Source organism: Trichomycterus rosablanca, chromosome 3 (genome assembly GCF_030014385.1).
Source record: "Trichomycterus rosablanca isolate fTriRos1 chromosome 3, fTriRos1.hap1, whole genome shotgun sequence".
NCBI classification, from domain to species: Eukaryota; Metazoa; Chordata; class Actinopteri; order Siluriformes; family Trichomycteridae; genus Trichomycterus; species Trichomycterus rosablanca.
In genome coordinates this window covers 33,464,738-33,586,148 of record NC_085990.1, presented here as the reverse complement: position 1 = coordinate 33,586,148, position 121,411 = coordinate 33,464,738, and the positions used below count along the sequence as shown (strand labels likewise).

At 38.8% G+C, this 121,411-nt stretch overlaps 1 protein-coding gene across 2 annotated transcripts; it reads right to left on the bottom strand.

Annotated features, from left to right (window-relative positions):
• Positions 1 to 6,146: 6,146 nt before the first annotated feature.
• Positions 6,147 to 95,311, bottom strand: nrp1a (neuropilin 1a). 2 transcript variants are annotated; one of them, XM_062991184.1, is made up of 17 exons: positions 95,229 to 95,311; positions 93,257 to 93,431; positions 73,132 to 73,313; positions 58,208 to 58,435; positions 52,895 to 53,050; positions 48,449 to 48,615; positions 35,741 to 35,896; positions 31,062 to 31,206; positions 27,015 to 27,346; positions 21,923 to 22,067; positions 16,512 to 16,622; positions 16,108 to 16,155; positions 14,903 to 15,046; positions 12,315 to 12,592; positions 11,824 to 11,920; positions 11,585 to 11,638; positions 6,147 to 9,773 (listed from the first exon to the last, which is right to left on the bottom strand). In XM_062991184.1, exons 1-17 carry the CDS (start codon positions 95,293 to 95,295, stop codon positions 9,487 to 9,489), a joined length of 2,772 nt encoding a protein of 923 aa, XP_062847254.1. In that variant the 5' UTR covers positions 95,296 to 95,311; the 3' UTR covers positions 6,147 to 9,486. The 2 variants fall into 2 exon arrangements, with proteins under 2 accessions (XP_062847254.1, XP_062847255.1); XM_062991185.1 differs by having other exon boundaries at positions 16,533 to 16,622.
• Between the last annotated feature and the right edge of the window lie 26,100 nt (positions 95,312 to 121,411).

The following is a 121,411-nucleotide window of genomic DNA, read 5'->3' as shown; positions in this document are numbered from 1 at the left end:
CCTCAGACAGTTGTTCTCTCTCTTTAACTTCTTTATTTTATGCTGCAGTACATCTATTTTGCAAAGTAGCTCAGGTGAACACACCCAACAAAATCTGATAACAGTCAGGGCTTTAAGCATACAGAGGTGGGCGAGTGGGTACAAAGGTGGATGAATGAATAGATATTGTCTGCACCAGAACTGAAAAAAGCGAGTTGTTCCACTTTAATAAAAAATTCAACTAGCACTTACTTCAATTGATTTAGGATATGGGCTACAAAAACATTGACGTTCTGTGAATCTGGTTGTGGAGCAGTGTACTAAATGTCAAACTTGTTGCCACTATTATAAACTTGAATATGGGCAACCCATCCTTTTGTGCTGATGTGAATGAAGGCAAATACACTGAGACTCTCTCTACCTCAGCAGCCCTCTTTGACATGTGGCCATTTTCCTGGAATAAAAAAAACTGTTTTTAATTTCATATTTTAAATCTGTAGTTAACAGAATGCTACAATAACTAAACACAATGGCACAAATGCAGGGTTTTACCTGGGTTGTTGGTGGGCTTAGGTGGTTTAAAGCACACATATAACCTATTATTTGAAAGAAAATTTTGGACCTCCAGTATTTTAAGTGTAACATGCAGGTTAACGTCCACATTTAATTAATGTGTACAGATATGTGTATAGATATGTCATCAAAGGTGAATTGTGTCGTAAGAGATGTTAAAAGCATTTACAAACTTCTCTATGTTCATTTCTATGTAATATTATCTGTAAACCTAAAATCATTAAAAGTCATAAGTTTATTATAGTGCAGTTCAGCACAATAAACTAAGCAATTGCACCAGTCTTAACAAGCATTAGTAAGTATTTAAAATGCACAGTGAGAAGGCTAATGTTAACGTTTAGCTCTCACTGTTCTCACTGTATGTTGACGACAACAGTTCAGCCGTTGATGAGATCTTTTCAGATTCTTTTGACCTTCAGTAAGCACTGACTCAATAACACATGTGGCAGGAATTTCATCTTCAAAAAAGTACACAAGCACGTACTTTGGCAGACTCATGTTTCAGAGTAAAATAACTGAAAACACAACGTTTGTATTTCGCTTAAAGTTCTGTGTCGAGGCAGAGACGGTTGGTTAAAATAACGGTCTCAAGTGCGGATGTGCGCATGTGCAGAACAAGGTGTCCAACCGTCCATAGATGGAGACTGACGTGCTGTGTAAAGAAGAGAGGTTTGCGTAGAATAGACATAATACAAGGAGCTATAAAGTCATTTAACTGAATGATATGTAATGTAATATTTGTCCTGTATGGATGGGTTCTGATAACCGCAGTTTTTAATGCAGTTTTTATAAAATCATGAAAAATAATGGTTTATCTTAAATATATTATTAAATAAAATATTATATAAGCAAAACTGTTCAGTAGGAAGCAATGAATTTAGTCTTACAGTGGTGCATCTTATGACCTCTTCAAATCAATGTAAATCAGTTGACTATATATATTATATATATATATATATATATATATAAAAAAAAAAAAATTTTTTTTTTTTTTTACGTAACGTTAGTGAAAGTTGTGGGAATGTTCCCTGTTAGCTGGGTAATCATTTAGCTGGTAATGTCTTTGTTGCCATATGAACTCAACAACAGTGGCAAAATTAAGTGGAGATCTTTTTGTTGTTGTTTCAAAACTATGGGCATTAATTTTGATTTGTCACCCTATAAATGCCTCTGAAAAAGATTGTGATGGGTGTTGGTGAAAATGTCTAAGAAAACTCAAACTTATGCTTAGAGGAAATATGTCCAGATGGTCAGATATAATCCAGGACTTTTATTTTTAATCTGACGTAAACAACAGTGTTGGTTACTGATAATTAATAATGGCTGCCCAAGAGCTGGGTACTTGAATATTTAACTTCAAGGGTTTAAATCACCACCAAGCCTTTAATATTGGGTCCCTAAGTAAGGCCCCTAGCACTCAGTTGCTCAAACTGTATCAGTTTATAAATTGTATTGTTGCAGCTCACCTGACAAAAAACTTAATCAGGGTTGTCTAAACACTCACATACATTTATAGTAATTACGTTTACAGTTAAAGCATTTAGCAATAGCATTCATTTAAAGCAACTTATTACTGTTACCATATAAAATTATACCTAGGTAACTGACGTTTAATAGCCTTGGTCAAGGACTTCACAACTGCTAGACATTTTCTGCCATGACCTCCTAAGGACTTGTTAGTGATTATGATTGATTATAGCTGTTAACATTTCTGTGTCCATCTGAATACCATATGGAATTACACTCTACCTGACTATGAGCTTTTTGGACATTCCCTTTCATTGGTGCATTTGCAGTGAAGTCAACCGCTTTTGTAGCCCAGCTGATAAAAATATTGAGGCTTTTGGAATAAGGATATGGTAATTTCTTACATTTTATTAAATGTATGCCATTACTTACAGTCTAAACACTTCAATATTAGCCTACTGAATGTTTGGTCCAAAAAAATGACCGTTTCACTTAAAACAATCTGGTTCCCCCTAGTGGTCATACATTGTCAGTACAGGTTTTTTTTAAAAGGGCTAAGAGATGAGTATGGTGTTTAAAAATGAATTTTATAAAACGGATAGGTCCTAGGTTCCGGTCCTAAAATCTGATTGGCTGAGCCGCGTTCGAAGCCGTTGTAAAATCCCCGATAAACGCACACCTAGGACCACCTCACATCATTCCATATTAATACGCCACTGAATAGAAAAAATTAATGTTATTTTCGCCCTCATGTTGCCTAGCAACACTGTTAATCGAACTATTTTGCGTCGCGGAAGAATGCTTTATTGTAAGTTTATACACAATAAATAAATTTATGAATTAAACATTGTTGTATTTATTATATTTTATGTTGACCGCCGTTTTATAAAAGCAATAAGACACTCGAGACCGTGCATTACTGTTATGATTTTAGCACGGGGAAAGAAGTTTTCACAATCACAGTAATGCACGGCCTCTCGTGGCTTATTGCTTTAAAAAACAGCTGATTCGGTTTATTTCAGGGAACCTCCTAATGCCTAGGCTGTTTTGGCAAGTAAGCACATTTGTAAAATAATTAACCATGTCAGGTCCAAATGGTCAGACTTCCTTGAATCTTACACTTTCCATTAAAGCCAGTGCTTAAATGACTTTTGAGCAGATGAATTTGATCTACTCATCAGAAACTTGTTTAACTCATTACATTTACAGGCATCACCTAGTGATATGATTTCTAATAAAGAACATTGTTTTAAATTTGAGAAAAATGCAAAATAGAAGCATTTTCAAGAATAGTCAGATTGTTGGCCCTGTACATGTCATGTTATCTTTTACATTTAAAAGGGCTGGATAGAGTCAAATTAAAAAGTCCACACTGTTACAATGCCAGGTTTTTGTAATGAAAAAAAATTGACCTTGATTAACCATTTCAGAACTTTTTCCACCTTTAAAAGTCAAAGCGTACAAACATGTGGTTGCATAAATATACACAACATTAAACTAATCCGTTGTTGAAGCACCTTTGATTTTATGACACCGTTTATCATTCAGTCTTTTTCATTTTGACCTGGCAATCTTTGCCCACTGTACCTTGCAAAACGTCTCTAAATTAGTGGTGGTAAATTCGGTTCATTTTATGGACTCGGGTTAATCTGAGTCACTCAATAATGTGATCCGGTTCACTTGAGTCAAGGCCATCTAGCAGGCGTGCAATTACTTTGGCATTTTAAGTCCTCTGATTGGATGGTTAAAGAACATAAAGTGTCAGATTTAACAAACTTTATCTGTAGTGACTTGCACACGCGAAAATATATTTTTCTTCATTTAAGCTGTTTTATCAACCCACAATGGCTGAAGGGGGAGAAGAAATTGATTTGGTCGCAGATTTACTTACAAACCCATTTTCAAGACGGACTTTTCAAGAAAAGCTGGACATCGTTAAGAAAGGACGGGCAACCCCGAAGTTATCATGCCTGTCACAACAGGGAAAAGGATTCGTTCGCCACTTTCAATTGAGTAATTACGAGCGATAATTGTCATTTTATTATGTTATTATTGATGCGTTTTGATGTGTGTCGCAGCTGTGGCTGCAGTGGAAGGACACTTGTTGAATTGTGCTACGTGGGTTTGTTGCTTTAGTAATGGCATTATTCTGGCTACTTGAGTTATCTGTGAGGCAACGGAGTATGCAACCTGGACTTAACTGAAATATATGTGAAATACATGTCAGAAACTGCTTTTAAAATTTTCTTTTTAAAATTTTCTTTTCTTTCTTTTATTTATTTATTTATTTATTTTATGCATTTTCTCCCCATTTTCCTCCCGATTTAGCACACTCAATTTTGTCTTCCGCTGCTGAGAGATGCCAGATTGCATCCGAGGAGAGCACGTCGCTGTACACGCCTCTTTCGACACGTGCACAGCCCTCCTCTTCTCACCCATGCATTATGCACAGGCGTCTCTTCCACCAATCAGGGTCCTTACACAGCGTATAAAGACCCACTCACCCACACATAGTCCGGCTCCCACCCTGCAGATACGGTGGGCAATTAGTATCTGCTGCAGGCACTGCCAATTATGCCCGCTAGATGGCGCCCAGCCGACCGGTGGCAACACCGAGTTTCGAACCGGGGAGTTCAGAAACTCGCTGCTGATGTGTAAGCAGAACCGCTGCGCCACCTGGATGCCTTACATTTTATTTTTGTATTTTAACTATTGCCTAATTTGTTTGTTTGTTTGTTTTATTAGGATTTAAACGTCATGTTTTACACACTTTGGTTACATTCATGACAGAAACGGTAGTTAATCATTACACAAGATTAATCAGTTCACAAGGTTACATCGAACATAGTCATGGACAATTTTGTATCTCCATTTCACCTCACTTGCATGTCTTTGGACTGTGGGAGGAAACCGGAGCACCCAGAGGAAACCCACGCAGACATGGTGAGAACATGCAAACTCCACACAGAAAGGACCCGGACTGCCCAGCCTGGGGATCGAACTCAGGACCTTCTTGTGAGGCGACAGTGCCACCCACTTAGACACTGTGCCACCCTTATTGCCTAATTAAAACAAAGTATGAAAAAACAACAATAACAGAAACAATCAGAGGGGGCAATTTCTTTCCTTTTTTGGTAAACAAAAAGTACCATTATCATTAAATAACATTATGTGACTTAACAATTACCTCTTAGACACTTCCAATAAATCTTAGGGTTTGAGTGTTTTTCTTTTTAAGGACGGTTAATATATGTTTTTTTTTCACATTTACTATGACAGCAGGTAATTTAGTGAAATAATGGAGTTTGGCTTGGAGTAATTTACCAATCAATCACAGCCAAAAACATGCAATTATGCCTGTTATAGAATGTGATGTGTGAAATGTCAAACCCCTATATGTCTGTCTGATCATTTATAATTTGGGAAAACACTGTGGACTGAAGGGGCTGTACTACTTATTTACTGGGGAACATTACATACAGGGTGGGGAACCTAAAAAGGGTAACTGTGTATTACAGGGCATCAGTCACTCCCTCACTTGTACATTTACTAACTCACATTTAAAGAAACGTAGAGTAGTCACTTACAGGAACATTTTGGAAAACATAGAGGTACTATAAGAACTGGTAAGCATTAGCCTTAATTAATTATGTGGGTTTTTGCTTAATGGTGCAACACTGTACCCCAGTTCATTGTTGTTGCCATTTTGGTTTACAGATATTTTCTCAAAGGCTTGTACCCTGGCAGAAATCCATGCAGTTAACAGCAAACTCCAAATTGTAGTAAGAATCAAACCCAGGTCCCTGTAGCTACCAACACAACATTAGCAGTAGAATTTAATTTTCATTAAAATACTTTAAAACAATTAGGGATATAATTTAAGCAGCTTATTTAAGGGTCTTACAGTGGCAGTCTGCCAGATCTTTAATCTTCAACCTTGCAATTAAGAGTCCAATGTCTTTATCGCTGAGCGATAACTTCTCTTATACTCTGCCATCTTAAAATATACTCAATGTTTTCCAAATGCATTAAGCTTTTCATAATCATAATGTTACAATGGGTTTGAGATTTATACCATGTAAGCACCGTATATAGTTAAAAAAAAAAAGTCAACCACATACAGCACATCTTAGGAAAACATTTATTGAATCTGAATCTTTGGAATGTTGGCTGATCTAAGCTGATCAGAAACAGTAGACGTTAGTGGTTTTATTTCCATGATGAAGATGCTGAAATACAAAACACTGATTGACAATTTTAAGGCCTTGCTGTTTTATTCTGTTTTTTTTCTTCCTAGAACAGCAATTACAGAATCAGTATTGAAAATAAAAGTTCTTCGTCCCTCTACATCTAGTAAAAAAAATCGTCACAAATTTGAACTACGGTAAAAAACAAAACAAACAAAAAACTGGTAATTAGATAAATGGGAACTTTACTATAGGAAATTTAAATACCTTTTAATTATGAACATGTTTATAACCATATATTTCAGAATCTTTTAACATTTCCCTAACCATAAAAATGAACACTGTCTTGTTTCTTAAAAAAAAAAAAAAAAACTAAAAGCGGATTTTTTAATTTTTATTTTTTTTAAACAAATGAACGCTATAAACACATAAACCTCTTTAAATATATCTATCAGTGCAACATTGTTTCTTTTTTTCTTGATGCTACAGTATGCTTTCTTCATGAAACCTAAATAAAGCTGGTCCGGTTTTAGCTTCAGCTAACAAACATGTAGCATTGTAATCTGATTGATGAAAATGAGGTGAGCGATAATTTGAGAATGTGATTGCCACAGAACACATCACAGCACAGCACGAAACATACCAAGAAACTTTTAAAACATGAGTTTGGGAGTGTAAATGTATATTTGTGTGAATATTAGTGTGTATTAGTACAACTGTGTGTATGTAAGTGTGTGTGTGTGTGATGTGAAGCCCTGTTTAATATGTATTACATGTGATATAAAGCTCTAGTGTTTAAGGTCCTTGCTGAGCTTTAATTTCTCTTGATGACCCAACATGGGGGTGTTGTCTGTTTTTGTGTCAGCAGTCAGATCTTCATAATCTGTTCACTTCTTAAAGTCAATTGCTATATAGTTTTTTGTTTGTTTTGTTTTATTTATTAGGATTTTAACATCATGTTTAATGCTTTGGTTACATTCATAACAGGACAGGTAGGTAGTTACAAATATCCAATTCACTTAACCTGCATGTCTTTGGACTGTGGTTGGAAACTGGAGCTCCCACACAGACACTTGGAGAACATGCAAACTCCACAGAGAAAGGACCCGGACTGCTCCACCTGGGAATCGAACCCAGGACCTTCTTACTGTGAGGCGACAACACTACCCACTGCACCACTGCTTTATAAAGATATATAAAGATAATGAGTGTGTTAAAATGCAGAGCTGATTCAGTTTCATGGTACGTTGTTTGTATGGTGACAGTGTGAATTACAGGCCCCCTCGGTGTGGGACAGCAGTCCTGTGGTATAGTGATAATTCTGATAATTTGGCCATTTGTAGCATCTGAGTGATGTATGTAAATGAGTGCAGTTTAATGGGAATGGGAGATGTGCTACAATGTTTCACCAAATGTAAAGTATATAGCACCATTCTGTAAGCACCTCCCATTCAAGACCAATGGCAACAAAGTGCATTAAGATGAGAGAACAGTGTAAGATGAATGAGTATCAGTTTATTTCTCTTTTTCTTATTTTTTATTTATTTAATGTGATGTGCAGACATCCCTGCAATAAACCAGTGCCCTGTCCAAGGTGTAACCCTGTATCCATGTGTCCAGTACTCCTCAGATACTCCCTGGACCCACTTTGACCCTGACCATCATAATGCAAATACAAAGATGAATGAACCAATAAATGAAATGCAGACATCCAACCAAATAGATGTGACCTGCTAAATAGAGATAAAAAAAGAAAGACCAAGCCTTTCTGAGCTCAAGAGCTCTCACCTTCTTAACAAACTGTTCATGACCAGCAGCTAGAGGGGCTAGAGGGGAAGAAGAGCACTCCTGTCTTCCCTATAAATCATGTGAAGCCGGACAATCTGGAGGCACTCTTCTCCAAGCAATTGATCTACCTATTGATGTTGCAAGCTGCAGCTTGTAAAGATGCTATTAATCAGAGTGACATTAATCAATCGTGCGAGCGCCTATGTATACAGAGGGCAGTTAGCACCCACCTTCATTTGGAGTAAATTCTGGGTGAATAGGGTGGCATTTTTGCACTATCCAAACCGGGCATGTGTGAGCTCATGTTTATACATGGGACAGTTACAACCTGCATAAGTCACAGTTTGAACAGATACAGTGGCTGATTTTACATGTCTCAGAGGAAGCACATGCTAGCCGTCACGCTCCCATGTTTGTACAGATCATACAGTGTGCTAGACTTCGCTGGTAGTTAAAATGGGCAATGACTATACTGGGAGAAAAGTAGACAACAAAAGTTTTTAAAGTGTGTATGGAGTGTGTGTTATTTGGACATGTTCTGTATATGTCTGATTGTATGTTCACTGGATTAATAAACTGCTGGCTTTAAAGATAAGCTGCATCAACTAATGATGAATGAACTAATCAAACAAGACGGAATTAGCACAGGTTTTCACTTCCACAAAACAGTCAGACGATTGTATTTACAGCACACAATCAAAGGAAAAAGGGATACTGCAGCTTCTTTTTTTGTCCTTTACTAGTTTTGTTTAAAAAAGGGCAATAAAATATATTAAAACTTATGTACAATATGTGGGCTCTCAACATTAAAGCGCAATGAATAAACCAGATCATGTTTTGCAGATATGATCAATCCTTTTTTTCTTAACTTTGTTTGTCTGATTTGTTCCTGAACTAAAAAAAACTCCAAAATCAACAAATGCTGCTAAAAAAGATGTACCAAAGGCACTGGCTGAACCGTAGCTGAAATGCAACAGAGTTGGATCAGTTCCATACCCTCAGATACTCGCCCAAACATGGGTGAAATACCAGTGCTCCTATCAGACCTGGTTCATTTTGGATTCTTTATACACATATCTCTTTTAAACAAAATAACTTCAACACATGATTTTTCCTCCCAGACAAAGAAAAATGATAAATAAGCATAACATTTTCATATATTGGTCTCAACACCAGCATCCGATTGTAGAAATGAGAAACGTAAAAAATAATACAAAACAATAAAATTAAAAAATTAAAATAATCTGAATCATCTGTACATTTTCTTTTGTTTCTCATTTTCTTCTGCCTCGTGTTCAGTATTTGTACACAGTGTCCGCCTACTGGTAGGTTCTTTTCACTGCAGCTCCTGAGAAAAGCATGGTTCAGTCCCAAGTCTTCTCCCGCTGGTTCACAGAACCTTAGAGCCTTGTCCTCCTCCAGTGGGAGTGCGCTGGCAGTCCCTTTTAGCCCGCCTCCCTGAGAAAGAGGTGTCCTGTCATTGGTTGGCACCTCACGCCTCTGAGTAAGAGTTCTGTGAGTTGAGCTTGTCTTTCTTTAATTTGACGCCATCCACCAGCTCAAAGTTATAGTTCTCCAGGGCAGATAAGTTCCTTTCTGCCATAGAGCCATGCGAACAGGCACAGTAGAGCACCACGCCGCAGATGGCCCCAAGGAAGACGCCCAGGGCGCTCATGGCGATGATGGTGATCAGGATGGGATCCAGAGTCTTCAGCATGTTCCCTGTTCCTGTGATCTCATTGTTCTCAACAATATCTGGGTAGTTAGTGATGTCTACAACTAAAGGGGGAGAAAAATGTAGAAGATTAGTTGTAGAGAACAAGACTGCCTGGGTTATATTACAATAAGAGATGGCAGAGATATTAGATATTAGACCTGGACTACTCTCTCCTTTCTGATGCAAGTTTTTCTTTCACTAAGACCTGATTTGAATTGTACATACTATAGACCCCCAGAACAAATCTGTAAGCAATACTTTTGGAAAGAAATTCTAGAAAACAGTGTTTAGATATTAAACAGAAAATCTGAGGGAACTTCAAAAAATTTCCGCACTTTTATATTTTTGTTGGAAATGGTGAGGACGGGAGTAGTAGTTATTGGTCGTGTCTGAGAGACTGAGAGAGAGCTTATAGTCTGGATTTAACACCATCTGATTTCCACCTTTTTGGACCGCTCAAAGAAGCTTTAAGAGGAAGAAGATTTTCATGTGATGATGATGATGTGAAAGCAGTGGTGCATCAGTGGCTACACGCTCAACCAAAAACATTGCTGATGGCATTAAAAAGTTGGGATGACACTAGGGGAAAATGCATTGGAAGATGACAATGTAGAAAGGTGATGTCATTTGTTTTTGATCCAAAGCGACTTACCGTACGGTGACAGTATACAGTCTAAGCAATTGATGGTTAAGGGCCTTGCTCAAGGGCCCAACAGTTGCAACCTGGCAGAGGTGGGGCTTGAACCGGCAACCTTCTGATTACTAGTCCAGTACCTTAACCATTAGGCTACAGCTGCCCCTTTAATGTATTTAATGTAAAGACGCTATGAAGCACTGTTTATATGTTATGTATAGCTTCTACATCCTGGTGTATTTAAAAGTATATGTGAGATGACTGATTTTTAAAGTGATAAATAATTTATGTCAATGCAAGCATTTGGGGGTTAAAGGCCTTGCTCAGGAACCCTGCAATGGAAACTTGGCAGCAGTCTTTCCATCAAATTTCCAGTATCTTAACCGCTGAGCTAACACTGCCCTGTACTGCCCTATGTTAATTATTTTATGTTCTCAGTAGTTCACATTACATTACATTCTGGAACATTAAAAATGGGAACATCTGAATAACTTTTATAATAATATTTGATTTGCTTCTGCTTGGCAGGTAATTACTTTTATAGAATAGAATAGAATAGAATGCTTTTATTTGTCATATATACATATACAGTTGTACAGTACAACAAAATTCTTTCTTCGCTTGAAAGCTGGGGTCAGAGCGCAGGGTCAGCAATTGTACAGCGCTCCTGGAGCAAAGAGGGTTAAGAGCCTTGCTCAAGGGTCTAACAGTGGCAGCATGGCAGAGCCGCGATTTGAACTCTCAACCTTTTGACTGATAGCCCAAAACTCTACTCACAAGGCTAACTGTCCTGTTTTTGGTAGGGTCTAATTATATTTTCAATTTGTTATCCTCCCAAGCTGTAACATTATAATACTAAACTACATGTAAACAATGTGTGTTTGTATATAACTACTTTAAATTTAAATACTTTATTGTAAATGCAGATTTTGGATTTAACCAAGCATGGTCTCATGGTAACCTTGCTACAAATTTACTGTAGATGTTGATGTGTTTCTGTCAAAGAAATTCCTGTACCTGGAACCAAACCGTAAAATCATAATGCTATATTGCATTGTGTCTTTGGGCAGAGATTAGAGAGGATGTCAATGGTCTAAAGGCCTGATTTTGTTTTGTTTTTGGTTAAATCTAGCATAGCACAGTCTAGCAAAGTTATTTTCAATGTTAATAGATGGAACACATCTTTTTCAATATTACTACTAGGCCAACAAGTGGTGTCGATTTAACCAGGATACTTACTGAGTTCATTTATGTTATCTTCAGGGAGCATGGGTTCTGTAGGAACATCTGGGTCTACACATAAATAGAATGTGACAGAATAAGTTGGATTCATTTTTATGCTGGAAACAGACAATGCTAAACTAAACGAGTTTAACAGCTATAACAGTAGCTGCAGATTTACGTACTGTATATGATCAATAAATATTTTAATTTGTATTACAAATGATTACTAGAACTTTCTAGGCAAGTTTACTCACCTTTGCAGTCGACCATGTTAAGATTTTCGAGGATTTTAACGTCATCCACTGCAATGTCTCCCCAGCTTTTCCTCTCCACCACACCCTCAATTACCACCTAACAAACACAGAAAATCTTAGGTTTGCCAGTTCTGAGGAAACATATCCATTTCTGTATGCTAATTAGGGCAACACGACATAGGCTGACAATATTTAAGGGCCATATTGGAGAAAATAAACTTTAAAAATGAATAAATGCATCACAATAACTAATAACTGACATCATCAGAAATCTCAGATAATTTAGGGATGGCTGGTTATTAAGAGCAACCGTGCTGTTGGTTTGATTATAGAGATTTCATCACTACTTGATGGTCAAAGCTTTAATTACTTGGTAGTAATGCTAGCATCCATGCAAGAAAACACACATGCCCTAGTTATTTATCCAAGCAATAGAACATCTATAGAAATTAAACTACATGTGAAAGCATTCTTTTAAGTGACACACATACCTCGTAAGGTTTGCTTGAATGTGGGAGGAACACTCGGGCCTCCCTCCAGCGGTTACCCTGATGACCACTGACGGTCCAGAGCAGCACATCGGCTGTTTCCCGGCCGCTCTCATGTCTCTGCTTGATGTGCAATGTGCCGATGTGCGAGCCGAACATGTGGTACCAGAAGGAGAGACACAGATCTGAGTTCTGACTCGTAACTGCCGGACTCACAAGCCGTGCTACTTCTGTCTCCTGAGCTCCAGTCGCCAGAGTGTAGATGAAGTTCCCAGAACCACCTGCAAAGAAACAGTACCAGGTTTATAAGGGCTGTGAACATATTTAATTAGACATATTCATACAGCATATCTACACATATGCTGATATTTCAAGAGCATTATTTACACTACGAAACCACTACAATTTAAAGATGAAATACAGTAGAATATAGTCTGCTCTGTGTGTGGGGGATGGGTGGCATTAATGTCTTGACTATTGATCAATCTTGGGCTTCTGTTATCTCATGTGTTCAGAAGGGGAATGTTAATTTTCTCCTGCAGGTGTGTTGATCTGAATAATGGTTCATGGCCTTAAAGTCATTAGAGATATGTGGCTAGAGTCCTCTGTTTGAAGTGCTAAATGTAGCAGACACACACACCCTCCCAGTTTGTTAGCTTAGTCTTTTGAAATACTCTGGTTTGTACTAAGGACTAATTTAAGCCTTGCAGAAGTTAGAACGTAAACCTCTTTTAAATTACGATTGTTAATTTATTCAACAACTTTACTTTTTACTTATGGATTCTTCACTTTGCATGCTATTCATGTGTACCAATGAACCAATGTGTAAAGTCCTTCAGTTAAGGCAGAACAATTTTACCCCAAAATAGTTACTAAATAACTTACGGTTAATTTTGGTCATTCTGTCCTATCAAGCACTGCAATATATGGTATATACAGTCTCTAAGATCTGATCTTACCATCTTATTCCTCACCGGTATGAAAGTATAAACAACATTGCGCCATTTTTGACCAGTCATGTTACTCTATTCCTGGCCTTACAGGTGGATCACATTCACACAGCGCATTCTACACACAGTTTTCCAGTTGCCCAAATATCAGTACCTGGTACTGTATCCAAGCTCAAAAATTGCTTTTAAACAGGCATAAATATACCAGATTTAGGGTTTAAACAGTCTCTAGTTTGAATAGTATCTTGTCTGTGGTTGTTCAGTGAATAAGGTCCTGGATTAGTAATCATAAAGTCACTAGTTAAAGCCCCACCACTAATGCCAAGTTCACACTACACGACTTTCCCAGTCGTCAGGTCGCTGTACAGTTCACACTACACAACTGAATCTCTTGCACTCGGGAGTCTTTCAGTCAGTGTATATTTCACACTACACGACTGATCGGCGATCGGGGGTTTCACACTACACGATCCATCACCAACTGGAATCGCAGGTGAGCTTCTCTACGTTTAGTCACGAGAACAAACACGAGAAGTGACCAATGGTTTAATGATACCACGTCCAAAAATGCACGTCAACAAGTAGCGAGTGATCAAAGTTTGTGAGCTGATGTGCAGCGTAAAATCAAAGAGGAAAATAAATGAATCTGAGTGGATTTGGCAACACAAACAGTATAGATGGTTCTGTAGTAAGTTGGAGGTTAATTAATAATTTTGTAATGCAGCGTGGGTGTTATGTTTTGTAGAGGACCAAATCAGAAATACTGTAAAACGTGTGTGTGCCGGTGTATCCTGATATAAACTATATCCTCTCCTGCGTTTCCCCTCACGCTGTATCCTGCGTTCTCATTGGCTGTTCGACATGTCACTCATTTCCAGTCGTACATCTGAGATCAGATATCTGGCTTGCTAGAAAACTTGATCCAGTCGCCGAGCGGTCGGCGAGCCGGTCGGGTCGAGTTGTTGGATAGTTCACACTTAGCGACTGAGAGCCGAGTTTTGATCGCCGAGCGAACGCTGAGTTGCTCCCGACCCGGAAAATCAATCGCCGACCAGTCGCCGAGCGAAATCTGGCCAAAAATCGTGTAGTGTGAACTAGGCATTAGGGGTTGCCACTGTTGCTTGGCTTGTATTCAGTCACAGGGTGCATTGGATAAAAGCGTCTGTCAAATACCAAAAAATTTAAGCTACCATGCAACTAGTATGAAGACACATTTACATTACATTTACGGCATTTAGCAGATGCTTTTATCCAAAGCAACTTACATTAATTACAGTCTGAGCAATTGAGGGTTGCTCAAGGTCCCAACAGCAGAAACCTTTCAGTTGTGAGGCTTGAACCAGCGACCTTCTGATTACTAGTCCAGTACCTTAACCATTAGGCTACAGCTTGCCTATAATGAAATATCATAGAAACCTTAACATCAAGGCTCCAAACGTCTCCTGCACCTTTGGACTTCACTTACGAAAGTCATGCGCACACAAAATCCAGCGCCACCCAGCTCACCCCTGACACATAATAACTTGGATAAATGTTAATTGTTATGAGGGGCTAAAGCATTACATATTTGGTATCCAGTGTGCCAAATCAGTGTCATTGTAAATACACATACTGACATTTCTATATGTGTGTGTTTATTACCTGTATGGTCCATGTTGGGACCGGTGTTAAGTGTGGGAGTGCCACTAGACTGAATCTGCCACCTGTAACCAGTCTCCTCAGACATCCAGCCACAAAACGAGGGGTCATTTGCCCAGCCAAAGTCACACGCAAACCAAAGAAACGCTACAAAACACACAAACATGGATGCTCAGCATTACTCAGATTTACTATCCCATAAAGTACTATAACTACTTATTGTGTAATTCTATCACACAACAGGTTGGCACTAGAGGGCAGTAGAGGAACATGCCACAAATTAGACAAACCATGAAAATAAGCGGTTCCTTATAAAATGGTACAAATTGCAAAAAGCTGACAGAGAATCTTGGGAGTGATATTCATACAGAGAATGTGCATAATATTAAAGAAACAGGCAATAGGTTTGAAATTGGGGCTGTTTAATACAGAGCACAGTTTCCTTTGTGTCGAAAAGCAAGACAGTAAAAATGAGAGAACCAGAGAATGAGAGTGTAAAATAAAGACAAGGAGAAAAAAAAAACACATAAAAGGCAAACAGTATCATCGCCACTCTCCAGACAGTATGAAATGCAATAACGTGAGGATTCGAAGTGGCTTCTGCAGAGTATTTGCCCAGTGAAGAGGAAAGAATTTCCCATTAAAAACCACAGCTAAGGCTCCCTGCCACAGTTCCTCAAAAATACCACCATCCAATTAAAAAACGTATTTCTTTTTTTCCATCTCAAGGGGATTTGGACTGAAGCAGCGGAACACACTGGGCATGAAGGAGTTTTACCACGAGGCCAAAACATTTCGACTGGTTCACACAGCCAGTCAGCCTCAGACGGGATGGAACACAGATCTTTTCTTCATTAACATGCAGGCCACACACATATGTTTATTTTTTCCAAAGATGAACACAACCGAATACACTAACCTAACCTAATTAGATCTGGCTTTGCTGTGCTAGTCAGGTTTTATCTATTTGCATGCAGTTTATTTTCTGGCAATTTGGAGTAATGCTGAATGAGCAACATTCTAATTACACTTATTAACATCAAGACAGTACATAAGGATAATACTATTACACAAATTATATTTAAAACTACAAAGCTTGGTCCTTTTCTAGGTAATGTTGGATACAGAAAATAGGACCAAAATATGACAGTAGGGCAAAAGAATGAGGAATAGTGGTACACAGCAGCAATACAAATAGTCTTTCTCACCTGGTACTGTGCCCATTTGTGTAGTGGTCTCAGGAATGGTTGTTCCTCCTGTGCACAGGACAAAGTGAAATCATATACAGTGCAGGAAATAAATGGAGATCCCTACCAACACATACATCTCGAGAATAGCTCACAATTTAAAATTGCATTTCAAAAATCACTAAATCACTTTGCACTGGTGGTTAGCAGTGTGCTGTGAGCAAAGGCACATAAGCATCTGTTCATGGGATTAAAAAAAAACATGCATTGCGCTATAAGCTTAGCAAGACTAAGCAATGTATAGAGGATGTATTCCAGCTAACTCACATTGCATTATAGACAAGGTTTGAATGGTTAGTAAAAGCATAGCAGTTGTGTAATGTGCAAGGTGAAGTATGGAAAGGCGCAGGCTCTGCAGTTAGCACCTGGCTGTTCGTAGTCATCACCTGTTCCACTGTGACAGTTAGCCTGCTCGTCATCACACTCGTCAGATGGCGTAGTGGGAGGAGCGGGCAGGGTCGGTGACACAGTGGGTGCTAGGGAGAAATATAAAGACAGGGTACAGTGCATTAGTACATTAATTAAAAAATACTAAGTAGCACACTTAAATTACAACTACTACTGATCAAAAGCTAATACCACTACAGGTTTGTAATGTGCTCTGCTCAGTTCAGTTTGTCGTATGGGCTGTTGCATGCGTGTTTAGGTCCCGAGGTTTGGCCTGGTTCCTGAAGGCCCTGCCAGCCTGGGCAACTCCACCCAGAGCTTGGTCTTTGAGTTAGTCTAAGGCAGAGTCGGGCCTCTCATTAGCTATATGTGAGTTCTGCTGTCTGTGGGCTCTGACTGCCGAGGCTCACACACGGATCCCCTCTGTCGACTCACAACTTGTAATGAGCAGATATAAGCCTTCCAGAGTTTTACCAACTTAAAAGGAGGTGGAAAAGAAATCTAGGGATGAAAACATAGCCTTTCCACTGTCACACTGATGGCTCTGGCCCGGCAAAATCAGTTTGGTTCCAACATTAAAATGCAGCTGGTGTAGAACCAAGAACATGGTGATGGATTTATAGGGGCATCATTTTATTATTAGGATATAAACTCAAATTTTAACAGCTATTAAAACATGACATGAAGAGTGCAAAACAAAATTAAATATTGCAACCGTAAATAAATAAATAAATAAACTGGTGGAAAACATTACCATTTTACTGGAAATTGCATCAAACCTAATGCAACCCACATGCTAATCATACATCTGTTGAGCAACTAAATACGTACAGATTACAGGAAAACTTAAGGGGGATTTAAGGATTAGTGTTAAAAAACCTAAATGTCCTGAAGGCACTGGAAATAACTACATGTGAGCTACTTTTTAAGCTCCTTTTTGGTCTTGGCAAATCAAATGTATTTTAATTTCAGAAGAGAAAGAAAGCTTTATGTAATTTTACACATATTTTATTTTACATATATGATTTACTTTCTTTCTTTTGGCTTCTTTCATATTTAGGGGTCGCCACAGTGGATCTGGTCTGACTTGGCACAGTTTTAAGCCGGATGCCCTTTCTGATGCAACCCGTTTTTTATCTGGGCTTTGGACCGGCACAGGGCCCACTTTTTCCAAGGAGGAGGAATTTGAATAAATCAAACAGCAGCTAGCTCTTACAATGCCTTTTTATTGGGTATAAGTTCAGGTATATGTTGGTATAAGTTAACAGAAAACACTTCACTTAAACATGTTTAATTCAAATTTAAATCAGATTTAAAAGGTAAAAAAAGGTGATAAAGATGAAAACATATTTACATTTGTACAGGAGCAATAAGTTGAAATAAAAATAATTTGAAATTAAAATTGCATTTGTCTTCCAACAGAGAGGTGCTCTATCGTTAGGTTTACACTAAACTCTTAAGTAGCTTCACTACACGCATATTTAGTAGGCTACCTACAGCATCAAAAGCCTCCTAAGCAGTGCACTGGTTTCTGCAACTTTATTAATAACGGTGTCATTGTCTATAGACATGAGAATTTCCTTCTCTGTGTACATTAACATGAAGGCCTCCAAGAGTTCCTGTTTACCTATTTCATTTGGGCTAATTTTAATGCATTTTCAGCATTCTGAATGTCTCGGTATCATTTAGAATCTATCCATCACATCTGTTCATGTGCAACTTGTTACATAAAATAGTTTTCTTAGTTAATTTTTATCCTCTCTACCTGTCTCTGTAGTCCTGGCCTCTCCATGCCTACTCGGTTCACCAGCAGGATCAGACTGGCTTATCTGCTGCTCTGAGGCTAAAAAAAAAAACCCATTTCATTAAGGGTTAGCCTATTTTGCTGAATAACAACATGCTTGAAGTTTTTTTTTTTTTTTTTTTACAATTTAGCCTATATTATGATGGTCTGAAATTGATAGTGATTTAGGCAATTGTTAAAATAAATTAGGCTATCGTGCTGACATCTTTCTGAATGTCTGAACAAGTTAACATATAGCATGTATATTCTCTACATTATATTTTACATTACAAATAACTATCTTAGTTTAAATAACTCTGTTAGACTATCCTCTACCTGTCCCTTCAGTAGCCATGGCCTCCTCGGGATCATCAGTACAGTAGCGTCGGAACAAAAACATTCCATTAATGAGTTAGGCTATTTAATATATTACACTTCAAATTATGTTTATTATTTTCAGCTTGAAACTGGATATTTCTGATTGATGGTGTGTATTGGGTTCTACAAAATAAAACTACACTAAGTTGACGTTGCAAATGTTGCGCAATAGCCTTGCAGTGACAATACAAAATTATTTCCGTATCTCTCTTTACCGGCTGCAACTGGGGCCTGTCCTCTGGAAAACAGGTCTGTTAATTTGGCACATTTGGCAGCATCTTCTTCCAACGCCTTTCTTTTTTTAACCTGGCCTTTTCGGCTCCACCTGGCCTCTTCCTGCCCTCCATCACCACAAACTCAGACTGATGGTTTGCGCTATTCTGTTGCTATATTTACTTTTACCGGCGCTCCAGAAAAGACGCCTCGTGGGCCTAACCAACTTAAACATTTGGGAGGGGAGAATTCCCTCAGATGGTAGAACCCATCTAATCTACAGTACTGCGATGTAGGGGCTGCGCTGTCAGATGAATGAATGCAAGAGGAAGATTAGATAAGTGACAAAATTATTTTTCCCATACAACCGGTCCAAACTCGAGATTGACATGAGCCGGCCCATCGGGAATCCTCCCGAATCTCCCGATTAGCCACACCGGCACAAAGAGAGCATTGACAAGTGCACCTCCCAATTGCTAGGTTTTTTTGGCCATTGCCTCTTGGACATAAGCCAATCATGTCCATGCAGATGCCTGACCGGCTGATAGCACTGCTGAGATTCAAAACCTGGATCCCCTAATATCAGTGGCAATGGGCTTGCACACTTAATGTAGCACTGGTTAAGTTCCCAACCTTTACATATATACATATTTGTTTGTTTGTTTATTAGGATTTTAACGTCATGTTTTACACTTTGGTTACATTCATGACAGGAACGGTAGTTACTCATTACACAAGGTTCATCAGTTCACAAGTTCAATGTCAAACACAGTCATGAACAATTTAGTATCTCCAGTTCACCTCACTTGTATGTCTTTGGACTGTGGGAGGAAACCGGAACTCCCAGAGGAAACCCACGCAGACATGGGGAGAACATGCAAACTCCACACAGAAAGGACCTGGACCGCCCCACCTGGGGATCAAACCCAGGACCTTCTTGCTGTGAGGCGACAGTGCTACCCACTAAGCCACCTTGACGCCCCACATACATATTTAATATTGTTACTAAATACTTTTTACTGTTTATTTAATATTCTTTAACATTGTTAATGCTTGTACATACATACTATCCATACTTTCTTATGCAGCATGAAAATAAATGATCTTTTTTAAAGAGGATTTATCTACTGGAGGCGTTTTCTATCACTGCATGTGGATTAAAAGCCTTCTGCTACAGCATAGCACCCAGCAGTTGTTCTAGCAGATACTTTTAGCACCCAGGGGTGTGCATTTTTGTTTATTTCAACGTACTTTGTATTCAGAAGCTGAGTGGTTACCTGTGGTTTTAGTTCTGTATGTATCTGAGACAGGCAGACATTGACTCTATACATCGTTTTGAATTGTCTGTATGTGTGCTGTGAGTGCATGTACATAGGCTTTGCCAGTGAAAACAAGCTATTATCCAGCTAAGGCCCTCGGTAGGAGCTTACATAAGTCAGCTTCTGCAATTCCAAGAAAGCCAATATGTAAATCCACTTAACGCTCTCTCAACAAAACGTTCTGTTAACAAAGCAAATAAGCTCAAACTGTGAGAGTGGAAGGGAAGAGGGGAGAAAATTGGAATCGAAAAACAAATTAATCGACAGACCTGATGCAATTACCTTGACAAAATAAAAAAAAATAAAAAATTGAAGAACTATTTTCTGGTCATACCAGAAATGTGGGTGTGGTCAGGCTGAGATATTGTCGATTATTTTTATGCTAATAAGCAATTTAGGAAGCATACAAAGCATACAAACCCCATTTTCGGAAGAGTTATTTTGTAAAATAAAATACAATAATGAATAATAAACAAGTAGTGGTAGCACCGTGGATAAGATGTTGGACTAGTCATCAGAAAGTCATTGGTTCAACTTTTGCTGAGCTTGCTGGCATGTGTGCATAAAATTGATGTATGGCTTTCGCTTTGCATAACAAAGCTTTAGGTTGCATTTCTTGATGCAGTGGTAAACTTGGTTAAGTAACAACAGTTTTCCAGTAATTCATAGCCCATGTGGAAAAGATACACACATTCAACAGTGGTTTCCGCACTTCCCCTACACGATACCCTCATCTGTTACCAATTCAACTGCTTATTGTGGAAGGTAACTTTATTATTCTGTAATAAATAGGGTTTGTAAAGAAGCAGAATCTTAGCATGATTTGTGGATGACCCTGAACGAAGTTGCTATATTTTCATGATAATACATTGTAGTCAGATTACATAGTTGTACTGCATACAGCTAGATATTTAGGATCTAACTGTTGCAATGTGAAACACCACCCTGGTAGAGGTTAAATAGCAAAGCTATCAATAACATAAACTTGGCAAACTACAAAGTTAAATTAATTGTTGCCAAATTTGAGCCACAATTTCCGCCCAAGTCTGATGCATGGGTGAATTAATTCCAAACTTAAAAGATGACTTATAATGTTTTAACTTGTAACTTTTGTCATACAATGTCTGTCAACAACTTGATAATTGTTTGAGGCTATTAGCTCTTGAGTTAAACTTAAGAAGCACACTTAAGATGTTAAGTGTACTTTATTAACATTTAGAGAAGGGTACAGAGAGGGGTACAGTGGAATCATGAAAGGCAGATGGGTCTGTAATTTTAAATCACCTCCAGTTTGGAGAGGGCTACTGTGATTTAAGAAGGGTGTAGACTGTTGCTTATTTAGGCAGAAGACCTCCTTTGATGTTGCATCTGTTAGACAACTGTGCTAATCCTGAAGAAATCCGAGCCCTTGGATTTCACTCTCTACCCTCTCAAGTGGATCTGCTCAAGTTCAGCCGATTGACATCTGTATTTATCTCTCTCTATGGAAAGGCTGATAGAACCACACAGTGGGTGTTCCAGCTGTTTTACATTTTTAAATTACATGCCCTTTAATTTGTTGTCGATTCGCTGGCTTGTTTACTTTAGTATCTCTTCACAACATGAACACATGAATGGCAGACCATTATAAAAGAGAAAAACATTGGCATATAAACATTAGAATATATGTGTGTATGTGTTTTAATTTTAGTCCTACCTTTAAGCTCACAGCCCAAAAGCTCCAGTCTCAGGCCCATGCCTAGTGGTGTAGCTCGGTCTGGGTAAACTCGAATAAAACGAGTCAAGATAGGCTCCACTGTCCTCAGTACTGGTGTGTCATAGTTCATATTCCCATCGAAAAGCTGCACCACAAAAAAATTAAAGAGTTTTTAAGATATCGTATTACATTCTACAGTATTAGCAGCTACCTAACTAGTCTGCATTTACAGCATCTAAACACTCTTAAGATTTAAAATTCAGCTGCTTATAATGTAACTTTATTTGGCAATCCCATATTTCTGTTTACTGTACAGTTCCATGTACATTTTCTTGAAACCAAATTGTCACCCAAAGAAATGTTTACATGTTTATTTTAAGTTTATAGCTTTATAGTCCTTGCTTGTAGATAGACACTTAATGCAAAACTCACATGCTGGCTAGTAAGGTAGCTATTTAAGCCAGTTATTCATTAAACATGGGAAGAGATTTTAATACCAGAAGAGTATTTAATACCAAATTAGAAGAATAGAAGAGTATTTAATATCAAAAGAAAGAGTTACCATATATACGAGGGATCTTCAAAAGGTTTCCACACTTTTATATTTTGGTTGGAAACGGTGAGGGTGGGAGGAGTAGTAATTTGTTGTGTCTGAGAGACTGAGAGAGAGCTTAAAGTCTGGATTTAGCTCCAACTGATTTCCACCTTTTTGGACCACTCAAAGAAGCTTTAAGAGGAAGAAGATTTTCATGTGATGATGATGTAAAATCAGTGAGCCATCAGTGGTTACGCACTCAACCAAAAACATTTTTTGCTAAAGGCATTATAGTGTTGGTACGTCGCTGGTAAAAATGCATCGGAAGGTGACTATGTAGAAAAGTAATTTAATTGGTTTTTGCAATTCTTAATAAATAGAGTTAAAAAAAGTGTGGAAACTTTTTGAAGAATCTTCGTACATTCAGAGTTAAGCCAAGATCTTGAAAGTAATCATAAATAAATATACATATGCATCAGGTTAAATGGCATGAAGTAAAAAAAGTGGCACAAATACAGTACAATGGCAGCAAAGGGTTCTTTCTCGTATAAATGCTCCAAATAAGACAGGTAACATTAAGGCAGCTGCACCCAGACTGGTTTAAAAATTTAGTCATGATTTCAACCCAGTCTAAAGTCCCACAATGGCACACAGACCACTTTTATTCCTCCCTTTTAGACCAAAAAAATTATGAGAAAAGAGAAAGCAGTGGGACAGCACTGGGAATAAAACACAATCAAAAGCCTCAGTGACGTCTGAAGTGAGAAACAAGCAAAAGCCTGCTGGCTACCAACCCAGCAGGGCACCTCGTTCAGGGAAATTTCCCATTGCCTTTCACTCCGGCTTTAGCAGACGCCTTATGCAGAATGGAATACCAGGGGAGAATGAAAAAAGATGAAAGAGAGAGAGAGGAGGCTAGACAGTGAAAGACAAAGTGGAGATGCCTGCTCCAGTAATAACAATGATCCAAAACAGTTGAGGTTGAAGCCATAAAAGAGAATTAATGGGCTTCACTGTTCACTGTCTCCCTTACGCTCTGACATAGAGAGAGAAATATTAAAGGAATAAAAAGGAGGTTATCTAGGACCGTGCAATGTGAGCATTCTGTCCCTTGTTAAAGCAGGCACGCTGCCATCTGTGTTTGAGCTAAACTGGTGTATTCTGACAAGGATGAGGTGTTTCTACTCTATCTGAGGGCAAAGGGGCAACGTAACATGTGCAGTGCATACCAATGCAGCATTACCACGTTTGTTAGCTTCGGAAAGTCCTTCTTTCATATCTATTTCCTGAAATACAAGCGGCACAAAAAAAACTTTTTGTTTTCTGTACATTAAAAGGTTTAGAGTATACTGTAAAATGCTTTTAATTTGAGGTGCCTTTTTGGCGATTCTTTTTGGAAACATTACAGTCAACTAACAGACGGTTGCACACCCTGCAGTAAAAAAAATACTAGCAAGTGTGTAGCGAGTGCTATCAGCATCCATTGTGAATGAACACCTATTCACATTTTTTCAAGCTCTGATCGAGCTGCCAGTTGAAATTTTGGAGCCTTTGATATGTAATGCACATCCACCTCATCACCTGCTGGGGCCAGTTCACCCCCACCTTTAACATTTTTGTTGCTGATGCAACCCTCCTATTTATCAGAGTTTTGGACTGATATGTGTCCCTCCACTGGCTTGGCTCAAGTAATACCATGCGATTTTTGTATTTGTGAGTCCAGCCCAGGATTTAGACCCTCTGAACTTAGACACTGCTGATGCCACAGGACTTGTTTCTACACACATTGTCCATTTTAGCGGCTTCACTTACCATATAGAACCACTTTGTAGTTCTACAATTACTGACTGTAGTCCATCTGTTTCTCTGCATGCTTTGTTATCCCCCTTTCATGCTGTTCTTCAATGGTCAGAACCCCCACAGGACCACTACAGAGTAGGTATTATTTGGGTTGTGGGTCATTCTCAGCACTGCAGTGACACTGACATGGTGGAGGTGTGTTAGTGTGTGTTGTGCTGGTATGAGCGGATCAGACACAGCATCGCTGATGGAGTTTTTAAACATCTCACTGTCACTGCTGGACTGAGAATAGTCCACCAACCAAAAATATATCCAGTCAACAGCGCTCCATGGGCTCCAGCGACCTGTGACCACTGATGAAGGTCTAGAAGATGACAAACTCAAACAGCAGCAATAGATGAGCGACCGTCTCTGACTTTACATCTACAAGGTGGACCAACTAGGTAGGAGTGTCTAATAGAGTGGACAGTGAGTGGACACTGTATTTAAAAACTCCAGCAGCGCTGCTGTGTCTGATCCACTCATACCAGCACAACACACACTAACACACCACACCATGTCAGTGTCACTGCAGTGCTTAGAATCATCCACCACCTAATTAATACCTGCTCTGTAGTGGTCCTGGGAGAGTCCTGACCATTGAAGAACAGCATGAAAGGGGGCTAACAAAGCATGCAGAGAAACAGATGAACTACAGTCAGTAATTGAAGAACTTGTGTGCTTCTATATGGTAAGTGGCTGATATATATATATATATATATATATATATATATATATATATATACAGTATATATATATATATATATATATATATATACAGTGTATCACAAAAGTGAGTACACCCCTCACATTTCTGCAAATATTTTATTATATCTTTTCATGGGACAACACTATAGACATGAAACTTGGATATAACTTAGAGTAGTCAGTGTACAGCTTGTATAGCAGTGTAGATTTACTGTCTTCTGAAAATAACTCAACACACAGCCATTAATGTCTAAATGGCTGGCAACATAAGTGAGTACATCCCACAGTGAACATGTCCAAATTGTGCCCAAAGTGTCAATATTTTGTGTGACCACCATTATTATCCAGCACTGCCTTAACCCTCCTGGGCATGGAATTCACCAGAGCTGCACAGGTTGCTACTGGAATCCTCTTCCACTCCTCCATGATGACATCACGGAGCTGGTGGATGTTAGACACCTTGAACTCCTCCACCTTCCACTTGAGGATGCGCCACAGGTGCTCAATTGGGTTTAGTCCATCACCTTTACCTTCAGCTTCCTCAGCAAGGCAGTTGTCATCTTGGAGGTTGTGTTTGGGGTCGTTATTCTGTTGGAAAACAGTTTTCGAAGGGAGGGGATCATGCTCTGTTTCAGAATGTCACAGTACATGTTAGAATTCATGTTTCCCTCAATGAACTGCAGCTCCCCAGTGCCAGCAACACTCATGCAGCCCAAGACCATGATGCTACCACCACCATGCTTGACTGTAGGCAAGATACAGTTGTCTTGGTACTTCTCACCAGGGCGCCGCCACACATGCTGGACACCATCTGAGCCAAACAAGTTTATCTTGGTCTCGTCAGACCACAGGGCATTCCAGTAATCCATGTTCTTGGACTGCTTGTCTTCAGCAAACTGTTTGCTGGCTTTCTTGTGCGTCAGCTTCCTTCTGGGATGACGACCATGCAGACCGAGTTGATGCAGTGTGCGGCGTATGGTCTGAGCACTGACAGGCTGACCTCCCACGTCTTCAACCTCTGCAGCAATGCTGGCAGCACTCATGTGTCTATTTTTTAAAGCCAACCTCTGGATATGACGCCGAACACATGGACTCAACTTCTTTGGTCGACCCTGGCGAAGTCTGTTCCGAGTAGAACCTGTCCTGGAAAACCGCTGTATGACCTTGGCCACCATGCTGTAGCTCAGTTTCAGGGTGTTAGCAATCTTCTTATAGCCCAGGCCATCTTTGTGGAGAGCAACAATTCTATTTCTCACATCCTCAGAGAGTTCTTTGCCATGAGGTGCCATGTTGAATATCCAGTGGCCAGTATGAGAGAATTGTACCCAAAACACCAAATTTAACAGCCCTGCTCCCCATTTACACCTGGGACCTTGACACATGACACCAGGGAGGGACAACGACACATTTGGGCACAATTTGGACATGTTCACTGTGGGGTGTACTCACTTATGTTGCCAGCTTTTTAGACATTAATGGCTGTGTGTTGAGTTATTTTCAGAAGACAGTAAATCTACACTGCTATACAAGCTGTACACTGACTACTCTAAGTTATATCCAAGTTTCATGTCTATAGTGTTGTCCCATGAAAAGATACAATGAAATATTTGCAGAAATGTGAGGGGTGTACTCACTTTTGTGATACACTGTATATATATATATACACACACACACACACACATATATATATATATATATATATATATAATGGTTACCATGTTGTCTGCTGTTTTTGTACAATTTGTACAAATTAATGCAGGTAGAAAATGACAGTGTGAAAGTAGGACATTTGGGACCTTCTGACATTTGTCTCAATACAATTAATCCGAATAAATACACAGTGCCTATTGTCTGAATTATAATATGCATTAATATAAATAGAATTGAAAAAAATCTTGCTTCAGATGCTGCTTGTCACTATCATGATTAACTAGGTCAGCCTTTGTATTGTTTCTCCTAACATTCAAAACCAATTTGTGCAGATTTTTGGAACTTGTCACCAATTCTTACCTTTGGCTTGTTGGTGTTCCCCTCCATAACCATATTCCAGTCAGATCCATTGCTGCTGTAGCCCAGGCGGAACTTCTTCATAAAAACCTTGTTCTCGCGATGCTTGCCGCCTTGTATGATCAGACCGCGCACAAGTTTGTCCTGACCCAGGTCCACCTGGAGCCACTCGTCCACATACAGCTGTGGCTGGGGTAGCAGAATCCATCCTGATCGGCTTGTCAGGAGACGAGCATTCTCCGGGACCCAGCTGCGATCCGTGTGAGAAGAGGCAGTGATCTGATCATCGGTGATGAGACCTGAGACCATTCCCAGCATACCTGAACATGGGTACTCTGTATGTGGAGAGAAAAGAGATCAGATTTTAAGTTAGTGGTGGGATATTTGAGGATGATCAACTATGACAGTGACTGGAGACTTGAGAAGGATTTTAGCAGATAAAATGTAGATATACTGAATGAGATAACTACTGACAGCATCTTAGTAGATTTTGGAATGTTTTGGAGGATGGAAAGAGACAGAACAATAAGAAAGAGTAAAAAGACCAAACCTCAGAGATAATTATGGAAACAGCATGCAGAGACAAGCAGTAATGCAGGTCTCCCCCCTTCCTTTCTAGCCCACACTCTCGTTCCTGACCTCTTGCATATTAACTCACCCGCCTGTGGTGTTTGTCTCCAGGTATCTAATTAAAGCTCTTCTCTCCCCGGTGCCTACCTTTCATATCTGAGCCTCTAGCTTTCATCCTTTAGGTTCCTCTAAGTCTCCTCCGACCCCTTTTTTTGTATCTGATATTTGCCAACTCCCATTTGGCCTGTTCTCTTTTCCTTGCATGTTCTGATGTTCATGTTGTTTATTATATTTTTCTATATTTTAAATGTTTTATGCTTTGCAATTTCCTCAAAGAAAAGATTCAAGGTTATGAAAAATGTAAAAGTTTTGACATTTATATTGTACTTATTTATTGTTTTATTATTATGATTTTTTTTTTTTACATTTTATTTATTGATTTTTTTCTTTTATTCATTCATTCATTGTCTGGTTTATCTTGGTCAGGGTCTCAATGGGTCTCATTCATTGGGCAAAAGTCAGGACATATCCCAGACAGGTAGCCAGACTATCTGTCTGTCTGTCTGTCTGTCTGTCTGTCTGTCTGTCTGTCTGTCTGTCTGTCTATCTATCTATCTATCTATCTATCTATCTATCTATCTATCTATCTATCTATCTATCTATCTATCTATCTATCATGAGGTTATTGTATATGTGTTACCTTAAAAATTGCATTTATTTTTCTAGGCATCAACAGTTATGGTGAGGATGCCAGTGTCTAATAAGTATCAGGTATCAGATGATAATCAGAAAGTTATTATTAATATCATAACATTGAAAAAAAGACAGTTTTAATTTCTAGAATATCTATAAATCTTTATAGATTATAGAATTTATAGAAAATAAAAGTGCATTTGTAACAATAGAAAATAAAAATGCATTTGTACCTTTATTAAAGTGGATTTCTTTATTTATTTGTAAATTTTTCTTTGTACAATTGAAGTTGAATTATATTGTGAAACATCTGTTTAAACCATCTAATAGAATGTTATTTTTTCCCTAACCTCTATATGTAATTATATTATATCATGTATTATTTAATTTGTCCATTAACTCATTTACTATTTCATTCTGGTTAGGGTTGTGGTAGGTCTGGCACCACTAAGGTCCATTACTGTGTAGCATGTGCCACCCTGCTAACCATCTTTAAATTTAGAAATGTTTTATTTCTAGCTCCACTTGCTTGCGATTTTCAGGATTTAGTACCTTTACTAGGTTTGTAGGCAGTCTGAACCTGTTTCAAATACATTACTTCAAAATGATCCTTTCATTTGGTCTTAAAACCACATTTTATGAGTTTTAAGTACATTAAGAAATTTACATTGTGAGCAGAGCTAAGAATTCTGAATAGTTGTGTGAGTTATTATGTACAGTATGTGGGTGTGTGTACTTTTGCGTGAGTTGCCAGGCAGGCTGCAGTAATTGGGGTGGGTGTGTGGGTCGGGTGGCCGCACGCACAGATTGCCTCATTTACAAACAGCCAGAGAAAGTTTATAAAGGGTTATGAGGATGAGGAATGCCTGTCACATGTGAACTCTACTGAGTAGGTTCCTGACAATCACTGCCTGCTGCTGCATGTCAAGAAGCACCAATCCTGTGTTATTTAACATGACCACACCCAAACTACACAGCTGGCTTACTTATATTATATTAAATGACATTATTATTACAACTGCACCACATTGTTGTGCACAAAATGAAAGCAGAGATGGTTTCATGATCAAATTTATAAGCAACAAATGGTACAGGAAATTTAAGGGCTGGATAATATGACGATAAATCTACATTTAAATAAGTTATCACAACACCTCCAGAAAAATGGAGCTCAAACAAAAGGATGTATTTTGTGTGCCCTGCATTCCTGATGTGTGCATTCCTGCCCTGCACCAAGTGTTTCTGAGTGGTACCAGACCTGCTGCAATTCTAACCAGGATGAAACACTTAAATAAATTAGATGAGATTAAATAAATGAATAAATAACAATAGCTGCCTTAATTTATTTTACATGGGAAGGTGGAAATTGTCAGTTTAATGATCAGTATCAATAATAAAAACAGTATGTTTATTATGGTTTAATTTGGGCAAAACTAGGCAACTATCAAACTTCAAATTCAAGGTGGACTTTTCTTTTATTGTTGTAATTATAAGTATACACTAAACACACGTGGCCAAAAGAATGTAAACACCTGACCATGAGTCCACCGGTTCACCAGTCCATCACAGGGCATACACACACACTCTCACACTTAAGGCAAAATCATAGTAGCTTTGGAACTGGACCAACCCGAGAAAACAAACATGGACACAGGGAGAACATGCAAACCACACACAGAAAAGACCTTGGCTGCCTTTGCCCAGATGCCTATGATTAACATAAATAATACAATTATTCTTTAATATGGCACTCTCCTTATAAAATCCTTCATCACTCTGTTCTAGTTGGTATTACTGTATATAAATAACTATAACTTTTTAAAGGTTAAACTGTTGACATCTTTCCTGCTAGAAGAAATACTCTTATACAAGTGCTGAATATTGCACATTTCTTCTTACTTTACACATTATAAACTTTGTAAGCAATGTGTGCAGTATTCTATGGAGACAGCTCTACACCCTGTACTTTAATATTGAGGTCTCTGACACACGCATAAAAACGCTGTCAGGCGTTCTGAGTATGGCCACATCATCGGAGGGAACCCACAGTACAATGATAATGTCATGAGGAGCCTCAAGCTCTTGTCATGTGTTCTGAATGTGGTGCGCCTACCCACCCTAAACATGGCTTTCCCAGCTGGGTTCTGGCATAACATCAAACCATGCTTACATACTGCAGTGTGCACATGCATGCAACCAGTACTAAATTTGCACACGGGTATACAGAGGATGAAAATAGAAGTACTTATGCTCACATCATTACAGCAGGGGGGCACTGATGATGTGAAGATTTTATAATGAATGCAATGTGGAGGGTGGAGCCATGCAAAGATTAGCATGCAAATAAGAACAAAACCTGGTGGGACTTTACGACAGGTGATTTAGATGTATAATAAGAATGTAATATAAGATATGTGCATGTGTGAATTTCTATAGAGGGTTGGTGGGTTTAGAGAGGAGACTGACCATGTAGATGCCATTTTTCTTATAGAAAGCACAACAAAACACACTTATTGCAGAACTCCTGCTTTAGCCTTCATTTACAAGATGAAATATCAGATTTTTAAATAAAATAAATATGTAATTTTCCTCTCACATACCAGATGTGTGCATGAAATGTAAACTATGTGTATAAAAGATTTATAACCTCATATACTGGCTTCTGTTTTCTACTCAGATTTGATTGAACTCATTACACATAAACAATATGTTTGAGAAATCCCACTTGAGCCAGCCAAAGCCCCTTAATCTATGATAAACATTTGCGGTCTGAGATTTGGAACCAACCTGAAATCTTACAGCCATATACTTCAAAGCGCAGAGCAATGCCAGTCTCCCAGGTGTAAGGCCGGATCCTGACGAAGCGGGTCAAAGTGGGCTTGGGCAGTGGGGTTTTCACTACGTCTGTAGGGTTGGTGTTGCCCTGGAAAACCTGTTTAACAAACAAGAAAGTTGACACATATATAATCTGATCTAGAAAGATCTAAAGATTTAAAGATGTTTAAATGTTTCGAGTAGGGCACTAACCACCCCTTTTTACGTTTATAAATACCCATTATCAGCTAGTGTCACGTTGACCAACATGAAGGAAAGAATTATAGCTATGACATCTTTGGGGCTTGAGCTTTACTAAGCAGGATCTTTGATCAGCTATACATCGCATGGGCTTGGAGGCTGCTGGGCCACAAAATAAAGGGCATTCTTTCTTGCTACATGCTGATGTAAAGTCACTTGTGTCCCAACTTTTTTTTGATTTGGGGTTTTAGAATTCAGTTGGTTCACAGATCCGGCAATATGAAGATACAGTCCTAAATTGTACTGTCTGAAAGTGAATAAAACACCACAGTGAAAGTTCAAGCCCTGACCAATTATAGGATAGTCAACAGGGTCACTGTGGTAGCTGCAGCATTTAGTGACAGAGATATTGTTATGTCTTCCAGCTCCAGTTTACTCTGACATCTAGCGTGCTCTGCAAGTACAGGAAATCCTGCATGCCTGAGTAAGGGAAAGGGTTTGGATGGAAATCATAACACAATCAGTCTCCAGTTTACTGAATATAATTAGGACAATAAAAAAACTGTTAGAATGAACTGTTTGTTCTTATTTGTTTCCTGTAATCATAAGTTTTTACAGCTGCTTAAATCCTTTGACCGTTCTGCATCTGGTAGCGTACAATGTGCAACTTTGTGTGTATATCTAATTCTCTATCTGTCTGGGTATGCAAACAACTTATTTGGCTTAAAATATTATTACTGTCCATTGCCTATACCAGAAACACTGTCGTGTATTTTACTGTCACGTCAGTTTAAAAAATCCATACCCTATTTACACAGGCACAAAATCTCTTTTTAATCTTGAAACTCAACGTCAATTGGTTTGAGTTTAAAAGGCATTGAGTTTCAAGGATGTATGGGAAACCTGTTAATGCATTCCATGGTCCTGTGAAACTGCATATATTTTAGGCTAATGTAAAATAATGGGGTTGTTTTTGACACTTATACACTGAAAATAACACAAATATAATATAAAAACACTGAAATACAATTGAAAAACATTTACAAAGCTTAACGTGACTTATTGTACTAAAACGAGTGAGGAATTTCATTAGTGGAGAGAACTTATGAGCAGTAATTATTAAGAGAAGTTTAGTGTTTCTATGTCGTTCTTTTAATACATTAAGTCACATTAAGCTTTTTTTTTTAACGATAAGCATTTTAGACTCTCTCAAAAAAGGCTGATTTTGACAATTTCTCAGAACCTCTAGCTATAACACAAGTTTAAAAGTGAAACAGGAGAAAAATCCAGCTAAACACAGATACTTGTGGACACTTTCAGACTGAATTTGACAGTTATTTCACGCAAATGCAGATTCGTCTTATATGTGCACTTTGATGACGTTTTACTGTGGCTGTTCACTGTTAATTTGAAATTAAATAAATAATTTTTAAAAAAATAGGTGAACACATTGAGTTTAAGGGTAAACATTTTTTGACGATAGGAGTTGAGTTTCAAAGATTTTGAGTTTAGGGGACATTGAGTTGCAAGGTACCACTGTATTTGCATTTGCATTTTTGGCATTTAGCAGACGCTTTTGTCCAAAGCGACTTACAGTACAGACAGTATACTGTCTAAGCAATTGTGAATAAAGGGCCTTGATCAAGGGCCCAAAAGTGGTAGCCTGGCAGTGGTGGGGTTTGAACCAGCGACCTTTTGGTTGCTAGTCCAGGACCTTAACCACTAGGCTACAACTGCCCAACTGCAAGTAATATAATATATAAAATGCCACACAAACTGGAGACAAGGATTAAACGTTGTAAGACGTAAAATGTTGTAAAAGTTGTAAGAAAAGCTGAAAATGTTAGATGTGCTTCTACCCTACCCTTAATCATTTGGAAGTATTAATACAAATTATTTGGTGAAAATTTCACAAGATTATATTTGCATTTGCAACAGTGTTCTACACTGCATGAGCTCTAAATGTATACAAAAATCAATATTATTATATATTTATTATAAAGAATTAATATAATCCAAATCTTTATTTAAATACATTGTATGGACCTTTTAAATGTTATATATAAAACTATAGTCAAAATAAGAAAAAACATTCAAAATGAATAACTAAACCCATTATAAAGTTATAGTTAGTGTTTAGTTTTTAATGTCATGTCTGTCCTTGGGCTATGTTCATGGCAGAAAAGATTCTAATATATCTTTTATAGGTTAACAAAAGGCAGGGACTATTTTGTTGTCTATGTCTAAGTCTAAGTATGTCAATTATATGTGTTATACACTGTTATAGACATTAATTAAATTCTTACTATGTATTTTCTTCACACCACTAACAAGATTTATCCAAATATTTTAACCAAGGTTTATGGAATATAGAAATATGGGTGAAGGTGTATTTATAAGGACCAAATCTCTACAGCAGTCAGCAAAATGTACCAATCATGCCATGCTACCATTAGCCCATTCAACGAGGCTAACTGCTATCTCAGATCCCTGGGTACAGCTTGTCAGACACATGTGTGAGGCAGAGAGCAACATAAGGAGCCATCCAGTCTCTTTAAATGTCACACCGATGCTCCATCCGATTGCACAAACTATTAAAATGTTTTTTTGAGAGCTGCAACCACAAAGGCGAACTGCAACCTCAGCAGTCTATAAATGGGCCCCTTTCTCACAAAAGCACTTTAGAGTACCCAGAGAGAGATAGAGGGTCTCATCAGAAATGTAGAGCACTGGCATTATAAAAAGGGAGCTGTGCAGTTTAGTGGGCCTTAGGGCTTATACACGGCAGCAATCAATGACACATGTGCAGCGCACACACACACACAAACACACATATATACACACACATATGCACAAATTATCTAATTCTCTGAAGAATATCTGGACACTATTTTAGTCAATATAAAACATATACACCATACGATTATACAGTCTGTTACTACTGACCCAGAACACAAACGCATTCCTTTTCCTAACTCTTAGCATCCAAACGCCTTATTTATTAATCTGTTTGTTTCTTCATTCATCCTAAAATGATGAAATCCTGACCGCTAGTGTTGACATCATACCTCACAAAAAATACAAAGCACTAAATAAAAGTTTCCCTCTGCCTGTCTGGCTACTGTGGTTGTTTTGGAGTTGTTTTTCATCTGTTTTACTATGCTTATTAATTTATTTAATCCTGGAGAGTGTTAGGATTCCAAACCGAGGCAATAATGGAGCATGGTGGTCCGTATGGTTGGACACAACAGAGGGAAACAGAGACATATAGACGGCAAAATGCTGCTTAGAGGTCTGCATTAAATTAAATGTTAGAATGTGCTAGAATAAAGATTGAATTAACAGCCTATTAGGTTACAAAAGAAAGTAACAATAAAATGTATTTGCCACAGTGTGCTTTAATGTTTTGCAGACTTCATGTGCAAATAATGGGACAAAATACTATTTATGACAAATTTAAATATCTTTTTTTAATATATTTTTATTTTGTTTATGCATTTTCTCCCCTTTTTCTCCCGACTTTTTAGCCCATCCAATTGCCCGATTGCCTCCACTAATGCCGACCCCGAAGCTAAGAGAACGAAGCTAACCCACGCCCCCTCCGACACGTAGCAGCAGCAGTATGCATTTTGTCACCCACACTAGGCGACACACTAACACTCAGTTACGAGGAGTCCCTATCTGGCTTAATACCCCACCCCTATATAAACAACAGGCCAATCGTTGTTCATGTGGCTGCTCAGCCCAGCCGGATGGCAGAGCTAGGATTCGATATGATGTATTCAAAATCCCAGCTCTGGTGCGTTAGCGTGTGTTTTTACCGTTGCGCCACCTGAGCGGCTACATATCTTTTTTTTTTGTCAACTACCCATCTGTTATTGTGTTATCCTTCTAATACAGGCAACGAATGCATTCATAAGCATGATTTTGGGGTAAAATAGCCTTTTAAGACACACTTGAATATATCTGCTGGAAGATTGCGTATACTCAATAATATAAGAAGTTTAAGGTGAAAGATTGCTGTTAAGTGTTCAACAACACAGGCTTTGCCAAAAGATACATGAGGGGTGCATTAAGGGTACATAGGCATTCTTAAGCACCATGGTTGCCACAAAATCACACAAATATTGGGGCAAAGATTCTTAAAACATGTCAATAAATAAAATCAATATTTTTTCTTCATTAATAATGCTCTGTGCTTTTTATAGACCCATCCATTATGATTGATCCTACTCAGTGTTACTAAGTGCTTTTGGTAGCTCACATGAATGCAGGGTTCACAAGGGTGCATTGAGGTGCATACCATTTAAAAAAAGACTGGCCACACTATGGCCTTGTAAACTTAGAAGCAAAGTGATCTATTCTGATTAAATAAAACATTACATTTCCAGTCAACTAGCATGATAATTGCTAAAATACAGTATGCTGGCCAACTACAAGGACATGTATACCTTTTGTTTGGGGCCCTCCTTTAGTGTGATCCAGTCTTCACCATTGGAGCTCACATCCACCTTGTAAGATTTTACAAAGTACTTCTTCTTGGTCTCTCGAGAAATTGCACCCTGGGTTCCTATAGCAGAAATGAAGCGCAGGAATCCCAGATCAACCTGAGGATAGAGGAAGAGTGTCATGGTAAGTTAGTTATGGTTACTGCAGCCAACAAGAAGGTAAAACCTAACTTTCATGACCCATGTCACAGGAATGATTGATTTAATGAATTTTAATACAATAATCGACAGCCGTGATGACAGGTGAATTTCCTGTGGTAGGACATTTGAGCTTATTGGATAACTGGAAGATGTGGTGCTTTAATGGATACAAGACTAAACCTGTAAAAATTTATAAAAGAGGATGGATTTTCCGATGAGGGCTGTATTAAAAGATGAGTGCTTCATAAATAAATCATGAGCTCTGTTGTCATTAAGAAGAACTAGCAGTCAAGAGCCAGCAGGGTTACTGGCACAGACTGAATGTACTGGAAGAGTCTGAGTATGTGTGTGTACATGTGTGTGTGTTAAAGATAGCAGACTTCTAGATTTGCAGACAGCACCGTTTCTGGAATCAAAGACAGACAAAGCAGGATAATGTCTGTTAAACCAGCACTACTTGTGACACACACTGATTTTTTTCTCTGTATGTGTGTGCGTGTGTGTGTTTTATACCAGCAATGTTCTTCCTATTATAACCATAAAACTTTCAATCTGACTTGCCCCGTCTTACTCCCTGTAGGCACATACCATCTAGACGACACATGTTCCTCTTAACCAGTGCTTATAGAAGCATGACCAGCACTGTGGATTGATTTTGCAGTTTGTGCTCTTAGCTCCATCTGAGCCTTGGGACAGTTGAGAAAACTTTTTTCCATTATTTGGTTTTGCAGACAATGCAGCATCCAGATATGGACATATATGGTTTAGTTTCATGCATTATTATTACTATAATTATTATATATTTGACAATGTTAACAACTACTGCATTTGTAGGTTTACTAATCGTCCAATGAAATTAAACAAATGCTTCTTCACTGCACCACTTAGCACCCTTAATAACATTATTTACCATTGTCTCTATTTTAACTGTGGTTGCATTGATTGGTACATATTCAAACATTACATTAACATATGTTTTAAATGGTTACTGTTTTTTTAAGGTTTATTACATATCCAACCAGTATACTATCTTTTTGTGCAATTTTTCCCCTAATCTAGTCGTATCCAATTACCCTGATTGCATTATGCTTCCCCTCTACCGATACAATTCTCCACTGCTGACTAAAGAGCACCGCAACTGACACACGCCCCCTCGACACATGTGCAGTACCGACTGCATCTTTTCACCTACACGAGCCGAGTTCATATGCGGATCAGCTTTGTGTACGGAATGCTACACCCTGATCAGCATTATTCCTTGACTCTGCACAGGTGCCATCAATCAGCCAGCATCAGTTTTGAGTCAGATGGCAGAGCTGAGATTCGAAACGCTGTGTTTGAAATCTCGGCTCTGATGCGCTAGCGTGTTTTACCACTGTGCCACCTGAGCACCCATAGTTACTATGTTAATACAATTTCAAACTCGAAAACCGCTTTGGTTAAATGCAAACAAAATGTTAATACCAGATTCAATAATGCTATGACAATGATTTTATCATGATTTTTTTACCTCATTTTCATTTTACTTGTTGCCAAATACCACCCACTAACAGGTCCTGCTCACTGTGTGGGAGGGATAGCAACTATTAATTAAAGCAGCACAAGCCAGTAATAGGTATCAGTAAGCTCATGTGTATGAAAGGAGGCACTTTAAGGCCACTTCCAATTGTGTTGATTAGCTTAAATACTACCACTAGCATAAATAAAAAAAAAAGCTTTTCATTTTTTCATTAGCACGAAACATAATGCTTATATTTTTGAGCCAGAAAACTAGTGTTAAAGACAGTTTTTCCTAAACATGGACAAAATGTAACAAAGAGAGTGAAAATCACTTAAAAAACAAATTTATATATCAAATACAGCCTACACAGCACCAAGCGCCATTACTTTCATTATCTGGAAATTGAGGTCATGCCTCGCAGTCACACTCTTAAGAAGCAACACCGCATTTAATATTTTTTCAAAACCTGCTTCATGTATTAGGGACACAGCTCTGTACAAAGACAGAAGTCTGCACATTAAAACCTTGGCTTGCAGGCAGAACATGAAAGCTGGATTGAATTTTATAATGGACAATAATTCTCTTGTAACTGTCTAAAGACAAAAACAGATGGATATGATGGATATGCAACAACCTTTTAGTTTTCTTTATGTTTCATTTTGATGGGTTTCAATTTATGGTCAAAGACGACTGCTATTGTTGTTGTCTCAGACTACTAATAAGCTCATATTTCCCCAGCTATATAAATGTATAGTGAATCAAATTCTTTTTCTTTTTAATAAAAGTGGAAAGACACACAGAACGTGCAGTGTGGGTTATGAGTTTTCTGTCTGTGTCTGTCTTATGTGTCTGGATATGGGCTGACAAATCCAGACAGACCAGGACTTTAACATGCAGACAAAATATTCTTCGGTTACAATGATTCATGATTATTTCTGTTTTGCAGGGTTTGAAAGGCAAATTGTTTTTCCAAAATCTTTTTGGCCTGCTTGCCAACAACTACTACTACTACTACTACTACTATTTTTACTTCTACATAAAAGTTTGTTTGATTATTTATTAGGAATTTAACATCATGTTTTACACGTTGGTTACATTCATGACAGGAACGGTAGTTACTCATTACACAAGATTCATTATTTCACAAGGTTATATCAAACACAGTCATGGACAATTTAGTATCTTCAATTCACCTCACTTGCATGTCTTTGGACTGTGGGAGGAAACCAGAGCTCCCGGAGGAAACTCACACAGACACGGGGAGAACATGCAAACTCCACACAGAAAGGACCCAGATCGCTCCACTTGTGGATCAAACCCAGGACCTTCTTGCTGTGAGGCAACAGTGCTACCCACTTAGCCACCGTGCCGCCCAATATAAAAGAGTAAAAGTACAAAGGGGAAATAAAAAAGGCAAATCAGTGCAGCTTCTAGTTAGTGACTTGAATTTGATTACAGTTTGATTACAGTTGATAACTGTTTACATTAAAACTAGAAGTTTTAAACACAACATAAATGAAGTAAAACACTCAGAATTGCATTTTTGCTGACAAAAAGCACATGTGGTCATGCTTTAATGTTTTAATCTTATCTACAACATTGAACATCTTCCAAATACATGTGCACCATACTCCAACTCCAAGAACAGAAATGTGTTAGTCATTACAAATTCAAACTGTTCAAAAGACCACAGTACCGTAAATGGAAAGGGGCATGTATTGTTTACTTTCCCGACCCAGAGAACACCATGACCGAACAGATTGGTATTCTAACAGTTATATCTCTATTTCTGGACATGCACTGTCAGCCTACAGCCTGGGAAACACCAGGTCTAATTTTCCTGACTGCTGCTGAGTAGAAACATTAGTCACTAGCTAGAAAGTGTTTGTTAAAAATGTTTTAGAGGCTTGAGTCAGAAGCTATAACCATTGTGTAAGCCAATACCCAAATTTTTCAGTGAGAAACTAATTTTCTACACTTTCTTTTTAGATTTGAGGTGTTTATCTTGGTTTGATTGGATGACAATTGCAAGTAGGTGAGTTTGAGACTATGGTGTAAGTTAAGTAAATGCTCAAGTGCAAAAAGTATATAAAACATTTTGTTATAATGAACTTAATATAAAGATATGTAATTGTACTGTAATTGAAATGACAGAGGCTGACTTTATTGGGGCAGATATTGGCCACAATTAGATTTTTTTTTAAATCTGATCCACTGTTTCAGTTTATCTTGTTGTGGTTAAGAAGAAGGCTGGAGAGTATTAGTTAATGAATATACTATACACCCTGTGTGCACCATCCCAACCACTGGACATGTATTCTTCAACACATTCAAATCTCAGGCCCATAGATTGTCTCCAACTTATCTTTTCTCCAACATTATACCACCATGTCCATGTTTATCCCAAAATTATAGACCTTCCATGTGTAACTTAACACCATCCCATAACCAACAATGGCTTTTCTAGGCAACTATACTACAAAGTTAGATGGTAAAATTGTCAGTATTGGATTAGTGGTGGTCTGGTTGGTATTGATATTGGTACCACATGCAGAAATTGTATTGTTGCTTTCCAAGAGTTTCCTGTCGAAAACACTTTTTGTCTGCCAATCATCTAAAACAAGGGGTAGGAATCAGTCCCAGCAAGTGTTCATCTAAGAAGTAAAAAATTTAATTTTCCCTTATTACCATGTGTCATCCTCTCAAAATCATTAGCAGATTGCTATATCATTCTATCTTTTTTCATTCAAATGAATACAATAAAAAAGCTGGAAAAGATATCTAAGGTTATGAGAAAATGAAAGAAATTACTGACAGGGGAGAATCTCCAACACTTAATCAGGCTCAATCAGTGTCTTAAAAACTAGTACTTAGATTTTTACATGACTGATAGCTACAGTACAGACCTTGTTCTTGGATTAGCAGATTATTTTCCAATTCCATGCCTGACAACTGAGCTGTAAGTACAGCATCTGGCACAGAATGAGTGCTTAAAAACTAAATCTGCCACTGCAGGCAAAGAACAAAGTCGACGGTCATTATCCTGTTAAATAAAAGCTGAAAAGTGGGAACAGAATTAGTCTTGCTTTGCTTTGTAGACTGCCAGTTAAGCCTGGTGTGCAATTAGATTAACAAGGAGAGTGTGTTTTCACCACTTTGTATGTGTGTATGTGTGTGATGAGCAGGGAGTGTGTGTTTGGTATTATAGATAAGACCTTTCTGGTGGCAGCGGATAAAACAAATATGCCGTAATCCTGTTTTAACTTTGTCTCATACTTATTAAAGCTTCCCAATAAGCCTAGCACACACTCATTATTGCTTCAGCATGTTGATATGTGACATTGGAAAGACTGCTTATTTAGACAAACTTAGGTAATTGCAGGTGGTTAAATCTAAATTTAGTAATTTGAATACTTGTACTACACTCAAAAAACAAAGAATTGGCATTCGTTCTTGTTAAGCAAACAAATCAAATTGATATTAATTGATTTGACCCATTTTTAAAATGTACTTAAAATATCTGTGTTAATACAACGTAATTATCCTAATTGTTAAATTGACCTAAATCAATCAACTGAAATAAAAGAGAATAAATTGAGTTTATCCAACTCTTGCGAGGTTTTAAATTCATTAAACAAAAAAATTACTTTTGATTAACTTAAAAAAGTTAAGTAATTGAACAGAAACCCTCCCATAAACGTGTAATTCCGCCCCTTTTCAGGTGTTGGTGAATCAAAAATGATTTTCGGGTAGCCATTTTTTCTTGTGTAAGGGTCATTTGTTTTAACTTTTGTAACCTGCAAATTACTTTTTACTTTTCATTTAAGGCTTTTTGTAAAAGTAAACGTGTCTGTCTCGAATATATTTTGGAAAGTAGAACCTTTGTTAAACTAAGTCGACGAACTTTATTCCCCCGACTGTGCTGTGTTTGAGTAGCATGTACACCAGTCTGACGGAGCTTTTTCATCTTTCATCCGTTAACCCAACTCCAGTCTAATGTTGGTAAGTGTTGTACTTTACTTAACAATTTTGTTTAAAATGAATGATCTTAATGTTGACACTAAATAAATAATCAAACAACGCTGCTTTATTTGCCGTATTTAGGCTACATGCTAGCATGCTAGCCTTCATACGAAGCAAAGAGTGTGCTGGCTTGCTTTATTGTAATCCTTAAATGAACGCTATTAATGTTGATATTAATATTTTTGTTTCTTGTTTCTTTGTTTTGTTTTAGAGAGCTGCCAGCCAAATGTTAAGAAATCAGCTCGCCGTGTGAAACAGTACAGGTTCATGGTAACTGTAAAGAGCTGTTTGTGCTTTCATACAGTCTGTACAGTTTTTAATGTTTCCTTGACATGTTGTATTTTAAGTAAATACTTCTGAAGTGAAATAAAAAAGAGAAGAATTTTATGATTGTCTGTTTTTCTATAAATAAACATTTCTAATTGATATTTAAAATGTATTTAACATAAACTATTTTAAACTTTTTTTAAATTGAGCTCAAGATAAGTAGAATTATTGGGAAAAGCAGTTGCTATAACAAAAAAAGAATGTTTAATCAACTTGCCTTTTATGTGTAATAACTTAATGTCTTAAAATCATAAGTTAAATCAACAAAATTAACTTAATTGTTACATCAATTTTAGTACAATTAGTAGAACCAACATAAGTAAAATAAGTTAAATCAACATGGTTTGGAACAACTTAAATGAAATAAGTTGCATCAACTTTAGGAAAATAAGTTGGATCAACACTAGAAAATCTTGTCCAGATTACCTTAATGAGTTGAGTCAAACTTAACAGATCAAATTAAGTTTAGACTACTTAAATAAATTGTGTTGGATAAACAAAATTGCTTTATGTCCAAAGAAATAAATACAATTGTGTGGAAATACTTTCCATAATTCAATTAAGTTCAGCCAAATAATTTTTTTTTTGAGTGTACATTGCATTTTTTTTTCATCAAAATGAACTGAAAAACAACCCCAGCAGATCATTAAAATCCCAGCTTGTCCTCCCTGTCTCCAATTCACACACCGTCTGGCAGGGTCAGGCAGGAGAAGTTAATGGAGAGCAAGTCAAGGGCAGGGTATAGAATTGCTCTGAAAAGCAAACACAAACCTGGCCTGGCAGCAACCATGGGGCAAAGATCTGTTCATCCATCAAATCATGCTTCTCCATCCTCAGATCTACTCATCACCACCTGGCTGCTATGACAGGCTTCTCTAAAATTCCATTAACTACAGGTATAATTAATTTGCATTTTCATGTAAATCGTATTAGTGCACACTTGCAAGACCAAGGAGTGGCCTCATTCATCACTGAATCTACCTGCCGGAATTAGCCTGAGTTATTTTTAGCACCCTTGTGCCTCTTTTTAATGGCATTACATTATAGGAACGCTCATGTGAGATGATCGTCTATTTTAGAGACGATGAGGAATGATAGGAGCCTGGTTAATAGAACGGAAGCAATGCATAACTGTAAAAGAGCTTGGGGTTCAATTTTAGTAGAATTTAGGTTCAATGGATTGCTCTGGTGGCTTTGTGGATTTATTATTCAATTTATTAGCTGATGCATGAAGCTAGCAGTCGGTACTGTACTGTCTTTTGTCTTGGTATTGTATTATTATATTGCTAGTGCTTAGACCTGGCTTACATCAGTACTCAAGTACAATATTACAACGGGCTGAGTGATGGCTAACTGAGCTGCTACTTTCTGTATTACTGGGATTTCCTACATGCATCTTCTTTTATCTGGTTCGTATTACAGCCAGCTGAAGTCTGTATGCTTATGTTTCCTTTTTTTTTATTTAATAGGAACTAACCGGGAACAATATGCTTCTTTTGACTGTAAAATGTGCTAGTCGGTTAAAATAATACCAGCTATAATGTGACAAATGAGCAAAATAGAAAAAATCAAGTGGGGGCAATACTTTTTTACAACAATGTAGACATGTACTTCACAGAAAATTAAAAAATATTTCCCATAAATGACATAAAACATATAATTTGGCACACAAAGATAAATGACTTCTACAAAACCAGAAAGAAACTCTTAGCATAACTGAATGTGACTAGCACAGGTGTGGTGCTAGCAGGACAGCCTGCTCTGACATCAGCGCCACAGGCTTCATCATGAGAGATACTCATGTTAATTACAGTCACATTGTCTAATTACTCATCAGCTGGCATGCAGACAGATTGTGTCTTAAAATAGAAGCTGCTAATGATCTAATTGCAGAGTGCAAAAGCAAAGTAACAGAATAACGAACTGTCCGTTGACTGCGGCTAACTGAAAGCACATGTGGACTGCAAGCGAAGAATAACAGTATATAGTCAGGTGGGTATGTAACAACTAGCAACACTCTGTCTTTCTTTTTTTCTTTAGCTATTTCGAGGTACATAACTGCCCAATGGCCTGTGTGGAATGTTTGTGTTGGTGATTAGTGACTGTTGCAATAATTGCAGGAATTCAGAGCTGTTTTTTAGTTAAATTATTTAAAGGCCTGGTATCAAGACACAATGGCTGTGTAGAAAGGTCACACAGTCATCACTTCCATCAGGCATCTACAAGCCTGGCACTTTCTCTCTGCAGTTCCATTAATCAGGCAATAACGGCGTCCTGCTGAATATTTTGACACAAGCCCTGGTAGCAATCAGTTGCAAGAAAATATTTCAAAACATTGCTTGATTGTTCCAAATGCATGGCCCTTGTCCTCTCATGTCTTGTCTAATCTATTGTTCAATCCACCCAGTGGAAGAAAAGGTTAGCCCCTATATAAATACACCGATTAACCATAACATTAAAACCACCTGCTTGTTTCTACACTCACTGTCCATTTTATCAGCTCCACTTACCATATAGAAGCACTTTGTAGTTCTACAATTACTGACTGTAGTCCATCTGTTTTTCTGCATGCTTTGTTAGCCCTCTTTAATGCTGTTCTTCAACAGTCAGGACTCTTCCAGGACCACTACAGAGCAGGTATTATTTGGGTGGTGGATGATTTTCAGCACTGCAGTGACACTGACATGGTGGTGGTGTGTTGTGCTGGTATGAGTGGATAAGACACAGCAGCGCTGCTGGAGTTTTTAAACACCTCACTGTCACTGCTGGACACTGCTGGAATAGTCCACCAACCAAAAATATATCCAGCCAACAGCACCCCATAGGCAGCATCCTGTGACCACTGATGAAGGTCTCAAAGATGACCAACTCAAACAGCAGCAATAGATGAGCATTTGTCTCTGACTTTACATCTACAAGGTGGACCAACTAGGTAGGAGTGTCTAATAGAATGGACAGTGAGTGGACATGGTATTTAAAAACTCCAGCAGCGCTGCTGTCTGATCCACTCATACCAGCACAACACACACTAACACACCACCACCATGGCATTGTCACTGCAGTGCTGATAATGATCCACCACCCAAATAATACCTGCTCTGTAGTGGTCCTGGGAGAGTCCTGACCATTAAAGAACAGGGTGAAATCAGGCTAAAAAGATATGTAGAGAAACAGATAGACTGCATTCAGTAATTGAAGAACTACAAAGTGCTTCTATACGGTAAGAGGAGCTGATAAAATAGACTGAGTGTGGAAACAAGGTTTTAATGTTATGGCTGATCGGTGTAATACTGTGTATTAAACAAACTAGATGGTATTTTCTAATGTGAAGATATGGGCAGGACTGGTAAAGATTGTGAGTAAGCCTTCCTCTGTGGAAAACATGTATCCTATCAGTATGAGTTAGGCACTAGAGAAGTTTTCAACTACTGACTGATGTATTGCATTATTTATGCTTCTACTTTAGTCATTGTCCACTATTAGAGTGTACGAGTCAGACTTAGGTTCCCAGACTGCTTCTGCACCAGCACTTAGTTCTTTGCTGAAGCAGATATTTGCCGCCAGACAAAATCCATTTCTTATTACTCTACGTTCTCTTTCTCAGAGCATCCCTGTGCGCCTCTTTGGTTTTGGGATGAAGTGTGTCGAAGTCTCTCAAAAACACAGACCATTTCCACTGAGGATTTCAATGTGTTGTGCAGATGCTCATGTCCTCTCAGACTTGGTCATGCTTTAGCAAAGACTTCCGACCAAAAAAACAATGGAAAATGTTCTCAAGTGCTCACTGGGAACTAGTTTGAAACAGGGCACAAATTACACACAGAGCAGTGTATAAAGTGCATGTAATTTTAATACTTATATTAAACACACTATACTGCACAGGTAAATCTGAACATAAAATGGGTTTAATGTACAAAGGTTGAGCTTGCTGATAATACAGATTAATGTTATTTGTAATTTAAATTTAGAAGGCGCTCAAGTGGTGCAGTGGTCTATTACACAGAAATGATCGGCTATGTCTAAGGCAGGGATGGCCAAAGCGTGTTGGATATGAAACAAAAAGCATTGGAGCGCATTAATGGCAGGATCAATATAATAATAAAAGAATGAATAAAAAGCTTACATGACTTTGAGATTTGGAGAAGAGCGGAGTGGATAATTTGTTTTTTAAAATTAGATTACACCAGCAAAGAGTGAAAGATTGTAAGTGTGTAAGTGTACTGAAGGCACAGTGAAGAATATGTCTCTTTTAATAATACTGTTTATAATTAAGCTACTGATAGAACAAGAGAACTGAGAGAGTTTATAATTAAGCTACTGAAAGAGCCAGTAAAACGAACGGGGGAAATAAAAAAAAAAGAGAAAATGCAAGATAGTGAGATGGAGGACTCCTTTAAATTATAAATCACTCATTCTCGCTCTTTCTCAGCAAGACTCCAGTTTTGTTCCCTTGGTAACAGATACATGGGGTTCAACTTTGACATCTGATTGGCCAGAGGGGAATAGCATGTGAATTGCAGATCAGGGCTGAAAGAGAATACATCTGATTTGCCTGAAATTCCCTGCCAAAAAAAGGAAAAAACCTCATCTAATCAATACTCTTCAGAGGATTGTAAGCTGCTGCAAGATTTCTGCCTCTCGAGCTCGGCAGGAGACAGTCCATTTAGAATTTCATTAAAATCCGAAATGACTAAACAAGTTCAGTAAGTAGACAGGTCCGCTTAATTACACTACATAAAATATGAAGTGGCAAGTGTGAAACAGCTCGGAACCGACATTCTGAATGAATGAGGCAACTATTTTTTTCTATTTCTTGCCCTGCCATCCATTAATGAAACCCATTTATCGGCAATGTAGAAAGTAAATTGTTTGCCATTTCAAATCTCATCTGCGGTTGCATACATTCCACGTTTCAGCGGCTATAGATTTGAGGGAAAGGATTTAGCATATTGGACCAAACCAGGCACAAATGCAACCATAATCAGACTCATAAGCAGACCTTTTTTGTGGCCTGTAAAAAAACAAAGATGATTATTGATCCTTTTAGAGCTGTCTACAGTGTGGTCCATTTTGAGAGACTCAAAATCTGATCAATGCCATATTGAAAAAATCCAATAAACCACAAGTCGGCAAAGTCTTTCATGGCAGTGACATTTTAAAAGAAGATGAACATGGAAGATAGACAGATACAAATTGTATAGAGTGAAGAAAAGGAAGAAGAACAAAAACAGAAAGTCTTTTGTTTGTCTTGAGTCCACATTATACCCTAAAGGCTGAACTAGCATAGAGGAATTCCCCCTCTAAACAAGAGGTCTGTACAGCCACTTAGGACAAGACTTCTGCCTCACAGGAAGAGCTTGAAAGCTGGATCCCAAATTAAATTCAGCCTAAAACATCATGGTACCCTTTTTCTGTTGGCCCATAGGCCGCTTCCATTGATTTAATTAGTCTGCAAGTTGGAACATATGGCCCCCAGAACAATATTTTGATAGCAAACAGGAAAGTGCACTTACGAACAGTTTTTAGACCTCCTCTAGCAAATATTTAGCTGTGGGTTAGCCCGGTTATTAGCCCCCTGAGGAATCTGGCCCAAAACTTTCCGGTAAAGACAAGTTGTAAAATAAATAAGTGTAGGTCTGACTTTTGACAATGCCCAAAGGCTTTGGCTAAGAGCAAAATTAAAACTCTATTGAAATCCTATTAAGGGATTTGCGATCTTATGTGAATGTTGTCATCTCAACACGATGACTAAACAGTGTTAGCTGAAAACAGATTAAGATTGCTGTGCTTGGGGGGAACATATTGTATATCCTAGTTTGCTGCTTTTCATAACAAAATGAAAGGACTGAATTACCTGAAGTGGTGTGATGTTATTGTTAAAGAGTACTGAGAACATTGTGTGGCCTCCAATTATTAAATGTAATAAATATTAGACTATAATGTTATAATTGATATATGATATATACTTTATGTGTGCAAAGTTTTGGATTTAAAAGCCAACTGTGTGCAGGTAACACTACTTTTAATACCACCCAAAATGCAAAAAAAGAGTGTTAAAAATGTCATATAATTTAATATAGACTGTATGATCGGGAGTGAGGTCATTAACTGGGCTTAACCTTTAAAGTTTAAAAAGTCCAGATACCCAACCCAACACATAAGAAAAAGAGGTTTTGTAGGTGTAACAAGCCCACCTGCTGTGGCTTGGTTACAGAACTGTCCTGTCCTTCTGCCTTCCCAAATTTGGCTGGCAGATATGGCAGATATGACAGAGGATTGAGGTGTCAGTTCATCTTAACTATGATGTTTCTGTGTCTTTCTTTTCCATTATTCGGCCACCTAACTTATTTGTAATTATACCCATTTGGTCAGTGGCTTTTTAGCCACAGTATTGTTCTACCTGGGTTAAACATGCCGCACTTGTACTTAATTTTCAGTTCTTTGTGGGACTTCATCCTCTGCGTTCAGTAGTGTTACAGTTGGATTATAAAGCCTTCCTACCGATGGACTGGCTGTTTGTTTATCATCATTAAAATGTTCAGTTCTATGCCTTGTAACATTGTGAACCATCTACTGTTGTTGTGCTAAATGTTTGTTCAGCCTGTGTAATGTAGTGGCAATGGACTTTATATACTTATATACTTTGTGTTCTTTTGTACCTGAATCCACTCTTTGTTGGAGTCCTCAACCGGGGTCCAGCCATTTTCAAAATTATTGAGTCTAGAACGTTCAGGAGACCAGCTGGGATTATACTGAGATGAGGCCTCAATCTGGTCAGAGGGAATCTCACCAGACTCAATTCCCAATGGTTCCATGCAGTCAAAATCTAAAGAAAGAGAGAATGTAGAGTCAGGTTCCAAAGAAAGTACACATCACTCTGCACCTTAAAGTAAGCTTTTCTCAAGGGACTGGGTCACTCAAGCATGCAGCACTTTCCATCTCTTGTGACCAGAATAACATAGAAATTCTGCCTCCACTCTTTCTACTGAAAAAAAAATGGATTTAATGGAGGCACTTTGGGAATGGATTACATTAACACATCAACCTTTGTCATGAAACATTCAGGTAACCAACAGCAGGGCTAGGAGTTTAAAAGAAAAGTTTCCCATTTGGCACTTTTCTGTGCACACTCTAAAAAATGTGGTTAATTAGCAAAAACAATGACTGAAAAAATTGACCGATTACAAAAGCATCCATGTTTGTACACTTACAATGCTACAAATGTACAATTAACTAATTTTCAACCTATTTTTTGTTTTGTAAATGAAAGTCCTAAAATGCATAACTGGCCCTGCACCCCTTCCACCCAAGTCCTTTAACAGTGCATGAAAAGCAGTTTACAAAACAAAAACTAAATATGTGGCAGCTATCATGCAGCTGGGTGACCATTTACATTTTCAGCATTTAGCAGACGCTTTTATTCAAAGCGACTTACAGTACTGTGACAGTACATTGTCTAAGCAATTGAGGGTTAAGGGCCTTGCTCAAAGGCTCAACCTAGCTTTGAACCAGCGACCTCTCGATTATTACTCCAGCTTCTTACCCTCTAGGCTGCCCTATATAATTACATATATAATTATGTATATAATTATGTAGTTTACAGAACTGTAGCTCTGTAGCAGTTATGGTACTGGACCAGTAATGGGAAAGTCACTGGTTCAAGCCTGATCCCTGACAGTTTAGATATTTTATTAACCTACAAAATTTTAACCCTTTTGCTTTCTTTTTTAAAACATGACAAGGTGGATTGGGTGATCTAAATTGCCTAAATGTGTAACTGAGTAAAGTGTTTCTCAGTCATAGATTGGCCAGCCATGCAGGTTGGAATCATCCCTTGTTTCCAGGTGGCACTAAACCATATGCAACCCAAACCAGGATGAATTAGATAGTGTAAATTAAATCATAACATGTTTATATGATTGCACCTTGGATAGTACATATAAACTTAAACAGTAACTTTTTCAGACAGTGATTACTGGGTCTTGTCACTGAAGACACCGGACCAAAACATACAACTGGAACATTACTGGATTGTGGCTGTTGGTAAAAGAAATCCGGCTTGGGTTCTGTGGTGTCACAGCTCTAGTGTTTTCTGCAGTAAAAGCCTTTTTGTTTAAGCTTGTGCTGATGGAATGTAGAGCCCATATAGTGAAAGGACCATATATCTCTCACTATGCCTCACCACCCACACTGTGAGCATCTCACACTGTTTATGTTGTTGTGGAGCGACTGACCAAAGGCATGCTGGCCTGGTGGCTGGGGACAGAAAGGTCAGCTCGAGTACAACCCCTGACCTTTGAAGGTAATAGTCCAGACATCCACAGATAGGGTTTAGGGGCAAAAGAGAAAGACAGGGACTGACCTTAAATATTAGATCTACAGTGTACTACATATATGATCACATTTATTAATACAGCTGCTAATTGCATATACTGTAACATATATGCACATACATTTACAACAATGCTGTGTGGGTGCGTTCACATTCCCTAACAATGCAGCTACACATAGACATAGTAACACACACACACACACACACACACACACACATACACACACACACACTGTGACCCAGAGACGCTCGTCTGCCCACTTTTAACAGATGGATAGAGCATCTGTGTTATCTGATAGACTGCCGCTTGAGACATTATCACTGACTGTCCACACGCTGCATCTCTGAATTGCCATCATCACACACACACACACACACACACACACACACACACATTGCTCTCACTGTCAGTTTTCCTCATTATAAAATCTCTTTTATTTACTGTGTACTACCCTCTCAGTTTCTCATAAGTCCCTGTAGTGTTGTCGGTTCATTTAGATGCTACCTTTGTGGCAATCTTGTCCAGTTTTTTTCACTTAAATTAGACTAGCCTTCTGTCTTTTTTAATAGGGGCAGAGCTATAAAAATTTAAAGCCAAAACCCTACAACATTGTGTACGTTCTTTGTTGTCTTTGTTTAAAATTAGTAGAATTATCATATTTTATATGATAATTTTGTTGTAAACCCTTCTGTTATAAACCCTAATTTTGGTAGTTAGTAGTTCTCACTGTAGGTTATGTGACTCGTTCATTTTTTGAGCCAATGGGGGTCACTGTTTGCTAGACATGCTGAAGTGAAACGGGAACTAATAATGCAAACAGAACCCCAAAGCATGTTTAATGACCAGATGTTTGCCCTATGTTTACTGACCAGATTATATTTAAAACAATGCCTGGTCTGACCAATGAAAGGGACATTGCATTAAATGCATCTAGATGTTAACTGCTGTTAGCTAAATAAAGTAAATTGTTGGCTGATAACATCAAGCTGACTTGGGACTGGTACATTCATATTTTAGACCAACCAGAAATCTGTATATAGATTATCAATGTATTGCACACAATGTAATGCTTATTTACATGTATATATTGTTTGGTACTATACTAATGTTATTTAGTATAGGTTTTTTTTTTTACTTATTACAAATGATTACAAATGATAGGCTGAAAGTTGGGAATCTGCTATTACTAATCCTGTAAGTTCCCAGCTGGCTAATAGCAGAGGCTTAGGGTTTTAAGATCTCAGCACTGGTAGGCTAGCGTATTTTTCCACTGTGCCACCCAAGCCCCAAAATACTTTCCAGTTTTATATATAGAATCAGTTCTTCACTCCTTCCAGCCTCGTTCCTCTATTAAGCACCAAAACATGTAAATCACCAAGAAATAAGTCAGCCCACTGAGCAGATAACCCAGTTATGCTTCTCTGACTGTCATAAGGAAATGAATATTTAACTGTAGCCATTTTCCTCACTGTACCAGTGCATTTTCTGTTGCACCCTGCCTAGGCAGAGAGGAGAGGAGGACAGCGGAATGCAAATTTATGAAGGTGATAAATAATTGATAACATACATCTGCCCCTCACAGCTCTAGCAGGCATTGAGGATTGAACTGCTTTTTCAGAGAAAAAAGGAGAGTGCATCTACAGTACATGGAAAAATCTGGCAGACAAAAATCTAATTTACACAAATTTTGACTTAATCCAATTGTACTGGATCAGTCTAGACATCTTTAGTGTCTAAAGTTTGCTTTTTCCTTTTTGTGCTGGAGACTAATGCTGCTAATATTTTCCACAAAAGCATGCAGAAATCCTTCATATTCAGATTCATTTTCAGATCGTGGGTCATATACAGTACAGACAATAAGTGTACTGTTTTAAGGTTTACAAAATATATTCTTTTTGTTAATATTGTCAGTTTTCAGTAAAATGTACTTTAGATTTTTTAATTAAAATAAAAAAGTAACTCTTTTGTTTTTGAAAAAGCAAATTATAGACACCAGCCTTTTCTTGGCTGATTAATTTGATCCTAAATTATCACAGTAATGTAAGTTAAAGCATTTACCAGTTCAATTCAAGCTTTTGTTTGGCCAATCCAGGCTCACAGTGCTCCCATATAACACCCCCAATTACCATGCATTCTCTAGGGCAAGAGGACAGACTGAGACATCAGGACAAAAAGAAAGTTGGAGACACATGTCTGATTTATGAGACCCCCAATTTGGTGGTGTGTACATATTGGCTGTATGCTTGGAAACGTAATAAATTATTTAGTCAGAACATCTCTTAAATTGAGGTGAGGAGGTTAGGCCAATGGGTGAGTGTGTTAAAACAGTGGCAGGGAGCTGTTGGGTAACATGCTGGATGTGTGTAAGCCAGGCTTCATAAACTGGAGGAGATGGGCCATGACTCCTAACACATTCACTTAATGAAAGAGTGCAGCAGCTGAGCAGGTCATTTAATAACTTCCCCCGATCTTCCCGTCGTTTTATTTCTGTGTGTGTGTGTGTGTGTGTGTGTGTGTGTGTAAAACATAAGCTAATTTCTCATGTATATTGCCTATACAGCTTGTCTTGCGTATACATTTGCTATATGACTCGTGTAGAGCAGTGTAAGTGGTTTGTCAGATGATGAAACAGCAACGTAAATGTGTGAGAACTGAACTGTGAATGCATGTACATAAGGACATAAATCCATATTAATAATGAGTCACATCAGTAGCAGTACATATGGTGTCAAGAAAACACTGAGAAGCTTTAAATGTGTTATGGTTACTCACCCTCTGGTACAGTCCTCTCCAATACAGTGAAGTTAGCAGAAAAGCCCTCTTTAGCAATAGCGCTGTCCGTGTTGATTGTCATAGCCAAGATGCCAGTGTAGGAAATTACTCTGCCTGGAGTGTTCTGCCCACAGAACCGGCCAATGTGTGGACCAACTGTGGAGAGGGAAAAGATTGACAAAGTTAAAGTCTGAGAGGGAAAATAGTGGGTGGAATGGTCAGTTGTAGTAATACAAACGATACTGCAGTCTCATGTTTAAGCAGCTACAATTAATATAATTTTGAATCTAAATAAAAAATACCCAACTGCCATCCAACTAAAACCCACCCACAAAATTTGTGTCTATTAGAACAGGATATCTAGCCATTTGTCATTGACATGTGTGATTTAAAAGTTTCCCACTTGGCAGATTTTAAGATTAAGGGCCTTGCTCAGAGTGGGGGGGGGGGGTAGGTTGTGGCACTTCATGTCAATGCCCATGGTTTTGGACTAGGGTGTCAAAGTAGCTCATGGTCAGGTGTCCACATACTTTTGGCCATGTAGTGTTTTTTCTTTCTCTTTTTCTCCAATCCCCCCCCCCACCAATTTTCTTCCCTAATCCAGTCGTATCCAATTACCCTGATTGCGTTACGCTTCACCTCTACCGAACAACCCTCCACTGCTGACTGAGGAGCTTCGCAACTGACACACACCCCCTCTGACACGTGATCAGTACCGAACGCATCTTTTCACCTGCACGAGGCGAGTTCATATGCGGATCAGCCTTGTGCACGGAGAGCCACACCCTGATCGACATTATTACCCAACTCTGCACAGGCGCCATCAATCAGCCAGCAGAGGTCGTAATTGCACCAGTTATGAGGAACCCTGGTCTGGCTTGTCCCACATTGTGAACAACAGCCATCATTGTTTATGTAGTTGCCCAGCCCATGGCAGAGCTGAGCCGGATGGCAGAGCTGAGATTCGATACGATGTATTCGAAATCGCAGCTCTGGTGTGCTAGCGTGTTTTACCACTGCGCCATCTGAGCGGCCCATGTAATGTATTTTATAGAATTTAATTTAACCAACCACATGGAATTGCAGATAGCAAATATGACTGTAGTCTGTTGATGTCATGTCATGCTCAGGAATGCCAGCTAGGCATAAAGAAAGTGGTAAATGTGATTTGGCAATGGGTTATTGACCATCTCTACTTAAATAATCATATATTTAAACTAAGATTCTAATCATTCTAATAATCATATATTTTAACTAAGATTCTAATCATTCTAATGATCATATATTTTAACTAAGACAGTGCTGGTGTTTTAAAAATGTCATGTTTAGTAAATTATGTCATGTGACGTTCAGAAATTCAAAACATGTCCAAACTAAGATTCAAAGCAGGTGTAAGTATGATTCAAAACTGTCATGTTCAGGAACTTGTATTCCTAAAGCTGGGCTCCACTACAGCTGAAGGACATACTTTTATTATCAAAACTGACATTTGTTGACCTTCTTTTACAGATGTGGAAAATGTACTGCGAAGCTTCCACACACTGTGACTATATTATAAAAGCAAATAAAGAAAAGTTCTGGTGAACTCGAGGAAAACGACTTGTTCTGTTTCTGTTTTTCTAGTGTCATAAATTCCTAGGCTCTTTGTTAAATCTGGAACTGGTTTATTCCTGGGGCAATACTGGTCTCAGACCAATGACTTCTCAAAAAGAAAAAAAAACAGGTTTAAGATAAACATAGCAGAAAAAAACGAACAGAAAAGCAATAAAAGTATGGCAATAAATCCAAAGCAAGAAACACGTTTTACTAGACAGAGTCAACGAATGTGTTTCTCACTCGAGAAAAGCAGAGTTAAAAATTTGTTAAAAAGATGGTGGTACCACAGGACAGATAGAGAGTGATAAAAGAAAGGTGTAATTAGAAAAAGAGGGTTAGCCAGGTAGTCTGTCCCCATTATATCGCTCTTTCTTGTTTTCCTTTCTTCTTTGTCTCTCTGTGCTGGCTCTTATCTCTGATTAGCAGCTCTGTGATCTGAGGCAAGCAGAAGACTTTTGCCTCACTGAGCACATGCTACTATACACTCTCGATGATGAAAGAGAACTGTCAGCTGGCTAAGTGTGTGTGTGTTCTCACACAGCCCGGATAAATTAATCTTACCGTAAATTAATCTTGTACCAAAACAAATTCTGGGTGCATGCGAGTATCTGGTTAGATTGAAACTATCCAGGCCCCAAATGTGTATACTGTATATGAGTTTTGGTTAATAAAAGACTTTTGTCAGGTGAACGACAATCAAACACACGTAATAACCAGCAATTTACATGGTTGGCACTATGTGTCAAAGCATTCTTGAGTCAAAATGCCGTAAACTGACACAACAGTTGACCAGATTGAGACGCAGTGCTGAGTTCTAGTTTTATCCCCTTGACTCAACACATAATGTCTTTTTTTATTTTTACTTTAACATTTCTATGTTGTTCTAGTCTCCAGTGTTCCGAATGTTCGCTTAGCAGGAGTTGGAAAGTCAGGGAAACATCATTACCCCTTGCCCAGCACAAGCTTTTTTTTTTTTTTTTTTTTTTTTTTTTTTTTTTTTTTTTTTTAATGGTAGTGAAATCATAAGGGACGACTTCCTCTGGAGCTCTCTCCGGCACCAGCCAGCTTTTCCATTGTAATGCACTATTGATCAGTGGGACTCCTTGCTGGCCAGCTTTCCTTCTTGCTCACTCCTGCTTTTTGGTCCACAGAACTCTGGTCCACAGGGCACCATGGTTTTCTGGTGTCCTTATATTTTTTCTGCTCTTATGACTCATTTAGACAAAGTCTATAAACTTTTTACACAGAAGGTATTTTCTTATTATAGCTTACATGCTGAAATGTTTAATATCAAGGCAGATTAAAGGTGTAGTTTTTTGTATTGGAAATAAACTAAAGTCACTTAAAATCACTTGTAATTAAATACATTATCTAAGTTTTCTTAGTTGTACTTGACATTTGTGCTTGAATTTCAATTTATTAATTAAACACTTCACTTCACTTAAATCAAAATTAATTGAAAATTAAGAATACAAGATACGAATAAGAATACAAGATTTCAGCTAGTGTTAAATATATTTTAAAGTGCTTATTGTTTTGGTCCTTGATGTAATTGACAGTACTGGCATCAATAATTAAAGCCAGCCTTCAATAATTACTCAGAGTATTAGCAACAACACTCTTTTTTACTTTTAAATATCTACTAGAATTGCTTAATATATTATCGTACTAGCTAACAGCACCTTTTTCATAGTTAATGATTCTGAGCATCCGGCAGGCACACTAAAGGATTTGTACAGCTCTGAAAAGGACGTAAAGTGGCAATGATTTTAAGGGCACTGGCTAGACAGGATGTCTGTAGCAGTGTTACCAGTAAATTAACCTTTAAGACAGACCTGAAATTCCTGTCTAAATGCTAGTGCAAGAGATAAAGCATTTTAAATTTACAAGGGAAGCAGAGACACCTACTTGTTCTGATCGACTGTATTTTGGTGGTACCATATTTTTTTTAATAATTATCGAAACTGGGAGAGTAAGCATATAATTCTTGTCAAAATGTAAGGAGAATTTTACCAAATATTTATTACAATCACTGACAGAACATTCAGTGTCAGCAAAGACATGCCAGATTATGCAACACTGAGAACTAACTCTATTTCTAATCACATATGTCACCTTTCAATGTGCTTCTGCACCTCTCAAAATAAAAGGTGATAATAAAGTGAAGTCAGGAACAAGCCTTCAGGTATTCACAGACTCCTTTCCTGATTTGGATGCCAGTCTGCTGGTTCTGCCCTGCAGGGTTTGTCACAGATAAGAGGCACCAGACGCGAACAGCCTACAGATCTACCAATGTTTTCATGAGCGAATTTTAAGGAGCTGCCCTATCCAAGAAATGCACAGAAAGAAAAAAGTAGAAGCCTATAAAGAGCAGCCTTTGACACAGACCATTACACTATGCCTTGTTCATGTGCACTCAAGCAGCTAGTAGCCACTTGATGGGCTCCATTACACATGAAAAAAGGTCCATATCCATTAAGACTTGGAATACAGGTATACAATCAAGCATGTTTTCTTGAACAAAATGCTGCCGACAATTTTATATCTTTTTCTTTTAACATAATTAATTAAAAGTTATAAGATAAAAAGGTTTAGTTTGTGTTTAGTTTATAGATATTTTTGCATATTGTTTCAGTTTCCAGGTAATGCATGTTTATAAAAATGGTGTTTGTATGTGGGACAATCTGGAACTGGGCATGACCAGTTTAAGGACAGAGTTTGCTTAATTTCTCCCCAGAGATCAATTTCCCAGCATTGTTACGCAGCACCGGGATCTACTTACTCTGACAAATGTACATATTCACAAGGACAAGGTTACCGTGCTAACCTCCAGACTAATGCAGAGGAGAAAGAGCATAATTTCTCTGTTGTGTTTGTACAGTCCAGGTCCAGGTTTTATAAGAGAGTCAAATTGTGTAAGACAGACAGTTATTTATAATACTTACTCTATTTCTAATATTAGGTACTAATATTCCATACCATCGGTGGTTTTGTAACCCTGACTATAATTAGTATTACAAGTAAGAAGTAAATTGGAAGATTTTTTGATTGAAAAAAATTATATAATATATATATATATTTTTTTTCAATAGCCACTTTACCCTGGTCAGAGTTTCTAAAAATTCTGGCCCAAAGATTCTAAGGGGGAGCAGGCGCTCAAAGTAAAAAGGGGATCATGCAGGAGCATAATGCACCCTGTTTTTTAAAGGGCAGGGTGTCATGTCCATTCGATGCTGTATCACATGCTCACATATTCTTTCATTTGTATGCTTTTGCACCTCAAGGAAACCTTAAGCTTTACATTTAGACTTAATGCTTTTATTGGCATTTTTCTAGGATGTGGGAGGTCATCTGAGAAAACCCACATACATTTGGAAAGAACATGCCCAACTGCACACAGTGTGCAGGATCAAAATTGTGATGCTGTAGAAATGAGACACCAACAATAACCTTGTGTGTTAATTAATTGTGACATTTGTGTTGCATGTTGTTTCACTCACACTATTTCAACTAGTGGCCACTTTAAAAGCCAACAAACCTACTGGGTGGGTTTCAAGTTCCCAGAACCATTTTACTGTGTGACACCCTCTCCAAACTGCACTATGTTGCTCATTAGAATATTATTTACTATGAATATTATAGATAATATTCCTGACTTAGTGACTTAGAAACATACAAAAACAAACATACAAATTCTACTTTATTATAGTCTCTTACCTCCAGGGAAGCCATCCCAGATCTCCAGGCGGTCAAAGCGGCAAAAGACACCAGCAGGAGACTGTGAGTCAGGTTCAAGCTCAAAGCTCTCAAACTCCAGCACAATTTCAGACATTTTGGGGGCAAAGATCATGAATGTGCAGTCCAGGTTATTGGGGTACTTCTCGGGGAAACCGGGTGACTTTATGACCCCGCTCTTGGAGGTGAAATTTCTTGAGCATTCTGGACCTGAAAGGGTAAGAATTGAGGGAAAGAAAGAAGACTCCGTTTAGTGTTGTTTTGTTCAGTGAACACAAAAAAACCATTAGAAGTAAAGGCAAACAGCACAGAAAAGACCTGGTGGTCCATATTGTTTAGCTCCATGACCACACTGTTTATCGTGCATGGACGAGGGCCACCAAGGAGGTCCGTGCCTGCGCCAGTGTGGATGCGGAGTATGAGTAAAAACAATGATTTATCTTTGTATATCAGATTAAATTTCTAGACCAAGACAACTTATTCATAAAAAAAACAAATATTTTCTGAAAGAAAAACAATCATAGCTGATTATAGACTTATTTCTTAAGCGTATCCTCATGGGGCATGCTGTGTGTAAGTGTATATGCATGTGTATTTGTATGTGGATACACAGAAAGATTAGTAAAAGGCTTCAATCAGCAGCATGGGACTCTGGGAGCGCTAAAGTAAACATGGCAGTTAAATTGCTTTTTGAAACGGTGTGCCCTCCCCAAATCATTATAGTCTGTCTAACATATGAGAAAAGAAAATTAAAGCCTTCTACATACCCGCTTACACACACTCTTATATCTGCTAGTCATAACATTTACTCAAATGCCCCTAGAGGACCAAGATTCCACCAGTGCTGGATGTCACTGAAGTTCACACATATGTTATTTCATCATGTTGGATTTATATTACATCAGCCAGATTAACACAGTACACAGTAAAAAAATACACAACCTATGGTACAACTGCGGAAATACATTCTCATCACCCTGTGATGGACTGGCAACCTGTCTGGGTTGTTTTCTACACTTTATCCAATAAATCAGGCCCACTGCTACCCTGATTATGATTAAGCAGTGGTAAAACTGACAATGAATAAACGAATAAATAAATAAATTAATTAATTAACATTTTTGCAGTGCTCCTGTACCAGTTAATTACATTTTACATTGGTATTAGTGGGGAAATTTTTTTTTTCAGTAGATTTGTCAGGGTAGTGATAGACAAACTACCTTGACATGCTCATCAAATTGTCTTGACCCAGATTCAAGGTTGAATAATAAACTCAGGACTATCAGAGCCAATTTTAGAATTCCTATTCACCCCATGTGCAACCTTCAGTAAGTTGGGTTGTTATCTCCTGTACAGCAAATGTCTGGTGCCAGAGTGGAGTTTGAGACTAAAGTAAGTTGACATTAACTGCAGTACAAAAATTTTGAGTCAAAGTGGTAAGACCTTATTGTTATGGGTTTAACCTCTGTGCTTTAACTTTTCTTTTAAGTAAAAACAGAAACCTCAAGCTTAGGTGAGTTGCCCTACACTGCAGACCTTGCTTTATCTCTATTAAAGCCACAGCTACATTTACCACTTAAAAGGAAAAGTATTTGTATGGAATTTTGTTTGAACATGTCGGCTCCATTTATTACACAAGTAAAAACCGTGCATAGATTCAGTGATTGTAAACTTATGAAATGCACTGTATTAGGTTCAGCTTATAAAATGGCCAGTAAAAGTAAGTACAGCATATACATTTATGTTTACAGCATCTGGCAGATGCACAAGTGATTTTCTGTCTACTTTTAAAACAATAAGGTGCTCTGTTGTTCTAATAACCTGGGGAGGTACAGTCTACCACCTCAGTGCCAGTACAGAAAAAAGTCTTGTTTGGCAGGTCAAGCCAAGCTGTACTTGTGAATCAAATGTGATTTCATCATTGATTAGATGGTGTCTAGCTTTTAAGCTGCTAGAAGAAGCCATTGAAGTGATGTGGTTGATGACACATGGTACACAGTACAAATCTCTGAATATACTGTATATATATATATATATATACAGTGTATCACAAAAGTGAGTACACCCCTCACATTTCTGCAAATATTTCATTATATCTTTTTATGGGACAACACTATAGACATGAAACTTGGATATAACTTAGAGTAGTCAGTGTACAGCTTGTATAGCAGTGTAGATTTACTGTCTTCTGAAAATAACTCAACACACAGCCATTAATGTCTAAATAGCTGGCAACATAAGTGAGTACATCCCACAGTGAACATGTCCAAATTGTGCCCAAATGTGTCGTTGTCCCTCCCTGGTGTCATGTGTCAAGGTCCCAGTTGTAAATGGGGAGCAGGGCTGTTAAATTTGGTGTTTTGGGTACAATTCTCTCATACTGGCCACTTTATATTCAACATGGCACCTCATGGCAAAGAACTCTCTGAGGATGTGAGAAATAGAATTGTTGCTCTCCACAAAGATGGCCTGGGCTATAAGAAGATTGCTAACACCCTGAAACTGAGCTACAGCATGGTGGCCAAGGTCATACAGCGGTTTTCCTGGACAGGTTCCACTCGGAACAGGCTTCGCCAGGGTCGACCAAAGAAGTTGAGTCCACGTGTTCGGCGTCATATCCAGAGGTTGGCTTTAAAAAATAGACACATGAGTGCTGCCAGCATTGCTGCAGAGGTTGAAGACGTGGGAGGTCAGCCTGTCAGTGCTCAGACCATACGCTGCACACTGCATCAACTCGGTCTGCATGGTCGTCATCCCAGAAGGAAGCTGATGCACAAGAAAGCCTGCAAACAGTTTGCTGAAGACAAGCAGTCCAAGAACATGGATTACTGGAATGCCCTGTGGTCTGACGAGACCAAGATAAACTTGTTTGGCTCAGATGGTGTCCAGCATGTGTGGCGGCGCCCTGGTGAGAAGTACCAAGACAACTGTATCTTGCCTACAGTCAAGCATGGTGGTGGTAGCATCATGGTCTTGGGCTGCATGAGTGTTGCTGGCACTGGGGAGCTGCAGTTCATTGAGGGAAACATGAATTCCAACATGTACTGTGACATTCTGAAACAGAGCATGATCCCCTCCCTTCGAAAACTGGGCCTCATGGCAGTTTTCCAACAGGATAACGACCTCAAACACAACCTCCAAGATGACAACTGCCTTGCTGAGGAAGCTGAAGGTAAAGGTGATGGACTAAACCCAATTGAGCACCTGTGGCGCATCCTCAAGTGGAAGGTGGAGGAGTTCAAGGTGTCTAACATCCACCAGCTCCGTGATGTCATCATGGAGGAGTGGAAGAGGATTCCAGTAGCAACCTGTGCAGCTCTGGTGAATTCCATGCCCAGGAGGGTTAAGGCAGTGCTGGATAATAATGGTGGTCACACAAAAAATTGACACTTTGGGCACAATTTGGACATGTTCACTGTGGGGTGTACTCACTTATGTTGCCAGCCATTTAGACATTAATGGCTGTGTGTTGAGTTATTTTCAGAAGACAGTAAATATACACTGCTATACAAGTTGTACACTGACTACTCTAAGTTATTTCCAAGTTTTATTTCTATAGTGTTGTCCCATGAAAAGATATAATCAAATATTTGCAGAAATGTGAGGGGTGTACTCACTTTTGTGATACACTGTATATATACTGTATATATATATACAGTGTATCACAAAAGTGAGTACACCCCTCACATTTCTGCAGATATTTAAGTATATCTTTTCATGGGACAACACTGACAAAATGACACTTTGACACAATGAAAAGTAGTCTGTGTGCAGCTTATATAACAGTGTAAATATATTCTTCCCTCAAAATAACTCAATATACAGCCATTAATGTCTAAACCACCGGCAACAAAAGTGAGTACACCCCTAAGAGACTACACCCCTAAATGTCCAAATTGAGCACTGCTTGTCATTTTCCCTCCAAAATGTCATGTGATTTGTTAGTGTTACTAGGTCTCAGGTGTGCATAGGGAGCAGGTGTGTTCAATTTAGTAGTACAGCTCTCACACTCTCTCATACTGGTCACTGAAAATTCCAACATGGCACCTCATGGCAAAGAACTCTCTGAGGATCTTAAAAGACGAATTGTTGCACTACATGAAGATGGCCAAGGCTACAAGAAGATTGCCAACACCCTGAAACTGAGCTGCAGCACAGTGGCCAAGATCATCCAGCGTTTTAAAAGAGCAGGGTCCACTCAGAACAGACCGTTGGTCGTCCAAAGAAGCTGAGTGCACGTGCTCAGCGTCACATCCTGACAAACTGCTGTCTTTGAAAGATAGGCGCAGGAGTGCTGTCAGCATTGCTGCAGAGATTGAAAAGGTGGGGGGGTCAGCCTGTCAGTGCTCAGACCATACGCCGCACACTACATCAAATTGGTCTGCATGGCTGTCACCCCAGAAGGAAGCCTCTTCTGAAGTCTCTACACAAGAAAGCCCGCAAACAGTTTGCTGAAGACATGTCAACAAAGGACATGGATTACTGGAACCATGTCCTATGGTCTGATGAGACCAAGATTAATTTGTTTGGTTCAGATGGTCTCAAGCATGTGTGGCGGCAATCAGGTGAGGAGTACAAAGATAAGTGTGTCATGCCTACAGTCAAGCATGGTGGTGGGAATGCCATGGTCTGGGGCTGCATGAGTGCAGCAGGTGTTGGGGAGTTACATTTTATTGAGGGACACATGAACTCCAATATGTACTGTGAAATACTGAAGCAGAGCATGATCCCCTCCCTCCGGAAACTGGGTCGCAGGGCAGTGTTCCAGCATGATAATGACCCCAAACACACCTCTAAGACGACCACTGCTTTATTGAAGAGGCTGAGGGTAAAGGTGATGGACTGGCCAAGCATGTCTCCAGACCTAAACCCAATAGAACATCTTTGGGGCATCCTCAAGCGGAAGGTGGAGGAGCGCAAAGTCTCGAATATCCGCCAGCTCCGTGATGTCGTCATGGAGGAGTGGAAAAGCATTCCAGTGGCAACCTGTGAAGCTCTGGTAAACTCCATGCCCAGGAGAGTTAAGGCAGTTCTGGGAAATAATGGTGGCCACACAAAATATTGACACTTCAGGAACTTTCACTAAGGGGTGTACTCACTTTTGTTGCCGGTGGTTTAGACATTAATGGCTGTATATTGAGTTATTTTGAGGGAAGAATAAATTTACACTGTTATATAAGCTGCACACAGACTACTTTTCATTGTGTCAAAGTGTCATTTTGTCAGTGTTGTCCCATGAAAAGATATACTTAAATATCTGCAGAAATGTGAGGGGTGTACTCACTTTTGTGATACACTGTATATATATATATATATAACAATGTATTGTCCCTCAATCTACATAAATTGAAGCTCTACATTTCTGGCCCTGGTCTAGTGGTAAATGTCCCCAATGACCTCAATCAAACACCTGCCAATCAATGAAAAGGGGAAGATCCCTGCAGTGTCAAAGGGAAAGCTGTTACGATAAGAGCACTTTCCTAATATGTCTTTTCTCTGAACCAAATCAATCTTGGCCTTTTCTTCCCCTTCTCTGTCTTACTCTCTCAGCCTATGCTCCATTTTTCTCTCACCAGGCAGTAATTGCACGTTATCACACCATTCTTTTCTTCCCCTGTCCATTTCGTTCGGACATCGAACGCTAGGGGACACACTAGGGTCACAGCTGTAGCTCTTCTTGTCTGTGCTGAAAGATGGGCTGAGGCTTATAAAAGATTTAGATGACAAATCTGCTTTTGGACAAGTTTATCAGTACATGTATCAACCTTGTTTTTTTTTTCCCCAAAGATCAAGGTTTATAATCCTCCAATCCTGTTTACACACTATGGCTTGAGATACGTGTTCTGTGACTAAACAATGGTTTGTACAAATATGCCTAAGAAGAAATATTTAAAGAATTGACCGTTCCCTAGTTCCGTTCTCTCTCTGTTTCCTGTTGCATTTGGTTGCCAGAGGATGGGACAAACTTTACAAGAGGGCGGCAGTTTCTAGTCTGGGGCAAAGTGAGAAAAAGGAAGCTACTCAGAGCCTGTAAATCCGAGAAACAAATAAAGCTTTGTAAGACCAGCCTAGGCATGCATTTCCCATCTTTTCTCTCTCAGTGTTTTTTCTTTCTTACAGACACTCTCTCATCCTTCCACTTTTTTTTTTTTTTTTTTACACAATTTATACAAACAGTTTATAAGAGGACATTGAAACAAAAGTACATTTCTATAAAAAGTTGATTAAAGCTACTACCACTACTACTAATGATAATAATAATAATGATAGGCGGTCAGATAGTGCAGCATTAAATTTCTTTAAACCCCTTACTACCGGTAATCGGGAGGTGGTAGTCGAAGCCTGCAATGGATTGGCGTCCTATCCAGGCTGTGTTACTGCATTGCGCTCAGTGATTCCAAGGCCATACAGGCTGGGTCATGGCCTACTCTGAGGGTTACTCCAAAAGAATGATCACAAGGAGTACAAGGATATTACGCCTTGTGTGAACCTACCTTTCCCCAATTTTCCTACCAATCTAGTCATAACCAATCACCATGTTGCATTATGCTTCCTCTCTACTGATGTTGATCTCCACCCTGGTTGAGGAGAGACATGACTAACACACGCCCCCTCTGACACATGTGCAGTAGCTGACTGCATGTTTTCACCTGCATGAGGCTTTGTGTACGGAGAGACACACCCTGATCCTCAATATCCCTCGACTCTGTGCAGGCGCCATCAACCAGCCATCGTAATTGCATCAGTTTTGAGGAGTCCCTATCTGGCTTCCACCCTGTATGAACAACAGCCAATCGTTGTTCTTATAGGCGCCCAGCCTGCTGGATGGCAGAGCTGCCAAATATGTCAGCTCTGGTGTGCTAGCGTGTTTTACCACTGCGCCACCTGAGCGCCCCTGAAACTAACTTTTAAGTGATTTAAAAAAGTTATACAGAGATCAAAGTCAGCATGTAGAAAGTGGAGCAATGCTTTCTAAATTAAGTATTCGCTAATGTTTATGCTCCATATGGGTGGATAATTAACTTTGCTCACATGCACACAGACATGCACAAACACACAAGCTCCTCTACTTTCTTCCCCTGTGGCCAAACAGGCAGAGGTTAATGGCTTTGGGTGAATTAATAAGAGAATTTGAACACAATGTCCAGCAAACATTAACCTTGAGTCATTAAGGTAAGACCTGCACAAACAACATAGTATGCACACGGATAGGGTCTTTTTGATGTTGCCTCTTGAGAGTCTTTGTGTGTGTGTGTGTGTGTGGTTTGTTTGGACTGTAGTGGTGGGTTGGGAATGACTGAGTCGCATTGCCAGATGTGACCTATACCACTGGTCCATAAAGCACATATATACTGAGTAGACTGTCCACAATGAGTAGGCTATTTCCACAAACACATCTTAGCCAGTCCTGTTGACACAGGCGCTCTCTTAAACCACTAAGACAGCACAGGCATGATACATTGCTAACATGATGCTGCTTTTCTACATAGCATTGTGAGATCATCAGTTTTCTAAAGTCTGCCATACATCCAGCAATTCATCCACTTACCCCTTGCAACCATTCTCCACCCCTACCTTCAGTTAGCCTTCCTGCCTACTACGCCAAGCTTGATGTGGCTCTGAAAATTGCAGAGCTGTCAAATGCAAGTGTATATTTCATTGCTTTTTCTCCTCCAGGGTCAATTTTAGGAGATTCTTGCAGAACACAGAATGACAAGATAAGTACAGAGCGAACTTTTTGGAAGGGATGCAAAAGCATGTCATCTAAAAAACCCTGTAATGGATTACGTAAGTAAAAGGCGTTTTAGGAAAGGGGGATCTAGGAGCAGATTTTGTGGCTATGTAAAGGCGTCATTACATACCAGAAGTAGGACTAATATACTGTGCATTTAAAGACAGGTGTGGTACTGACTATTTTCATCATACTGTAGGTCTGTTTGTTTCGTACTTCATTCATTACCCCTGTTATTTTATAAAACAACAATTATGAATGCAAGTGTCTCTATAAGGGTGGTTATTGTGAGGAAAACAGGTAGGGATGATAGGTTAAAGGAAAGGACACCCTCTCACCCTCAAACCCTCTCTTGGATGTTTGCTGACATCTCTTCTAGTCTGAGTTGTAGTGTTCCTGAAAGGAACCCTGGAAATAGCTTTGTTGTGTTTAGTGATAAAGCTTTGTTATAGTGTTTTCTCCACACACATATGAGTGAGAGCCTGTGATTCAGTATCAGCTATATTAGCTGTAACTGTACAAAAAATACAAAAAAGGTTCAGCTGGTCAGAAATATTGATCCATTATACTATCCTATTTATATAGTATATTGCGTATCTGTAGTAAGAGTAGGCATGTCATCTAGATCAGCAATCTCCAAACTTTTTTTCCACCACGGACTGGTTTCATATAAGATAAAATTTCACGGACTGGCAGGGGTGGGAGGATTTAAAATAAAATTATACGACAAGCATAATACTACTACTACTACTACAACAAACATAATACTACTCACCAATAATAGACAATCAGTGGGAACACAGCTTTTTTTGCTCATTTTTCTGAGGCTTGCAGGCTTAATTTTTTGGGAAGTATGATAAAATTGCATTCTTATTAAATCCTGCTTTAATCAGCAAAATGTAGCAGAATAATAACTGGATAATGGGACTGCTAATACAGTGTATCACAAAAGTGAGTACACCCCTCACATTTCTGCAAATATTTCATTATATCTTTTCATGGGACAACACTATAGACATGAAACTTGGATATAACTTAGAGTAGTCAGTGTACAGCTTGTATAGCAGTGTAGATTTACTGTCTTCTGAAAATTACTCAACACACAGCCATTAATGTCTAAATAGCTGGCAACATAAGTGAGTACACCCCACAGTGAACATGTCCAAATTGTGCCCAAATGTGTCGTTGTCCCTCCCTGGTGTCATGTGTCAAGGTCCCAGGTGTGAATGGGGAGCAGGGCTGTTAAATTTGGTGTTTTGAGTACAATTCTCTCATACTGGCCACTGGATATTCAACATGGCACCTCATGGCAAATAACTCTCTGAGGATGTGAGAAATAGAATTGTTGCTCTCCACAAAGATGGCCTGGGCTATAAGAAGATTGCTAACACCATGAAACTGAGCTACAGCATGGTGGCCAAGGTCATACAGCGGTTTTCCAGGACAGGTTCCACTCGGAACAGGCTTCGCCAGGGTCGACCAAAGATGTTGAGTCCACGTGTTCGGCGTCATATCCAGAAGTTGGCTTTAAAAAATAGACACATGAGTGCTGCCAGCATTGCTGCAGAGGTTGAAGACGTGGGAGGTCAGCCTGTCAGTGCTCAGACCATACGCCGCACACTGCATCAACTCGGTCTGCATGGTCGCCATCCCAGAAGGAAGCTGACGCACAAGAAAGCCCGCAAACAGTTTGCTGAAGACAAGCAGTCCAAGAACATGGATTACTGGAATGCCCTGTGGTCTGACGAGACCAAGATAAACTTGTTTGGCTCAGATGGTGTCCAGCATGTGTGGCGGCGCCCTGGTGAGAAGTACCAAGACAACTGTATCTTGCCTACAGTCAAGCATGGTGGTGGTAGCATCATGGTCTTGGGCTGCATGAGTGTTGCTGGCACTGGGGAGCTGCAGTTCATTGAGGGAAACATGAATTCCAACATGTACTGTGACATTCTGAAACAGAGCATGATCCCCTCCCTTCGAAAACTGGGCCTCATGGCAGTTTTCCAACAGGATAACGACCCCAAACACAACCTCCAAGATGACAACTGCCTTGCTGAGGAAGCTGAAGGTAAGGGTGATGGACTAAACCCAATTGAGCACCTGTGGCGCATCCTCAAGTGGAAGGTGGAGAAGTTCAAGGTGTCTAACATCCACCAGCTCCGTGATGTCATCATGGAGGAGTGGAAGAGGATTCCAGTAGCAACCTGTGCAGCTCTGGTGAATTCCATGCCCAGGAGGGTTAAGGCAGTGCTGGATAATAATGGTGGTCACACAAAATATTGACACTTTGGGCACAATTTGGACATGTTCACTGTGGGGTGTACTCACTTATGTTGCCAGCCATTTAGACATTAATGGCTGTGTGTTGAGTTATTTTCAGAAGACAGTAAATCTACACTGCTATACAAGTTGTACACTGACTACTCTAAGTTATATCCAAGTTTCATTTCTATAGTGTTGTCCCATGAAAAGATATAATAAAATATTTGCAGAAATGTGAGGGGTGTACTCACTTTTGTGATACACTGTATCAAGGTCAGATGTTGCTGTTGAGAAACAATGATATGGTACGTACGTACATACAGTGGGGCCAAAAAGTATTTAGTCAGCCACTGATTGTGCAAGTTCTCCTACTTAGAAAGATGAGAGAGGTCTGTAATTTTCATCATAGGTACACTTCAACTATGAGAGACAAAATGAGGAAAAAAAATCCAGGAAATCACACTGTAGGATTTTTAAAGAATTTATTTGTAAATTATGGTGGAAAATAAGTATTTGGTCAATAACAAAATTTCAACACAATACTTTGTAACATAACCTTTGTTGGCAATGACAGAGGTCAAACGTTTCCTGTAAGTCTTCACCAGGTTTGCACACACTGTAGCTGGTATTTTGGCCCATTCCTCCATGCAGATCTCCTCTAGAGCAGTGATGTTTTGGGGCTGTCGCTGGGCAACACGGACTCCACAAATTTTCTATGGGGTTGAGGTCTGGAGACTGGCTAGGCCACTCCAGGACCATGAAATGCTTTTTACGGAGCCACTCCTTCGTTGCCTCAGCGGTGTGTTTGGGATCATTGTCATGCTGGAAGACCCAGCCACGTTCCATCTTCAATGCTCTCACTGATGGAAGGAGGTTTTGGCTTAAAATCTCACGATACATGGCCCCGTTCATTCTTCCCTTAACACGGATCAGTCGTCCTGTCCCCTTTGCAGAAAAACACCCCCATGTTTCCAACCCCATGCTTCACAGTAGGTATGGTGTTCTTGGGTTCTTCTTCTTCCTCCAAACACGACGAGTTGAGTTTTTACCAAAAAGTTCCATTTTGGTTTCATCTGACCACATGATATTCTCCCAATCCTCTTCTGGATCATCCATAAGCTCTCTGGCAAACTTCAGACGGGCCTGGACATGTACTGGCTTAAGCAGGGGGACACGCCTGGCACTGCAGGATTTGAGTCCCTCTCGGCGTAGTGTGTTACTGATGGTCCCTTTGTTACTTTGGTCCCAGCTCTCTGCAGGTCATTCATCAGGTCCCTCCGTGTAGTTCTGGGATATTTTGCTCACCGTTCTCATGATCATTTTGACCCCACGGGATCGAGGGAGATTATCAATGGTCTTGTATGTCTTCCATTTTCTTACAATTGCTCCCACAGTTGATTTATTCACACCAACCTGCTTGCCTATTGTAGATTCACTCTTCCCAGCCTGGTGCAGGTCTACAATTTTCTTCCTGGTGTCCTTTGACAGCTCTTTGGTCTTGGCCATGGTTGACTGTTTGAGGCTGTGGACAGGTGTCTTTTATACAGATAACGATGTCAAACAGGTGCCATTAATACAGGTAACGAGTGGAGAACAGAAGAGCTTCTTAAAGAAGAAGTTACAGGTCTGTGAGAGCCAGAAATCTTGCTTGTTTGTGGGTGACCAAATACTTATTTTCCACCATAATTTACAAATAAATTCTTTAAAAATCCTACAATGTGATTTCCTGGATTTTTTTTTCTCATTCTGTCTCTCATAGTTGAAGTGTACCTATGATGAAAATTACAGACCTCTCTCATCTTTCTAAGTAGGAGAACCTGCACAATCAGTGGCTGACTAAATACTTTTTGGCCCCACTGTACATATACAGTACATAGTACTAGTTCATATATATATATATATACAGGGGTTGGACAAAATAACTGAAACACCTGGTTTTAGACCACAATAATTTATTAGTATGGTGTAGGGCCTCCTTTTGCGGCCAATACAGCGTCAATTCGTCTTGGAAATGACATATACAAGTCCTGCACAGTGGTCAGAGGGATTTTAAGCCATTCTTCTTGCAGGATAGTGGCCAGGTCACTACGTGATGCTGGTGGAGGAAAACGTTTCCTGACTCGCTTCTCCAAAACACCCCAAAGTGGCTCAATAATATTTAGATCTGGTGACTGTGCAGGCCATGGGAGATGTTCAACTTCACTTTCATGTTCATCAAACCAATCTTTCACCAGTCTTGCTGTGTGTATTGGTGCATTGTCATCCTGATACACGGCACCGCCATTGGATGCACATGGTCCTCCAGAATGGTTCGGTAGTCCTTGGCAGTGACGCGCCCATCTAGCACAAGTATTGGGCCAAGGGAATGCCATGATATGGCAGCCCAAACCATCACTGATCCACCCCCATGCTTCACTCTGGGCATGCAACAGTCTGGGTACGCTTCTTTGGGGCTTCTCCACACCGTAACTCTCCCGGATGTGGGGAAAACAGTAAAGGTGGACTCATCAGAGAACAATACATGTTTCACATTGTCCACAGCCCAAGATTTGCGCTCCTTGCACCATTGAAACCGACGTTTGGCATTGGCACGAGTGACCAAAGGTTTGGCTATAGCAGCCCGGCCGTGTATATTGACCCTGTGGAGCTCCCGACGGACAGTTCTGGTGGAAACAGGAGAGTTGAGGTGCACATTTAATTCTGCCGTGATTTGGGCAGCCGTGGTTTTATGTTTTTTGGATACAATCCGGGTTAGCACCCGAACATCCCTTTCAGACAGCTTCCTCTTGCGTCCACAGTTAATCCTGTTGGATGTGGTTTGTCCTTCTTGGTGGTATGCTGACATTACCCTGGATACCGTGGCTCTTGATACATCACAAAGACTTGCTGTCTTGGTCACAGATGCGCCAGCAAGACGTGCACCAACAATTTGTCCTCTTTTGAACTCTGGTATGTCACCCATAATGTTGTGTGCATTGCAATATTTTGAGCAAAACTGTGCTCTTACCCTGCTAATTGAACCTTCACACTCTGCTCTTACTGGTGCAATGTGCAATTAATGAAGATTGGCCACCAGACTGGTCCAATTTAGCCATGAAACCTCCCACACTAAAATGACAGGTGTTTCAGTTATTTTGTCCAACCCCTGTATATATATATATATATATATATATATATATATATATATATATATATATATATATATATATATGTGTGTGTGTGTGTGTGTGTGTGTGTGTGTGTGTGTGTGTGTGTGTGTGTGTATATCATGTGTCAAACACATCAAGACGGATGTTATGTGTGACTGTCAATAAAACAGTAAATAAATTAATTATTTATTCTTTCTCCACAGCCCGGTAATAAATGGCCCGGTGGTTGTGGACCACTGATCTAGATTTAAAGGTAAATACTTCTAAACAATTATTATTATAGGTAACAACCATAAAAGGATTCCCTGCCTCTCTATTATCACCCATTTGCTCTGCTGTAAGGTATCTAAAGCCAGTCAGAAAAGCTCCATGCCTATATCTATGACTTCTTTTACCACTTACTACCAGTCTGCTGCCTCTAGAAAGGCTGCCAGCATACATGGCTCAGGCTTTATTAGTTCTATTTCTATGTGACTCTATGTGTCTCTGACCTTGAACTATGGGTATATCTCCAAACGGTGACAGCTGCTTCTCAGTTTGTGTTAGTAATAGGTGTACATAACAGTAATAGGCTTTTACCTCATTTAAATGCATACCCACCTGCTAGTGCTTACATCATGTTCTAACAGCTGTGTGTAATCATTAGATTTACACGTATACCCAAACACACACAAATACACACCATGTATCCCTGCTGAAGCTAAGCTAATACTGCCTAATACCAGCTAATCTGTTTATCTTCAATCAGTCTCTTGCATTTTAAACTTTATTACATGTCAGTGACTCACTGCTTTCTAATCCTTTTTCTGTAAAGACTTGTTTTGACACAATGACAGATGCTGATCTCACAAGCATGAGAAAGACATAGGAATTCTTCTAGTGCTAACTTTATAAAAAAGACAGCAATTTTATTACCACTGCTACAGTATGGGTACCATCACCTATTTTGTTTTATGATGTGGTATCATTATTAGCAAATGATTTGATTTGCTTTTTGTGACCCTAAAAACTATTGTTGTTACTAATAGTGTGACCAGTAAGCGTACTCAATAAACCCCAGGATGCAGCTGCACCTGTTAGCCTTGTACCAGTTCCATTATCATATTTTCATTTATCAGAATAATCAGCATTCATCCTATAGTGGTTCTTTTCATTTGATCTAGTAGTAGATAGTGGTGTGTGTGTGTGTGTGTGTGTTTTAGGGTCGGGGCATCTTGGCCAAAAATTGGCTGCTTGCACCAGCTGCTACACACATCCACACTAAAGCCCACACACTCAATACTGAGATTAAATGAACCCAGCTATAGCACCAATCTTACCCTAAGGTCAATTGAAGAAGGCTCAGAGCAGACAATGGGGTTAATTAATGAAAGTGGGCATCTGTTGAACCTCTCCAGGGTATGTCACATATCACAATAACTCACACATACACTTACAAACAGACTCTCTGTCTGTCCCTGCGTGCCCTTTAAACACAGGAAGCAGGGCTACATAACATGAAATTTGACTTTATAAGCTATATATTTCCAAACAAATAACCCATCTTTACTTGCTCTGACCTTTTCTCACCTCGGATTTACAGTGATATACTAGCTACACAGGACACATTTTTACGCATAACACATCACATGGCATTAAGTAGCACACTAAAATGGCCTAAACATTTACAAACCACTTTCAGAACTATACACAGGCAAAATACAAAAGCTCACCAATACACTTTGGAATCAAATACAAGACTTATAGATTGTTAGCTTACTTACCCGATTTCAAAATCTCGTAGCGGATGGAGAAGCCGGCCCCATGCGTCTCGTAGTCCGATACAAACTTGATGTACAGCTGGTTACCGGAGGATACTACTGGAGAGGGAGCAATCTTTCCACAGTACTTGCCCACAAGCTGCCCATTCTCATCAACACCGTCCCTGACTTCTACATAGTCGTATCTGCAGAGAAGAATGAAGAAGGAAAAAAATTACTATACAGTTTCATTAACTTAGACTAACAGCCAATAAAAGTGCAGTATGATGAAAATGCATTTTATTAAATCCTGCTTCAATCAGCAAAATGATGATTAATGGGACTGCTAATATCGAGCTCAGATGATGAGGAACAACAATATGAACTAATATATACAGTATATATACTATATATACACATACATACATAGCAGACGCCTTTATCCAAAGCGACTTACAGTACAGTGACAGTATACAGTCTGAGCAATTAAGGGTTAAGGGCCTTGCTCAAGGTGGGCCCTTGAGCATAACAGCAGCAACCTGGCAGTGGTGGGGCTTGATCAAGCGACCTTCTGATTACTAGTCCAGTACCTTAACCACTAGGCTACAACAACCTATACATATATACATATAAACTAGTCTATCTATCTATCTATCTATCTATCTATCTATCTATCTATCTATCTATCTATCTATCTATCTATCTATCTATCTATCTATCTATCTATCTATCTATCTATCTATCTATCATCTATTAATATTCTCACTTATTTTAATGTCCACATTATAGACAATGCTCTTACACACATGCCGACATATACACACATGGACAAAATGGTTTAAGAACAACTATTATGCTATTTTTTACACTTGTTTTGTTTTTAATCATTTATAAATGTTTTTAGTAACTGGGGTTGTCATAGGGAGTGAGCAAAGGCCATGAAATGGTTGTCAAGGGCAATTAAGCAACCATTAACATGCCCTAACTACCCAAAATGAACTGTTGAACTCTGGACAAAGCGGACAACTATATCAACTTTTGGCAGTAAATCACAGCACTAAAGTAATCCACTACAGCAGCATCAGCATTTGCTGAAAGAAGTCAGTGATGAACTGCACGTGCTTTATGCAGATGTCCCACTGCTCTCTAAACAATACACACAGCTGCTTTGTGCCAAACTTCCCAGTAGCCTTTGTGTGCGCAAGCTACTTTGAGTGTCGTACAGGAAAAAAAGATGCCATAACTCTGTAAAGCTTTATACGACTGCTAGACGTCTGGTTATCTCTGTATTGTAGGAACCATGTGTGTAGGCAAAAGTGTGGCTTGATGGCATGCTGAGTTGATTAATTTTCTTAGTTCACACACACACACACACACACACACACACACACACAGACAGACATTTAAAATGAAATTTCAGCCCTACAGCTATTGATGTGAGCAACCACCTAATTGATTTAGCAGCTATTCAGAAGTCAGTTACAAACAAAGATGCCCGCGTCTACACAAAAGCAAGACAGAAGGACATAAGTACACTTAAAGATCTTATGTCAGTAACACAAAACACAGAACAATGGGTGGTCCTGTCAGAGCCAGTGAGGTGAGACCAGACGGGTGCCAGTGCTCTGAACTGACACCCCAATTATGTCCTGCAATAACCAAGCTCTGTTTCTGGATGGCACAGTATCAGCAATAATATTTTAATTTTTCAGTCAGGAGTGGCTTAGTTTGACTGACAGTAAGATCTGGTTTCCACGGTGTTTAATCACCAGTGACACCCTTTGCTGTCGCAACAGGAAGAGAGAAAAGAACTGGTGTGATGCGTTCTCACTTTTAGACTGTGTTGTCTCAAGGCTCATTACAGAATCACATTCATACACGGGCATGTCTTTTTCTCTAGGCTACGACTGTTAGCTAAAACATGTCTTAACGTGCATCAAATGGAAAAGTATCATTTATTTCTGAAATTAAAGTAATAGTTCAGCCCGGCATAGCAAGTGCATAATTTACATTTTATCCTAAATCTGGTTAACCAGCCAAGACATGTTTGAAGGTACAATGCTAACGATGCCAACAAGTAAGAAAGACCTACAGCCTTCAGTTTTGCATAGTGAAAATTGTATGCCTAATACACATTAGACATTGTTTCTTAATAATATTAATTGTATAGCATAATAGCTAAATGACATCGTATTAACAAGTGTGTCTACAACTCAAATGTAAACATAATTATCATCTAGAATAGAATGCCTTTATTTGTTATATATATATACATATACAGGCGTACAGTTTCTTCACATATCCAAGCTTGTTTGGAAGCTGTGGTCAGAGTGCAGGGTCAGCCATCGTGTAGCACCCTTGGGGCAGAAAGGGTTAAGGCCCTTGCTCAGGGGGCCAACTGTGGCTGGGATTCGAACTCTCAACCTTTCAGTTGATAGCCCAAAGCTCTATCCACTAGGCTACCACTGTCCAATCATCTGTATTGCTACCAATGTTCTTCCCATTTGAACCTTACTAACTAGTTGTACTTGCAACTAAAGCCAAACGTGATTTCTATATTATTTTAAGGAAAGTAACTGGTTGAAGCGACTGTAAAAGATACTATACCCCCTACCCAAAAAAACCTTTTATAATATCTGTAAGAGTTCTATAGGAAAACATTGTAAAAATGTGAAACAGGTTTCGTTGATGGAGAGTGTGGTGGACTGTGACAACAAGAGCTGTTCAAATGGTCTTCGCACTGTAGAAGGCTTTGTGTGTGTGTGTGTGTGTGTGTGTGTGTGTGTGTGTGTAAATTGAGAAACGTGCAGCTCTCTGAAATTGGCTCCCCTGGGGTGGTGGCTAATGTAGTGATGACTTCACCCGAGTGTGTGTGTGTGTGTGTGTGTGTGTGTGTGTGTGTGTGTGTGAGCCTGGATACCCTGATAGTGGCACATCACTCAAAGCAGACAGCACTACTACTGCCCCAATCTACAATCTGCACCACTCCATCAGACCCAGGCAGTCCTACATCAGCTTCATGCTGGTCAGGTGCTCAGTGTGCCCGGACTACCTTCAAACTCTGGGTGCAAGACAGAAGAACAACCTGCTCACACTATTAACTCTTACTCAAGCATTGGGACATATTTTAAAAGGTGTTAAGGAACCCACATGGACATGGGAGGAACATATTGGAGGTGGGACTGGTCCCCAAACCCATGCCATAATTGCCAGCTGCATCACAGTACTGCTTGCATATACGGGAAACAGCATTTTCAACACCTTGTCTGCTTCATCAAATAAAAAAATAATAAGACGACTATTTTTCAAATGTAATTACAAATGCTTTTACCACACTAAGCAAATCCACATATATAAAAGGCTTCGATGAGAGAGCAGATTGATTCTTTGCTAAACAGGTTTCTGCTATGAAGCATGAAGAAACTCTCCATCAGCAGCGGTGGCGCTGCAGGCTCAAAATGGAAAGCATCAATCTTTTTCAGGTCTGTCTTCTTTATTTTTTAACTTTTTCCTTCATCGAATAATCCTCCCCTGTGACTTTTAATCTCTGAGGCACAACTTCACGCCGAATGCCTGCAGACACAGATTTTTTAAATTCCCTTAAGGTAAAAATCAAACGCTAGTACGCTTTGCTTGGTGCTGCAGAGCATTTAAAAATTAATGCCACCCTGCACTTCATGGCAGATCAGGTGATACGACTGGTATATATAGAGCCTGACAGTTTTCTCTGTCTGGAGAAACCCATTTTCCTGCCTTCGAAACCACTAGAGAGAAATGAGCAGCCAGTCAGAATGGTGTAACAACCGCAGACACTGACAAGTAAGCTTATTGCGTTGAGACGAACCATCATTACAGAATTGTTTATTTCCTTTTGTCTGCGTGGAAAACCTTCATGAATAGCATTTTTAGTCAGGTACATCATGAACACTCCTTACATATGGACCGTGAGCTACAACTGAGGTGTAATTCAATAAAGATAGACATAGGACTGTGTTGCTGAGAAGGATTTATTAAACGTGTTTTAGCAACATTCCTGCCACATTCCTTTAAGAACAAATTGGCACATCCAGCACAAATTCGACCTCAGCTGTTCAGCAGGTGTACACAGATCAAAGCATTAACCTGACCTGCCATGACACTGATCATCTGGAGGGCATTATACGATTGTTCGGAAAGGCCATTTCACTGAGTAAGAGTTATTTTCCTCTGCCATGTGAAGTAGAAGTGGTCGTTATGTTTCCGCGGACATCTGCAGGGGTCTAGTTTTGTACAGAAGCTCGAGTGTGGGACGTTTACAGAATGAGTGCAAGCAACAAGCCCTGTTTTATAAAAGGGGATCTTTCCCTGGGGGGGAACAGGGCAGCTAAGCAATTTCATCAAAACCGAGTTGCACAATCTTTCAGCCTAGACAGAACTCCAATCCACCTGTCACCATTCCCAAATCTCATTCTCTGTATCAGCTCTTTTTTAGCCAGAGGACACCGCATGACATGCTGCTTTTACTTCGTTTTCTTGTCCCTCTCCTTTGTCTTTTAGATTTGCCTTAAACTGACAAGCATTTGTCTGTGTTGTCAGCAACTGTAGACACCCATCAGATCATGTACTGTTCAACATGCATAAAAACAACATACATCCTACAAATCACACACAGCCTCCACCATGCTAATCCTGTATATGTCCTACCCATCCAGGGGTATTAAAAAAAAACAAAGCTGACCTTCACTGCAGTGGCTGGCAGTGTATTAGCCAGACATCTGGTCTGAGAAAAAAAAAAAAAAAATCCAGAAGTGTCAAATGAGAACATTAGCCCGAGCTCACATGCACCTTGAGAAGACAATAAAGCACAGGCTAACAATGTGGCACAGACCCAGCATGTGAAAGTGACTGTTTCAGCCCAATAATACACAAACAAAGAAGTGAAATATGATTATGCTGATGGCAATTTCTAGACGTATGCTATAGCACAGATCACTTAACCCATCTCATTGATGGAGACGGGTGAGGTAGGTGTAATATGACCTTACTTAGACAATTCATCCTTTGTGTGTCTTGTGCAGTTGACTTAAGTAAAATATTTGCTTTTGTTTGGCTGCTACCAGTTATTTTAAGTGGGCCAGTACTCACCGGTACTTCTACATGTTACTCTTTGGTATACCATGACTTTTTCTTGCATACCGGCACTTCTCACAAGCTGCTGATAGTCTTTTTTGCTCTGTACATATTAGGTAGATATGACTACATATTCATAATGGCTATATATAAACTGCATTACCCAAAGGGCACTCTGTGACATGTCTAGTACAAGAAAAGTAACATTAATTGTAGTTTAAGTAACGTTAATTTTTAACTGTATTACATGAATGTGAATAAGGGGAGTACTAGCATTTTCCCAAAGCACGTGTATCAGTCACCTCTTTCTTTACTGTTTTAAAAAAAATAGCTTGGAGCAGATGGCTGCTTTATCTTTACACTGTCCACCTACTGTATATGGCATTTATCAAAGGAACAGTCCATCCAGAAAGTAACCACAAATGTAATCAATAAGAGAAATTTTCAGTTTATAAAGTTTGTTATAAATAGCAAACATGAAGAAAATACATACTCTAAGGTATGCAAACCGACTGCATCTTTACACTTTAACACTAGCAAAGTCACTTAACAAGCCAAGGAATACACCCCAAACAAGGTGCCACCCTAGACTGATGTGCCACTCTGCTGACCTGTTTTAACAGTCCTTTTTCAGTTAAAATGGGTCACTTTGAGCTAAATTAAACATGAGGGTTAAACCATCTGACGGTCTCTCACACCTACAAGTCACTCTTACCTCAGTGTGGACCTCACAGCTGTCTGTCATTCTGTCACTATGATGGACAAGAAGTGGAGCGATGGGACCGTGTCCTCACTGCAGCTGTGAGTGATGGACATACTTCCAAACTGAGTAAATGACTTTGATTATTAGGTATTGCTTCTGCAAGAACAGTTTTTTATATATTTAATTTTAATATATTGCCTATCTATAGGTTCAGGGTGTGCAATGTAACCAGTGCTGTCAAAGTGATATTTTAGCACCATACTTATGTAGTTCAGCTGCATTTTACGGTTATTCATGGATCACCCTTTGGTAAAGCTGCTTCTCCAATCCTAAACTGAGTGGAAAATGTATTTTAGAAGTTGGTTCCAGAGAACATGTGTGCATGCTAAAGAGGGTGGAGATGCTTAAGCAGTTCCATTCTTATTGCAGCCATGTGACTTTTAATATCAACCCAGCAAAAAGGCACAGCTGCACAGAGGCCCCGCAGCTTTTCCAGCCTTAGACACATTTTTAGCGCTGGGTTTATTTTTCTACAGTACAGCACAGCAGACTGCACCCCATGCTTCCATAAACAGCAATTATGATTAGCACTGATGGATTCAGCAGGGCTGATTTCATTACCTACCTAATTATGCTTCTCCAAGATCCACCGATTTACAGTGATCATATTAATGAGTTTAAAGTATTAAGAGCTAATTATAGAGTATAAATAGTGTGCAGACACAGTCTTTTTTTGTTAATTTTGCTGGAAGCGTTTTAATTTTTCTTATCATGTGAGTGAAACTGATCAGCTACAGCACAAAACCCACTCTGTTTGCAACAGAGTCTACTCATGTGCCAACCGATAAATGCCTAAGGGAGATGCTTTATGTATTATGTATTATGGTCAGCCTTAATTTCTCATCTAGTTGTCTTTCTTTTGTGATTTCAAAGTTTTTGTCTAAGTAGTTGAGAGTTAAGGGCCTTGCTCAGGAGCCCAGCAGTGGCAACCTGGCAGACCTTTCGATTACTAGTCCAGTACCTAAACCGCTAGGCTACAACTGCCCTTATAAAATCAAAAAAATAATCTACACACTATAGGAGATTTTAGCTTTTAGTGTGGCTACCCCAAAATTATGGAACACTCTCTCCATCTCATTTTTGATAGAGATACTTCACTTCCCCACTTCAAAACACTTTTCAGCTTGCTTTTACAGCCACCCAATAATACTATTCCACTCACTCTCTAATTTTTAATTCTTAGTACCTATATTTTATCATATTTTTATACAAATGGCTTTTTTACTACTTCTTATGTATTGCTATTTTATGTGTAGTAATTAATCTCTATACTGTCCTTGAGTGCCCTAAAACGTGCTTAAAAATAAAAGTATTTAAAACATTGATTCGACATTATGCATCACATTCTGTTCATTAAGAGCTTGGACTATTAGTCAGACATTCTATCCAGTTAAAAGACTAACAAGACAATGAAAGATACTTTTTACAGAATGGTCACATTAGTATTGTGGATCTGTTAAGGCACACTAGTACATCCACACAGCTGCATGAGCTAAAGGAAGTTCTGTCATCTCCCTCTTTAACACATGGCCACCAGAACAGGATAAACATTAATCTGTTACATACGGAAGGATATGATGAGAAACAGGACCAGATTAGTTGCAGTCTTCACCTGGGTGAGCTAGACAATAATCTTTACCTACATTCAATTATTTTATTTTATGATAAGACTTTGTTAAGGGTGCATTATCTGCTATCAAAACGCTAGATATCAGATGGGCAGAGTTTCCATTCCCTATAACTGACAGCAGTCTTCATTTTATGCAAAGACAGGTATCTCAGGACTACTAGTTTCTATCTTAAGCTCATCATTAGCTGAAAATTAATTAGCATCCTTACTGCAGGTTCTGCTATGATTAAAAACCAGTTGTCAGCTGGAATAGCACTGTTTCTGTAACAGGCCCACCTACTGTAGAGATCGGCAGGGAGCATGGGTTACAGAATTATGCCCACCTGCTGTGCCATTATTGCCGGCAGGGATGCATGGAGGCGCAGATGGCTGACAGTGGCATTTCCTTTAATCAGGCAGTTGCTGAGCTTCATTAGCATTGATGTGCTGCAGCTGGGAGAGCCCTTTATATACTGGCTTTGTTGCATGTATGATGTTTGTGCTTACCCAACACTTGCTCTTTTGTTTTATAGGCATGCATTCTTTGATTTTCTTTCCAGGGAACTCAGCCATTGTTGTGACCCCCCTCTGTCACTGAAGTGTAACCACTCTGGGTAAACTGCCTCCAGGGAAAGCACTTTTTTGTGGCCCACAGATGGATCTACACTGAACATGGGGTGTCATTTTGTGGGGTGGCTCTCCTAATTTTATACCCCCTGGCTTTTACCGAGTTTCTCTGGCATTATGCCTTTTTTAGGAATGTGGGTTATCACATGCCAGTGGACTAAGTAGCTGGTGTGTTGGTAACTCAGTTTTTACCTTTTTACCATTTTATAAACATAAATAAAACAGAATAAAGCAGACAGAAGAAGCTAGACTTCATATAACCTCTGTCAGGGATCCCATTCTGCTGGCTATTACTGTAAGAATGGACTCCATTTGGCCACCTTGTAAAAGGAAGGTAATATCACCATCCAGAAAAGAATGACAAGAACACAAAAGGAACTGTTGAACCAACAATAAAAAATAAATGAGTGTGGGCAGAATCAGGCACACCATTGCCTACAAAACACTCCTCTGCCCTCCGTGCCAGCCTTGGCCCAAGGCCGAGTGTGACATGCAGGGCCTGATGTTAACGCTGGTCAGCAGGGAAAAGGAACACACACAGCGTCTCCTCAGGCCAGTGTGTATCTGATCTAATGAGGTCAGAACCTGCTTCCAAAGCATGTAGACAGAAACGTACACAGAAAGGAAGAGCTAAACAATGAGAATCAAGGTCAGCATGAGAGCTGGTCTCACCCTCCAGCAATGCAGTGGGTGTTTAAAAATGTATGATTAGTCAAAACTTAAAAATAAATGTCTTGATGTGATGGTTCCACAAAAAATTAAAAAGTCAGACACTAAAACAGGTGTTGTAACACTCTTGTTATGAAATCCAGGTTGCCTGTAGATACAAGTGAGAAATTCCCCAGTCACATTGCCTAAACACATTCAATCCTTTTGCTTCGAAAAGGAATAAGGTAGACATGTGCTAATCTGGAAAGTGGACATACTAACACATGCTTACTCTGAGACATGTGAAGCCAGCCACACCCTTTTTTCAAGTCATTGGGTAGATCATCATGCTTAGAGTGGGCACTTACTATCTAAACTAGCTTCTATCCTAGTATTTGGCTACTGTATGTATGAACATTTGTACTTTGATTTTCTTCCCCATTTCCAAAACATGCCAGCAGGTAAATTTGCTAATCTAAGTTGCTCCTAGCTCTGAGTGTGAATAATAAGTGATAGACTGGTGCCCTATCGACAGTGTTTCCCTGCTATGTTCTCAGCATTGGCTAGAGAGGCTCCAGACTCAATGCAACCCTGAACAGGATAAAGCAATAACTGACGATGAATTAATGAGCAGTACAAGTAATAATTCGTTTGGTGCATCCAGTTCTCATAAAGATAAAATTACTGACCCTCTAAACTGAACTTAAGATGCAAGAAAATATAGGCCAGTCTATCTAAGAGTGAGAAAGGAAGTAGGGCACAAGAATACAATTACAACAGCCTAACATTCATTAGTATTTACTGTGCCTCCATGCATGCTTAGCTCTAAGCAATGGAGCGAATACGGCCAGAGAGGACTGAGGAAGGTCAACAAGAGGTAAGAACAGAGTTGAAAAAAGAGGTTAAAAGATAAAGAAGTGTGTGTGTGGGTTTGGTTAATGAATGACACTGAAACTAGCCCTAAGGCTCCGGTTTCCCAAGTCACGGTGTCCAGTTCACATTTGCTTTCACTCATTAATTCACTCACTCCTTCACTTCCACCTTCCTTTCTTCTCCTGTCTGTGTCTATATATAGGATGATGAACTGAGGGATTTTGTTGAGGAGGGTGGTGGCTTGTTGAGGGGGTAGTGGCTTTAACCACACTGGGACTTATTCAATTAACAGACGTATACTTGTAGGTCTCGTCTTTCAACACACCCCCACCATAGTTCCTTTATCCACACCCCTCCTCGGGAATCATTCATTTAGTAAGGGCGGACAGGGCAGGCCACACTGACTTTGACCGGGTCATCATCATAATTCACAAAGACAGAATAGTGTCAAGAATAAGACTAGACTAACACACACACACATACACACAAACACAATTATTATATTATATTTAATTATATTATATTACATTTAGAGCAAAACAACATATTTAGACATAACTTAGCTTTGCCATGGGGTCATCAAATAAAAGAGGATATTTTATTTCATTAGGGTGCTCAGGTGGCGCAGCAGTTTATTACACCAGCCCACCACCACTGAGACCCAGATTTAAATCTCAGCAGTGCTATTGACTGGCGGTGCTTCTACACATACTGTACATGATTGGCTATGTCTATGGTGGATGGCTAAAGTCCTGAGATGGATTGGTGCCCTGTCCAGGGTATTCTTGCCTTGTGCCCAGTGTTTTTTGGTGGAATTGGATCCGCTGCAAGTCTGACCAAAAATATTATATTATATATTTATTTTGACATCAATTAAATACTCTCTTTTTCCAGAGTTTAGAAATTTGAGGACCTCTATGTAAAGAACTTTAAGCATGTAACTTTTGGTAATTTAAGTTGTTTAGTAGTTGCAAATGGTCAGTCAATACACACATAAGTGGCACCTAAGGCTGGGTCAAACCCTGATGACATATAATGTATCAAGCCAAACCCTAATTTTAATTCATATTTAGTCAAGGCATTGCCATAAATCCTTATTTTAAATTAAGTTCTTTTTAAATTTATAACATTAACATTATAGCATTGCAGTTTAAAGAGCAAATAAATTAATTTAGCTCCCTAATGTGGACTTACATGGTTTCTTTAAGTAAATATTAAGCAAGGGACTTTTCAAACTGTAGTGTAGGTAATGAGAGAGATCAACTGCCAAACAGGTTGATTCATGTTCTGCTGATCAACAGTGGAAAGTGTAATGCATTTTCTCCCACCTGAAAAACAGACAAATTATGCTTTCCTATACTCACAACAACATTTCCGTGGTAGCACCTGGGAGCCATAAAATCCATCACTTCTTGCAGTGAGCATTAACAAATCAATTTAGGCAATGAGATCTGATGATCATTACTGGTTCTGTTGTCCCATTATCTTTCTTTTCATCGTTTTCATGAGGATTGCATCCAGCTTTTGAAACAGCAGTGTAAAACAGTCATGCTGAGTGAATCAAGTGCCAGGCATTACATCTCTTCCACTGCAACTGTTCTGTTGGACTATGCTGCGTGAATGTATGTATGTGTTTGTGTGTGTGTTGTCTTGATGTGCCACTTTGTGACCAATATTCCACTATCAAAAACTATGCCAAAGTTTGGAGGGTGATCTGACCTCTCTATTACTAAACCCTCATGGGTTCTGCCAAGTTGGAGTCTTAGTGAGCGCTAATGACTGTAGCCTTCTCAGCAGGAATGGCAGACCTATTGGCAGACCTACTGGCAACTAGAGAAAAGAAAGAAATTGGGTAGATGGGAGCAAAAAAAGAGCAGAACTACTAGAATACTAGGGGAATACTTTGTTGCTTTGATTTACCAATATCTTATCATATAATTGCATATGTTAAATATTTATTAATGGAATTCACAGCTACCCTTAAGCTTCCATTATTAGTAGGAATTCAAACTAAACAGCATTTTTTTCTCTTGTCAGTATTAAAATGTGTTTAGATTTTTCCTACACTAAAGATTGTGTGAATATAAATAACTAATAAAGAATCTCTTTAATGCAAGATTTATATAAAAAGAAAAAGCCACCTTACCTGCAAACAAAAAGTTCAGCAAAAGATAAGATCAAGCAAAGAGCAAATTAAGAGCCTACAAAGTCTGAGCAAACTCTGACTCGATCAGATTGAGCACCAGAAACATCCATCACTGTCTGCAGCTATCAGACCCTGCCACCAAACGTGGTAGGGGAAGAGAGACAGCCCAGATCAAAGAGGAGGTGAAAGCGACCACACTCAGTAGAAACAAAGTGAAAGTAGGCTTCTCAATACCAGCTCAACACCAACTGCTACCATACAAGCTATCTGCATTACGCTCCAGCCCTATGTGAGGTCTAAACAGCGCCAAGTCATGTCAAATACCAGTGGCAGATCTTCCACCAGACCTCACGTTCGTGATTGCTGGACTTTACTTTGGCCGGACCTCATCAATCACAAGCAAAAGGTCTTTTACATGGCTGACAGCAAACTAAACAAGCTGGCCAGCACACACTGACACAACGTGATAGAGCACCGATCGGAACACATCATTTATGGTCTTAGACAGCTTTGAGCTTGTGTCGGGGTGAAGAGGTGTTAAGTATCAGGGTAGTCTGGGCCTTTTTAGTCAAACTAATAGAATTCCAACAGACTGACACCCCATGAGTGGTAATTATGCTCCATTAATTTTTCCCTTTGTTGGACTAGTCTATAGACCAATTTAATATGAAAATGTGTAGGTGGTCTGGCAAAATGTGTAGCTAATAAAGTTCTGTTTAGCTTTGTTAAATGTCATACTGCAACAGTTTATCATTTGAGTTTCAATAGAGAATGTCACTGTTTTGAAAGTACAACATCCAAACCCATACTATAATAAAAGTATAGCATACCTTTTATATTTTTGTAAATCAGTCATACCTGATTTATAAACACACAACACCTTACAAAGCATATCATATCTTCATCATCAAGCTATAAAAACACACTTTATTATCCTGTTGCTAATAAAAAAGCATTTTGTCTAGATGAGCTCAGGGGCTCTGAAATGCGACCTGATATTAATCTAAAATGCAGGCATAACAAACACGGCATCCAGAAGAATTAATCCTGAACATACAGATCCAGACTAATCCAAGAGCTTAGCGTGTTGTTCTTTGATCATGTAATTTCGTAATAAGCTTGGGGTGGATTGGAAATCCAATAAGCAACAGAAATCACTCAGCTGAACTGGCTTAGGTGCAGGATGGGAAACCTTGATACTGAGCAACTTGTTTCTGGCAAGAAGTCTGAGAGCTGAGTGACTTCTGCCAAAAATGCTTTATCTCAAGTACCGACATTCTTTAGGTGACTTGGAGGAAAATTTATGGACAGGAATTTTGTACAGTGCAGGAAGAAAAAATGGTTTTCATATTTTATGAATTGCTTTCAGGTGCTGATTTATTTATAATTTAATTACATTTTATAACATTTATGTTTTTTTCACTTCTTTTGTCATTCATGTTTGTCTTTATACTAACACTTTTACTTTTATAAAATTGCCATTGCTTTTTTAAATGACTACTCTTATTTTCTGTGTTGCTTTTTTTACAGCCCATCCCTCCCCTCATCTACCATGCTTTTTTTTTTTAATATTCTGTGACTTTTCACTTTTACCAATCCACATCCACATCCCCATCCCTCCATCCTCCTCTCTGCTCTCAGATCTGCTCATGCTGAGCAATGAAATGGCAAAGTGAAAGCTAAAGAGAGAGGAATGCATGAATCAAGCCTGACAGAGCAGCGGGAGGACGGCAGATGTCACAGACAGAGAGCACTTTTCAATCAGCTCGTCCTTTCGACACACATCCAAGGTGAATCACTTCACCGTTAGCCAACCCCCAATCCGGTCTATCTTACTTTGTAAACTCAGACTCACTAAGTGTGTTTACATGTAGAACATAATTTGATAGCAGATTTTTCATTTTATTTTAATACTTTATCCTGGTCAGGGTTGGCGTAGACACATAACCAGCCGATAACACCGCTGGTAATTTATACCTTGGGTCTCAGCAGTAGTGGGCTGGAATAATTAAATCTGGTAGTAGATTTGAGTAATAATAGTTCAATTAACCATGGTTATTCATGTAAGTTGCCTAATAAGGAAAAAACTCTTTACTACACCTTTTGTAATCATAAATGCTGTTCTTCAGAATTCCCAGTGTTGTAAAATGTCTAAAATTGGGTCAGTGTTTTACAGTGGTTAAAACTAGGTCAGCATTCAGTCTTTCTAATTGGGTCAGATTCTAGAATGTGCCAGTAATTTGCGATTTGGGTCAGTGTTGTAGAATCTATAGAATGTTCTTTGTTCAAAAAGCCCAAATGAATGTAGTCAGGCTAGAATCCAGCAGTCATTTAAATAAATCTTATAGCACCTTGATTTTACCCTAAACCAAAGTAATGGAGTATGCTGTTTGCGTGAGTATTTGAAACATCTGGTACAGCTAAAATCAGATAATGATGGAAATATTAGCGTGCATGTAGACACACTCAGTGTAACATTACTAGTGAGATTGCGGGGGGTGAAAAGAAGGACAAAGTGAAGCCAAAGTGAGGAACAGCAAGAAAGACATAAGAGAATAAAAACAAAAGTTCTTCTTGGCCTTTTCACTTTACCAAACCACATGACTCCCCAGTTAAACAAGTTACCTTTGTGGACTTCCTCTGTTCTGTTATATGCTGTGCCAGAAATTCACTGACATGGTGCATAAATCTGATTTGGGACCTTTGGAAAGAAACAAACAGCTTCCAAACACTCCCTATTGCAGCGAGCCCTGCCAAAACATCCACATTGTAATGGGCTGCCTTTGCCTCCCACAATTGAATTTTTCCCTACAACACCTCAGCCTCCCTACTGAGAGCTAGATGTTATTAGAACAAACGACTGTGGCACTTCATTTTAATGTTCCTCCTGTTTTGGACAAAGGCAGTAGTTAAGCTACTCGTCCCTTCAACGCTCCGGAACAACTACGCCAGTTGCAGTTCTGTAAAATGTCTTTGATACTCTACACAGGTAATTACTGTTAACAAGAGCCATAAGTATCCGAAACAGACACTGTCAGCTCTGTCCTCCTCTGCAGGGCTTAAGGTCAGGGCATTCCCTGTTCTTAGTGTCCAGTCAGCTCAAGATGAAAGAGACATGCCACATTCCTCCCTTCTTTATTTTTACTGCCATGACAACCACTGATAAATGAGCATGCGGGTCAGATTTTTTCATGTTTGCTCAAGTTGCTTAGGGGTGTCGGAGTGAGTGAAGGGCTAACAGCAAATTCTGGACGTTCAAGAGGTTCTGAGTTATGGTTATGGTTTTCAATAGCGCAGATGTGGTAAATCTGCAACTTATGCAGACAATATAGGGGTTAAAGAACTGTTAGAGACATGTAAAGAATGTACACAATGTTCTCCAAACCAAAAACCAGTCAATTAGCTAAGTTGTGTTTGGTGCTTTGGTTCTTTAGCTTTACTTAGCTTCAAGGCTAAAAGCTAATGAGAAAGTGTAACTTATAGCTACCGGTTTAGCATTGTGCACTGGTGTAATTTCGATATAAGGTTGCCAATTTAATGTTATGTCAATGCCAAATGCAGATACATGTGGTCATGTAGTACATTGTAAGGACAAAGCCTCAAAAAGCACACAATCTGATTCCAAAACCAATTGAAATAATTTTAGTTAGAGATTTGCAGTTATAACAGCCTCCATTTTTCTGGGAAGGCTTTCCACAATATTTTGGAGTGTGTTTGTGGATGGATTATGGTTAAACTGTATGATCTGGCTTAAAATTAACATTCCAATTAATCCAAACAGTGTTCAGCTGAGCTGAGGTTAGAGTTCTGTGTAGACCACTACAGTTCAAATTCCCCAAACTTTCTGGACCAGTAATTTCTGTCTTTATGGACTTTGCTTCATTCACAGAGGCACAGTCATGCTTAAACTGTAATGGACCTTTTCTTAAACTGAACCACATAGTTAGAAGAACAGTGTTTATTCTGTATAATTAATTTAAAATACATGTTTACAATAGGTATGGCTGAAACACCAGAACACAAAAAGTAGGTCCACAGTGTAGGTGTGTCCTAAACATTTGGCTATATTGTATATATAACCTGCCAGCCAATGGAGTAGACAGTCTACCTTCCAGAATGTTTTTTGTTGTTTGTTTATGCATTTTTATGCTCCTTTTAGTGCGTCCAGTTGCCCGATTGTGTCATGCTTCCTCTCCACCAATGCACATCCCCGCTCTGGTTGAGGAGAACGAAGCTAACCCACTCCCCCTCCGACACATGGGCAGCAGCCGTATGTATTTTGTCACCTACACTTTGTACGGAGACACACACCCTGACAGCACTCTTTTTGCCATCAATCAGCCAGCAGAGGTTGTAATTGCATTCGTCATGAGAGAGTCCCTATACGGCTTTAATATCCCACCCCTATCTGAACAACAGGCCAAGCGTTGTTCATGGCAGAGCTGAGACTCAATAGGCAGGCAGAGCTGAGACTCAATGTGATGTATTTGAGATCCCAGCTCTGGTGTTCTAGCGTGTGTTTTTACTGCTGCGCCACCTGAGCGGCCCCTTCCAGAATATTTTAAGGAGTCTGAAAGAAACCTGAGTTTTGTATCATAAACAGTATAAATGTCTGTTCTGATACATTTTTGCCATTTCACTCAGCCCTAGTATCGTCCCTATTTTCTTTCTTTTTTCCCTTAATTTCTTACAGATAGTTGTCTTGAGAGTGTAAACAGAATACGTTAAAGTCACATCTTGTCTTCCTGCCCCAATGAATCATGATGCTATCTGAAGAATGCTGCTTTTTAACACAGTACACAAAAAGAAAGTACAACCATTCAATGTTCCAAGTACTGAGCCGTAGAGACACTTAAGCAGTTTTAATAGACTCGCTTTGTAAGCCAAGAGGTATGTCTCAGTCCGATACATTTGCCAAAGCCAGGGAAGCTGTCTCGGTGCTCCTGTGAGCATTCAAGCAAACACACTTTGCATTTAAACAAGGTCCTTGTAAGGGGGAAAAGTCACACACATGCCAACATGCAGGTGTTTACAGCTTTCTGCAGTCGAAATGGCTTGAAAGATGTGAAGAGATGTGAACACATGTAGACCTCCCAGAGGTGAAGAAAACTGCCTACTCACATGGGCAGGGATGTGGGCGGTAGCTCAGTTGAGCGAACAGACTCCAGTTTAAATATTTGCCCTCCCAAGGTCTGCTTTCTCCTCAAACTTTATGTCTTTGTGTGCAACTCAAAGGTGCTACGAGAAATGCAAACAAAGAAAAAGAAAAGAAAATACCCATCCTCGAGAAGCACTTAGGCTCTTATCTACTGATGAACACTCTCTGTCAGTCTCACATTTCTTACTAAATGTGTCACACTCAGTGGCTGTTTTTATCTACTCTCTCATTGTTTACTTAGTTGATAAGCGACTTGTCAGAAACATGAAGAACATGTGTGTGTTCCATATGCCGCTAATTAGAACGCTGGCGGCTTACGGACATGGCCTCTCTGTTGCTACCATCTGATAAAAAAGCCATTTGGAACATCAACAGTTTCCTCATGCAAGAGCTCTTAATGTCTGTCCAGCTGAAAGTACAGGAAACACCCTGATCCACAGATACCAGATCCACCAAGTAGATCTCAACTAGATCAAATTAGAGAAAAAAAAACATATCTATGTCGCTACTTAGAAAGTAGTAAATTCTAAATGCACTTATTTCAGTAAAGTTCATTAACTAGATTTTAAACCACAGATGGTTTAAAACTGTGGCTGTAGGTTTTTGTAAGATTTACCTTTTATTCTACAGATATTTTACCTCACAGTATTCTATTAGTCAAACTGGTTTACCAGTTAAATTTGGTGAACTGGTTGAATGAGTAACCAAGGCACAATTATTAGTCGGGTGGCACACTGGTAAATTACACTTGCCCTCTACAGCTGGAATCCAGAGTTCAAATCCCCAGCTGTGCTATCTGCTGGTCGGGCATCTACATATAGACATAATTAGCTATGTCTAAGATGGGGAGGGGTTGGGGTTGTTGGGGGTTGGCCAAGGCCCCACGATAGAATGGCATCCTGTCTGGGGTGTGTTTCTGCATTGCGCCCAGTGATTCCGGGGAAGCCAGACATGAACATTGAGTTCAATGATGTTCATTAATACTGAAGTGTCCTATTTACAGACCATAAAATACAGATATAAACACTGCGGTGTGAAATATAATGTAATGCAACTGTAGCAATATTTTGCAAAACCTATATTCTTTTATTCTATAAATTAATATGATTGCTGCAAGTTGCAGTCATATCACCCAGATAGTAGTAGGTGTGTCAAAACTCAAACTAGAACAGTCAAAGAAAATAGGAATAAGATTAAAAATGGCAGTGAGATGTTTAGATGTTTAGAATATGCTTTAATACTGTGGTTTCCACACTGTGACTGCTCAAATAAATAAAATACACACTGGCCCTTTTCCAAGTGTAATATCAGTGCCTGGTGAAGGGGCATGTAAAACAATACCTACAACATCGCCTTGCAAATGAGCGGGCATCAAATTAATACTTAGTCATGTTAAACGAGTATCAAATTTAATTAACTAGAGAAGTGTAAATACCTGTAATGGTTTATTGTAAACCAGCTGAAACAGTTTAAGGCATGTCTGTAACTGAATACAGACCACCACTTCAAACTGTGGTAGGAATGTATTTCGCTACTTACTGCCTCAGTCGATTTTTACTCATATAAATAGAGAAATCTAATCCCCGAGTGATTTCATTAGGTGGCTCAGGATTCATTGTGTCTTGACCATGTGTGTACTAACACTGCAGTCTATACTAGCACTTCCATTAAAACCCTGTGTGTGTTATGGGGGTCTCTGGGTAGAGAAACTTGAGCCTGCAGAAGAAACGATGCCCTTTTGTGCAGACAGCAGCGGGTCATCTGAAGCTGTAAATCTCTAAAGGTTTACAGGGCTGTAAAGAGGTAAAGAACCAGATAAACGGTGCCATTAATACCAGGCTTTCTTTTAACACAAATGACTGGGGGAGGAAGTATCAGGGTGGAGAGGGGAGTGTAACAGAGACAACCACATGATGACAGTCTACAGCCAATGTTTTCCAGACCCTCCAGGACAAAGAAGCAAAAACAGCTAGATTTAGAATGAGAGCGGTGCATTGAAGGACTAGTGTTAGTGACAATGTTTACATACTATATCTATTAACCAATCACACTAAAGATTTAATTCATATATTTATTTATTCATTTTCACTAATCACTAAATCCTGGTTAGGGTTGCAGTCACCCCAGAAACACTAACTGAAATACATCCTGGACACAGCGCCGATACATTGCAGGCAAGGTGACACACATTCACTTGCTCACTAACACACTGGGACAATTAAGTGTAGCCAATCCAATCTGTTTAAGTAACCAGTGTACCCAAAGAAAATCCATGTGGACACAAAACGGCAAAATATTGTACATAAAATAGACCAGAAGCAACGATCGTACCCATGACCTTAGAAAGCATGTTTCTGTGTATCAGTTATACTAGAAGGCCACCCAGTCTATTAATTCAAGTATTTTGCCCATCCAGGGTATGTTCATTTCTGGTCTGCAAAGTAAAAACAATGTAATCCATGACATCCAAGTATATATGCATTATTTGAAGTTAAATAATGTTTTAATTCTGGTCAGGGTCATAGTAGGACCGGAGACACCCAGAAACATTAAGCGCATTAGAAATACACACTGGACATGGAACCCATCTTTCGCAGGGTGACACAAACATTATGGCACATTCATGTAGCCAGTTCATCTTTGTATGTTTGGGAGGTGATAAGTAAGGGAAGGGGGGGAAGAGTACCCAGAGAATAATACTAATAATACTTCATCATTCCTCCAATGTGTAATGGGGAAAATACATCTACCACTTCAGAAACAAATGCTTGGACTTTAAAACTGTTTAATTTGCAATCCAGTCTGAGAAAATGGTTCATTTTGTGCAGCTGCTCAGAAATACAAAGTAAAATCAGCAGTATCACACAGAAGTGACTGCAAATAATCATCGAAATGTACAAAGTCGGAGTCGAATTACTTATTCAGGACTAATCACGGATCAACAACATTAAACCCAGCCAAAACTAATATGAGCCCCTCAACTGCTGAACACAAGCAGCCAAAATCAATAAACACTAAACCACTGCTGTGTGTGTGTGTGTGTGTGTGTGTGTATGTGTATGAATGATGTATGTGTGTGTGTGTGTGTGTGTGTGTGTGTGTGTGTGTGTGAGAGAGAGAGAGAGAGAGAGAGAGAGAGAGAGAGAGAGAGAGAGAGAGAGAGAGGTCTGGCGCTAGGTGGCGCTCCTCTACTGCGGAAGATGACTGCGCACTCACTTGCACTCGCGATCTTCCAGGTCAAAATGCGGGTTGAAGTTGATGAGGATTCGCTGATGGGGAGCGGGAGCTGTGATCACCCACACACACCTCTGAGATGGCAGATATGAGGCCGGGTAGCCCGGAGAGGTCAGGTAGTTGGCATTGGTGATCCGGATATTGTCCCCGCATTTATCTAGATGTAAGACACGTGTAGGGTTCAGTACCATATGGTAAAAATAAAATAAAAACCAAACAAAGCAAAACAGACAGGTGTATGTTAAAGATTTACTAGTTTCACTAAGCACTTTTGTTTAAAAGTTTGATTGTGCATGCAGCTTTGTTAAATATAAAGAATAGTCTATTTTGAAGACCTAAAATCACAATAATATAACTAAGATGAATAAGCGTCAATATAAATTGCGCCATGTGCCGTTTAACAAGCCTTTCTACTGCTTATTTCGGGTGCTTCTGGGTTTTTTTTTTCCAGTAGAGCAAATGTTAACACAAACTTTCTAAGTCCCTTGTCAAAATATATAATAGCCTTTTTTTTGTGATCTATAAGGACATTGGTTTAGCAACTTTTTATTCAAGATTCTTGAATACAAATACATAGCAGACTATACATTATCTATTCAAACAAGTTTTGTATCATGCCCAACATATTTTACTCTTGAGTGTCACTAGTCACTCAACTTTGGGCAGTATTTATATGGACAAAGTATATAACAGCTCTTTATCAATGTTATGTTGGACCACTTTTGTACTTAAGCAACTTCAGATCAGTAAATCTATCTATCTATCTATCTATCTATCTATCTATCTATCTATCTATCTATCTATCTATCTATCTATCTATCTAATCTACCTTTTATAATATTTTTATTTCTATTATTCGTCCTATTTATTTCACTTTTGCAATTACCCAATAAATACCCTTTTAGTCGAATTTTAAAGAAATTTCATATATAAATGACTATGCGCAACATAGTCGTTTTTATGTTAGCATTTCAATTTCAGGATTTTAATGTTCTGTAAATATTAAAACAATAACAAAACGTGTAAACTAGGATGTGTGTTCTTTGTTGTGTTTAAACACTCGGGATCGTTTAAATTTTACATGTTTTGTACGGTACCCTGTTTGAGTGAGTGCCTACTGTATATTTAATGGATCATGTTGGAAATGTCATGTAAATGTTGTCTTTAGTTATGATCATCATCTAATCATGTTTTAAGATGATCTTTTTTTGTATAAAGTTGATCATGTTTTAAAGAAGATCTTTATTAAAGGTATGCGTGTTTCTAAACGTTTTAAAGCTGGTCATTGAAAAACGTATACAATTTTGAAACAGAATTTTACAGTAAGCATTTTAATTATTATTGTGCTTATGATTGAAAACACTGTTTATATTTAATGCTGATCATACTATAAGGCGTAGTCAGGTTTAATGTTGTCTTTTGAAAGAGTGACTTCTTTTTAAAAAGACTATGTTAATCCAAAAAGTGTGCATTTATTTGGCTTTTCTTTTTTTTTTTTTTCTTTTTTTTTTTTTACAAAGCCTTAAAAAGTGAGGATTTTAAAAGCAAATTATATATTTAAAAGTTGGTCATATTTTACATTGGCCGTGGTTTTCATAAGGCTATGCACAAAGTTGACTGAAGTGTTTTTTTAAAGCTGGTTATGTTTTCAAATGAGAGCTTACTTAAAGCTGAGTTATGCTTTTTGAGTGAGTTTATTTAAACCTGACCATGTTTATTATATATTTGAGTAGGATTTTTCATTTTGCTGTAGTTTTAAGAGGATAAAGTGAGTAAATGTAAAGATGATCTTGGTTAAACTTGCGCTTTTGTTTCTACCGGACAGGTGAGCAGCGCAGATCCCCAAACCAGCTTTCATCACCAACATACTGTGGTTTTTACAGTCTAATCCCTGTAAATCCCTTCTAAACCAATAGTGCAGAAAAACAAACCCAGGTTATAATCTGTTACTCACCGTTTTTGAACGCTCTCGCTTTGACAAAGATTCCTGTTAAGAGGATCAGCACTAATCCAACATGCATCCTCGCGTCCTTTGATTGTTTTTTTTTTTACAAACAATGAAAAAGTTAAAAAGTAGAAAAAATAATGTGAGTAAAATCCTCTGTGGTGAGTTAATTCCGCTCAGAATGGTTTCATTTGGACGAAAGGAAAGTGAAAAGCAGAAGCGGCAGGTTGTTGCGTGGATGTATCCGGGCGCTTCTGTTCAGCTCCGGTCTCCGGTGCGGTGGAATCGGAGCGCTCCTCTGAGCCGCCCTGGAGTTGCCATATCCGTACAGAAAACCAGAGACTGGTAATAACACGGAAACACAAAAATCACAGCAAACACTCGGGTTTTGATTCCGCGTAAAAGTAAAAATCGTAGGGTAAATCCTCCCGTAAATGAAACCGAGAGCGCACCGTGCGCGGTGTCCGCAGGTTTGGGTTAGAAGCAGCCGCGCAAAGTGATGAGAGTCTCCGCACAACACACCTTCGAGTTCCGCAAATCTGACAAGAGGCGAGCTAGTGACACACACATCTGGCACCTAACAGTCCAATGGCAGCTTCTTAAAGCCCAGGCATACACACGCACACACATACACAAACACACAAGCGACACACATCCTTCTTAAAGTGCGGTCGCTTTTCTTTTGCCTTCACTCAACCGTCTGCACAGATCTACGCTCTCCCATTGGTTTCATTAGAAATATGCAAAGCCCACCCCACACTCCCCCATTGTTATTTCTATTCCTTCTCTCTCTCTCTCTCTCTCTCTCTCTCTCTCTCTCTCTCTCTGTATGAGGGTAGAGCCGCTATATAAGTCAGTGCAGGAGAAATCGCTGGACTTTGGAGCGCACTCACTCGACAAACACTTCATTGCACTAAATCTTTTTCTTCATTGCACTATAATAATCTTCCATATTCCACATTTTTAAGATTCCGTCTAATTTTGCATCTGATCAGGTTAGGGTGCGAATTATTTAATTATTTTCTATGTTATGGAAAGGATTGTGCATGCATAAATGCGTTCATTTGCTTCACTAATGTTTTATTCTGAAGTACCAAAGTACCTAGAGAAAACTCATGCGGACACGTAGAGAACATGCCAAACTCCTCACAGACAGTGACCGGGGGCAAGAAATGGAACCGCGGTCATCGGGATCCCTGTTGCTGTGAGACACCCTTTGTGCTTGCAGATGTTTGATATTTCTGTATGCACAATGCACATGGTGATTTTAGCCTTGCGCGCAATGTTCCGAGTGGCGTCGGAGTAAATCTGAATAAACAGATGCTTGCTCAGCGTATCCTGCAATACAGGCACAATTTAATTTAACAAAATAAGTACTTGTCACAATATTCGTATTCCGTTACTTTGGAGTCAGTCAAGTCCAGTATCCTATTGGCTGATCAGAACAGGTTGTGCATACAGTCTTTAATTAATTTCATCCCCTGCAAAATCTATATATTATTTATTCATATGCAAATAAATAAACATGTACAAAATGCAATTACAAGACAACCCCTGGTCTTACATCATGTGCCATATATATATATACACACACTTCTCCACCAGGATGCATGCTTGTATAATAATGCCACCTGTGCATTGGATCGACATTCGTTATTCCTTTCCTGTGATATGGTTTAAAATGTTCTCAGTATATCAATACTGTATCAACACAGTACAGTACAATACAGTAGATGCATAATACAAACCGACATTATTTGTATTCATCATTCCCCAATAAATCAATACACACTTCACTCGGTTATGTCCTTCAAAAATGCTCAAATCCTGGTAAAGTGCGCTATGCATTTCCAAAATGCGTAAACACAGAAGCACATCTGTCTGTCCGACGCAAAGTGCTTATTAGATTTAGTAGTCTCTTTCTTTCTGGCGCATAAACTGTGCTTATTTTATTTTTTCCTAAACACTGGGAGGAGACACAGGCTACATCCTAAGTAGAAAACCATCCTACCAATTAGGAGTGTATGCCCATAAAGTAATTAAGCACACAGTTTAAGACATGATCTTATTTGAACTAAAACTTGTGGGTATTTATTGTGTGCTGATGCAAGTAAAATGTGTGTTTTCTAAGTTTGTGAAATCAAAGTATCAATTTTGCAATTTATAGCAAATGGGATGCTGATGTTCACATATTTCATAAGAGCACATGAACTCCCCAGATTGAAAGCATAACTTAGACACTGAGTCATTTATTTTTACTGACTGCTTTATCCTGGTCAGGATCTCGATATGTGTGGAAACCCATGAAACAATACAGAAATACACAGTGGACAAGACACCATTCAACCTATTTACTTACTCACCCACTCACTCGCTTACTCATTCACTCACTCATGCATATGGGGCAATTTAGAGCATTCACCTAAAAAAGGCAAAGTAGGCCCACCCAGAGGAAACCAAACACAAACATAAGTAAAACAGACAGTGACCACTGACCGCAGACAGTGATCAAAACTTGGGTGGGCACCCTTAGGGTGTTTCTGTGTGGCATAGACACAACAAAGTGTGCCAAACAGTACGACACAAAAAGTATTTCTTTGAAACACATCTATAATTTTGATATAAAAAACAGTGTTTATTACTGATATAACTGCTAATAAAAGCTAATTCTAATTAAAGTTTTGATGCCCTCACAGCGACTTCCTCTAAACTTACATAAAAGTAAACACAGATAATGACAGGCTCAGTAACAAACACAAGATATTGGTTCACTGTTTAAAAAACTAGTACTTCCTCTGTGAGTAGATGAGCTTGATCAGGAGGAAGGAAGACTCTCTCTGTCATTACACAATACATGTGTTCAGGCTCGTATTTGCCATCTGTCTGGCCAATATTTGTCGGCCCTCAAGCAGTAAGTTGTGATTGACAAATCAATTCAGACAGGATGTTAGTCACACACAGTCTAGCTTTAGTTCAAAATCTCAGCAAACCAGACTCAGGGTACTTTATTAGACATTGTGAGGAGTCTTCTTTGTACCCTGCTGTAATAATTCCCTCCCAAGCAAATTCCTAATAGATATCTAAGCCTACAATAAATTAAATTAGGCTGGCAACCATAACAGGCTCAGCATACATATTGTTGTATAGTACACATTTCTGAATATTCTTTTGCCCAGCCAAAAAACTTAGTTTTACTTACGTTTTTTGATTGGGATTAATGTAATAAAGAGACAGCAAATAACTGTGCACTGTGCTTAAGGAATCATCCATAGTTCATGTCAAAGAAAAGTCCACAGCAACCATGACCAGGATTAAAGAGCAGTAAAACATGAAATGAAATTAACTAATTAAATTAAACTGTCACTATAATATAACATACAGTACTAATATAATTTAACCTGAGCATCTGTCCAAACTACACTGAAAAAGTATTACTTTTTTATTTGACTATATATGAAAATCCAAATACATAAAATGTTACGTTACCATAATACTGCCAAATATATGAAAACTGAGAAACAAAACCATGTTGTATAGTAGTATATTCTGTAATGTAGTATACTGTATAATTTACTCATTTTTTTTTTTCATTAACTGTTTTATCTTGGTTAGGGTTGCAGTTAGTTCAGTGCCTCATGTACATTTTGTGCGGATAAAATAAAACAGAATTTTTAATTTGCTTTAAATGAGATTTTTTTGTTTTAAATGATATATTTATTATGTCTTTGCAACTAGGTTGCCATCTGTTTTATCTAGAATGCACAAATAGATGGCATACGGCATCGTCAAGGCTTGAATTTGCAACTTTCTTGTTGATGGGGTAAACACTTTCTGCTGTGCCACTTTGGGGCTCCAATTTTTGCTTTTTATAGTTTTTTTAATAAATTTTTTTTAAGTCAAATGATCTTCTTAATAATAATAATATTATTGTTATTATTATTGTTGTTATTATTATTAATATTGTTATTATTATTAATATTGTTATTATTATTGTTGTTATTGTTATTGTTATTGTTATTATTATTATTATTGGGCTATGTAAAAATAATGGGGTTTGTGTCAAACTAGGGTTCACAGTTATTAGATTTTTGGTGTTTGGTAGGTAATATATTTACCAATTCTTTTTTAAAATGTATTTTGAAATAAATGGGGAATGTCAACAACAAGAGACATATAATATATTTCAGCAAAATAATAAAAGTTATATTAGGAACCAAATAAAACATCCAACTAGAATATGAATAATATGTTTTCAAAATAAACAACATGAATACTAGAGTCCGAGTCTCTCTTACACTGTCACTGTCCCACTGTCTCTCCCATTGTCTGTGTGTACATACACTTACTTTAAAAAAAACCCATAGAAGGTTAATTTGGTAAATTACCCTGCAGGTGTAAGTTACTGATTGGGTGAGTGTGTGATGCCCTGTGATGGATTGGCTGTTTAGAGTATATTCCTGCCCAGGGTTTCCAGGTGGTATCTGACCCAATATGATCCTAACTAGGAGAAAACTGTTAGTAAATTAATAACATATGAAGACAATAATATTGAAGATTGATTGGGAAAACCTAACTGACAATTTATCATCACAAATTACTTATGGGGATTACATTTACCCATCATTTGTTTTTCCACTAAGAACTTCATCCTGGTCTTTTGGTAAAAGACAGGTCTACATTCCTAATCTTGCATTCCTACAAATACATCTAGGTCCAGTTTAGAGCAGCAGGCCCTCCTGCATGTTTTTGGAAGCTAGAAGAACATTAATTAACAATAGGGAACATACACCAAATCAGGCATAACATTATGACCACCTTCCTAATATTGTGTTGGTCCCCCTTTTGCTGCCAAAACAGCCCTGCAACTGTGATGCACTGTGTATTCTGACACCTTTCTATCAGAACCAGCATTAACTTCTTCAGCAATTTGAGCTACAGTAGCTCGTCTGTTGGATCGGACCACACGGGCCAGCCTTTGCTCCCCACGTGCATCAATGAGCCTTGGCCGCCCATGACACTGTCGCCGGTTTACCACTGTTCCTTTCTTGGACCACTTTTGATAGATACTGACCACTGCAGACCGGGAACACCCCAGTTTTGGAGATGATCTGACCCAGTCATCTAGCCATCACAATTTGGCCCTTGTCAAGCTCGCTCAAATCCTTACGCTTGCCAATTTTTCCAGCGCCGCTGTGTTACCTATTACACTTAAAAATATGAATTGCATGAAGAGATTTCCTAAATGTTTCCTAAATGTTCAAATGACTAACCTGCATTTGAAGCTGAAAAAATGACCCATGTGTCCTTACATAAACCACTTGTTTCAGCAGTTGTAAGGGAAAATGCTTATCTGGGGTTTTTATACAAACAGTGGTTGTAGTTGATGATTCACTGAGGTTCCTGACCTCTTGAGTTTTCTGCTTCTGTTCACATGTTGTGATGTTTAGCTTAGGTCAGTGACCTTTGTTTATCAGCAGTGTGTAAATACAAATGCTCTAGTCAGCAGTCAGCATGAACTCATCACTGAATGGACGTTCACACTGGATGATCAAATCACTTCCATTGTGTTTTTTAAACATCTGTTTTGATTTGCTGAGCAGCTGTTCTTTTTAGAGATTGGAAATGCACTGAAGAGGGGCAAAAAACCTGACCCTATAAATCAAGAGTGATAACATTGAAATAGAAATAAAAACTCAGACTTTAGCCAAATGACAATCCAATCCCAGCACATGCATTACTTTGATGTGATTGGGAAGAGCACTTCAATTTGAGGATCTCCATCAGGGGCCAGTAATGAAATGCTTCCTGAACAAAGGAACATGCACTTTTATGACCAATTGCTATGGGTAATTACACCCATTTTACAAACAGCATGTGAAGAATGTGTGTGTGTCTGTCTGTGTGTCTTTATGGCAATAGACTTTCGCATCAGTTCCTGTGTCTCGTAAGGGCAATAGTAATCTGGCAATGGAGAGGAATTAGTACAGGTCTAGAGAAGTCGTATTTAAAACAATGGGGTCTGTGCAGGAACAAAACAGCAGTCATTTTTACAGGATTTGCTCCTGCATCTCCAAAATGATCTTTAATACATTCAATTATGGAATAATAAGCTACAAACAAAAGCTCAGTGCTATTGAAGGGTGCACCGCAGATGCACTGCAGAAAGTAACCACTACATTCTCTTTTATTTCATTTTACAGTCAACAACCAAAAAGCAGAAAGCAGCTGTTCAATACCAACCATTCATAAAATTATTACAATTATTAATACCAACCTTTTATTAACACCAACCTTTTATTAACATTATGACCACTTCCTCGTTTCTACACTCACTGTCCATTTTATCAGCTCCACTTATCATATAGAAGCACTTTGTATTTCTACAATTACTGACTGTAGTCCATCTGTTTCTCTACATACTTTTTAGCCTGCTTTCACCCTGTTCTTCAATGGTCAGGACCCCCACAGAGTAGGTATTATTTGGGTGGTGGATCATTCTCAGCATTGCAGTGACACTGACATGGTGGTGGTGTGTTACAGTAGTGTGTGTTGTGCTGGTATGAGTGGATAAGACACAGTGCAGTGCTGATGGAGTTTTTAAACACCTCACTGTCACTGCTGGACTGAGAATAGTCCACCAACCAAAAATATATCCAGCCAACAGCGCCCCATGGGCAGAGTCCTGTGACCACTGATGAAGGTCTAGAAGATGACCAACTCAAACAGCAGCAATAGATGAGCGATCGCCTCTGACTTTACATCTACAAGGTGGACCAACTAGGTAGGAATGTCTAATAGAGAGAACAGTATTTAAAAACTCCAGCAGCGCTGCTGTGTCTGATCCACTCATACCAGCACAACACACCACCACCACTGCAGTGCTAAGAATGATCCACCACCTAAATAATACCTGCTCTGTGGTGGTCCTGACCATTGAAGAACAGGGTGAAAGCAGGCTAAAAAGGTATGTAGAGAAACAGATGGACTACAGTCAGTAATTGTAGAAGTGGAGCTGATAAAATGGACAGTGTAGAAACAAGGAGGTGGTTATAATGTTATGGCTGATCGGTGTATACACACCTAACCTGACCTGACACCTGACCATGAGCTTGCTGGACATCTCATTTCAAAAACAAATGATATTAAAAAAAAGTAACAGCTACGTGACTTTGAAGTGTCTGTGGGAATCTGTGCCCATTCAGTCATGTTGGTCATGAAAGCCTTAACTAATGTTCCAGTTCATTCCAAAGCGTTGAGTAGGGCTGAGGTAAGGATTCTGTACAGGTCACTGGAGTTTCTTTAAATAAAGCTTTTTGTCAAGTCTTTACAGACCTTGCTTAGTCATGCTGGAATAGAAAAGGGCCTTTCTTAAAGTGTTGCTGCAAAGTTGGAAGCATACATTTCTGCTATATAAGTGATTTATTATACCTGTTAGCAATTGTGGCTGAAATTACATTAATTACAAAGGGGTGTCCCAATACTTTTGTCAATATAGTGTATCTGCAAGGGCTTGTTTGTTCTGATGTTCAAAGGGACTGAGTAAACAATATATTTTCAGCTTCACTAAATGACAGGGTGATGGATGCCAGTCCTGAGCTCATGTTCAACAAGCCACAGCTGGACTATGATGACAGGCTTGGGTTATGTATTTTACCGATTAAGAACCATCATTGCTAATAAAATAGAAATTACCATGAAGGGCCTTTAATATTCTTGTACATTGTGGTTCAAATGACATCATAAAAAGCTAACATATACTGTTTGACTGACATGTACTACAGCCCATAACATGACCATAATTGGATTGTGTGTTTCTATAAAGATGAAGAGCTCTCTCTAATCATCTTGTAAACTGTAATGTGATTTATTATAACTGCCTGGTGATTTATTGTATCCTTTACCTCCCATACTGAGTGACTGTATCTGGCAGTACCTAATTCTCCACAGTGGAACCAACAGCAGAGTTTTAATCACTGGTTTATCAAACAAAATAAGTTTTTTTTTTAAATGTTATTTTTAAAAACATTTTTTTGTAACAGTTAATAGGCTTATGTAGCCAACAAGTGATGAAAGTATTCACATATTTTCTTCTGTTCAAGGTGCCCAAATCATTAACTTTGTTTATTTATTTATTTATTTTATTCATTTCTGTTATGCATTTTTCCTTTTTTCTCCTGATTTTAGCGTGTCCAATTTTTTACCCAATTGCATTATGCTTCCTCTCCACTGGAGCTGACCCCCGCCCTGATTGAGGACAGCGAGACTTTTCACATGCACAAGGCGAGTTGATATGCGGATCAGCATTGTGTACGGAGAGACGTGTGCTAGCGTGTTTTTTTATATATTTTTCTCCCCATTTTTCCTCCCGATTTAGTGCATCCAATTTGTCTTCCGCTGCTGACAGACTCCAGATTTGCATCAAAGGAGAGCACGCCGCTGCCCGCGCCTTCTTTACATGTGTACAGCCCTTCTCTTCTCGTCCACGCTTCCTGCACGGGCATCTCTTCTGCCAATTAGGGTCCTTACACAGCGTATGAAGACCCACCCACCCACCCACATATAGTCCGGTCCCCACCCTGCAGATACGGTGGGCAATTAGTATCTGCTGCATGAACTGCCAATTATGCCCGCCAGATGGCGCCCAGCCGACCGGTGGCAACACCGAGCCTTGAACCAAGGAGTTCAGAAACTCGGTGCTGGTGCATCAGCAGAATATCCTGCTGCGCCACCTGGGCACCCTGTGCTAGCATGTTTTACCGCTGTGCGACCTGAGCGGCTCTTTGTTTATTTTTTATAATTTTTTTTATTATTTCTTTATTATTATTATAAATTTTTTTTTTTTATTAATTTTGGTTGGTCTAGAGCCTATCCCAGTAAAACAGAATAAAAAAAAGAAATCCATCATGGACAAAGTGTCATTTACACATAGAATAGGAATACTATAGAGCAGACAATACACCTACTTACATGTGTTTGGTAAATGGAAGGAAATTAGGGTACTCAGTGGAAAATTATAGGTAGATTATAAGCTCATTTCCACAAGTACTTAAAATACAGGATGGAACTCAGGACCCCCGACCTACATCAATGTCCACCCGGCCCACCAGTTTCCTTCCACCTCACAAAAATATGAAAAAAATTTACTACCCGTAGTCAAATGAGTGAGTAAATGGGTTTGTGTGCACTGCCTTTCTATGGATTTGAAATAACTTATTGTATGATTATTTGTACCAAAATGTCAATTTTTAATTGTGATTACTATTGCAAATGAAGTAGAAATGAATTATTAAAAGTTTGATTCAATTAAGAACATTGTGGCCGCTCAGGTGGCACAGCGGTAAAACACACTAGCACACCAGAGCTGACATTTCAAACTCGTCGGTTTGAAACTATGCCAGCTCTGCCATCTGGCTTGGCTGGGAAGCTACATGAACAACGATTGGCTGTTGTTCATACAGGGTGGGAAGCCGAATTGGAATCTCGTAGCAGATGCAATTACAACCTTTGCTGGCTGATTGATGGCGCCTGCACAGAGTCGAGGAATAATTCTGATAAGGGTGTGGCTCTCCGTACACAAAGCTGATCCACATATGAAGTAGCCTTTTGCAGGTGTAACGATGCAGTCAGCTACTGCACACGTGTCGGCCTTTCCCCAATCAGCAGTGGAGATCAGCATCGGTAGAGAGGAAGCGGTAATTGGATACGACAAGAAAAAAAAAAGAACATCATGAGAAAACAGCATCTGAAAACACAGAGCCAGACTGGCTTGTTTATATAACTTTTGTTAGTCACTTCACAGACATGCCCCCAGAAGCCCTTTACTCCAGACACACACACACACACACTCATTACAGCATTTATGATGCTATAGTTGCAGGAAAAACATAATCTGCTGCTGTAATTAATCAGTCCAAATCAACCTTATGCACCATTAAATAAGTTATCATAACATTTGTATGAAGTTGTACATATTCAATGTGTGCTGTAATTTGCTAGTTATATTTATTTATTGTACAGTTGTGATTAGTGCAAAATTAGTACCCCAGCCAGTCAGCTGCTGGTAAAATAAACTAAACAATTTGCTGGAATAAACCACACAAGCAGAATCTCCATGTCATGAACTTGCTAGTTATGTCAGAAACATGTAGCTCTGACTGTGATAATATGCTTTATTACTGTATGTAGTAGAATTGTAGAGAGGCAATTCTTATAATTGAATAAGGATATAGCATGGATTGCCCTTATGTGTCAAATCTCAAGCTTTAAAATATTTATTTATTAGGAATTTAACGTCATGTTTTACACACCTTGATTACATTAATGACAGAATTGGTAGCTATTCATTACACAAGGTTCATCAGTTCACAAGGTTATATCAAACACAGTCATGGACAATTTTGTATCTCCAATTCACCTCACCTGAATGTCTTTGGACTGTTGGAGAAAACCGGAGCTCCCAGAGGAAACCCATGCAGACACAGGAAGAACATGCAAACTCAACACAGAAAGGACCCAGACCGCCCCACCTGGGGATCGAACCCAGGACCTTCTTGCTGTGAGGTGACAGTGCTACCCACTGAGCCACCGTGCCACCAGGTTTTAAAATATAACTGTATTTTACTCTTAAGTGTTGGTCTTTGCCCTGCCTTTAGGCTTACCAGAAACAAGGATGAGGTGGAAACTAAACTTTAATTGCTCATTATACTTTGATGTAAAAGGGAAATCAATCAACTTCCAGAAGAAGTGTCATGCCTGGCTAGTAGAAAACTCTGGCAAGAATAACTGTAGCGGAATGTGTGAGGAGGTGCATGATTTAGAAGTGAAAGTCAGTCTGGAAAAAATTATTTGTTTTTTTTTTTATAAAGATGAAATGACAGGTTTAGTCCCACCCATCCTTTGGAAATAGTTTTAAAAGAAAATGTTTTTTAAAGCTATAGCATGACAGTTTTTTTTTACTCTTTGAAAAGCAAAGCATTAATGTTTCCTATTTGGCTGAATTTCATTTTATAAACAGGTTTTCTTTTTGTAAACACTTTCTTAACCGCTTATCCAATTAGGGTTGCAGGGGGTGCTGGAGCCTATCCCAGCTTTTCAAGGAGCGCAAGGCACACAGTAACACCCTGGACGGGGCGCCAGTCCATCGCAGGGCAGACACACACACATACTGTACATACACACACCCATTCACCTAAAGGGCAATTCAGTGTCTCCAATTAACCTGACCATGTCTTTGGACTGTGGGAGGAAACCCACACAGACACGGGGAGAACATACAAACTCTGCACAGAAAGGACCCGGACCACCCCACCTGGGGATCGAACCCAGGACCTTCTTGCTGTGTGGCGACAGTGCTACCCACTGAGCCACCATGCCGCCCCTTTTTTTTTTTTTTTCAAACAAAGCACTGCATATTTCATTAAATATTACATTCATTCTTATCAACACATCCTGGATGCTGTGGAGAATTATTCAATTATTCCCCAAGGTATTAACAGATCCTACTGGATGGCATAACTACTCACATTAAGAAACAAAGTGTGGTGTGGGTGTGTTTTCCTCCTTCATGGACATGAATAAATCCTCGAAAATATTTAACACAAACAAATCTTCTTCCCTTGCACATTCAAAGGTCACAGCCAATAACAATTTCAAGAAAATCAGAGCAGGAAATGAGAAATTAGCTTAGCATGATTAGCTGCTGGAATATTGCCACTGTAATTTAACATGTGCAAACATCACTGTTTTTCAGGGGCTTCCCTAATTCAGACAAATACAACAGCTCTGTGGAGTGAGGAAGTGAAACAGCAAAAATAGAAAAGGCCTTAACTGAAAAAAAGAAACCTTTCCTTTCATGACTTGCTGAAACAGAACCTGTGCATGTATAAATATGCAGAAACTAAGTGAGTAGTGTGACGTTACAGACTGGAATGAGACGCTTACGGTAAAAATAGGACTGACTTTAATATGTCAGGCAGAACCAAAAAGCGTAGTCAAAATACAAGCAAGGGTCAAAGCTAGAGGAAAACCTAACAAAATCATCAGAGCAAAAACACAGTCCATAAGGGAAACACAGAAGACAAACACAAGATCAATAACCAGACAAAATCAACAAGAAAATAAAGTACAAAAAGGGCAAGCCAAAAATAAGAGGGGATAGACAAAAAAAAAATGGGTCAAGCATGAGGTAAACAAACAGAGAACTCACACTCCATATGCAGCTGAAAGACAGGGGCAATACTTCAGATAAGTATTTATACCAGAGTTCACAACTGAACTGAGTTAGAACTCAGGTGATGCTGATCTAGTAATCAAGTGCTGATTGGCTGGCTGAGTCACAGGACTGACTGGTGCATCTTGGGAGTTGGAGTTTATTAAAGTGGATAAGTCTGTGGAGGGACTGGGAAGCATGACAAGTAGATATGTGGGATTGCTCAACTGAATTGACATGTGCATTAATGATGAAGGACTTCATGTGCGTATTCAAGTGCATATTTGAATAAGAAATGACAATCTAATGTAAATAAAAAAAGAATAGTTAAATTCAATGTATCATCATCATCATCATCATACATTGCATGCTGGTGCAGCAGGAAAAGAAGCTGCCACACTGTTCCAGGGCCTTGGGAACCTGGGTTTGAACATTACATTTTACCTAAGCTTGAGTCACTGTCTGTATGAGTCTGGCATGTTCTCTGATTACTTCAGATTTCTTGTACTGCCTTGAACAGGTTTTGTATTTAATCTGTGATTAAAGGCTTTTTTGTATATTTTAATTAGCTTGATATCTATACAGGCGGCACGGTGGCTCGGTGGGTAGCACAGTCGCCTTACAGCAGGAAGGTCCTGGGTTCGATCCCCAGGTGGGGCGGTCTGGGTCCTTTCTGTGCAGAGTTTGCATGTTCTCCCTGTGTCTGTGTGGGTTTCCTCCGGGAGCTCCGGTTTCCTCCCACAGTCCAAAGACATGCAATCAGGTTAATTGGAGACACTGAATTGCCCTATAGGTGAATGGGTGTGTGTGTATGTGTGTGTGTGTGTATGTATCCATGGTGTTGCTGTGTGCCTTGCGCCCATTGAAAAGCTGGGATAAGCTCCAGAACCCCCCCAAACCCTGACTGAATAAGTGGTTAAGAAAGTGAGTGAGTGAGTGAGTGATATCTATACATCGGGTGTAACAGTCTAATACATGGAGGGAGTCAACAAACATGTCTGAGTGGGGAATGGCCAAAGCTTTGTGATGGATTGGCACCCTGCCTAAGGGATTTTCTACCTTGCACCCAGTGTTTTCTGGTGGAACCGGACCTGCCACAACCCCGAGTGGTAAAGGAAAATAAAAATTTAAATAAACAATCCATCCATCCATCATACCTGTAGCAAATGGGTAACTGATCAACACTACATAACTATAGATGGGGTGGACAGAGACTAATTAAAAAGTATAAAAGTATTTTTAATTGTTTTTTATAAAGTAACAGGGATGCAGAGGTTGTAGGTACACAGTAAAGATTGCTAAAGAAAAAGGAAGTCTCTGATTGCAGCCTGTTAGCCATAAAAACACATTGTAAGCCTCAGTCTGTGAGAGTTCCTCTGGTGGCAACAGTCTGACAGAAAGCAAACCACTTGTGCTGTTTGATCTGTTACCAGAAAGAAACAGCGAAATGAAACAGCACCGCTATTAAATCTCAACTCATTAAAAGTTATTTTAGCAGTAGATGAAGGAAATCAAATAAAAATAAAAATAAAAATAAAACAGAGACCTTGCTGCATGTAACATCCCGCACTCTTACAGAGACAGCCTTGTTTAACCAATAATTACAACAACAGGTGGTAATGCTAGCTTCCCTTTGGCTATTTTCGACCTTTTTTAGACAACAAGGGACTCATTATATTTAGTAAAATGCAAATACAACATACAATTATACAGTCAAATGAAAGCATGTGTAAGCATGATAATGTGAGCAAGCTTTGTGTCAGGATCTGGATGACTTACCTTTACTAAGGGAACATAGATTCCACTTCTTATTAAGTTTTAATAAGAATAAGATGAAGCTGTGGAGTAATTCGGTTATGCACCAAGATCATCAAAAACAAAAAGCAAGGTCACAAGGTCCAAATGGCAAAAAATAAACAGAATTTAGGTTTTGACGCAGTCCTGACAAACTCAATAAAGATGCTGAGGCAAGAAGCATTTGATGTCTAAAAAAACATGAGCAGTGTGTATAATTCAAAGTGGTTCTTTAAGGAATAGCACTTTATATTCACTTTATATTACAAATTGCCGTCATTGGTGCTAAATATAGTGGAACGTGATATTTTGTTGAGAGTGATATGGGTTGTTTGCTTCACAAATCGAGATGTCCCCCATTTTTCTTTCCCCCATTTCCAAATGTGAAATTATTTGGTGTCAGCACATGGATAGCTACTTTGTTTTAATACTACTGTATGTTGAAAAGAAGACCTGCAGGGTGAGACTCTTTAGAAGCAGTGCACAGAGAGATCAAGTGACAGTTATCAGTTTACATTCTTTGTTTAAGTGTGGTTTGGGGGTTCGGATTAGTATTTCCTTTTGAACCTAAGCCAGATGATATTGAGGTCTTTGTGGTAAATGTTTTTAATAGGTAATTTACCAGTAATAAAGATGTTATATTGTAGTTTATATACAGTCTGTCTCAAATCCTAGTGTGCTTTATCAAATTGTTTGCAGAATTAAACATTTCTTGAGACAGATATGGCATGGTTGTGTAGCAGGTGTCACTGAGTGCTACACAGCACCTGGGTCCTGGGAACTTCAATTCAAACCTCTGGTCATTGTAAGAAGCTTTGCATAGTCTTCATACATCTGTATGGGATTCCTTTAGATACTGTAGTTTTTCGCATGTCTTACCACCAGCATAAACCAGCATAAACATTGACTGTGTTATCTAAATTTCCCAGTAAATGAGTGCATAGGATGTTCAGGATGAATAAAATGAGTCTAAAAACTCACTGATGTCCTTGGCTATAGACTTTACTGTAGTCACTAGTGCAGCAGCGAGGGAAAAAGGCAAACCAGTTCAATATAAGTAAGTGTGTGGACGGTCCCCTGAGAAATCAAACTGTTCAAAGAGACAAATAAAGACAAACACTTTGATCCTGTCACTGTTGTCTCACTGAAGACACACACACATACAGAGGTTATCAGCAAAGCTAGCTTCACAGAGTATCCTGAGAGAGTGCTCGTGTCTCACATACACTGGCATTATCTCAGCTCTCTGTGTTTGTTGTTTTAAAACTGGTGCAGATTTGTAAGCGTGGTGTTACAGTGGGGCCAAAAAGTATTTAGTCAGCCACTGATTGTGCAAGTTCTCCTACTTAGAAAGATGAGAGAGGTCTGTAATTTTCATCATAGGTACACTTCAACTATGAGAGACAAAATGAGAAAAAAAATCCAGGAAATCACATTGTAGGATTTTTAAAGAATTTATTTGTAAATTATGGTGGAAAATAAGTATTTGGTCAATAACAAAAGTTCAACTCAATACTTTGTAACATAACCTTTGTTGGCAATGACAGAGGTCAAACGTTTCCTGTAAGTCTTCACCAGGTTTGCACACACTGTAGCTGGTATTTTGGCCCATTCCTCCATGCAGATCTCCTCTAGAGCAGTGATGTTTTGGGGCTGTCGCTGGGCAACACGGACTTTTAACTCCCTCCACAAATTTTCTATGGGGTTGAGGTCTGGAGACTGGCTAGGCCACTCCAGGACCTTGAAATGCTTTTTACGGAGCCACTCCTTCGTTGCCCGAGCCGTGTGTTTGGGATCATTGTCATGCTGGAAGACCCAGCCACGTTTCATCTTCAGTGCTCTCACTGATGGAAGGAGGTTTTGGCTTAAAATCTCTCAATACATGGCCCCGTTCATTCTTCCCTTAACACGGATCAGTCGTCCTGTCCCCTTTGCAGAAAAACAGCCCCAAAGCATGATGTTTCCACCCCCATGCTTCACAGTAGGTATGGTGGAGGACAGAAGTAACGAGTGGAGGACAGAAGAGCTTCTTAAAGAAGAGGTTATAGGTCTGTGAGAGCCAGAAATCTTGCTTGTTTGTGGGTGACCAAATACTTATTTTCCACCATAATTTACAAATAAATTCTTTAAAAATCCTACAATGTGATTTCCTGGATTTTTTTTTCTCATTTTGTCTCTCATAGTTGACGTGGACCTATGATGAAAATTACAGACCTCTCTCATCTTTCTAAGTAGGAGAACTTGCACAATCAGTGGCTGACTAAATACTTTTTGGCCCCACTGTATGTCAGAGAGACTCTGAAAATGCTTGTATCCACTATGTGGCCTCATTCGAATTTCCTTTTGACTGGTTTCTCAATACAATTAGTGTTGATTTGAAAAGGAAAAGTAGTGAATAGTGTAGAAAGGAGAAAATCCCAAAGAAGGGGTATGAACTGAGTAAAGGTGAAATTCTGAACTCCACTGGAAGTATCTATAGATTTACATTCAGCTTAGCAAAACACCAAGGTTTGGATATGTATAAAGTCATTTCTAAGCCAGAGTGTATTCCATGGTACTAATCACTGAAACACCTGAAAGGGGGTCTGTAGTGGCCTCTTTCTGAGGCCTCAAGTTTCATAATTGCATGGAATAGCGTTTAGTAATTAGCAAATATAACACATTTTTATAAATATAGCGTCAAGAAGGAATTTAATATGTCACTACAACCCATTCATTGATATATCATCATACTTTATCCTGGTCAGGATAGGAGGCACAGTGGCTCTGTGGGAAGCTCTGTCACCTTACAGCAAGAAGATCCTGGGTTGGATTCACACAGATGAACCGGTCAGGGTCCTTTTTGTGTGGAGCTTCTAGGAATCTCTGTGAAGTCCAGTTTCCTTCCACAGTCCAAAGACATGTAATTTCGGTGAACTCAGGATACAAAATTACCAGTGATTGATACTGAACTGGAACTGTCATGAATGTAACCAAAGTGTAAAAACATGACGTTAAAATCCTAATACATAAATAAATAATAAATAAGTAAGGTCAGGGTTGCAATCCATTGCAGGGCAATACACTCCCACTTAAACTAGGGCAGTTTAGAGTAGCTGGTGCTGCCAATTGGCAGAAGGAAACTCATGCAGGCACAGAATGGATGTCAATCCCAGGTCCCCTAAATTAAAGATGTAAGGCCACTCACTAAAATATTTATATGTTCAACTATCTACTTACTAAATAAATAAATAAAAAACAAAAGTATCTGTGGTAGCCATACAACACTGTTTTATTACAGACCGGCAGCACAGTGGCTCAGTGGGTTGCACTGTCGCCTCACAGCAAGAATGTCCTGGGTTCAATCCCCAGGTGGAGCCTGGACCGGGCGCCAGTCCATTGCAGGGCAGACAAACATACACACAGACACTCATACACACACCCATTCACCTATAATGCAATTCAGTGTCTCCAATTAATGTGACTGCATGTTTTTGCACTGTGGGAGGAAACTGGAGCTCCCAGAGGAAACCCATGCAGACACGCTGAGAACATGCAAACTTTGCACAGAAAGGACCTGGACCGCCCCGTCTGGGGATCAAACCCAGGACCTTCTTACTGTGAGGCGACAGTACTACCCACCAAGCCACCGTGCCGCGCACAGGTGAAACTAATCAAAGGAAATCAATGAGCTGCCTGATTAGCAAAGGACCAATCAAAAAAGGGGCATTGTCTCTAGATTGTGAGTGGGCGTGGCACATAGGCACTCTCCAAGCGCACAGAGGGGCTGAATCCGTGACACATGTAAAATGTGATTAGTTAGTTGGATTATTATTAAGGAGTATTATGACTTTTAGCCACTTCAAACCAAAATAATGGTTTTGGCACTTAAATATTTAAGTTACATACACCATAATATTTGTGTGTAGCAAGGCACAGAAACTTTACTGCTCCATGTCAGCCTTCCTGTTACAAATCTGCTGTACGTTAAGTTTTAACAGTCGGGCTAGTAAACAGGCTAGTTGTTTTTTATGCTAAAGTAGTGAATCTTGAGAGAGAGAGAAAGAGAGAGAGAGAAAGAGGCTAAAATGACCTCTGATTTTGCTCTTTTCTCAGAAATTGTAACAGGGTAAAGCGTGACACACCACAGAGGAATTAAGGAATAACTAATAATTAAATACAAATAGCCAAAATCTGTTCGTTTCCCGGTGTCAATATTTTTTGGTTCTTTGGGCATTAAAAAGCTTTAAGGTTACTGGGTTCCTGAAAAGGTTTGTGTGGTGTAAATGTTATTTTACCCATAAGAAACAGTTCATAATATCATACGATCATAATCATAAGTAACATTGAGTAAATTACAGCTCTGAAGAAATATCTTACAAGTTTGCCTCTACTGACTGACACATTGATGCCGTTGACCCCTTGTGACCTTATTTGTCTCTGTCCATTTTTCTCTTACAGTAATATTTCGCTGTCTGCTTTTTCAGTCTGGTCTTCTATCATTGTGGGTTTTTTAAGTGTGTGTGTGTGCGTGTGTTCATAGATGATGGATGCCGCTATGGCCTGGTTGACCAGTATTCTGTTAAAAGAACACATTGACAATCAATGTCACATCAAATCATACTTGCTAAATGTCAGCAGGGAAGATTGTTCCTTTTTAAATTTGCGAAACGTGGCCGTGTACGTCATGAATGATTCAGAGTTTGCATCCGTGGTAACCACCTAATTCATCTCCGGATTTGTCATTAGTGGTCCAGCCACAGACTGACTCTCAGAAACAGAGTCCAGAACATTAAGGTATTTTCTAAATATGGAATAGTGGTTTGCATTGGCCTTTATTTATTTTAATATAATATTTGTAGTGATATTCCACAGTAGATAGATATTGATAGAAATATTAGATTAGATAGATAGATAGATAGATAGATAGATAGATAGATAGATAGATAGATAGATAGATAGATAGATAGATAGACAGATAGATAGACAGACAGACAGACAGACAGACAGACAGACAGATAAACACACAGATAGATAGATAGATAGACAGATAGATAGATAGATAGATAGATAGATAGACAGACAGACAGACAGACAGACAGACAGACAGACAGACAGACAGACAGATAGATAGACACACAGATAGATAGATGATAGATAGATAGATAGATAGATAGATAGATAGATAGATAGATAGATAGATAGATAGATAGATAGATAGACAGACAGACATACAGATAGACAGACGGACAGATAGACAGTTAGATAGACAGACAGGCAGACAGACAGACAGATAGTTAGATAGATAGACAGACAGACAGATAGATAAGATTGAAAATATTTATGGTTTTTCACCATCTACCATACATATTATTGTGAAAACATTCAGGGAATCCAGACAAATCTCAGTCTGTGTAGGACAAGGCCGGAAACCGTGTTTAAAGTGAGTGAACCCTCAGACAATGTTGAATGAGAAATCATCAAGGTTGATGGTCACTTCAGAAAAACATTGTTACTTAAAACCCAGTCCACCATTAAAACTATTATAAAATTCTCATTAATAGGAATAGTGATGAAACCCAGTGCTAAACATGCCTCTGTTCCAACTTTCTGAAGACTGTTGCAGACATAAAATTTTATTTACATATATTTACTAAATATAACAAATCTGATCAGTGAAAACTTTAATAAAAATCTTTTCTTTTTATTTTTCTCAGTTAAATAAAGATTTAAACAAACTCTAATTAACTCACTTATACTCTAGGCCACCCAAAGATGATGGGTCGGGTTGAGTCTGGTTCCTCTCAAGATATTTTCCTTGTAATTTTTTAGGGAGTTTTTCCCTGTCACTGTTGCTTTTGGCTTGCTCATAATGGGGTTTTGGTCCTGCACTCTGTAAAATTGCTTTGAAACAATGGTTATTATAATATACAAATACATTTGACTTGAATTGAATGTCCAACAAGCACTTGGTCATGTGTCATGTGCATAGTTTTGGCCTTATACAGCAATGTACCTACTTTACTTCTTGTGCACCCTCCCATTTCATGGGCTATAAATGAAACTGAGGTGCAAACAAAAAAACAAAAATAAAAAAAATGTACATGGTACCTTGTAACTCAATGTCCCCTTAACTCAAAATCTTTGAAACTCAACGTCCTTCTTCAAGAAATTTGTACCCTTAAATTCAATGTTTCCCTTAAACTCAATGTGTTTAGTTTGTTTTTTTAAAATGTATTTCATTTCAAATGAACAATGAACAGTTGCTTTGTTCAGCGCTCGGCTTAAGAGGTGCGGTAATACGTCATTAAAGTGCGCACATGAGACGAAATTGCATTTGTGTGAAATAACCGTCAGATTCACTCTGAGTGTCCACATGTATCTGTGTTTAGCTGGATTTTCCTCACCGTTTCACTTTTAACTTGTGTTATAGCTCGGGGTGCTGAGAAATTGTAAGAATCAGCTTTTTATTTCAGTGTTTTTATATTATATTTGTGTTATTATCAGTATATAAGTGTCAAAAACAACCCCATTATTTCACATAAGCCTAAAATATATGCAAGTCCATGGGACCATGGAACGCATTAACAGGTTTCCCATACATCCTTATGGGAAAAAATACCTTGAAACTCCACGCCTTTAAAACTCAATGCTAGTCCCAGAACCAATTTACATTGAGTTTCTGGGTACCACTGTATTCCCTTATCCATTACCTAGAACAGATACTCCAGTTTTTTTTGTTACATTTTTACATGTTTAAGTGAATCATCAATTTCTGTACAAAGGAATAATTAATTTATTCATTTATTCATTTTCTTATTCGCTTATCCAATTATGGTCGCGCGCGGGGGGGTGCTGGAGCCTATCCCAGCTTTTCAATGGGCGCAAGGCGCACAGTAACACCCTGGACGGGACGCCAGTCCATCGCAGGGCAGACACAAGGTTTTGTTGATAACCTTTAGGAATTAGGATGAAGTGTGTGTAAACTAATGCAGCTTTTTTGTCCTTCTAGCCTTTTTATCTGTTTTTTATTTTCTTTCTTTCTTTTTTACAGCTTGCCTCTTGTTGTTCTAGGCAGCATCTACACATTTGGAATGTCCACATAGCTTTATTTTTATTGTTTAGAGACAAAAGAAAGCCAAATGTCATTTGGACATGTCATGCGTGAACACCAAATTCTGAAAACAATTCAGTCATGGGTTCCCTGGCACCCAGCAAGCCTGAAATCATGCAGCCAAATGACGAGCTGGTGGTACAGTCCAAGCACCATGTTCATTCAGCATGACACCTTATCTTCATAACATTTTAGCCTGCCAGTGCTTCTGTCTGGCCCACAGCCATCTGACAGCAGGCTTTTGTTACTGTCAGACATCCAGAGATATGTCCTGTCTTATCTGTGGCCTGACTGAACTAAAATAAAGCAACAAGACAGGACAGCAGACCTGAATACATTCTGACAGAGCAGCATGATCTACTGAACAGTGTCTTCTTTATAACCAAAGTCTAAAAGTCCCAACATCAGCACAAACTTGTAATTTGATTTTGACTGAAAGTTCACTGGGCTGTGCAGAATAATGTATTGTTTTCTTATTATTTTGAATCCCTCATGCTTAGCAGCAAGTCAGGCCAAGGTTAATTTGGCTTATTGTACTTTCAAACACTGTCTCTGGCAAACAGCAAATCCCCCACGTGCCACTATTTCTGAGATACGTATTTCTGAGAAGTCAGGAAAAACTGAGTGTGGAGGTCTGGCTGGATTAGTAAGGCTTGAATAATTGAAATAATGGATGTCTAGCAGCACGCAGAGAGCTGGATTTAGTTCTCAAAAACAAGGAATATTTAACTGCACAGGTAAATCTCTTTAAGCTGGAGCGTAGTGGAACATGTTCTATTAAACTTCTAGCAGGGACTACTGAAAATTACACCACTTAAACCTAATTTAGTACACACCCAGTGGCCAGGTTATTTTGTCCATCAACCTTGTACCCACTTACATTCGACATTTTATTAGAAAAATAACTGTGAGATTGGTGCAGTAAAAGTGTCAGATTTTTATCTAGGGCCTGAAACTTAATTTTATTGAAACCTAATTTGATAATTCAGTCAGGGTGAAAAAATAATCCATGTATTAGCTTGTCAACCCCCAATATAATTTTCTGTAGATGCTAACATGACTTGCAGACTTGCACCACAGATGAATTTTAGACCATTGTGGAATTTCTTGTATGAACATCCCTCCCTCCATCATGCTTCACAGCTAAGATGATATTTTGTGGTTGGTATGCGGTGCCTTATTTTGTGCAGCATGCAAAATGTTGTTGTTTTTCGCAAAAATGTTTCACTTAATGATGTTTAGCAGTTTTTTTTCTGGTTTGAAGTTTATTTAAAATGTCATTTTGAGTGTTTCAATATAGTTTAAATAAGCAAAAAGTTTAGTAAGTAGATGATTGGCTGTTAGCCTTGAATTTATTTTACCTTAGTCAGCATTGCATATTGTTTTCTTGGTGTGACTGTGTGAAGATTCCATACTCTAATAAGGTGTGCGCTCATGGTGGGGTGTACATAAGGTCTGAGAAATATGCTTCAATTTTGCGTATTTACTCAATTTTAATATACTGTATATCAGGGAGGAAAAATTATGTTAACACTTGAATGGTGGAAACCATTTATTCACAAAACATACTACATACAGTATGTGTAAGATGATTTACAGGACAGTCTCAACTTGTTCGCCTTCATGTTCAACACACAAAAACCAGCTAGCAACAGTACCATTTAAAGCCCGGACACACATTTAGCGGGGAATAGATCCATTAGTGTTAACCTAATTTTGACTCACTTGGTACATTTCTCACTACAAATTGTATAAGGGATATTCAAAAAGTTTCTGCACTTTTATATTTTCATTGGAAACTGTGGGGGCTAGTAGTAACTGGTCGTGTCTGAGAGACTGAGAGAGAACTTATAGTCCGGATTTAGCGCCATCTGAATTCCACCTTTTTGGACGCTCAAAGAAGATTTAAGGGAAAAAAGATTTTCATGTGATGATGATGTAAAAGCAGTAGTGCATCAGTGGCTACGTGCTCAACATAAAATTTGGTCTGATGCTGGGAAAAAAGGGAATTTAAAGGTGACTATGTAGAAAAGTGATGTCATTTCTTTTTGAAATTCTTAATTAATAGAGTTTTAAAAAGTGCGGGAACTTTTTAAAGAACCCTCATATAATCAGCATAGCAAATTAAGTGAACTGTTGAAAAAAAGCCATATTTACCATTTTAATTCCTTTGTAAAGGGTCAGATTTCCTGAAGCCTAAATTTTTTTATGGAAGTATTGGTCAGATGACTTTGGGCATGTAAATTTGATCTACTCATCAGAAGCTCATTTAAGTTATTATATTTTCAGCCACTGTTCACCTGTTATAAATATGGGCATACTTAATACTAAGAAATTAGGAAATTTTTTAAGATTCTACTGTAGTTTACTGTAGTAAGTGTAGTTTAGGTGGATGCACTTAATGAAGTGGCAACCGAGTCTATAATTTAATGTGTGGGGAACATAAAAGTAATATTATTTTTGGCTTTAACTGAGCTGCACATAACTATAAGCTTTATAAAAAGAAGATACAGACAATTTCTGCATAGATTTGGTACACTTTTAGAAAACATGTTTTGCAGACAAACTTTAAATGGTCTGCAATCTGCAAAAATTCTAAACGAGTTCTAATCAAGCAGCTTAAAATTGCTCCCATATAGATTTTAGGTTGTCATGCTAAAATCTGTTTTAACAATATCACTAGCCAAGATTTAAGTGATGATACAAGAAGCACGTATAGTGCTGAATGTTTATTCACATTTTTCTTAATTACTTTATATTCACTCTTACAGTTTTGACATTTCTTCCAAACCTGAAAATGAGTTGTAAGGTAAAACTGTGGTTGTTTATTGATATATTACAGTGTCTGTCAGCTGAGTGTGAAAATCACTCGCTAGACTCTGCATCTAAAAACACGACTCTTAACAGTTTTCTCTAAGTTTACCTTAGTTTAAATATGTGCTGACATATTTTTGGTAGATGTTAGAAAATCATCCAGAAGTGTTAGTAACAAATCTCAGCCAGCCTGGCAGATACCAGATGTGAAGAAGGGGGAGAGAGGGTGGAGAGAAAATAGAGGAATGGAAGATTTGCTACAGCTGGACATTTAACACATGCTTACCTCCCAAAAGCTTCTCTGTTTCTTTATATAATGATTCAGTTTGACAGAGTATAGATTCATCATTAGAACAGCTGTTATTGGACTGTGTGCTTGGTATATCTACGAGATAAGGCTGGAATGTAAGTGTGTATAAGCTTGTGCATGCACAGAGTGTCTGTTTGAATGATAATGTCTGCCTTTCCCTGTGTGTGTTGTAAACCATGTTGTTCCTTTCAGTTAATGAGTGAGAGTGTGTTGTGAGCTAAGGGGTCTGAAACACAGCTGGAGGTCTGATAGGGCAGGTTCTAGTTTACTCTGAACTTAGTTACTTTGCTGAAAGATGCTGATAAAGAAAGAGGTCCTGGAAAAACATGCCTATGGGTGGCTGGTAGATACTGGACCTTTTTTATTTGACAAAAAGCAAAAAAAGCAACAAAAAAAACTATAAAATAAAAATTATAATAATAAATAAAAAAACATATAAAAATAAATAAAACAATAAATAAACTATCGTTATACAGAATAAACTCTTTTAAAACATGATAGTTTCATGACCAATGATTAATAGTTAATTTGACTGAGTGTGCTCTGTTAAAATTATGTTTGGTAGGTTAGCTGAAGAATGTGGTGGTTGGCCACAGTAAAAGTTAAATGTTTAAATGTACACATGTAAAAACATGAATAATAGCAGATCATAGATCAAAAGAATAAAGCCTGGAGCCATTTCTTTAGGTCTAATTTTAAGATCATCTGTATAAACATTGCATTGCAATAGACTTAGAGGCTTTGATACATGTGATTAGCAACAAACTTCAACAAGAGCTTTAAGGTGCCGATTTTAGTGATCACTTTTGCTCCAAAACCTCTTATACGTATGTGTTAAATTGGGTTAAATGCTGATTCACACAATGTACATTATTATTATATTTAAAAAACAACCCTCATATATTTATTTTTATGAATACAATTATTTGTATGTTAAGAAAATTAGGCAAATATGCATAATCAGTTTTATATGCTATCCACTGACTTATTTAAAAGTCCCCACTATAGGAACAATAGGATCAATTAAAGTACCCCAGGTAAATAAGAATTTTTTTTTTTTACAGATGAAATTGCAAACCCCTAAAAAATATGTTCCAAGGGGTCCCCAGACCTTACTATGAGAACCACTGCCATATAGCATAGTAAAACATTGCTTGGTTGCATGATGTCTGGAAACATCAGACATCAACTTATCTAGTAGGCACATCCATTCAATATTTTACAAGCGACACCTATTAGTTATATGAACTTTGTGGGTATACATTTACTGAATCTAGCCCATATGTTGCTTTACATGTTTTGTCTTCTCCCATTTATTATTTAAAAGAGACCCCCATAGGATCCCCACTGAGCAGATGTTATTTAAGTAGTGGAACATTCTCAGCACTGCAGTGACACTAGCATGGTAAATTGTAAGTTGTAGCCTAGTGGTTAAGGTACTGGACTAGTAATCAAAAGGTTACTGCCAGGTTGTCACTGTTGGGCCCTTGAGCTAGGCCCTTAACCCCCAATTGCTTAGACAGTATACTGTAAAACCATGGTAGTGTGTGTTGTTCTGGTATAAGTGTATCAGCTTCAGCATGGCTCTCAAGATTTTTAAACACCTTAGTGTTAATGCTAGGAGAAGAACAGTGATTCAATCAAAATATAAAGCCAATACTGTTCTGATAAAATACATTTATTATACATACACTTAAGATAAACACACATAAAAGGATCTGTGCTCCTAATAAAGAGGCCAATAAGTCAGTATGTTAAAATTCCCAAAACACTGCTGCACTTAATACACTAATACCAGAACAACACACTCTACCATGTCATTACCATATTAAAGTTATAACAGTTCTCAAAGTGCTCCACCACCCGAAAATCATCTGGTCAGTGTGAGTCTTATGGGGCTCCCTAAATGGGGTATAGAAAGGGGTTGATGAAGTGTACAGAGCAACAGATGGGCCACAGTCCAGTAAGGTACT

Coding starts and splice junctions, on each gene's coding strand:
- nrp1a (XM_062991184.1), bottom strand. CDS start 95,295: ATGCATGTTGGATTAGTGCTGATCCTCTTAACAGGAATCTTTGTCAAA. Junction 27,347..31,061: donor ATATGGCTGTAAGATTTCAG/GTTGGTTCCAAA, acceptor CTCCACATACAG/AGTACCCATGTTCAGGTATG. Junction 12,593..14,902: donor TCCCAACATGGACCATACAG/GTAATAAACACA, acceptor GTTTCTTTGCAG/GTGGTTCTGGGAACTTCATC.